This window comes from Oncorhynchus mykiss, chromosome 12 (assembly GCF_013265735.2).
Source record: "Oncorhynchus mykiss isolate Arlee chromosome 12, USDA_OmykA_1.1, whole genome shotgun sequence".
In the NCBI taxonomy this organism is placed as follows: domain Eukaryota; kingdom Metazoa; phylum Chordata; class Actinopteri; order Salmoniformes; family Salmonidae; genus Oncorhynchus; species Oncorhynchus mykiss.
Genome location: NC_048576.1, coordinates 89,680,734 through 89,809,989, shown reverse-complemented (window position 1 = coordinate 89,809,989; position 129,256 = coordinate 89,680,734). Strand labels below are relative to the sequence as shown.

The 129,256-nt window shown below is 42.5% G+C and overlaps 1 protein-coding gene and 3 pseudogenes across 1 annotated transcript; 2 read left to right on the top strand and 2 right to left on the bottom strand.

Moving 5' to 3' along the window:
* Positions 1–16,341: 16,341 nt before the first annotated feature.
* LOC118937831 lies at positions 16,342–18,363 on the bottom strand (annotated as a pseudogene).
* Positions 18,364–25,062: 6,699 nt separating this feature from the next.
* Positions 25,063–54,587, bottom strand: LOC110515007 (cytochrome P450 2K3-like). The gene is given in 10 exon segments (XM_036939122.1): positions 25,063–25,523; positions 25,636–25,777; positions 33,562–33,746; positions 35,110–35,251; positions 40,489–40,668; positions 49,238–49,349; positions 49,351–49,396; positions 49,576–49,725; positions 52,720–52,882; positions 54,254–54,587. Coding segments are annotated over 10 exon segments (1,512 nt in total). The 5' UTR covers positions 54,458–54,587; the 3' UTR covers positions 25,063–25,335.
* A 4,100-nt stretch (positions 54,588–58,687) lies between these two features.
* On the top strand, positions 58,688–62,491 carry LOC110486991 (annotated as a pseudogene).
* Positions 62,492–112,379: 49,888 nt separating this feature from the next.
* The window catches only part of LOC110486986, an 18,084-nt pseudogene continuing 1,207 nt past the window's right edge, over positions 112,380–129,256 (top strand).

Below are 129,256 nucleotides of genomic sequence, written 5' to 3'. Positions count from 1 at the left end.
TCACCTTAGCAACACCCACCCGTAGCACGCACTCCAATAGGTATATTTCACTGGTCATCCCCAAAGCCGATACTGGCTGCACTTGAACTGCATTTGAAAAATCTATCTAATTTAATTCATTTTGATAACTCCTTTGCTTTCTCATTTTTGTCCTTCCTCTTTTTGGCTCCACTTTTGTGTTGATACATTGCTGATTTTTAAATCCGTGATTTTCTATTCTCGACTTTCTCTCAATTTTTTGGGGCTGTTGTCTCTTGTTAGCTAGCTCAACTGTTGCTTAAAACGATGACAGAAACACTTTGGAGAATATCTGCACAATGAATCCCAGAATGCATTTCATTATCTTAATCTTGACGCTACCCATCACTGTCGCGGGATCATTTTCGTCAACAACCGCTGAATAGCATAGCGCAACAGTCAAATAATATTCTAAAAAATATTAATATTCATTAAATCACAAGTCCAATATTGCAAAACACAGCTTAGCCTTTTGTTAATCCACCTGTCGTCTCAGATTTTGAAATTATGCTTTACAGCGAAAGCAATCCAACTATTTGTGTAAGTTTATCGATAGCCCAGCATTATGTACACTTAGCATCAGGAAGCTTGGTCACAAAAATCAGAAAAGCAATCAAATGAACCGTTTACCTTTGATCTTCGGATGTTTTCACTCACGAGACTCCCAGTTACACAATTAGTTACACAACTGATTTTCGTCAGGGTTTCGCCTGCAATATCAGTTCTGTTATACTCACAGACAATATTTAGACAGTTTTGGAAACTTTAGAGTGTTTTCTATCCTAATCTGTCAATTATATAAATATTCTAGCATCTGGTCCTGAGAAATAGGCCGTTTAACTTGGGAACGTTATTTTTCCAAACATAAAAATAGTGCCCCCAAGCTTCAAGAGGTTATTGGTATTGAAGCTATTGAATAATATGATTTATTTAGCTAATTAATTAGATTTATTGTCATCAATACACTAAAATATCATACTGACTTATGTAGTGGCAAAAAAAAAAGTGTTGGTGAAACCATCATTTATCATATAGCCTACATTAAAGAAAGATCTTCTCATCAAATTGTAGACGTGATGGACCTGCGTCAACAATTAATACTTGGGCGTGGTGGGGAGGTATTCAGATCCGGGCCCATCACAGGGCCCATATATATTGCAGGCCCTGGTTTGACCGCACCGGCTAAACCTACACCACTGGCCACCAGTCTGCTTTCAGTTGTCTGTCACCATCAGGTATGTGGATGATCAGGGCTTTATTCAGGAACGTTTCTTGGGCTACTTTGATGTGTCAAGTGGGCGAGATGTGCAGTCTGTGTTTGACTTTATGAATTTTGAGATGTCTGCATTTAACTTCCTAGAGAAATTCGTCCAAACCTACGAAGGCACAGCTGTAATGGAACGTACCTGCTATTTGGATTTACAGCTATGTCCCCTCGTTACCTGATTTATGAGGTGATGAATACTCCACTCCACTACCATTGTTAACTTTCTCCTGACATGAACTGAAGCCACAACGTCTCAACTGCCCTCTCATCCACTGAACATTGAATGTTTCCCTTCCAAGCACTGTGAATACCCCTATCAATTTCCTCTCATTACTGTATGTAGAGCCAATCTCATACACAATCACATTATTACACATCAAAGATTTTACTCATTGCTTGGACTACCTCATTCTTAGCTCTTTTGTCTAACTGTGTAGTGTCTTGTGTTATTGTTTTTAGTTCCCAGTAAAATCCTGTCCTGCACTAGTCAAGCCTCTGAACACCTCAACTCATGCCACATACCCTCATTCAATCACTGATGTGATCCCATTCCAACAATGTAAGTAGCCCTCTCACTCCCATCCTCCTCAATTTTTCAAGTCACCAGCCTCCACTGGTCCCATGGGATCTTTCGTGACCACAGAGAGTCAGGACACACGTTTAACGTCCCATCTGAAAAACTGCATCCTACACAGGGCAACGTCCCCACTGGCCTGTGACATTGGGATATTTTGTTAGACCAGAGGAAAGGGTGCCCCCTACTGGCCCTCTAACTCCACTTCCAGCAGCATCTGGTCTCCCATCCAGGGACCAATCCTGCTTAGCTTCAGAAGCAAGCCAGCAGTGGGATGCAGGGTGGTGTTCTGCTCCTATGACTGAACCCTTTTGGCCATAGACTTATGTGATTTCATAGGCCTGCAAACAGTAAGTATGTTGTCACCCAATCTATCTTGAATAAGAACATTATCAATGAGATCACCAGGTATCATTGGGCTGTATTGCTAAAATGGCACATTTTTCAACCGGGCCTGGTCAAGAATCCACTTTTGTAGTTTGAATCACATGGCTCATGGAATCCAGGCAGTAGGCCTCATGATTATTTTCATTTTTCATTTTCCTTGTTTTTTATCACAGGTACAGCATTTGACACCACCCAGCCTCTAAATTACACAATCTCCAACATAATCTTGGCCATTGTCTATGGCAGCAGGTTTGAATACACTGACCCCGTAAATGCAAATTCATTTCTTAAAAATCATACAATGTGATTTTCTGGATTTTTGTTTTAGATTCCGTCTCTCTCACAGTTGAAGTGTACCTATGATAAAAATGACAGACCTCTACATGCTTTGTAAGTAGGAAACACTGCCGATTCTGCAGGTTATCAAATACTTGTTCTCTCCACTGTATGTACAAAGTTTGCTTTCATCAACCTATCATCAACCAATATTTCTCAAATCCTTTCGGGCTAAATTCCAGCTAAACTTGAGAGACCAAACTTGGATGTTAGAATCCTATTCTTTATTGGATGTGCCCTTACCCCCACAGAGATCCAATTAAGTTATCCCCCCACCCCCTACACAAAGGATCATATTTATGGTTTGTCAATCAAGAATACAGTCCCAGGGTCAGCTTCTTGGTTTGTCATTCAAGATGAAATCAAATCAAATTGTATTTGTCATATGTGCCGAATACAACTGGTGTAGACTTTACTGAGAAATGTTTCCTTACGAGCCCTTTTCATTGATGCAGAGTTTAAGAATAATAGAACAGTAACACAAGAATGGATCTACAGTATTTCCTCCATAGAGTTCCTGTTAGTATTCTAATTCTTTGAACACCTCCTGGCTTTTTGCCCACTATTACATTCTAACTATAGAATTAGAACAGGTATTATATTTCCATGATTCCAACAGTTCAACCAAGTGTTTTGATCTAAATCACAAGTCAAATCACAATTGCAATATTTTGTAAAAATTAAAAATTAAAAATAAGGCCTAGATATTTCACCTGTATCATGCAGCACTATGTGGCAGAGTGGGAATGATCTCAAATGAGATCAACTTCTGGTTGAAGTTTAGTTGAAGAGTATAAAATGAATCCAAATGGAAAAGCCCCACTGAAATCAATTAGAATGTATGTGGCCACCCTAGAGTAATGCACAACTCGTACACCAAATGTAGAACTTTTATTATAATAATAAATAATCATATATATTTTGGCCATACCACCCAGTCCTAGGTTGTTGATGTGATCTGTAAAATTGTTTAATCTGGCTAATGTTGTTCAAATGTTTTCATTTTCATCAGGTTTGGAAACATTCAGTAAGTAAAATTATAGAATGGACTTCAGCACATTATACCTGCTTTTAGCTGGCTAATGTTTTCTTCCCAAAGGACTTCATGACTCAAGCATTCCATTTGTAAAAAAATGTTGAAGTTGCAAATACATTATGTTCTATTTGCAACAGCTTTAAAAATAAATGTTTGTCAACAGAAGAGACCTCTGACACATTTTATCCACAAAACATGACTTGTGTTCTTCCTCAAAAGTAAACCGACTTCAGGTTGTCTTTATCAGTATCTATAGACACTGGCGTAACATAGTTTCTGTGGACCCCCCCAAGGTCGGAGTTCACCCCCCCACCTCCCTTAAATAAAATGAATAGAATGTGTCTGAATACCCATACTTGCATCCTAAATATACTGAACACAAATATAAACACAACATGTAAAATGTTGTAAAGTCCCATGTTTCATGAGCTGAAATTAAAGATGCTGGAAATGTTCCATATGCAGAAAAAGCTAATTTTTTTCTAAATCTGCATTTCTCTTTTGCCATCCACCTGACAGGTGTGGCATACCAAGATTCTGATTAAACAGCTTGATCATTACACAGGTGCACCTTCTGCTGGGGACAATAAAAGACCACTCTAAAATGTGCAGTTTTTGTTACACAACACAATGCCACAGATGCCTGAAGCTTATTGCGATGGTGTTCAAATGTAGGCTAAGTAGTTTTTCTCCTTAAAATGACCAAGTATTGCAGCGTAGTCTACATCTTTGAAAACAGAAGTCTTTGGGGCCAAAGTGGATTTTTGTTTTCCACTGAAAGTGTTACTTGTTCTCTTGGCCTTTATTAGAGCTTTTAAACTAAATGGTAAACCATCTTCTGATTACTGAATGTGTCGGCACCGGGGACTCAGGAAAAGGCTGCGTTATTGATGTCATGTTAATCAGGCCTTTGAATTGGAACAGATTGTTTTAGTTTTGTATTCTTGGCGACCTATTTAATCCATGTATCAAGTCTTAGCACTCATTTTGATCTTGTTCCCAATGATCAGTGCTTCAGTTTATTATCTTGCTGTCCAGCGGTACTGAATTTGAAATGCACCCGACTGTCCACGTTTTTCTGTGCAATAGCCTTTTTGATTGGAAAAGTTTTAGTGTGTACTAAGCAATGCGATTTAATGTATATACACTATATACAGTGCCTTGCGAAAGTATTCGGCCCCCTTGAACTTTGCGACCTTTTGCCACATTTCAGGCTTCAAACATAAAGATATAAAACTGTATTTTTTGTGAAGAATCAACAACAAGTGGGACACAATCATGAAGTGGAACGACATTTATTGGATATTTCAAACTTTTTTAACAAATCAAAAACTGAAAAATTGGGCGTGCAAAATTATTCAGCCCCTTTACTTTCAGTGCAGCAAACTCTCTCCAGAAGTTCAGTGAGGATCTCTGAATGATCCAATGTTGACCTAAATGACTAATGATGATAAATACAATCCACCTGTGTGTAATCAAGTCTCCGTATAAATGCACCTGCACTGTGATAGTCTCAGAGGTCCGTTAAAAGCGCAGAGAGCATCATGAAGAACAAGGAACACACCAGGCAGGTCCGAGATACTGTTGTGAAGAAGTTTAAAGCCGGATTTGGATACAAAAAGATTTCCCAAGCTTTAAACATCCCAAGGAGCACTGTGCAAGCGATAATATTGAAATGGAAGGAGTATCAGACCACTGCAAATCTACCAAGACCTGGCCGTCCCTCTAAACTTTCAGCTCATACAAGGAGAAGACTGATCAGAGATGCAGCCAAGAGGCCCATGATCACTCTGGATGAACTGCAGAGATCTACAGCTGAGGTGGGAGACTCTGTCCATAGGACAACAATCAGTCGTATATTGCACAAATCTGGCCTTTATGGAAGAGTGGCAAGAAGAAAGCCATTTCTTAAAGATATCCATAAAAAGTGTCAGTTAAAGTTTGCCACAAGCCACCTGGGAGACACACCAAACATGTGGAAGAAGGTGCTCTGGTCAGATGAAACCAAAATTGAACTTTTTGGCAACAATGCAAAATGTTATGTTTGGCGTAAAAGCAACACAGCTCATCACTCTGATCACACCATCCCCACTGTCAAACATGGTGGTGGCAGCATCATGGTTTGGGCCTGCTTTTCTTCAGCAGGGACAGGGAAGATGGTTAAAATTGATGGGAAGATGAATGGAGCCAAATACAGGACCATTCTGGAAGAAAACCTGAAGAAAGACCTGAGACTGGGAAGGAGATTTGTCTTCCAACAAGACAATGATCCAAAACATAAAGCAAAATCTACAATGGAATGGTTCAAAAATAAACATATCCAGGTGTTAGAATGGCCAAGTCAAAGTCCAGACCTGAATCCAATCGAGAATCTGTGGAAAGAACTGAAAACTGCTGTTCACAAATGCTCTCCATCCAACCTCACTGAGCTCGAGCTGTTTTGCAATGAGGAATGGGAAAACATTTCAGTCTCTTGATGTGCAAAACTGATAGAGACATACCCCAAGCGACTTACAGCTGTAATCGCAGCAAAAGGTGGCGCTACAAAGTATTAACTTAAGGGGGCTGAATAATTTTGCACGTCCAATTTTTCAGTTTTTGATTTGTTAAAAAAGTTTGAAATATCCAATAAATGTTGTTCCACTTCATGATTGTGTCCCACTTGTTGTTGATTCTTCACAAAAAAATACAGTTTTATATCTTTATGTTTGAAGCCTGAAATGTGGCAAAAGGTCGCAAAGTTCAAGGGGGCCGAATACTTTCGCAAGGCACTGTATACTAAAATATGTGGACACACCTTCAAATTAGGGGATTCGGCTATTTCAGCCACACCCGTTGCTTACAGGGGTATACAATCTCCATAGACAACCATTGGCAGTCGAATGGCCTTACTGAAGAGCTCAGTGACTGTAAATGTGGCACCGTCATAGGATGCCACTTTTACAAGTCAATTCGTTCGATTTCTGCCCTGCCAGACCTGTCCCAGCCGCAAAGTGGTAGGCCACACAAGCTCACAGAACGGGACCACCGAGTGCTGAAGCGCGTAGAGTATAAAAAGCCGCTGTCCTCAGTTGCAACACTCACTACTAAGTTCCAATCTGCCTCTGGAAGCAACGTCAGCACCACAACTGGAGCTTCATGAAATGGGTTTCCATGGTCGAGCAGCCGGACACAAGCCTAAGATCACCATGCGCAATGCCAAGGCTAGAGAGGTGTCAGTGGAAACACGTTATCTGGATTGATGAATCACGTTTCATTCTCTGGCAGTCCGACGGATGAATCTGGGTATGGCGGATGCCAGGAAAACGCTACCTATCCCAATGCATAGTGCCAACTGTAAAGTTTGGTGGAGGAGGAATAATGGTCTGGGGCTGTTTTTGATGGTTCAGGCAAGGCTCCTTAGTTCCAGTGAAGGAAAATCTTAACACTACAGCATTCTAGACAATTCTGTGCTTCCAAATTTGTGGCAAAAGTTGGGAAGGCTCTGTCTTGTTTCAGCATGACAATGCCCCGGTGCACAAAGTGAGGTCCATGCAGAAATTGTTTGTTGAGATCAGTGTGGAAGAACTTGACTGGCCTGCACAGAGCTCTGACATCAACTCCATCGAACACCTTTGGGATGAATTGGAACGCCGACTGCAAGCTAGGCCTAATCGCCCAACATCAGTGCCCGACCTCACAAATGCTCTTGTGGCTGAATGGAAGCAACTCCCCGCAGCAATGTTCCAACATCTAGTTCCCAAAAGAGTGGAGGCTGTTATAGCAGCAAAGGGGGACCAACTCCATATTAATACCTACAAGTTTGGAATGAGATGTTTGACGACAGGTGTCCACATACTTCTGGTCATATAGTGTATGTTTCACTAATAAATATGTTAAAATGGAATCAAATCTGTCTTCAGTCCTTTTTAGATGGGCTATATTGTCTACTATGGTATAGGTCGACTGTGATAGCCTGTCTATAACCAGCCTGAGGAGGCCTGTAACTCCATTCCTATTCTATTCAAAGTTGAATATGGAAAAATCTATCACGTTGTGGCCATGCAATACTTTTTACTAAACAGGACGTGATAAAAAGCATGCGACGATGAGTAAATAGTATGCCGTTTAAGTATGTAGTACGCTAGTATGGGTATTCGGATGCCACCTGCCACTCAAAGTAGAGAATCACTGTCCATGGTTCTGAAATTGTGATATGTCTATAAATGCTATCAAAAATATTTTCTCAAGCAATCAGTTGGGGCAGTTGGACATTTGAAAGTTGATTTATTAGCTTAAATTGTTGAAGCTCAAACTGGCTCGATGCTACGTGTGCAGCCAGATGTAAGTTTTAGCACAAACACTGATAGCTAGTCTACATTTCCTCAACCAAGATCAATCCCTCACAACACAAACTGTAGATAATACATTTTGTCTTACTAAGAAACAGTTGGCCATGTTGAAACCCAGCCAATGCACATGCAAGTAACGCATTGGCTGTGCATTGCAGTGAGTGTACACGTTAGCTACTGAATTATCTAAAAAAATATGTTGTGTTGCTGCTTGAGCATCCAGACCAAATTCCAGCCCTATCTTTATGATGCATTAATTCAGTACACCCTCTTCAGTCAATGCAATTTTCCTCATGCCATTTTAATCCAGATTTGTGCTGACTGATCAACAGTGTGATGTTACTTTTCAGTGTTTCCCCAGAAATCTGAACCCAGTAAGCAACAATCGTTCAAAAGACGTCTATTCCAGATGTTGAAGATGGGTTCATTTTACTTTCTGAATGAAAGGTGACAAATATGTATTTTCCAGACTGTAAAAAGTAATCTGTTTTGATACGGTTTGAATCCTGAGTAACCTGCATACATTGTTTGAATTACAATAGACATAGCAACTGAAGTGGGTCAAAACTGTCGGCTGGAAAACGTTGGTAGAGCATGGGTGGAGTAGGCATTTTGGTGCTTGTGAATTTCCTTTCTTTTTTGGGTTCAGACCAATGCCTACTTCTCACTTAAAACATGTTTGTTTTTAATATAGTACTCACTCTAACCGACTACAACCACTCCACACCTACACACCACCCCAAAATAGGTAATGTTACAGGTTTAGATTTTTCTATTTTTTTTTTACAGTGCTCCAGTTGTCTTGAGAGATGTGGAGGGTCAACACCTTTAGTTGGCATTCCGTAGTTGATTTCTCGAAAAACAATATTTTGTCTGATTTCCCTGACTGTTTTGGTTTGCTTCCTGTCCTTAAGAGTAATCAGAGGCAGGGAGTTAAAACTATGGTGTAACGGTTCTCTTGTTGTGAAGTAGAGGCGGACCAAAACGCAGCGTGGTGGTTGTTCATTGTATTTTAATGAAGACACTATACATGAACAAACTAACGAAAACAAGAAACGTGAGAACTCAAAACAGCCCGATCTGGTGCAAACACAAAGACAGGAACAATCACCCACAAACACACAGTGAAACCCAGGCTACCTAAGTATGATTCTCAATCAGAGACAACTAATGACACCTGCCTCTGATTGAGAACCATACTAGGCCGAAAACATAGAACTGCCCCACAACATAGAAAAACAAACAGACTGCCCACCCAACTCACGCCCTGACCATACTAAATAAATACAACACAAAGGAAATAGAGGTCAGAACGTGACAGTACCCCCCCCCCCCCAAAGGTGCGGACTCCGGCCGCAAAACCTTGACCTATAGGGGAGGGTCTGGGTGGGCGTCTGTCCGCGGTGGCGGCTCTGGCGCGGGACGCGGACCCCACTTCGCCATTGTCTTAGTCCGCCTTATTGTCCGCCTCCGTGGCTTACTCACCATGCCCACCCCTCTCAATGACCCCACTGGACAGAGGGGCTGCTTGGGACAGAGGGGCAGCTTCTCGGGACAGAGGGACAGCTGCTCGGGACAGAGGGGCAGCTGCTCCGGGCGGAGGGGCTCTAGCGGCCCCTGGCTGACTGGCGGCCCCTGGCTGACTGGCGGCCCCTGGCTGACTGGCGGCGCTGGCGGCCCCTGGCTGACTGGCGGCGCTGGCGGCCCCTGGCTGACTGGCGGCGCTGGCGGCCCCTGGCTGACTGGCGGCGCTGGCGGCCCCTGGCTGACTGGCGGCGCTGGCGGCCCCTGGCTGACTGGCGGCACTGGCGGCCCCTGGCTGACGGGCAGACGGGCGGCACTGGCGGCGCTGGGCAGACGGGCGGCACTGGCGGCGCTGGGCAGACGGGCGGCACTGGCGGCGCTGGGCAGACGGGCGGCGCTGGTGGCGCTGGGCAGACGGACGGCGCTGGCGGCGCTGGGCAGACGGGAAGCTCCGGCAACGCTGGGCTGAGTAGCTCTCCTAGCGCCGAACAGGCGGGAGACTCCGGCAGCGCTGGAGAGGAGGAAGGCTCTGGTAGCGCCGGAGAGGCGGAAGACTCCGGCAACGCTGGAGAGGAGAGAGCCCCTGCAAGGATGGGCCGGAGAGACAGCCTGGTACGGGGAGCTGCCACCGGAGGGCTGGTGCGTGAAGGTGGTGACGGATAGACCGGGCCGTGCAGGCGCACTGGAGCTCTTGAGCACCGAGCCTGCCCAACCTTACCCGGTTGAATAGTCCCGGTCACCCTGCCAGTGCGGTGAGGTGAAATAGCCCGCACTGGGCTATGCAGGCGAACCGGGGACACCGTGCGCAAGGCTGGTGCCATGTAAGCCGGCCCAAGGAGACGCACTGGAGACCAGATGCGTAGAGCCGGCTTCATGGCACTTGGCTCGATGCCCACTCTAGCCCGGCCGATACGCGGAGCTGGAATGTACCGCACCGGGCTGTGCACCCGCACTGGGGACACCGTGCGCTCCACAGCATAACACGGTGCCTGCCCGGTCTCTCCAGCCCCCCGGTAACCACAGGAAGTTGGCTCAGGTCTCCTACCTGGCGTAGCCATACTCCCTGTTAGCCCCCCCCCCCCAAGAAATTTTTGGGGCTGACTCCCGGGCTTCCATCCACGACGCCGCGCTGCCTCCTCATACCAGCGCCTCTCCGCTTTCGCCGCCTCCAGTTCTTCTTTGGGACAGCGATATTCTCCTGGCTGAGCCCAGGGTCCTCTTCCGTCTAATTCCTCCTCCCATGTCCATACCTCCTCGCGCTGCTCCTGCTGCTGCTTTTTCCGTTGCCCATTACCACACCGCTTGGTCCTGTTGTGGTGGGTGATTCTGTAACGGTTCTCTTGTTGTGAAGTAGAGGCGGACCAAAACGCAGCGTGGTGGTTGTTCATTGTATTTTAATGAAGACACTATACATGAACAAACTAACGAAAACAAGAAACGTGAGAACTCAAAACAGCCCGATCTGGTGCAAACACAAAGACAGGAACAATCACCCACAAACACACAGTGAAACCCAGGCTACCTAAGTATGATTCTCAATCAGAGACAACTAATGACACCTGCCTCTGATTGAGAACCATACTAGGCCGAAAACATAGAACTGCCCCACAACATAGAAAAACAAACATAGACTGCCCACCCAACTCACGCCCTGACCATACTAAATAAATACAACACAAAGGAAATAGAGGTCAGAACGTGACATATGGAGGATCCACAGACATGGGAGGGGTCTTATTGTCATACTTTCCAGCATGCTCTGTTGCAGGTAGACTTAAAAAAAAAATGTTTGTTTCAATGTCTGTGTTTTCGCACGTATTGTACCAGTCTAAAGTTTGGACACACTTACTCATTCCAGGGTTTTTCTTTACTTGTACTATTTTCTACATTGTAGAATAATAGTGATGACATCAGAACTATGAAATAAAACTTGAAATCATGTAGTAACCAAAAAAGTGTTAAATAAATCAACATTTATTTTAAATTCTTCAAAGTAGCCACCCTTTGCCTTTATGATGACAGATTTGCACACTCTTGGCAGTCTCTCAACCAGCCTTAGAATTTCAATCAACAGGTGTAACATGTTAATTTGTTTAATTTCTTTCCTTCTTAATAATGCATTTCAGCCAATCAGTTGTGTTGTGACAATATAGGGGTTTTATACAGAAGATAGCCCTATTTGATAAAAGAACAAGTCCATAGGAAAGCAAGACCCAGTTTCCTCTGCTGCAGAGGATAAGAAATTGCAGCCCAATTTAATGCTTCAGAGTTCAAGTAACACACATCGCAACATCAACTGTTCAGAGGAGACTGTGTGAATCAGGCCTTCATGGTTGAATAGCTGCAAAGAAACCACTACTAAAGAACACCAATAATAAGAAGAGACTTGCTTGGGCCAAGAAACGCAAGCAAAGGAAAATTAGCCAACAAGTGCTCAGCATCTATGGAAATATCCTTCAAGACAGTTAGAAAAGCATTCCAGGTGAAGCTGGTTGAGAGAATGCCAAGATTGTGCAAAGCTGTCATCAAGGCAAAGGATGGCTTCTTTAAAAAATCTAAAATCTAAAATATATTTTGATTTGTTTAACACTTTATTGGTTATTACACGATTCCATGTGTTTTTTTCATAGTTTTGATGTCTTAACTATTATTGTACAATGTAGATAATAGTTTTGAATGAATGAGTAGGTGTGTCCAAAATGTTGACTGGTACTGTACATTGATTGTTTTTTTATTATCTTATGCTACACAATGCAATGTGTTGTGGCAGAATCAGAATTCTTTAGGTAACATTGATAAATAAGATGTTTTATGAATGTTCATAAGTATGCTTATGTGGGTAAAGTTACTTGGGCCCCAGAGAGGGGAGAGGTCAGGTTTGTCTTCTCTGTGAATGTGTCTGTACCTATTCCTAAACCATGTGAAGGGATGGTGTGATTAATGGGGAAGCAGTTAGTTGGCTCCACAATGTCTGTGTGCCAGTCACTCCTCTCCGTAAGCTTGTCCAGGAGGGGTTGTATTTTTGATGGGAATATCTAGAATTGACAATTGATATATGCCATTGAATGAGGTAATGTTTTGGTCCTAAGTGGTACCAAGAATGAGATAGAACTTTGTCTAAGTGAGCAAACTGAACAATAATTTATAGCTAAATACTGTCTGGCGATGGGATACTCCTCTCTCAAGTAAAATCTTAACTCGTGAAAGTTCCTATTATCTGTGGTTTGTCATGTCGACTAGAGGGGTGGATCTTTGCTAGAAAGGATCTCAGTTGCCATCATGTTGACACTCAGATAATTAATGTATGGACACTGAATTGACCTGAGAGTCACAGGGCTATGGTGAAGCTCATATATAATTTAAATATGCCCTTTATGATATAACTCTGACTTGTGTGTGGTTTGCTCTCTCATGATTTTGTAATACAGGACATTTCCACGACATGTAACATACATTTTCATAAACTAATCTAATCTGTAGGTGGTTGGATTTATTGCAACCTTTACTGAGAAGGCTGACTTGCATTCTGAATGTAAATTGTGGGTAATGTAAAATTGCTGGAAATTATTTATCTTAATTAAATTGATACCAATAGAGATTGGATTTCACAAACAAGCCACCCTAATATGACACATTAAGAAATATGTAAATTTGATTTTGCAACTGAAATGGGACCATATAAACCACAAAATAGTGTTGTTTGATTAAATAGAAGTTTAACTCGTGATTATACTGTGAGTAAACATTGCTCTAAATAATTAACATTAGAACACTGAACAACCGTTATTTTCAATTAATAGTGTACATAGTGAAATACAATGACGCAGAGTTAAATATCAATAATAAATTGAGCGTATACAGTTGAGGTCGGAAGATTACACACACCTTAGCCAAATACATTTAAACTCAGTTTTTCACAATTCCTGATAATTGAATATTGATAATTTGATATGATATCAATATTGTTTAATATCAATATCAGCAAGGCATATTGTGATGTCAGTTTTCTTTAACCTGTTAACCTGTACTATTCTGTAAAAAGAATACATTACTTTTCCTGCATACACAAAACTCTCAGACTTTTTCACAGACCTTTCACTTATTATATTTAATTGCCTGTTGATGGTCCATCAAACTGGTTAGGTAGGAATATGCTACCAAAAAATTCACATCCGTGGGAAGTAGGGGTGCTGAGAAACATGTACAAAAACAAAAGCCGTATTTTTTCACAAAAGTAGTGCACTGGGCCTTTAATACTCCTGTATCAGTGGACCAATATAGACGTCTGTAGAGCAGGGAAGATTTTCACATTTTTGTCCTTGATTCCCCCCCCCCCAGTTTTATTGATTGCACTGAAACAGCCATTGTCTAGTGAGAAAGTCTTTTAAAAAACTGGGTGGACTGGATGAGCAGACTGTACCTGGATTGATGCAGAACCTGTAAGAACCGATTAACAGAGCAGATTAACACTGGAGTGATAGATGAGCAGATGATGGTGTGTAAGTAGTGATCATGGTTTGGAAAATAGCAGCAAAGTAAATAAAAACAGTATGGGGATGAGGTAGGTAGATTGGGTGGGCTATTTACAGATGGACTATGTACAGCTGCAGCGATTGGTTAGCTGCTCAGATAGCTGATGTTTAAAGTTAGTGAGGGAAATGTAAGTCTCCAGCTTCAGCGATTTTTGCAATTCGTTCCAGTCACTGGCAGCAGAGAACTGGAAGGAAAGGCGGCCAAAGGGGGTGTTGGCTTTGGGGATGACCAGTGAGATATACCTGCTGGAGCGCTTGCTACGGGTGGGTGTTGTTATTGTGATCAGTGAGCTGAGATAAGGCGGAGCTTTACTTAGCAAAGACTTATAGATGAACTGGAGCCAGTGGGTCTGGCGACGAATATGTAGCGAGGGCCAGCCGACTAGAGCATGCAGGTCACAGTGGTGGGTGGTATAAGGTGCTTTGGTAACAAAACGGATGGCACTGTGATAGACTACATCCAATTTGCTGAGTAGAGTATTGGAAGCTATTTTGTAGATGACATCGCCAAAGTCGAGGATCGGTAGGATAGTCAGTTTTACAAGGGTAAGTTTGACAGCGTGAGTGAAGGAGGCTTTGTTGCAAAATAGGAAGCCGATTCTAGATTTGATTTTGGATTGGAGATGATTGATATGAGTCTGGAAGGTGAGTTTACAGTCTAGCCAGACACCTAGGTATTTGTAGTTGTCCACGTATTCTAGGTTAGAACCGTCCAGAGCAGTGATGCTAGTTGGGCGGGTGGGTGCGGGCAGCGAACGGTTGAAGAGCATCCATTTGGTTTTGCTAGCGTTTAAGAGCAGTTGGAGGCCACGGAAGGAGTGTTGTATGGCATTGAAGTTCGTTTCGAGGTTAGTTAACACAGTGTCCAAAGATGTATACAGAATGGTGTCGTCTGCATAGAGGTGGATCAGGGAATCACCCGCAGCAAGAGCGACATCATTGATATATACAGAGAAAAGAGTCGGCCCGAGAATTGAACCCTGTGATACCCACATAGAAACTGTCAGAGGTTCGGACAACAGGCTCTCCGATTTGACACACTGAACTCTGTCTGCGAAGTAGTTGGTGAACCAGGCGAGGCAGTCATTTGAGAAACCAAGGCCATTGAGTCTGCCGATAAGAATACGGTGATTGACCGAGTCGAAAGCCTTGGCCAGGTCAATGAAGACGGCTGCACAGTACTGTCTTTTATCAATGCCGGTTATGATATCGTTTAGTACCTTGAGCGTGGCTGAGGTGCACCCATGACCAGCTCGGAAACCGGATTGCACAGCGGAGAAGGTACGGCGTTCGAAATGGTCAGTGATCTGTTTTTATTAACTTGGCTTTCAAAGACTTTAGAAAGGCAGGGCAGGATGGATATAGGTCTATAACAGTTTGGGTCTAGAGTGTCATCCACTTTGAAGAGGGGGGTGACCGCGGCAGCTTTCCAATCTTTAGGGATCTCGGACGATATGAAAGAGAGGTTGAACAGACTGGTAATAGGGGTTGCAACAATGGCGGCGGATCATTTTAGAAAGAGAGGGTCTAGATTGTCTAGCCCAGCTGATTTGTACGGGTCCAGGTTTTGCAGCTCTTTCAGAACATCTGCGATCTGGATTTGGGTGAAGGAGAAGCTGGGGAGGCTCGGGCAAGTAGCTGCGGGGGGTGCGGAGCTGTTGGCCGGGTTAGCCAGGAGGAAAGCATGGCCAGCCGTAGAGAAATGCTGATTGAAATTTTTGATTATCATGGATTTATTGGTGGTGACCGTGTTGCCTGGCCTCAGTGCAGTGGGCAGCTGGGAGGAGGTGCTCTTGTTCTCCATGGACTTTACAGTGTCCCAAAACTTTTTGGAGTTAGAGCTACAGGATGCAAATTTCTGTTTGAAAAAGCTAGCCTTTGCTTTCCTGACTGACAGTGTGTATTTGTTCCTGACTTCCCTGAACAGTTGCATATTGTGGGGACTGTTCGATGCTATTGCAGTCCGCCACAGGATGTTTTTGTCCTGGTCAAGGGCAGTCAGGTCTGGAGTGAACCAAGGGCTACATTTGTTCTTAGTTCTACATTTTTTGATAGGGGCATGCTTATTTAAGATGGTGAGGAAATTACTTTTAAAGAACGACCAGGCATCCTAGACTGACGGGATGAGGTCAATATCCTTCCAGGATACCTGGGCCAGGTCGATTAGAAAGGCCTGCTCGCAGAAGTGTTTTAGGGAGCGGTGATGACGGTGGTCGTACAAAATAATCTTTCTAGAACTGACACAATCACTAAACAAGCTAACTAATGTATCTATTTACTAATAATATATATATTTTTAAAGGCAATTAGGGCTACACATCTCTTACACAAATACATTATGCTAATTCTACTACTACATTGTAGAGATACCGGTATTGTACAAACACTTCAATCAGGTAGTGAATTTCCTCTAAGATTTTCTCCTTGCTCAGTATCTTGCCCATCCCAAAGTCTCTAAGGTCTGTCAGGGCAAAGAGCCTCTTCTCTTTCCATGAGTCTCCATTGGCAAACAGAATCCCTGTAAAGAAGGTAGTCGGTTTCTATGACAATACAAAGTGAAATAAAAAAAACATAATATATTCACAATAATATGCCATTTCATAATTATTTGACTCTTTCATAATAATTATCATATGCCAAGAAAATTAACAATCTACCAAATGATCTATGCATCCTTTCTGGGCATGATCATCTGTAAATGCTAATTAATCATAGACATTTATATTATTTGCAGAGGATTAGTATAAGAACCTTTGATGGATTTGCTTTCAATGAGAATAATATATCTATAACTCACATTTCTATGTGAATTTGGTCAGGTTGCCCAAAAACGTACCCATTGCAGCTTTAAAATAAGACTCCAGAGAAAATCCCACTTTTAAAAGTTAATATTCTGTTAACTTATACCCACATAATGTTGTTGACTCCAACCTTGATGCCTAACATAAAAATGCCAAAAAGTAGTTGACTCGCATTAATATTTTGGTATAAGCCCACACAATTTTGTTGTGGTACGCCCACATCATTCCAACACAGAAAAGCTTATATTTAACATGCTCAATTACAATTGTTTTGGAATGGAAAATATGTTACTCATATTGTAACTAATTATCAGTCATATTTCATAGATATCTGGAAACACTGGACAATTATTTTAAGATGATTTGGACATAAAATGCAAAACAAGCTGATATATGGGGACATTGACTTGTATTGGATTAGCTGTTGTAGACAGTGGCCAGGTAAACAAAACTAAAGCATGGATTGCTGTCTTAGCTTGTCCATAGACTGCATACAGGGTAAGGAAACCCAATATGTAATTTTGGTGAACTCTCTTTAAGAATGTGACAAAGTCAGAATAAATCAAATATCATTACCATGTCCTTGGTTTAGTTCACTGAGCACAGGAGTGATGTCCCTGTCCCCAAAGTCCTCTGCCTGATTGACCAGCGCCTGCTTAACCATCTTGTATCCTGCCAGAACAACCACTTTCTTGGGTCCAAAGTGAATCGTAAAGATGGAGCCCTATTTCTTGGAGAGCTGGACAGAAAAAGCATACATAAAGTACACAGTTATGCCTCATAGTCATATATGAATAAGCACAAAATAGGACATCACATATGGCTTGGTAAACAGGGGTTTACAGTTGAGGTCAGACCTGGGTTCAAATACTATTCACTGTATTTTAAAGACCTTAAAAAACAAAATATGTATTTAGACAAATCTTCTTACATTATGTATTTGAACCCAGGTCTGTTTTGTTAACAAGATCCCTGAATGAATATTCCTAGGGTGCATCTCAATATTCTAAAGTGGCCTCATCTCTTTCCTTGCAATGCTTTGGTCACTGTCACAAAGTATTTTGGCCATAGCCTGGTCCCAGCAAAAAAACAGATCTGGGACCAGGCTATTTGGACAGGACATATCTATTGAAATACATTACAGAATACAACATTAAACAACATTAACCTGCTAAAAGCATATACAATGTGTGGAAGTCTTCTATCAATTTGCTTACTGAACTTTTCAAACCTGGTGAAATAGCAAGAAAACTACATAAGTGAGATAAAACAGATAACATCTTACAGATCAAATCAATAACCTCAACAGTTTTCTCTGAAAGCAACGGAGGACTTCATCTTACCTCGCAGAGAGAGTGATAGGGCTTCTTGAGATCCAGCTGGAGCATGTTGCCAAGCAGGGGCAGTGGCCTGGGTCTTGGAGGCTCCATCCCCTTTTCCTCAGAGTTGGAACCAGAGAAGAAGAGGTAGAAGACCAGCAGAAACAGCACAGCCCCCAGCAGTGTCACAGTGCTGGGAGCCTGGAGGAGAAGACCTCCCATAAGAGCCATGGATCTCCACAAGCAGTGCTGTAAGATCAGACAGTGATGTGGAATTGGGAAAAGTGAGTGCCCAACATAATGACTGTCTTACATACAGTTGAAGTCAGAAGTCTACATACACTTAGGTTGGAGTCATTAAAACTTGTTTTTCAACCACTCTTGTTAACAAACTATAGTTTTGGCAAGTCGGTTAGGTAATGTTCTTCGTGCATGACACAAGTCATTTTTCCAACAATTGTTTATAATTGTTTATTCTCACTGTATCACAATTCCAGTGGGTCAGAAGTTTACATACACTAAGTTGACTGTGCCTTTAAACAGCTTGGAACATTCCAGAAAATTGTCATGCCTTTAGAAGCTTCCGATAGGCTAACTGACATAATTTTAGTCAATTGGAGGTTTTCCTGTGGATGTACTTCAAGGACTACCTTCAAACTCAGTGCCTCTTTGCTTGACATCATGGGATAATTTTTAAAAAATCAGCCAAGACCTCAGAAAAATAATTGTAGACCTCCAAAAGTCAGCAATTTCCAAATGCCTGAAGGTACCACATTCATCTGTACAAACAATAGTACGCAATTATAAACACCATGGGACCACGCAGCCATCATACCGCTCAGGAAGAAGATGTGTTCTGTCTCCTAGAGATGAACGTACTTTGGTGTGAAAAGTGCAAATCAATCCCAGAACAACAGTAATGGACCTTGTGAAGATGCTGGAGGAAACCGGTACAAAAGTATCTATATCCACAGTAAAACGAGTCCTATATCGACATAACCTGAAAGGCCGCTCAGCAAGGAAGAAGCCACTGCTCCAAAACCGCCATAAAAAAAAGCCAGACTACAGTTTGCAACTGCATATCGTACTTTTTGAAGAAATGTCCTCTGGTCTGATGAAACAAAAATAGAACTGTTTGGCCATAATGACCATCCTTATGTTTGGAGGAAAAAGGGTAGGCATTTCAAGTCGAAGAACACCATCCCAACCGTGAAGCACGGGGGTGGCAGCATCATGTTGTGGAGGTGCTTTGTTGCAGGAGGGACTTGTGCCCTTCACAAAATAGATGGCTGCATGAGGAGGGGAAATTATGTGGATATATTGAAGCAACATCTCGAGACATCAGTCAGGAAGTTAAAGTTTGGTGGTCATTTTCCATCCCGTGGTCACCTCTTCACTGTTGACGTTGAGACTGGTGTTTTGCAGGTACTATCTAATGAAGCTGCCAGTTGAGGACTTGAGGCGTCTGTTTCTCAAACTAGACAATAATGTACTTGTCTTCTGGCTCAGTTGTGCACCGGGGGCCTCCCACTCCTTTCGATTCTGGTTAGAGCCAGTTTGCGCTGTTCTGTGAAGGGAGAAGTACACAGCGGTGTACAAGATCTCAGTTTCTCGGATGGAATAGACTTCATCTCTCAGAACAATTGTTAAGTTAGATTACTTGTTGGTTATTACTGCATTGTCAGAACTAGAAGCACAAGCATTTCTCTACACTCACATTAACATCTGCTAACCATGTGTATGTGATAAATACAATTTGATTTGATTTAACTGACAAGATTCAGAAGAAAGGTCTTTGTTTCTGGCCATTTTGAGCCTGTATGTCACACCCTGACCTTAGAGAGCCTTTATATTTCTCTATTTGGTTAGGTCGGGGTGTGATTTGGGTGGGCATTCTAGTTTGTCTATTTCTTGGTTGGTCGGATATGGTTCCCAATCAGAGGCAGCTGTCTATCGTTGTCTCTGATTGGGGATCATACTTAGGCAGCCCTTTTTCCCCACCTTAGTTTGTGGGATCTTGTTTTTGTATTGTTGCTTTCCAGCCCTACAGAACTGTGCGTTTCATTTTGTATTTGTTATTTTTTCGGTGTCATCAATAAAAGAAAGATGTACGCCTACCACGCTGCACCTTGGTCTCCTCATTCCGGCTACGAACGTAACACTGTAATCAAACCCACAAATGGTGATGCTCCAGATACTCAACTAGTCAAAAGAAGGCCAGTTTTATTGCTTCTTTAATCAGTACAACAGTTTCCAGTTGTGCTAACATAATTGCAAAAGGGTTTTCTAATGATCAATTAGCCTTTTAAAATTATAAACTTGAATTAGCTAACATGTGGCATTGGATCATAGAAGTGATGGTTGCTGATAATGGGCCTATTTACGCCTATGTAGATATTCCATTAACCTTTTGCGTGTAGGGGGCAGTATTTTCGTTTTTGAAACTGCCTATTCTCAGCCCCAGAAACTAGAATATGCATATAATTGTCAGATTAGGATAGAAAACACTAAAGTGTCCAAAACTGTCAAAATATTGTCTGTGAGTATAACATAAATGATATTGCAGGCGAAAACCTGAGGAAAATCCAATCAGGAAGTGCCTCTTATTTTGAAACTTCTGTTCCTATGCATGCCTATCCTCCATTTAAAGGGATATCAACCAGATTCCTTTTTTCTATGGCTTCCCTAAGGTGTCAACAGTCTTTAGACAGTTTCAGGCTTTTATTTTGAAAAATGCGCGCGAAAGATCACATTGCGTAAGTGGATAGGTGGGGTCTCTCAGAGTGAGTTTTGCACAAAAGAGTAAAGGGGTCATTGTTTCTCCCTGTCCTATTGAAAAACCTACACTCCCGGTTGATATATTATCGAATATACACTGCTCAAAAAAATAAAGGGAACACTTAAACAACACAATGTAACTCCAAGTCAATCACACTTCTGTGAAATCAAACTGTCCACTTAGGAAGCAACACTGATTGACAATACATTTCACATGCTGTTGTGCAAATGGAATAGATAACAGGTGGAAATTATAGGCAATTAGCAAGACACCCCCAATAAAGGAGTGGTTCTGCAGTTGGTGACCACAGACCACTTCTCAGTTCCTATGCTTCCTGGCTGATGTTTTGGTCACTTTTGAATGCTGGCGGTGCTTTCACTCTAGTTGTAGCATGAGACGGAGTCTACAACCCACACAAGTGGCTCAGGTAGTGCAGCTCATCCAGGATGGCACATCAATGCGAGCTGTGGCAAGAAGGTTTGCTGTGTCTGTCTGCGTAGTGTCCAGAGCATGGAGGCGCTACCAGGAGACAGGCCAGTACATCAGGAGACGTGGAGGAGGCCGTAGGAGGGCAACAGCCCAGCAGCAGGACCGCTACCTCCGCCTTTGTGCAAGGAGGAGCAGGAGGAGTACTGCCAGAGCCCTGCAAAATGACCTCCAGCAGGCCACAAATGTGCATGTGTCTGCTTAAACGGTCAGAAACAGACTCCATGAGGGTGGTATGAGGGCCCGACGTCCACAGGTGGGGGTTGTGCTTACAGCCCAACACCGTGCAGGATGTTTGGCATTTGCCAGAGAACACCAAGATTGGCAAATTCGCCACTGGCGCCCTGTGCTCTTCACAGATGAAAGCAGGTTCACACTGAGCACATGTGACAGACGTGACAGAGTCTGGAGACGCCGTGGAGAACGTTCTGCTGCCTGCAACATCCTCCAGCATGACCGGTTTGGCGGTGGGTCAGTCATGGTGTGGGGTGGCATTTCTTTGGGGGGCCGCACAGCCCTCCATGTGCTCGCCAGAGGTAGCCTGACTGCCATTAGGTACCGTATGCTGGTGCGGTTGGCCCTGGGTTCCTCCTAATGCAAGACAATGCTAGACCTCATGTGGCTGGAGTGTGTCAGCAGTTCCTGCAAGAGGAAGGCATTGATGCTATGGACTGGCCCGCCCATTCCCCAGACCTGAATCCAATTGAGCACATCTGGGACATCATGTCTCGCTCCATCCACCAACGCCACGTTGCACCACAGACTGTCCAGGAGTTGGCAGATGCTTTAGTCCAGGTCTGGGAGGAGATCCCTCAGGAGACCATCCGCCACCTCATCAGGAGCATGCCCAGGCGTTGTAGGGAGGTCATACAGGCACATGGAGGCCACACACACTACTGAGCCTCATTTTGACTTGTTTTAAGGACATTACATCAAAGTTGGATCAGCCTGTAGTGTGGTTTTCCACTTTAATTTTGAGTGTGACTCCAAATCCAGACCTCCAAGGGTTGATAAATTTGATTTCCAAATCAAATCATATCAAATTGTATTTGTCACATACACATGGTTAGCAGATGTTAATGCGAGTGTAGCGAAATGCTTGTGCTTCTAGTTCCGACAATGCAGTAGTAACCAACGAGTAATCTAGCTAACAATTCCAAAACTACTACCTTATACACACAAGTGTAAAGGGATAAAGATAAAGATATATGAATGAGTGATGGTACAGAGTGGCATAGGCAAGATGCAGTAGACGGTATTGAGTACAGTATATACATATGAGATGAGTATGTAAACAAAGTGGCATAGTTTAAAGTGGCTAGTGATACATGTATTACATAAAGTTGCATTAGATGATATAGAGTACAGTATATACGTATACATATGAGATAAATAATGTAGGGTACGTAAACATTATATTAAGTAGCATTGTTTAAAGTGGCTAGTGATATATTTTACATCAATTCCCATTATTAAAGTGGCTGGAGTTGAGTCAGTGTGTTGGCAGCAGCCACTCAATGTTAGTGGTGGCTTTTTAACAGTCTGATGGCCCTGAGATAGAAGCTGTTTTTCAGTCTCTCGGTCCCAGCTTTGATGCACCTGTACTGACCTCGCCTTCTGGATGATAGCGGGGTGAACAGGCAGTGGCTCGGGTGGTTGTTGTCCTTGATGATCTTTATGGCCTTCCTGTGACATCGGGTGGTGTAGGTGTCCTGGAGGGCAGGTAGTTTGCCCCCGGTGATGCGTTGTGCAGACCTCACTACCCTCTGGAGAGCCTTACGGTTGTGGCGGAGCAGTTGCCGTACCAGGCGGTGATACAGCCCGACAGGATGCTCTCGATTGTGCATCTGTAGAAGTTTGTGAGTGCTTTTGGTGACAAGCCGAATTTCTTCAGCCTCCTGAGGTTGAAGAGGCCCTGCTGCGCCTTCTTCACGATGCTGTCTGTGTGGGTGGACCAATTCAGTTTGTCTGTGATGTGTACGCCGAGAAACTTAAAACTTACTACCCTCTCCACTACTGTTCCATCGATGTGGATAGGGGGGTGTTCCCTCTGCTGTTTCCTGAAGTCCACAATCATCTCCTTAGTTTTGTTGACGTTGAGTGTGAGGTTATTTTCCTGACACCACACTCCGATGGCCCTCACCTCCCCCCTGTAGACCGTCTCGTCGTTGTTGGTAATCAAGCCTACCACTGTTGTGTCGTCCGCAAACTTGATAATTTGTGTGATTTGGTTGTCAGCACATTCAACTATGTAAAGAAAAAAGTCTTTAATAAGAATATTTCATTCATTCAGATCAAGGATGTGTTATTTTAGTGTTCCCTTTATTTTTTTGAGCAGTGTATATTTTAAAAACAATCTGAGGATTGATTATAAAAAACGTTTGACATGTTTGTGGACATTTAGGATATTATTATTATTAAAGCATAATTTCAAAATCTGAGACGACAGATTTAACAAAAGGCTAAGCTGTGTTTTGCAATATTGCACTTGTGATTTCATGAATATGAATATTTTTTGTCATATTATTTGACTGTGGCGCTATGCTATTCAACGAGTGCTGATGACAATTATCCCACTTAGGGGATGGGTAGCGTCAAGAAGTTAAATCGGCCGTTTCCAGCTACAATAGTCATTTCCAATATTGACAATGTCTACACTGTATTTCTGATCAATTTGATGTTATTTTAACGGACAAAAATGAGATTTTCTTTCAAAAACAAGGACATTTCTAAGTGACCCCAAACGTTTGAGCGGTAGTGTATATATTTATTTATTGAGGAGACCTTTTCTAGAGCAAACTCAGGGTCAGGAATACAGGATACAGTGGTTTTATCAGAGTAGAACATGTTATGTAAAAACCCTTCAGCAGAAACATTTAAAAAAATGTTTCTTAATTAAACCATGATTAGTATTTTGCAGTGTAGTATCTCTAATACATCCTATGGGACAATTATCACTGAGATCATATGCAAATACTCCACTACACAAATATTTATGGGGGTTATTAGTAAGAATGAACTCAATCAATGAAGAGTTAACAGGGCCATGTGGGTTTTGAGATCAATTGAGTAAGATACAAATCTATGCATATAAACTTAAATTGATCTGAAGCCAGGGATAGCTACTCCAGATTCAAATCCCCTAAAATGACCAACTTCGAGGACAGAAAAGGTGTTAAACACTCAGATATAGCAACAATAGCATCCGCCATGGCAGCAGGGGGGTCGGTGGTAAATCCCAGCAACAATAACATTTGCATTTGGTTTATCTACAACCAGGTTGTCAAATTTCTTGAGAACAAAAATATTTATTTAATAAATATTTATTAAGTCACTTTCTGAGCAGTTTTACAATGGGCAAATATGTATGGAAGGTTTTGTTCAAATAGAAAAGTGGTGTTGTCAAAAAGTAGTTAAATTCTAATGGATGTATCCTGTTTTAATAGGCACTGTTAGAACAGGATAACACCCTGTTTTAATAGGCACTGTTAGAACAGGATAACACCCTGTTTTATTAGGCACTGTTAGAACAGGATAACACCCTGTTTTAATGACCCATGAAACTTACAATGCAATGATTGAAACGAAGGAGAAGCTTTATAAACTTTGTTGCTTTATTCTTAACAGGATTATTTTATTAACAGACAGACGGATGCAACTACCCTCAGAACGTGTTGGACTGCGTCCCAATACTCTTAGCAATACTTAGCAATTTAGCAATACTGCAGACCATTGCTGAAAATGAAGTAAAATAGACTTCACTCTATAAAAATAATTCCACTACCGTAGTCTTCAGTGTAATTAAATGTAAAAGATATTGGAAGGTGCCTATGAACCGATCATAAACTAAATATAATAATGTTTGTGTATTTCGCGGAAACTAATTTCTGGGATTATTCACTTTTTTGATTGAGTTTGCCCCACCAATATTTTCATGTTCTAATCTCAGACACGGCTCACAGCACATAGCTGGTGAGGTGACGGATTGTGGGTGAACTCCACGGATGGTGTCAGGTCCAGATCATCCTCTGTTACTCCAGGAGGAGGAGAGAAACGAAAGTGCTGCAGGAGGGAGGTGAAGAAGAGGAAGAGCTCCATCCTGGCCAGACCCTCCCCCAGACACACCCTACGACCTGCGAGAGAGACCAAATATACAGAAAATAGCATGAAGTCTGTTCAAAAGGCTACCAGAATTGTTCTACTTCTTGCAATTAAATAATTTGTTGTATAATAAAGTTAATATACCTGCAGAGAAGGCCATGAAGGCGTCCCTCTTGACAAATCCTCCCTTCTCATCCAGAAAGTGGGAGGGGGTTAAGGTGTGAGGGCTCTCCCATTCGCTATCGTCCTGTAGGACCGACGTCAGTAGAGGTATCACAGACGTCCCCTGCAGTAAGGGTGAAGCATATGATCCCTTATTTTCAGAGTAAAAGTGATGAAACCTGGTTTAATAAATGTGCACATTCAAAAGGAGTGGATTACAACTTCAGGCAGCAATATACAGTGCTTTGCGAAAGTATTCGGCCCCCTTGAACTTTGCGACCTTTTGCCACATTTCAGGTTTCAAACATAAAGATATAAAACTGTATTTTTTTGTGAAGAATCAACAACAAGTGGGACACAATCATGAAGTGGAACGACATTTATTGGATATTTCAAACTTTTTTAACAAATCAAAAACTGAAAAATTGGGCGTGCAAAATTATTCAGCCCCCTTAAATTAATACTTTGTAGCGCCACCTTTGCTGCGATTACAGCTGTAAGTCGCTTGGGGTATGTCTCTATCAGTTTTGCACATCGAGAGACTGAATTTTTTTCCCATTCCTCCTTGCAAAACAGCTCGAGCTCAGTGAGGTTGGATGGAGAGCATTTGTGAACAGCAGTTTTCAGTTCTTTCCACAGATTCTCGATTGGATTCAGATCTGGACTTTGACTTGGCCATTCTAACACCTGGATATGTTTATTTTTTAACCATTCCATTGTAGATTTTGCTTTATGTTTTGGATCATTGTCTTGTTGGAAGACAAATCTCCGTCCCAGTCTCAGGTCTTTTGCAGACTCCATCAGGTTTTCTTCCAGAATGGTCCTGTATTTGGCTCCATCCATCTTCCCATCAATTTTAACCATCTTCCCTGTCCCTGCTGAAGAAAAGCAGGCCCAAACCATAATGCTAGCACCACCATGTTTGACAGTGGGGATGGTGTGTTCAGGGTGATGTGCTGTGTTGCTTTCACGCCAAACATAACATTTTGCATTGTTGCCAAAAAGTTCAATTTTGGTTTCATCTGACCAGAGCACATTCTTCCACATGTTTGGTGTGTCTCCCAGGTGGCTTGTGGCAAACGTTAAACAACACTTTTTATGGATATCTTTAAGAAATGGCTTTCTTCTTGCCACTCTTCCATAAAGGCCAGATTTGTGCAATATACGACTGATTGTTGTCCTATGGACAGAGTCTCCCACCTCAGCTGTAGATCTCTGCAGTTCATCCAGAGTGATCATGGGCCTCTTGGCTGCATCTCTGATCAGTCTTCTCCTTGTATGAGCTGAAAGTTTAGAGGGACGGCCAGGTCTTGGTAGATTTGCAGTGGTCTGATACTCCTTCCATTTCAATATTATCTCTTGCACAGTGCTCCTTGGGATATTTAAAGCTTGGGAAATCTTTTTGTATCCAAATCCGGCTTTAAACTTGTTCACAACAGTATCTCTGTCATGTATTGTCATGTTGTGTCTTTCTGTTCTTTCCTTTCACCCTGTCTCCCTCTGCTGGTCGTACTAGGTTACCGTTTCTGTCCCTCTTTCCCCCCAGCTGTTCCTTGTCTTCTCTGACTACCTCATTCACCCCTTTTCCCACCTGTTCCCTTTTTCCCTCTGATTAGGTCCTCTATATCTCTCTCTGTTTTTGTTTCTGTCTTTGTCGGATTCTTGTTTGTGTGTCTCATGCCTGAACCAGACTATCATCGTGTTTGCTGCAACCTTGTCCTGTCCTGTCGGAATCTACCTGTCCATCTGAGCCCACGTGTGTTCATCATTAAAGAGACTCTGTTTGTTAATTCGCTTTTGGGTCCTCATTCACGCACCTGACAGAAGAATCCGACCAAGAATGGACCCAGCGACTTCGGATCCTCTCCACTCAGCCGTCGAGATCCAGGGAGCGATGCTAGGCAGACACGAGCAGGAATTGTCTGCTGCTCGACATGCCGTTGAGACCCTGGCCACCCAAGTCTCCAACCTCACAGAACAGGTTCACCATCTCCGCCTCGATCCACCGGCCACTTCCAGGGCTTTCGAATCTCCGGAGCCCAGAATCAATAACCCGCCGTGTTACTCTGGGGAGCCCACTGAATGCCGCTCGTTCCTCACCCAGTGTGATATTGTGTTTTCTCTCCAGCCCAACACTTACGCCAGGAGCACTGCTCGTGTCGCCTACGTCATATCTCTCCTTACTGGACGGGCTCGTGAGTGGGGCACGGCAATCTGGGAGGCAAGGGCTGAGTGTACTAACCAGTATCAGGACTTTAAGGAGGAGATGATACGGGTTTTTGATCGATCTGTTTTTGGGGAGGAGGCTTCCAGGGCCCTGTCTTCCCTATGTCAAGGCAATCGATCCATAACAGACTACTCTATTGAGTTTCGCACTCTTGCTGCCTCCAGTGGCTGGAACGAGCCGGCTTTGCTCGCTCGTCTTCTGGAGGGTCTCCGCGCAGAGGTAAAGGATGAGATTCTCTCCCGGGAGGTTCCTTCCAGCGTGGATTCCTTGATTGAACTCGCTATTCGCATTGAGCGACGGGTTGATCTTCGTCACCGAGCTCGTGGAAAGGAGCTCGCGTTCTCCGTTGCCCCCCTCTCCGCATCACTACCATCTTCCTCTGCCGGCTCGGGAGCTGAGCCTATGCAGCTGGGAGGTATCCGCATCTCGACTAAGGAGAGGGAACGGAGAATCACCAACCGCCTCTGTCTCTATTGCGGTTCTGCTGGTCATTTTGTCACTTCATGTCCAGTAAAAGCCAGAGCTCATCAGTAAGCGGAGGGCTACTGGTGAGCGCTACTACTCCTGTCTCTCCTTCAAGATCCTGCACTACCTTGTCGGTCCATCTACGCTGGACCGGTTCGTCAGCTTCCTGCAGTGCCTTAATAGACTCTGGGGCGGAGGGCTGTTTTATGGACGAGACCTGGGCTCGGGAACATGACATTCCTCTCAGACAGTTAAGGGAGTCCACGGCCTTGTTCGCCCTGGATGGTAGTCCTCTCCCCAGGATTCAGCGTGAGACGCTACCTTTAACCCTCACTGTTTCTGGTAATCATAGCGAAACCATTTCTTTTTAAATTTTTCGTTCACCTTTTACACCTGTTGTTTTGGGCCATCCCTGGCTAGTTTGTCATAATCCTTCCATTAATTGGTCTAGTAATTCTATCCTCTCCTGGAACGTCTCTTGTCATGTGAAATGTTTAATGTCTGCTATCCCTCCTGTTTCCTCTGTCTCTTCTTCACAGGAGGAGCCTGGTGATTTGACAGGGGTGCCGGAGGAATATCACGATCTGCGCACGGTGTTCAGTCGGTCCAGGGCCACCTCTCTTCCTCCACACCGGTCGTATGATTGTAGTATTGATCTCCTTCCGGGAACCACTCCCCCCCGGGGTAGACTATACTCTCTGTCGGCTCCCGAACGTAAGGCTCTCGAGGATTATTTGTCTGTAGCTCTTGACGCCGGTACCATAGTCCCCTCCTCCTCTCCCGCCGGAGCGGGGTTTTTTTTTGTCAAGAAGAAGGACGGGTCTCTGCGCCCCTGCATAGATTATCGAGGGCTGAATGACATAACAGTGAAGAATCGTTATCCGCTTCCTCTTATGTCTTCAGCCTTCGAGATCCTGCAGGGAGCCAGGTTTTTCACTAAGTTGGACCTTCGTAACGCTTACCATCTCGTGCGCATCAGGGAGGGGGACGAGTGGAAGACGGCGTTTAACACTCCGTTAGGGCACTTTGAATACCGGGTTCTTCCTTTCGGCCTCGCTAACGCTCCAGCTGTCTTTCAGGCATTAGTCAATGATGTCCTGAGAGACATGCTGAACATCTTTGTTTTCGTTTACCTTGACGATATCCTGATTTTTTCACCGTCACTCCAGATTCATGTTCAGCACGTTCGACGTGTCCTCCAGCGCCTTTTATAGAATTGTCTTTTTGTGAAGGCTGAGAAGTGCACTTTTCATGCCTCCTCCGTCACATTTCTCGGTTCTGTTATTTCCGCTGAAGGCATTAAGATGGATCCCGCTAAGGTCCAAGCTGTCATTGATTGGCCCGTCCCTAAGTCACGCGTCGAGCTGCAGCGCTTTCTCGGCTTCGCGAACTTCTATCGTCGTTTCATCCGTAATTTCGGTCAGGTGGCAGCTCCTCTCACAGCCCTTACTTCTGTCAAGACGTGCTTTAAGTGGTCCGTTTCCGCCCAGGGAGCTTTTGATCTCCTCAAGAATCGTTTTACATCCGCTCCTATCCTTGTTACACCTGACGTCTCTAGACAGTTCGTTGTCGAGGTTGACGCGTCAGAGGTGGGCGTGGGAGCCATTCTTTCTCAGCGCTCCCTCTCTGACGACAAGGTCCACCCATGCGCGTATTTTTTTCATCGCCTGTCGCCGTCGGAACGTAACTATGATGTGGGAAACCGCGAACTGCTCGCCATCCGGTTAGCCCTAGGCGAATGGCGACAGTGGTTGGAGGGGGCGACCGTTCCTTTTGTCGTTTGGACTGACCATAGGAACCTTGAGTACATCCGTTCTGCCAAACGACTTAATGCGCGTCAGGCGCGTTGGGCGCTGTTTTTCGCTCGTTTCGAGTTCGTGATTTCTTATCGCCCGGGCTCTAAGAACACCAAGCCTGATGCTTTATCTCGTCTCTTCAATTCTTCAGTAGCCTCCACTGACCCCGAGGGGATTCTCCCTGAGGGGCGTGTTGTCGGGTTGACTGTCTGGGGAATTGAGAGGCAGGTAAAGCAAGCGCTCACTCACACTCCGTCACCGCGCGCTTGTCCTAGGAACCTTCTTTTCGTTCCCGTTCCTACTCGTCTGGCCGTTCTTCAGTGGGCTCACTCTGCCAAGTTAGCCGGCCACCCTGGCGTTCGGGGTACGCTTGCTTCCATTCGCCAGCGTTTTTGGTGGCCCACCCGGGAGCATGACACGCGTCGTTTCGTGGCTGCTTGTTCGGTCTGCGCGCAGACTAAGTCCGGTAACTCCCCTCCTGCCGGCCGTCTCAGGCCGCTTCCCATTCCCTCTCGACCGTGGTCTCACATCGCCTTAGATTTTGTCACCGGACTGCCTTCGTCAGCGGGGAAGACTGTTATTCTTACGGTTGTCGATAGGTTCTCTAAGGCGGCTCATTTCATTCCCCTTGCTAAGCTTCCTTCTGCTAAAGAGACGGCACAAATCATCATCGAGAATGTTTTCAGAATTCATGGCCTTCCGTCAGACGTCGTTTCGGACAGAGGTCCGCAATTCACGTCTCAATTTTGGAGGGAGTTTTGCCGTTTGATTGGGGCTTCCGTCAGTCTCTCTTCCGGCTTTCACCCCCAGTCTAACGGTCAAGCAGAACGGGCCAATCAGACTATTGGTCGCATCTTACGCAGTCTTTCTTTTTTTTTTTTTTTTTTTTTTTTCAGACTATTGGTCGCATCTTACGCAGTCTTTCTTTTCGCAACCCTGCGTCTTGGTCAGAACAGCTCCCCTGGGCAGAATACGCCCACAACTCGCTTCCTTCGTCTGCGACCGGGCTATCTCCTTTTCAGAGTAGCCTCGGGTAACAGCCTCCGCTGTTCTCATCTCAGTTCGCCGAGTCCAGCGTCCCCTCCGCTCAGGCTTTTGTCCAACGTTGCGAGCGCACCTGGAAGAGGGTCAGGTCTGCACTTTGCCGTTATAGGACGCAGACTGTGAGGGCTGCTAATAAGCGTAGAACTAAGAGTCCTAGATATTGTCGCGGTCAGAGAGTTTGGCTCTCCACTCAGAACCTTCCCCTTAAGACGGCTTCTCGCAAGTTGACCCCGCGGTTCATTGGTCCGTTCCGTATTTCTCGGGTCATTAATCCTGTCGCAGTTCGACTTCTTCTTCCGCGATACCTTCGTCGCGTCCACCCGGTCTTCCATGTCTCCTGTATCAAGCCCGTTCTTCGCGCCCCCGCTCGTCTTCCCCCCCCCCCCATCCTTGTCGAGGGCGCACCCATCTACAGGGTCCGTAGGATTTTGGACATGCGTCCTCGGGGCCGTGGTCACCAGTACCTCGTAGATTGGGAGGGGTACGGTCCTGAGGAGAGGAGTTGGGTTCCCTCTCGGGACGTGCTGGACCGTGCGCTGATCGAGGATTTCCTCCGTTGCCGCCAGGTTTCCTCCTCGAGTGCGCCAGGAGGCGCTCGGTGAGTGGGGGGGTACTGTCATGTATTGTCATGTTGTGTCTTTCTGTCCTTTCCTTTCACCCTGTCTCCCTCTGGTGGTCGTACTAGGTTACCGTTTCTGGCCCTCTTTCCCCCCAGCTGTTCCTTGTCTTCTCTGACTACCTCATTCACCCCTTTTCCCACCTGTTCCCTTTTTCCCTCTGATTAGGTCCTCTATATCTCTCTCTGTTTTTGTTTCTGTCTTTGTCGGATTCTTGTTTGTGTGTCTCATGCCTGAACCAGACTATCATCGTGTTTGCTGCAACCTTGTCCTGTCCTGTCGGAATCTACCTGTCCATCTGAGCCCACGTGTGTTCATCATTAAAGAGACTCTGTTTGTTAATTCGCTTTTGGGTCCTCATTCACGCACCTGACAATCTCGGACCTGCCTGGTGTGTTCCTTGTTCTTCATGATGCTCTCTGCGCTTTTAACGACCTCTGAGACTATCACAGTGCAGGTGCATTTATACGGAGACTTGATTACACACAGGTGGATTGTATTTATCATCATTAGTCATTTAGGTCAACATTGGATCATTCAGAGATCCTCACTGAACTTCTGGAGAGAGTTTGCTGCACTGAAAGTAAAGGGGCTGAATAATTTTGCACGCCCAATTTTTCAGTTTTTGATTTGTTAAAAAAGTTTGAAATATCCAATAAATGTCGTTCCACTTCATGATTGTGTCCCACTTGTTGTTGATTCTTCACAAAAAAATACAGTTTTATATCTTTATGTTTGAAGCCTGAAATGTGGCAAAAGGTCGCAAAGTTCAAGGGGGCCGAATACTTTCGCAAGGCACTGTATGTATGTATATATATACATATATATTTCTTGCACGCCCATACTCCCATATTTCACAATCGTGTGTTGTGATCTGGATGCCGTCTTTTTGCATCCCCCAAATGTGGAATCCTTACCGATATCATGAACAGTAATGGTTTGAGAACATTCCTAGATTTGAAAGATACATACACATTACCGGGCTACTCCTTTTTTTCTATATTTACAACTAAAGTCAGCTATGCTGGTCTACAGAGTCCTTTGGGAACCCCAACTACCAAACCATCCAGTGATGGATTTATAAATACATGATCTGGGTTCCCAGAAGGACTGATCTCTATAATGTATAAACAACTTTTGGAAAGCTTATATTCTGAGCTAGCCATTAAAAAAGTATGGTCCACAGATCTAATTGAATCTGAACAATCCTTTATCTGGAACAGAATATAGATGTCACGTATACTCCCTCTCCGGCGCACTAGGTCACCAAGCTGCTCATTATTATACACACACACCTGTCGCCATCATTACGCGCACCAGCACCTCAGACTCACCTGGACACCATCTGCCTGATTCCCTTCCATATATTACTCCCTTTGCTTCCTTCCCAGGCGTTATTGTTTCTGTTTCAGTTTCATGTCAGTGCGTTGTTCGTTCTTGTTTTGTATTATGTTTCGTTTATTGATTAACTCCCTAAACTTGCTTCCTGACTCCCAGCTCACGTTACAATAGAAAAATATGACCTTGGCATCCTGTAATCCCAACCATCAATTTATACAGGCGGGGTGGGAGGCATGGTTTCCAGGTGGGGAAGGAGGATGCGGGGTTGGATAGGGACTGAAGGGGGGAATGGATTGGGCTTCTCTTTATATGCATTTCTTTTATTGTTTTTTGAACCTGCAACTTCCCTTCAGGAAAAAATACAATTTGAAGTTGGTCACAAAATAAACACAGAGATTTGGATATCCAGGTATCTGACCTTTTTGATGAAATATCCCTGGAAGGTCACATCTCGGCTGGTGGTGTGAGGGATGGACATGGGTGCAATATTGGCCAGTCTCTGGGTCTCATGGATCACTGCATCCGTGTAGGGCAGGTTCTTCCTGTCCTCTACCAAGGTTTGACGACTTCCTATAACCCTGCTGATCTCCTCCTGGACCTGATCTGAGACAGAAAGGAGGGAGGGTTGGAGTTAATACAGTGAAATGTACACTGAGTAGACAAAACATTAAGAACACCTGCTCTTTCGCTGACATAGACTGACCAGCTGAATCCAGGTGAAAGCTATGATCCCTTATTGATGTCTTTTGTTAAATCAAATTCAATCAGGATAAATGAAGGGGGGAGACAGGTTAACAAAGGATTTTTAAGCCTTGAGACAATTGAGACTTTATTTAACTAAGCAAGTCTGTTACGAACAAATTCTTATTTACAATGACGGCCTACCAAAAGGACTCCTGAAGGGACGGGGGCTGGGATAAAAATGTATATAAATATAGGACAACACACATCACGAAGAGAGAACACAACACTACATAAAGAGAGACCTAAGATGACAACACAGCATGCTAGCAGCACAAAACATGGTACTAACATTATTGGACACAGACAACAGCACAAAGGGCAAGGTAGAAAACAATGCATCACGCAAAGCAGACACTGTCAGTAAGACTGTCCATGATTGAGTCTTCGAATTAAGAGATTGGGATAAAACTGTCCAGTTTGATTGTTTGTTGCAGCTCGTTCCAGTCGCTAGCTGCAGCGAACTGAAAAGGTGAGCAACCCAGGGATGTGTGTGCTTTGGGGATCTTTAACAGAATGTGACTGGCAGAATGGGTGTTGTATGTGGAGGATGGGGGCTGCAGTAGATATCTCAGATAGGGGGGAGTGAGGCTTAAGAGGGTTTCATAAATAAGAGTCAACCAGTGGGTCTTGCGACATGGATTGTGTATGTGTGCCATTCAGAGGGTGAATGGGCAAGACAAAAGATTTAAGTGCCTTTGAACGGGGTATGGTGAAGGTGCCAAGCGCATTGGTTTGTATCAAGAACTGCAACGCCACTGGGTTTTTCACACTCAACAGTTTCCCGCGTGTATCAAGAATGGTCCAGCACCCAAAGGACATCCAGCCAACCAGGATTCAACATGGGCCACATCTCTGTGGAATGCATTCAACACTTTCTGGAGTCCATGCTCCAACGAATTGAGGCTGTTCTGAGGAAGATGTTCCTCAGTTAACGTTTAACCTTCATTAACCAAGCCATCCTTATCTAGTTTCATAATATATTATTCAATCTGGCTCTTTGCCAATGTTTACATGTAATACCATGAGTGCTTTACTGTCATGTCTGTGTGTCACAGGTGGCACATTAATTGGGGAGGACGAGCTCATAGTAATGGCTGGAATTGAACACATGGTTTCCATATTTTTGATACCACGCCATTCCAGCCGTTATGAGCCATCCTCCCCTCAGCAGCCTCCTGTGGTGTGTGTGCATGCATGCGTTTGTGCTTATATCAATCCTTACCCTGTATATGGGGGTACTTGGCCATTAGCAGCAGACCCCAGTGCAGGGTTGTCCCGGTGGTGTCGGTACCAGCACCAAACAGATTACCAACACTAAATACCAGGTTGTCATCATGGTAGAAAGAATCCATATTGCCAGATTCCTAACAGAAACAGACCCTCAGATGACATGAGTTATGTACAGTTAGTCTTTCCTCAACTCTTAGCCAAGAGAAACTGGCATGCATAGTATTGATATTAGCCCTCTGATTACAATGAAGAGATAAATGTGTCATGCTGTTCTGGGCAGATTAAGTTGCCCCTTCTTTTGACTGGACAATAATTAAGATAAGATCAAACTAGAGCTTGCTTTGTGGAGAGTGGTGCTTCTACACCTGCATTGTTTGCTGTTTGGGGATTTAGGCTGGGTTTCTTTACAGCACTTTGAGATATCAGCTGATGTAAGAAGAGCTTTATAAAAACATTTGATTGATTAAAAAAAGCAGAGCATCTATTTATCACGGACAGTCCTCTCCTCATCTTTACAATCATTGAATCAATATGTTCTGACCATGAGAGTTCACAATCTAAAATAACACCAAGTAACAGCCACACCATTAATTACCAGATTCAGCTGATGTCCAGAACTTAGGGAATGATTTGTATCAATACAATATTTCATTTTGAATATGTTCAGGACCAGTTTATTGCTGGCCACCCATGATTTCACTAGCTGTGATTGCTGACGGGTTGAATCATCAGCTAACATGGACACAGGTTCTGTTTAATGCCAGTGGCAGGTCATAAAAATAGAAAAGAGTAGAGGGCCAAGAGAGCTGCCATGCAGTACACCACACTTTACATGTTTAGAGAAGCTTCCATTAAAGAAACCCCCCTTGGGTTCTATTAGATAGATTGCCATATTGTGGATTCAGAGCTGAGGTTGAAAAGCTTAACACGTTATGGTCACTAATATTAAAGGCTGCACTGAAATATTTTTATTATACATTTCTTTAAACCAATCATCAGTCATCTGTGCCAGTGCATGTTCAATGGCCTTCTCTATAAACATTCTGAAAGTCTTAATTTGTTTACAGAGAAATAGCATTGTATTTGGTCAAACACCATTTTTTCCAACAGTTTACTAAACGCTGCCAGTAAGCTGACAGGTTGGCTGTTAGAACCAGGCCTGAGGACAAACACTTCTCTAGGCTCAGATTAAAGGCATGACAGTTGTCAATGCCAGGAGGTTTGTCATTACTGATCAACAATAATTTCTTCACCTCACCTTCAGCCAGTCAGATGTGCAGCCAGACTTATTAGCCACTCCTTTTGCCCCATATCTATCAACTTTACAGTTATTAAATTCTTCATCAATCCACGGAGCCAGTTTCTTAAAAAGGTACATGTTTATCAATAACTAGAAGAAGCAATTTCATAAATGCATCAAGTTTAGCGTCTGGATGCTCCTTATTAATCACATCAGACCAACAAATATTTTTTAACATCATCCACATAAGAGTCACAGCAAAATGTTTTTTTTTTTTTTAAATCTTAAAACTGCATTATTGATTAAGGGCTTGTAAGTACGCCTTTCACTCTAAGGTCTACACCGGTTGTATTTGGCATGTGACAAATACAATTTCATTTGAATTGAAAATCATTTGTATGATCTCATACACTATTTTAGTCCCATCTTTTATTATTATTAACCATGACCGCGTACCCCGGCCAAACCCTAACAATGCTGGCCCAATTTTACGTCGCCCTATGGGACTCCAATCAAGGCCAGTTGTGAATCAGCCTGGTATCGAACCAGGGTCTGTAGTGACACCTCTAGCACTGAGATGCAGTGCCTTAGACCTCTGCGCCACTCAGGAGCCCCCATCAAGAATTTCACACACATGATCTGGATACTGACCGTTAGAACTTGGTGGCCTATAGGAGCTACACTAAAATAGGCTTTAGAGGAGGCAGGTGAACCTGCAACCACAACACTTCAATAACACAAGATCCTCTCTAAGCATTACAGGGATATGGCTCTGAATATGTACAGCAACAACTCCCCCATACGCATTCCTGTGTCTTCTGTAGATGTTACATCATTGGATTGCTAATGATGTATCCAATGAATTATTGACATGAGTCTCATAAATGGCTAATATATATCTGATGTTAGCAAGTTATTAATTATATTAACCTTATTTCTAAGGCTACGGTAGCGTCCCACCTGGCCAACATCCGGTGAAATTGCAGAGTGCGAAATTCAAACTACAGTATTATAAATATTTAACCTCTTAGAGCTCTAGGGGCGCTATTTCATTTTTGGATAAAAAACGTTCCCGTTTTAAGCGCGATATTTTGTCACGAAAAGATGCTCGACTATTTTGGAAAGAACAGTTTTGGAAAGAAAACACTCTGAAGTTTCAGAATCTGCAAAGATTTTGTCTGTAAGTGCCCCAGAACTCATTCTACAGGCGAAACCAAGATGATGCATCACCCAGGAATTAGCAGAATTTCTGAAGCTCTGTTTTCCATTCTCTCCTTATATGGCTGTGATTGCGCAAGGAATGAGCCTACACTTTCTGTCGTTCGCCCAAGGTCTTAGCAGCATTGTGACGTATTTGTAGGCATATCATTGGAAGATTGGCCATAAGAGACTACATTTTCCAGAGGTCCGCCCGGTGTCCTTTGTCTAAATTTGTGCGTAATCTTCAGGTGCGGGCATTTTCTCCTGGGATTCAGGAGAGAAAGCATGTGTCCAAGAACGATGTATCAATGAAGAGATATGTGAAAAACACCTTGAGGATTGATTCTAAACAACGTTTGCCATGTTTTCAGTCGATATTATGGAGTTAATTTGGAAAAAAGTTTGCGTTTTGAGGACTGAATTTATGGATTTTTTTTGGTAGCCAAATGTGATGTATAAAACGGAGCTATTTCTAATACACAAGGAATCTTTTTGGAAAAACTGAGCATCTGCTATCTAACTGAGAGTATCCTCATTGAAAACATCAGAAGTTCTTCAAAGGTAAATGATTTTATTTGAAGGCTTTTATGTTTTTGTTAATGTTGCGTGCTGGATGCTAACGCTAATGCTAACGCTAAATGCTAACGCGAAATGCTAACTCTAGCTAGCTACTTTTACACAAATGATTGTTTTCCTATGGTTGAGAAGCATATTTTGAAAATCTGAGATGACAGTGTTGTTTACAAAAGGCTAAGCTTGAGAGATGGCATATTTATTTCATTTCATTTGCGATTTTCATAAATAGTTAACGTTGTGTTATGCTAATGAGCTTGCTGATAGATTTACACAATCCTGGATACAGGGGTTTTTTCATAGCTAAACGTGACGCAGAAAACGGAGCGATTTGTCCTAAACAAATAATCTTTCAGGAAAAACTGAACATTTGCTATCTGAGAGTCTCCTCATTGAAAACATCGGAAGTTCTTCAAAGGTAAATGATTTTTTTGAATGCTTTTCTGTTTTTTTGTGTAAATGTTGCCAGCTGAATGCTAATGCTAAATGCTACGTTAGCCATCAATACTGTTACACAAATGCTTGTTTTGCAATGGTTGAGAAGCATATTTTAAAAATCTGAGATGACAGTGTTGTTAACAAAAGGCTAAGCTTGAGAGCTAGCATATTTATTTCATTTCATTTGCGATTTTCATGAATAGTTAACGTTGCGTTATGGTAATGAGCTTGAGTCTGTATTCACGAACCCGGATCCGGGATGGGGAGATCAGAAAGGTTAACTTTCATAAAATCACAAGTGTAATACATCAAAATAAAGCTTAACTTCTTGTTAATCCAGCCGCTGTGTCAGATTTCAAAAAGTCTTTGCGGCAAAAGCACACCATGCGATTATCTGAGGACAGCGCCCCGCATACAAACACATGAAAAACATATTTCAACCAGGCAGGTGCGACACGAAAGTCAGAAATAGCGATGTAAAAAATGCCTTACCTTTGATGATCTTCTTCCCAGTCACATCACAAATGGTCCCTTAGTTCGATAATGTCCTTTATATCCATAAAAACTCAGTTTGGCTGTCGCGCTTCAGTCAATAATCCACCCAGTTTCCCTCCATCAAAATGCATCCCAAACATTACTAATAAACTTTTCCAAACAAGTCAAACAACATTTATAATCAAACCTTAGGAACCCTAATACGTAAATAAACAATATCATTTAAGACGGAGAATCGTTATTGTCTTTACCGGAGAAAAATACCAAAGAAGGCACACTTTTCACACGCTTGGAAACACTACAGCCAAATGGGAGCCACCTAGAAAAACTACAATTTCTGGATCATTTTTCCAAAAACCCAGCATGAAACTCTTTCTAAAGACTGTTGACATCTAGTGGAAGCCCTAGGAACTGCAATCTGGGTGGACTTATAATAAAAGTTATTTCCATTAAAAATAGTGGTAGGCTGAATTTATTTTTTGGGGGATGGTTTGTCTTCGGGGTTTCGCCTGCCATAAGTTCTGTTATACACAGACGTAATTTGAACAGTTTTAGAAACTTTTGAGTGTTTTCTATCCAAATGTACCTATAAAATGATATGCATATCCTAGATTCTGGGCCTGAGTAACAGAGTTACTGAGTTTACCTTGGGCTTTTCATCCGGACGTAAAAATACTGCTCACTACCCAAGAGAGGTTAATATGGGCTATTTGTTTGCCATTTCCTGTGTAGCTTATCAGAGATAGACATAATATGGAAAAGAACAAAAAAAAACAGATAATCAACACATTCTTTGAAATCAGCTTGCGGAACTGTTTTAGTGTTTGAGTCTGAGTGTATATGTGATTCTACTGATGCAGAGAACTAGTTAGATCCTCCTTCAGCTGGCATTCAGTCAAACTGGTTGAATCAACATTGTTTCCACGTCATTTTAATTAAATTATGTTGAATCAACGTCGAATAGATGTTGAATTGACGTCTGTGCCCAGTGGGATGTTAGTGTTGGACAACTGAAGTTAGTTGTGATTTTCAGCAGTAAAGTGAACCACAAGGTGGTGTAATAAGTATTATAAACCCAGAAGTTTGGTTCCTGGATGCTGATTGTCCGAATGTCTTGGTAACTTAGACAATATACCACAGGTGTGATACAAAATTATTAATTTACTGTTCTAAATATGTTGGTATCAAGTTTATAACACCAGCAAGGCACCTCTTGGTTTTGTGGAATATGGCCAATATACAAGGACTGTATACAGGCACTGAACTTCGTGTGGTGCACTGCCTCAGCTGTGGTAAATTGATCTTATACCACACCCCCTCTGACCTTATTGATTAATTATATTCTGTATAGTCATACTGAGCAATATTAATGCAACACTTTGTTATGAATGAGTGAGATGCAGATTCTGCATGAAGTCTTCATACCTCCAGGGTTTGCTTTCGGACGAGGAACGAGTCCACAAAGCCTCTACACATGTGAGGGTTCAGAGTCTCCTTCAGGCCCCTCACCAGCTCTGTCACCTCCATCTTCATATCAGCAATATTCTTTTTCAGACGTGTCAGGTTGTTTATCCACGGACCCAACCAGGGAAACATGTTGTACATCTACACAGAGATTCAGGTGGAATACGCATAAAACAATTTTATATTAATTATAACTTAACACCACAACTATGATTAGATTATTAAATACACATATGAATAAATATGTAATTATTAGTTGTGAGCACCAATAGTGATATTCAATATTATTTGATATCGATATGAGCAAGGCATATTGTAAAGTCGGTTTATTATTTTTACTATTATGTAAATAGAACACAATTTATAACATACTTTTCCTGCATACACAAAACTCTAACAGACCTCACAGGCTCTCAATTTAGCATATTTCATTAATTGCCTGTTGATGGTCCTATAATATATGCCTCCCTAACCAACCAGTTTGAATAGAATATTATAATATCAGAATATTCACGCCTGGCCCAACGGACAATCTGCTAACAGTTGTCTGAACTTCAAAGAGCCATGGAAGTGAACAGAAAAGTGAACATACAGTTGCAATATATTTTATACAAACCACTACGATATGGAATCACAAAAATGGTACCGATAGTGATATCATTTTCTATATAAATCGGTGCCCATCACTAGTTATTTGTCACGCTCTGACCTTTGATATCTCTGTTTTATTTTGGTTAGATCAGGGTGTGAATGTTCGTTTTTGTATTGTCTAAGGGTTTTGGTAGGTCTAGGTTTATGTAAGTCTATGGTGGCCTGAATTGGTACCCAATAAGAGGCAGCTGTTTATCGTTGTCTCTGATTGGGGATCATATTTAGGTTGACATTTTCCCTTTTGGTTTTGTGGGTTCTTGTTCTATGTTAAGTTGCCTGGCTGCACTATCCATATTAGCTTCACGTATCGTTTTGTTAGTTTGTTCAGTGTTCCATTCTTTAATAAAGAAGACTGTACGCTTAGCATGCTGCGCCTTGGTCTCCTCCTTACAACGACCGTGACATTATGTAACCATATTATATATAAAAAAAATATTTAAAAAAATAACCTTTATTTAACCAGGTAGGCAAGCAAAGCAGTGCCCAGTGGGATGTTAGTGTTAGACAACTCAAGTTAGTTGTGATTTTCAGCATATACAAAAACAGAGTTACACATGGAGTAAAACAAACATACAGTAGAAAAATAGGTCTATATACAATGTGAGCAAATCAGGTGAGATCAGGGAGGTAAAGGCAAAAAAAAGGCCATGGTTGTGAAGTAAATACAATATAGCAAGTAAAACACTGAAATGGTAGATTTGCAGTGGAAGAATGTGCAAAGTAGTGATAGAAATAATGGGTGCAAAGGAGCAAAATAAATAAATAAATATAGTAGGGGGAGAGGTAGTTGTTTGGGCTAAATTATAGATGGGCTATGTACAGGTGCAGTAATCTGTGAGCTGCTCTGACAGATGGTGCTGAAAGCTAGTGAGGGAGATAAGTGTTTCCAGTTTGTGATTTTTGAAGTTCATTCCAGTCATTGGCAGCAGAGAACTGGAAGGAGAGGCGGCCAAAGTAAGAAATGGTTTTGTGGGTGACCAGAGAGATATACCTGCTGGAGCGCGTGCTACAGGTGGGTGCTGCTATGGTGACCAGCGAGCTGAGATAAGGGGTGACTTTACCTAGCATGGTCTTGTAGATGACCTGGAGCCAGTGGGTTTGGCGACGAGTATGAAGCGAGGGCCAACCAACAAGAGCGTACAGGTCGCAGTGGTGGATAGTATATGGGGCTTTGGTGACAAAATGGATGCCACTGTGATAGACTGCATCCAATTTATTGAGTAGGGTATTGGAGACTATTTTGTAAATGACATAGCCGAATTCGAGGATCGGTAGGATGTTCATTTTTACAAGGGTATGTATGGCAGCATGAAGTGAGTGAAGGATGCTTTGTTGCGAAATAGGAAGCCAATTCTAGATTTAACTTTGGATTGGAGATGTTTGATGTGAGTCTGGAAGGAGAGTTTACAGTCTAACCAGACACCTAGGTATTTGTAGTTGTCCACATATTCTAAGTCAGAACCGTCCAGAGTAGTGATGTTGGACGGGCGGGCAGGTGCAGGCAGCGATCGGTTGAAGAGCATGCATTAAGTTTTACTTGTATTTAAGAGCAATTGGAGGCAACGGAAGGAGAGTTGTATGGCATTGAAGCTCGTCTGGAGGGTTGTTAACAGTGTCCAAAGAAGGGCCAGAAGTATACAGAATGGTGTCGTCTGCGTAGAGGTGGATCAGAGACTCACCAGCAGCAAGAGCGACATCATTGACGTATAGAGAAGTGAGTAGGTCCAAGAATTGAACCCTGTGGCACCCCCATACAGATTGGCAGAGGCCCAGACAACACTGATTTGACACACTGAACTCTATCAGAGAAGTAGTTGGTGAACCAGGCGAGGCAATAATTTGAGAAACCAAGGCTATAGCGTCTGCCGATGAGGATGTGGTGATTGACAGAGTTGAAAGCCTTGGCCAGGTCAATGAATACGGCTGCACAGTATTGTTTCTTATAGATGGCGTTAAGATATTGTTTAGGACCTTGAGCGTGGCTGAGGTGCACCCATGACCAGCTCTGAAACCAGATTGCATAGCGGAGAAGGTATGGTGGGATTCGAAATGGTCGGTAATCTGTTTGTTGACTTGGCTTTCGAAGACCTTTTGCGATCCTCAAAAGGTTCTACAGCTGCAATATTGAGAGCATCCTGACCGGTTGCATCACTGCCTGGTACGGCAATTGCTCGGCCTCCAACCGCAAGGCACTTCAGAGGGTAGTGCGTATGGCCCAGTACGTCACTGGGGCAAAGCTGCCTGCCATCCAGGACCTCTACACCAGGCGGTGTCAGAGGAAGGCCCTAAAAATTGTCAAAGACCCCAGCCATCCCAGTCATAGACTGTTCTCTCTACTACCGCATGGCAAGCGGTACGGGAGTGCCAAGTCTAGGACAAAAAGGCTTCTCAACAGTTTTTACCCCCAAGCCATAAGACTCCTGAACAGGTAACCAAATGGTTAACCGGACTATTTGCATTGTGTGACCCCCCCCCCCCCCCAACCCCTCTTTTACGCTGCTGCTACTCTCTGTTTATCTTATACATTCATGTACATACTACCTAAACTGGCCAGACCAACCAATGCTCCCGTACATTGGCTAACCGGGCTATCTGCATTGTGTCCCACCACCCACCAACCCCTCTTTTTACGCTTCTGCTGTTCATCATATATGCACAGTCACTTTAACGATACCTACATGTACATACTACCTCAATAAGCCTGACTAACAGGTGTCTGTATATACAAATGCTCTCCATCCAACCTCACTGAGCTCAAGCTGTTTTGCAAGGAGGAATGGGAAAACATTTCAGTCTCTCGATGTGCAAAACTGATAGAGACATACCCCAAGCGACTTACAGCTGTAATCGCAGCAAAAGGTGGCGCTACAAAGTATTAATTTAAGGGGGCTGAATAATTTTACACACACAATTTTTCAGTTTTTGATTTGTTAAAAAAGTTAGAAATATCCAATAAATGTCGTTCCACTTCATGATTGTGTCCCACTTGTTGTTGATTCTTCACAAAAAAATACAGTTTTATATCTTTATGTTTGAAGCCTGAAATGTGGCAAAAGGTCGCAAAGTTCAAGGGGGCCGAATACTTTCGCAAGGCACTGTAGCCTTGCTACTCTTTTTTCAAATGTCTTTCTACTGTTGTTTTATTTCTTTACTTACACACACACACCTCTTTTTTGGCATCATTGGTTAGAGCCTGTAGACCAGTGCTGTTGACCGGGGTAGGGGTAGCCAGGTGGAAAGCATGGCCAGCCGTAGAAAAATGCTTATTGAAAATCTCAATTATAGTGGATTTATCGGTAGTGACAGTGTTTCCTATCCTCAGTGCAGTGGGCAGCTGGGAGGAGGTGTTCTTATTCTCATGGACTTTAGTGTCCCAGAACGTTTTTGAGTTTGCATGAAGCAAATGTCTGCTTGAAAAAGCTATCCTTGGCTTTTCTAACTGCCTGTGTATATTGATTTCTAGCTTTCCTGAAAAGTTGCATATCACGGGGGCTGTTCGATGCTAATGCAGAACGCCATAGGATGTTTTTGTGTTGGTTAAGGGCAGTCAGGTCTGGAGAGAACCAAGGGCTATATCTGTTCCTGGTTCTAAATTTCATGAATGGGGCATGCTCATTTACCTCTTGGATCTACCCATCCAGGACCCGGGAGAATTGTCATCAACTGACACTAGGTAGCATAACGCAACGGACAAAAAAATCTTACTAGAAAATATTAATATTCAAGAAATCACAAGTGAAATATATTCAAACACAGCTTAGCCTTTTGTTAATCACCCTGTCATCTCAGATTTTGAAAATATGCTTTACAGCCAAAGCAAGACAAGCATTTGTGTAAGTTTATCGATAGCATAGCATTGTGCCTAGCTAGCAGCAGGCAATCTGTTCACGAAAATCAGAAAAGCAATCAAATTAAATCGTTTACCTTTGATGAGCTTCGAATGTTTTCACTCACGAGACTCCCAGTTAGATAGCAAATGTTCCTTTTTTCCAGAAATATTTTTTTTGTAGCCAAAAATAGCTCCGTTAGTTCTTCACGTTTGGCTGAGAAAACGACCGGAAATTACGGTCACGACAATGGCGAAAAATAAATTAGCTCCATAATATCGACAGAAACATGGCAAATGTTGTTTATAATCAATCCTCAAGGTGTTTTTCAAATATCTATTCGATAATATTGTTGGATTCTGTATTTTACATTATAGCCATTCGCATATATATGATTACATATTATCTGATGTTGGTTGTGTGAGGTGTCTGCATTTGTGCACTGGAGCATCATTATGAGATTAAACAACTGCTTGCGACTTGCCTGTTTGTGTGTGACAAGAACTGAGTAACATGGTGTGACCTGCATGTTGCAAAACTGTAGATAAAGCATCTGCTGGGCTGTTGTCCTTGTGTTTGTATGTAACAATATTGAGCACATGGTGTGACTTGCTGTATCTTACAAAGTTGTGACAGGGAGGGGTGGTCATCACGAGGTTTAACTGAGATGGAAAAATACTGAACAACACAATAGCAGGAACTGAGCAACTGTTATAACTAGGCTGCGATACCAGAACAGTAAGGATCTATACATCGAAGGAGGGAGGACTCCAAGAAGCGCCAAGAGGTGGGGGCCCGCCTGAGTGCCTGCGATAGGCTGGGCAAGTTTAAACCACGCCCAGTTTCTACTGTGATAGGCCAACAGACGGGTTCATCTATGTCCTTCACAGTATAAGAACACTGTTTACATACATCTTGTCAGTTCTCTGTTCTGCCCTGCGTGGCATTACAGTGAGCCCGTATATATGAAAGTTGCATTTGCCATTTATTAGTTAGCTAATAAAAAATACATAGTATAAAATTGGTGACTCATTGTTATATTTATCCTGATACCAGATTCGAATTTACGCAACTAACAATATATCAACCCGGACAGACCTTTTTTCAGTAAGACCCGGGTGGAAAAATGGCTACCTCTTTTGCGCAAGAAATACACAAAGAGCCATCAGGTGGACACTGACGCAATGTTGTTGACCACGCTCATTTTTCAAAATAAAATCCTGAAACTATGTCTTGTGATACTAGACACATTAAGGAAGCCATAGAAAAGGGAATCTCGTTGATATCCCATTCACTGCTCAATAGGGAAGCATAGGAAGGGACTCTTATTTAGAAACCGCTGCATTCCTGATTGGATTTTTCTCATTCTTTTGCCTGCAATATCAGTTCTGTTATACTCACAGACAATATCTTTACAGTTTTGGAAACTTGCGTGGTTTCTATCCTAAACTGTCAATTATAGGCATATTCTATTTTCTGGTCCTGAAAAATAGCCCTTTGGGAACGTTGTTTTCCCAAAAATAAAAAAATGACCCCTAGATTCAACAAACCTGTTCTGGCTGCTGTCCCCGTACAGGGACCAACATCAGGGGAAATTTCAGAGTGACAACTAAAAATACAATTTCGTAACATTAAACATTCTTGAAAATGCAAGTGTCTTACACCCTTCAAAAGATTAGAATCTTGGTAATCAAACTACGTTTTCCAATTTAAAATAGCTATTACAGAGAACAAATCCCATGCTTTTGTTTGAGAAGAGCAATCAAGAACAGAAACATTTTCCGCCATGACAGTTTTTAGACTTTCACATCTGAAGGTAAAATTATGACTTACATTCTGATATCTTGCTCTTATTTCTCTTCCTGAGTATCCCATTGATCAAATGAAGTGCCGTTTTCTTTGATAAAATCCATTTTTATAGCCTAAATCTAAACATTTTGTAAACTATTTGTGCCGGGAATTCCATTTTTTTACGGAGCATTCGGCGTGATTCGCCCATGTAAACAATCGTTTATATAGTCATGGTGGGTTTCAGTGCATTCCTCTGGATGTTCGCAACACAGTCAAACAACTTTGTTTTTTTTGCAGGGAGAATTGACCGAAGTGAGCTGATTTGAAGACAATGATAAATGACTACCTGACGCACCAATCATTTTAGCGAAGCTTCATTGATTGACTATATTTCTGCCCAATGACCACTGATCTTCTTGAAATCTAGCTGGGTAGATAGCCAATGAGCTGAGGTAAACGCCAGCATGTAATGGTTTGGGGTTGGACCACAATTCCTTGGTTGTAATCGCACGCGCAGGAAACGATCAGAGGGGTTGCTGTAAGGCTTTTTAAGTTTCAACAATTTCATTGAAGATATCCTGGCGAATACTTCATGTAAAGCGAAGTCAAACTCTAAAGTAAAAGTGAAACTGAGAATTTTTTGAATATTTTTTTTTGCAATGAAATGTGTAGTTTGTTTTTGTGTGTGTGTGTGTTGGTTTGTTTGGGTGTGTGTGCACACACATACAGACACACACACACACACACACAACAATGGCCGGAGTTGAATGGAACACCTTAGTGACTGTTCCCTCTGCTCTATACAATCAATACATATCTGTTTATTTTATGTGATGATAAAAGGCTCATACAATACAAATATTTATTTTATGTTTTCTTTCACAGTGATAGCGACTCCGACTGGGAGCCCCTGGTGCCAAGCTGCCCGCTCTACCTGTGCCCCCAGTGGTGTTCATATGCCACAGTTCATTACTGCAGGCATGACTGTGCCTCAGAGCCAAAAGGGCACAGCATGGAGGTGTCGTTGTGTTCTGTGTCGCATGAAATGCACCACTTGTTCAGTTTGCCTCTGCTTTACATCAGAAAGAGACTGCTATGGGACATGGCACAGGCAGCAAAATATTATGACGAGGACTTCCAAGAGGTATGTACTGTTTTTTTTTAAATATTTATTTTCTAATATTTTTGTAAACATTTTTGTGTGTGTGTTAGAATTGCTTTTTGATTTGTATATAGTTATTTGCACTGCTGTATATAGTTATAGGTCATTTCACCAATTCGGCCACTTGGGTACATTTGGGCAACTTGTGTGGGACACCTGGGTGACTTCATGCTAAATGTCATGTAGCTCACCCATTCCTGAAGTTATCAGTCTCAAACTTTGCACACCTACAGTTGCCCTCTTGTGTTATCCATCAAAATGATCTCCAGCATCCTATCTGACTGTGTGGCTATTCTAGTACATGTGAAAGACGATACTACAACAATAAAAAACAGAAAACGTATGCTCTTTCTTTCTCTTTTCTTCCACCTGATCTACCGTGTTATATTCTCCTACATTCAATTAACATTTCCACAAACTTCAGAATGTTTCCATTCAAATGATACCAAGAATATGCAAATCCTTGCCTCTGGGGCTGAGCTACAGGCAGTTAGATTTGGGTATGTCTTCAGGCGGAAATTGAGAACAAAGGGTTGCAGCTGATGGTGAGGAAGGCATTTTGAAAATATAACCAGGCATCCTCTACTGACGGGATGAGATCAATATCGTTCCAGGATACCACGGCCAGGTCTATTAGAAAGGCCTGCTCGCTGAAGGTTTAATTACAATTATATAATTAATTGTACAAAATATTTGATCAATTCAGCAGACGCTCTTATCCAGAGCGATTCACAGTTAGTGCATTCATCTTAAGAGAGCTTGGTGGGACAATCACATGTCACAGACATAGTAAGTGCACTTTTCTCAAAGTAGTTATCAGCAAAGTCAGAGCTAGAAACCTGTTGTTCAGGAACTTTTTTGGGGGGTTGGGGGCGAGGGTTTTATTTTAAGATACTTTTTGAGGAGGTAGAGTTTCAGGGGCTTTCGGAAGATGGGCAGGGACTCTGCTGTCCTAGCTTTAGGGGAAGCTGGATCCACCATTGGTGTTCCAGGACAAAGAGCTTGGACTGGGCTATGAGGATTTTATTTTATATGTTATACATCATGAATATTGTATATAATGATTTATAAGCAGCATAGTAATGGGTTATAAACGGTACAATAATGGTTTATAATAAGTTTACTGGCACATCAAGTAAAGTATAACTGAGTAAGTACATTCTAATTTGCAAGAATTCATAACAGGCGTCTGTTTCCTTGTTTTATTGATTGCACTGAGACAGACATTAATTACTCAGAAAATACAGTAAAAACAAAATGGTCTGAATAAGCAGACTACCTGAATTGATGCAGAACCTGTAAGGTGAACACTCTCATTGACCCTGTCCACCATGCCTGTGAATAGTGGGTCAGTGTATTCAAACCTGCTGCCATAGACAATGGCCGAGATTGTTGGAGACGGCATAAAGCACAGGCTGTGCTGTGTCAAATGCCTTACCTGTAATAGACAAAAATCTAATTACAAAATAAGCTTTCCAGAACACACAATCACTTAGCTATTTACTAATAAAGTGGTTAAAAATAGCCTGATTTTTAACCAGGCAATGAAGCCTAGGCATCCCCTGAAAATACATCATACTACTTCTACTACTACTGAAAAGATACTGATTCTCTTGCCCTCATGTTTTTCAAACACTTCAATCAGGTAGGGGATTTCCTCTAAGATTTTCTCCTCACTCCCTTTCTTGCCCATCCCAAAGTCTCTAAGGTTTGTCAGGGCAAAGCGCCTCATCTCTTTCCATGAGTCTCCATTGGCAAACAGAATCCCTGTAGAGAATGTAGTTTGTTTCCATGACAATTCAAAGTGTAATATTAATAAAGAATATTTACTATAATAATGAGCATGTACGTATATACAGTGGGGAGTACAAGTATTTGAAACACTGCCGATTTTGCAGGTTTTCCTACTTACAAAGCATGTAGAGGTTTGTCATTTTTATCATAGGTACACTTCAACTGTGAGAGACTGAATCTAAAACAAAAATCATACAATGTGATTTCTGGATTTAAGTAATTAATTTGCATGACATAAGTATTTATTGCATTACATAAGTAACTTATTGCATGACATAAGTATTTGATACATCAGAAAAGCAGAACTTATTATTTGGTTCAGAAACCTTTGTTTGCAATTACAGAGATCATACGTTTCCTGTAGTTCTTGACCAGGTTTGCACACACTGCAGCAGGGATTTTGGCCCACTCCTCCATACAGACCTTCTCCAGATCCTTCAGGTTTCGGAGCTGTCGCTGGGCAATACGGACTTTCAGCTCCCTCCAAAGATTTTCTATTGGGTTCAGGTCTGGAGACTGGCTAGGCCACTCCAGGACCTTGAGATGTTGCTTACGGAGAAACTCCTTAGTTGCCCTGGCTGTGTGTTTCGGATCGTTGCCATGCTGGAAGACCCAGCCACGACCAATCTTCAATGCTCTTACTGAGGGAAGGAGGTTGTTGGCCAAGATCTCGCGATACATGGCCCCATCCATCCTCCCCTCAATACGGTGCAGTCGTCCTGTCCCCTTTGCAGAAAAGCATCCACAAAGAATGATGTTTCCACATCCATGCTTCACGGTTGGGATGGTGTTCCTGGGGTTGTACTCATCCTTCTTCTTCCTCCAAACACGGCGAGTGGAGTTTAGACCAAAAAGCTCTATTTTTGTCTCATCTGACCTCAGGACCTTCTCCCATTCCTCCTCTAGATCATCCAGATGGTCATTGGCAAACTTCAGATGGGCCTGGACATGTGCTGGCTTGAGCAGGGTGACCTTGCGTGCGCTGCAGGATTTTAATCCATGATGGCGTAGTGTGTTACTAATGGTTTTCTTTGAGACTGTGGTCCCAGCTCTCGTCAGGTCATTAACCAGGTCCTGCCGTGTAGTTCTGGGCTGATCCCTCACCTTCCTCATAATCATTGATGCCCCACAAGGTGTGATTGACAGGGTGATTGACCATCATCTTGAACTAATTACATTTTCTAATAATTGCGCCAACAGGTGTTGCCTTTTCACCAAGCTGCTTGCCTATTGTCCTGAAGCCCATCACAGCCTTGTGCAAGTCTACAATTTTATCCCTGATATCCTTACACAGCTCCCTGGTCTTGGCCATTGTGGAGAGGTTGGAGTCTGATTGTGTGTGTGGATAGGTGCATTTTATACAGGTAACGAGTTCAAACAGGTGCAGTTAATACAGGTTAATACAGAATAATTTTGCACGCCCAATTTTTCAGTTTTTGATTTGTTAAAAAAGTTTGAAATATCCAATGAATGTCGTTCCACTTCATGATTGTGTCCCACTTGTTGTTGATTCTTCACAAAAAAATACAGTTTTATATGTTTATGTTTGAAGCCTGAAATGTGGCAAAAGGTCGCAAAGTTCAAAGGGGCCGAATACTTTCGCAAGGCACTGTATATATCTGCCAAATGATCTCTGCATCCTTTCTGGTCATGATCATCTGTAACTATTTTAGACATTTATTTTATTTGCAGAGGATTAGAGTCAGAACATTTGATGAATTGTGGAAACAGTCTGATCTCTGCATTCACCATTCTAGCCTGATCTCTATATTCAGCATTCTAGCCTGATCTCTACATTCACCATTCTGGCCTGATCTCTGCATTCACCATTCTAGCCTGATCTCTGCATTCACCATTCTAGCCTGATCTCTGCATTCACCATTCTAGCCTGATATCTGCATTCACCTTTCTAGCCTGATCTCTGCATTCACCATTCTAGTCTCAAAATGTCAGAAATGAGTGGTATCATTAAAAATGAACTTGTCAGCTATTGGATCTGTCACGCCCTGGCCTTAGTATTCTGTGTTTTCTTTATTATGTTGGTTAGGCCAGGGTGTGACATGGGTGATTTATGTGTATTGTTTTGTCTAGGGGTTTTGTAGTCTATGGGGTTGTGTTCAGTGGAGTGTTCTAGGTAAGTCTATGGTTGCCTGGAGTGGATCTCAATCAGAGGCAGGTGTTTATCGTTGTCTCTGATTGGGAACCATATTTAGGCAGCCATATTCTTTAGGTATCTTGTGGGTGATTGTTCCTCTCTCTGTGTTTTGCACCAGTTAAGACTGTTTTGGTTTTTTTTCCACGTTTTCTTATTTTGTATAGTGTTCATGGTTTCATCTTTCATGAAAGATGTTTAGAAATAATCACGCTGCATTTTGGTCCTCCTCTCCTTCCCAGGAAGAAAACCGTTACAGGGTCACTTTCAAGCAATCAGAGGACAGCCTAATTCAAAACAGTATTTGGCAACATAGTGGTTGGGTTTAGGACAAATCAGTTTCTGCGAGGGCACTGATTGGACCAGACATTTTCTGGCTCATTCCAAACGCCAATCTATTGGATAAAGGGCAGGCTGATACATGCATTAAAACAAATTGGTGAATGCAGCAATCAGACTTGCTCCACCAGGCTAGAATAAGACTCAACAGATTTGGAAATGAAATGCATTATACTCATCTCAAAGTGTCTGAAATTGATTGTGTAGCTCAATAACGTTTATTTAAAGTAACTGTTAGGTGAAAATCTCACTTTTAAAAGTTCATAATTTGTTAACTCATACCCACAATGTTGTTGACTCATCCTATGCTCATATTTGTGGCCAACACATACATTGGAGAACAAACACATGGATTACTGTTTAGCTTGTTCATAGACTGCTTACAGATTAAGGAAATCAATAAGACAGGTTGTAATTTGGGTGAACTATCCCTTTAATAATAGGACATAGCCAGCAGAAGAGTAAAATATCATTACCATGTCCTTGGTTGAAATCATAGAACACAGGCATGATGTCCCTGTCCCCAAAGTCCTCTGCCTGGTTGACCAGCGCCTGCTTGACCGTCTTGTATCCTGCCAGAACAACCACTTTCTTGGGTCCGAAGTGAACCGTGAAGATGGAACCATATTTCTTGGAGAGCTGGACAGATAAAGTTTACATAAAGTACACCATAGACTCAGTTATGTCTCGTAATGATATATGACTAAGCACATAACTGGACATCCTATACAACTTGTTTAACATGTTTCAGTCAAGAAATAGAGTGAAGACAGTGGTTTACAGTGGTGGTTTAATAATGGTTTAATAATGGGAATTGATGGGAAATGATGTAAATATATCACTAGCCACTTTAAACAATGCTACCTTATATAATGTTACTTACCCTACATTATTCATCTCATATGCATACGTGTATACTGTACTCTATATCATCGACTGTATCCTTATGTAATACATGTATCACTAGCCACTTTAACTATGCCACTTTGTTTACATACTCATCTCATATGTATATACTGTACTCGATACCATCTACTGTATCTTGCCTATGCTGCTCTGTACCATCACTCATTCATATATCCTTATGTACATATTCTTTATCCCCTCACACTGTGTACAAGACAGTAGTTTTGGAATTGTTAGTTAGATTACTTGTTGGTTATTACTGCATTGTCGGAACTAGAAGCACAAGCATTTCGCTACACTCGCATTAACATCTGCTATCCATGTGTATGTGACAAATAAATTTGATTTGATTTGATTTACAGTTGATGTCAGACCTACGTTAAAATACCAGTCAGCACTATTTTGTTATCAGATAGTATTGTTTATGATTCCATGTCAGAAGTCTGGTCATGTCATTAACTGCACCGGTCATTAACTGCACCTATGTTACAAGTGGCATGTATTTACAACTACTTGTTGTTTTATTTGATGTAGTTGTTTTTGGCTGTGTATTAGAAAATACTCAAAACACAAAAATGTCAAATACTTAAGTACACTATGTATTTGAACCCAGGTCTGTTATAACAAGATCCCTGAAGGGATATTCCAAGGGTACATCTCAGGCACCGAAGACGTGGATGTCGAGGGGTTGTGTTAAATGCGGAAGACACATTTCAGTTGAATGAGTTCAGTTCTACAAATGACCAGGTATTCCCTTTACTTTCAATATTCTAAAGTGACCTCATCTCTTTCCTTGCAACACATTGGTCACTGTCACAAAGTATTTTGTCCATAACCTGGTTCCCAACAAAAAAACAGATCTGGGACCAGGCTACTTGGGCAGGACATATATATCTATTGAAATACACTACAGAATAGAACATTAAAACAACATTAACCAGCTAAAAGCATGTACAATGTGCCAGAGTTCATTCATCAGTTTGCTTACTGAACTTTTCAAACCTGGTGAAATAGCAAAAAAACGACATACCGTAAGTGAGATAAAACAGATCAAATCAACATCAACATGTTTTGTTCTGAAAGCAACGGATGACTTCATCTTACCTCGCAGAGAGTGCAGTAGGGCTTCTTGAGGTCCAGCTGGAGCATGTTACCAAGCAGGGGCAGCGGCCTCGGTCCTGGAGGCTCCTTCCCCTGTTCCTCAGAGCTGGAACCAGAGGAGCGGAGGTAGAGGACCAGCAGAAACAGCACAGTACCCAGCAGTGTCACTGTGCTTGATGTCTGTAGAAGACCTTCTATAAGAGACATCTTCAGACTGAGCTCATACACCTTATACTGGGCTAAAAAGACAACACACTGATGCTCCTTAATGGAACAAGTGTGTGTGCTCAGATAACTTCCACAACAACAGAACTCCAATGAATGTTATTTGTATAACCTCCCCACACCACCCTATTGGAGCAAGATGAGAAGAGGGATGTTACAACCTCAGAGGAGGAGCTAAACAATGCAACTCCAGCAGGTCTGTCAACATATAATTGTGAAACTCACATGATCTCACCTGCAGGTCATTGACAAACTCTCCATATGATTTGTGTCCTGGTCTTTCCAAAAAAGGTAATATATCGAAAGGCATTTATACGCCCGGTGAAATGGAATTAGACTGATAGACCAGATTAACACAAACTTTATTCCATCACCAAAGGGATGGTGAGGGTTACATAGATAGAATGAGGTTAAATCTAATCATATTTGGGATTTGATTGTGTTACTAAAGATCTTCAGAAATCCCCCTCTGTTGTCTATATACTTTGAAAACTCTATAAATATCGTATAAAAAATATAATAAATTACTGATTGACATATATTTACATCGCCAATCATATATAATAACTTTTTAGACACTTGAAGGTGTTCCACATTTGATGTTTTATTTGTTTAGTGTGAGTCAATGATGATCAGGTAAATGGTCTGGTAAAACGATCTTCAGTTCAGACAGTGGGAGAAAGAACAGGTGAGGCTGGATCCCAATAATCCCTCTGCCACTTGAGGTCACAAAGGTCAGTTTACACATTCCAAAGACAGAATACATTTCCAATCTCTGTAAAAGTCTGAAAACCTCTTCTTGAATAGAGGGAAGCATAACTAACAGAAGTCACCTTAGCCCTGCATATACAGATACTTCATTAAAATACAACATTTAAAATATGCTTTTTCATCATAGTCCTATATTTGTATATCATGTGTAGTCTAAGCCAGAAGTTGACCCACGATTTAATATGCTCCCCAAAAGTTTTTGTCATTTCTTTTTTAAGATTTTCAAGGATTTGAGTGGAGATCTGCTTCCCCAACCTCCCACTCTCGATGGGTTAGTATGTCTCATCTCTCCTTTAAATTGATCAAATGAGGTTCACTACCCATGGTGCTACTGACAAATCTACAAAGGTATGGCAGCTTGTCATTTAATTTGTAATCAGATCCACATCTCTGGCTTTTGAGTGACTAGAGATTATTCTTCCCGAGAACTTCATGACTCAAGCATTGCATTTGTTAATAAATGTTGAAGTGGCAAATGCATAGTGTTTCATTTGCTACAGTTTAAAACATAAATGTTTGTTGACAGAAGAAACCTCTGACACATTTTATCCACAAAACATAACTTGTGTTCTTTAACCTCAAAAGTAAACTGACTTCAAGTTGTCTTTATCAGTATCTATAGAACGTGTCAAGTAGTTTCTGTGGACACTCCCCTCAAGGTCTGAATACCCACACTTGCATCGTAAATATAATGAACAAAAAAATAAACACAACATGTAAAGTGTTGGTCCCATGTTTCATGAGCTGAAATAAAAGATGCCGGAAATGTTCCATATGCAGAAAAAGCTTATTTTTCGCAAAATCTGAGCACAAATGTGTTTACATCCCTGTTCGTTAGCACCACAAATGCCTGAAGCTTCCGCGGTTGTGTTCAAATGTAGGCCTTAGCACTCATTCTGATCTCATTCCTGATGATCAGTGCTTTAGTTTATTATCTTGCTGTCCAATGGTACTGAATTTGAGATGCACCCGACTGTCCACGTTGTTCTGTGCATTAGCCTTTTGATTTGAAAAGTTTTAGTGTTTGTACTAGGCTATTTGATTTAATGTATATACACTATATATACTAAAATATGTGGACACGCCTTTAAATTTGTGGATTTGGCTATTTCAGCCACACCCGTTGCTTACAGGGAAGTAAAATGGAGAGCACAGCCATGCAATCTCCATAAACAAACATTGACAGTAGAATGGTTCTGACTGAAGAGCTCAGTGACTGTAAACGTGGCACCGTCATAGGATGCCACCTTTCCAACAGGTCAGTTTGTGAAATGTCTACCCTGCCAGAGCTGCCCCAGTCAACTGTAAGTGCTGTTATTGTGATGTGGAAAGGCCTAGGAGCAACAACGTCTCAGCTGCGAAGTGGTAGGCCACACAAGCTCACAGAGCGGGACCGCTGAGTGCTGAAGCGCATAGCGTGTAAAATCCGCTGTCCTCGGTTGCAACAACTCACTACCAAGTTCCACACTGCCTCTGGAAGCAACGTCAGCACAATAACTGTCCATCAGAAGCTTCATGAAATGGGTTTCCATGGCCGAGTACCCACACACAAGCCTAAGATCACCATAAGCAATGCCAAGGCTAGAGTGGTGTAAAGCTCACCGCCATTGTACCGAAGCAGTGGAAACGCGTTATCTGGATTGATGAATCACGTTCACCCTCTGGCAGTCCGACTGATGAATCTGGGTATGGCAGATGCCAGGTGAATGCTACCTGTCCAATGCATAGTAGTGCCAACCGTAAAGTTTGGTGGAAGTGGAATAATGGTCTGGGGCTGTTTTTGATGGTTAAGGCTTGGCTCCTTAGTTCCAGTGAAGGAAAATCTTAACGCTACAGCATTCTGCATTCAGATAATTCTGTGCTTCCAACTTTGTGGCACAAGTTTGGGGAAGGCTCTGTCCTGTTTCAGCATGACAATGCCCCCATGCACAAAGTGAGGTCCATACAGAAATGGTTTGTCGAGATCGGTGTGGAAGAACTTGACTGGCCTGCACAGAGCCCTGACATCAACCCCATCGAACACCTTTGGGATGAATTGGAATGCCGACTGTGAGCTAGGCCTAATTGCCCAACATCAGTGCCCGACCTCACTAATGCTCTTCTGGCTGAATGGAAGCAAGTCCCCGCAGCAATGTTCCAACATCTAGTGGAAAGCCTTCCCAGAAGAGTGGATGGAGGCTGTTATAGCAGGAAAGGGGGGACCAACTCCATAATAATACCTATCATTTTGGAATGAGATGTTCAATGACATGTGTCCACATATTTTTGGTCATATAGTGTATGTTTCACTAATAAATATGTTGAAATGGAACCAAATCTGTTTCTGTCTTCAGTCCTTTTTAAATAGGCTAGATGGGCTATATTTATTGTCTACTACGGTATAGGTCGAATGTGATAGTCTGTCTATAACCAGCCTGAGTATGCCTATAACTCCATTCCTATTCTATTCTAACTTGGAAATTAGTTATCAGGCTGGTTAATGCGATTCATGTCTGTTGAATATGGAAGAATCCTTCCTCATTCGGCCCCGCCCCAGCTACTCAGCCAATTAGGAGCCACTACTACGTTGCGGTCGATGCAAAATAGTATGCCGTTTAAGTATGTGGTATGCTAGTATGGGTATTCGGATGACGCCTGCTACAAGTATAGTATACATATCACTGTCCATGGTTCTGAAATTGTGATATGTCTATCAAAAATATTTTCTCAAGCAATCCGAGTTGGGGCAGTTGGACATTTGAAAGTTGGTTATAAGGATCGGACCCTTTTACTTCAATTTTCACCTAAAATGACATCCCCAAATCTAACTGCCTGTAGCTCAGGACCTTAAGCAAGGATATGCATATTCTTGGTACCATATGAAAGAAAACACTTTGAAGTTTGGTTTGTGGAAATGTGAAAGGAATGTAGGAGAATATAACATATTAGATCTGGTAAAAGATAATACAAAGAAATAAACTAGTTCATTTGTATTTTTTTGTACCATCTTTGAAACGGTACAACATGTATTATTCCAAAATGTATTATTCCAGCCGACGTGCAATTTTGATTTTGGCCACTAGTGGCAACAGTGTATGTACAACGTTTTAGACTGATCCAATGAGCCATTGCATTTCTGTTCTTGTTGTATCAAGACTGCCCAAATGTGCCTAATTTGTTCATTAATAACTGTGCATGTTCAAAACTGTGCACTCTCCTCAAACAATAGCATGGTATTCTTTCAATGTAATAGCTACTGTAAATTGCACAGTGCACTTAGATTAACAAGAATTTAAGCTTTCTGCCAATATCAGATATGTCTATGTCCTGGGACATTTTATTGTTACTTACAACCTCATGCTAATCGCATTAGCCTACTTTAGCTCAACCATCCCGCAGGGGACCCACCAATCCTGAAGAGGTTTTTAATAGCTTAAATCGTTTAAGCTCAAAATTGGCTAGATGGCTACGTGTGCAGCCAGATGTAAGTTTCAGCACAAACACTGATAGATATTCTACATTTCCTCAACCAAGATCAACCTCTCACAACACAAACTGAAAATAATTAAACAAATCTTGATAAGAAACAGTTGGCAAAGTTGAATCTAAACCCAGCCAATGTACAAGCAAGTAGCGCATTGGCTGTGCATTGCAGTGAGTGTACACATGCTAGCTACCTAATTATCTAGATAAACACACGAGACAGACACGTTCCTGCTCGAGCATCCAGAACAAATTCCAGCCCTATCTTTATGATGCATTGATTCAGTACACCCTCTTCTCTTCAGTCAATGCCATTTTCCTCATGCTATTTTAATCCCAATTTGCGCTGACTGATCAACAGTGTGATGTTAGTTTTCAGTGTGTTCCCAGAAATCTGAACCCAGTAAGCAGTAAGCGTTCAAAATACGTCTATTCCAGATGTTGAAGTTGGGCTCATTTTAAGTTTTGAATGAAAGGTGAAAATACGTATTTTCCTGAAGTTTAAAATATGTATTTTCCTGAGTTTTTGAGGAGGTTTGAATCCTGAGAAACCTGCATACACATTGTTTATAGTACAATATACCAAAACTATGGGCTGGAAAACGTTGGTAGAGCATAGGTGGAGTAGGCATTTTGGTGCTTGTGAATTTCCTTTCTTTTTTGGGTTCAGACCAATGCCTACTTCTCACTTAAAACATGTTTGTTTTAAAAACAGTATATATATATATATATAGTACTACAGTAATATAGTACTCACTCTAACCGACTATAACCACTCCAAACCTACACACCACCCCAAAATAGGTAATATTTTGGTTTTTCCATATATGTTTTGAGGTTGGACTTCAGCACGTAGGGCGCACCAATTGGTGTCACCTCGTTAGTCAGTATGTGTTACACCTGTGTTGGTTGCTATCTTCTTAGAAGGAAGGAATTTAACCTGTGCTGGCCAAGGTGCAATTTAAGACTGGCTGTTACAGTGCTCCAGTTGTCTTGAGAGATGTGGAGGGTCAACACCTTTAGTGGGCTCTCAGAAGATGATTTCTAGAAAAACATTATTTTGTCTGATTTCTTTGATTTGATTTTGCTCCACCTTTTTGGTTTGCTTCCTGTCTTTAAGAGTAATTAGAGACAGGGAGTTAAACTATGGAGTATCCACATATGTGGGAGGGGCGTTATTGTCATATTTCCCAGCATGCTCTGTTGCAGGTAGATTCTTTGAATTGTTTGTTTCAATGTCTGTGTCTTCGCATGTATTGTACCAGTGAAAAGTTTGGACACACCTACTCATTCCAGGGTTTTTCTTTACTTGTACTATTTTCTGCATTGTAGAATAATAGTGAAGACATAAAAACTATGAAATAACACTTGGAATCATGTATTAACCATAAACGTGTCAAACAAATCAAAATATATTTTATATTTGAGATTCTTCAAATTAGCCACCCTTTGCCTTGATGACAGCTTTGCACACATTCTCTCAACCAGCTTCATGAGGTTGTCACCTGGAATGCATTTCAATTAACAGGTGTTCCTTGTTAAAAGTTAATATGTGGAATTTCTTTCCTTAATGCGTTTCAGCCAATCAGTTGTGTTGTGGCAAGGTAGGGGTGGCATACAGAAGATAGCCCTATTTGGTAAAAGATCAAGCCCTTATTATGGCAAGATCAGCTCAACTGAGCAAGGAGAATGGACAGTCCATCATTACTTGAAGACATGAAGGTCAGTCAATCTGGAACTTTTCAAGAACTTTGAATATTTCCTCATGTGCAGTCGCAAAAACCATCTAGCACTAAGATGAAATTGGCTCTCATGAGGACTGCCACAGGAAAGGAAGACCCAGAGTTACCTCTGCTGCAGAGGATAAGTTCATTGGAGTTACCAGCCTCAGAAATTGCAGCCCAAATAAATGCTTCACAGAGTTCAAATAATAGATGCATCTCCAGATCAACTGTTCAGATGAGACTGCATGAATCAGCCCTTCATGATCAAATTGCTGCAAAGAAACCACTACTAAAGGAAACCAATAATAAGAGATTTGCTTGGGCCAAGAAACACGAGCAGTGGACATTAGACCGGTGGAAATCTGTCCTTTGGTCTGATGAGTTCAAATGTGAGATTTTTGGTTCCAACCGCTGTGTCTTTGTGAGATGGAGAGGAGTAGTAGTTCCCACCGTGAAGCATGGAGGAGTAGGTATGATGGTGAGGGGGTGCTGAAAGCACACTTAACCAGCATGGCTACCACAGCATTCTGCAGCGATACACTTTCCCATCTGGTTTGCACTTAGTCCCACTGTGATTTTTATTGTGCGGCTGTCCGTGTCACATCCTGACCTTAGTTCCTTTTTTATGTCTCTATTTTAGTTTGGTCAGGGCGTGAGTTGGGGTGGGAATTTATGTTTTTGTTCTATGTTTTGTATTTCTGCTTTTGGCCTGGTATGGTTCCCAATCAGAGGCAGCTGTCAATCGTTGTTTCTGATTGAGAACCATACTTAGGTAGCCTGTGTTCCCACTGATTCGTGGGTAGTTATTTTCTGTTTAGTGTGTTGTTTCACCTGACAGGACTGGTTTGTTTATTTCTTTCATTCACGGTGTTGTTTTGTGTGTTCAGTTCTAATAAATTAACATGGACACTTACCATGCTGCATATTGGTCTGATCTTGACTACTCTTCCTCAGACGAAGAATAGATTCGTTACAGTCCGGTACACCAGTATCTATAGGTAGACTTTATCTGTATGCTTTATCCCTCCGGCTATCCAAAAAATATGGCTCCATCTATGGTTCACTTTGGACCCAAGAAAGTGGTTGTTCTGGCAGGATACAAGATGGTCAAGCAGGCGCTGGTCAACCATGCAGAGGAGTTTGGGGACAGGGGAACGCCGCCTGTGTTCTAAGATTTCACCAGTGGACATGGTAATGTCCAAACCTGTAATCCAGTTAACTGTTGCATTCTACACAATTGTCTGTCAAGCAGGCATAGTTGGTGCTGTAACTCCAGACCCAAATATTTGACAAAGATATTATTCTCTCCTGACATGATTAATTCCTGACACCTGCACAATGTGACTTTTTTCTACAGGAATTCTGGTTGCCAATGGAGACTCATGGAAAGAGATGAGATGCTTTGCCGTAGCGAACCTTAGACTTTGGCATGGGCAAGAAAGGAAGTCAGGAGGAAATTCGCTACCTTATTCAATTGTTAGAAAAAACATGAGGGAAAAATTTGAAGTTACGATTTTTGAATACCCAAATAAGATAACAAATATATACATGTTCTTAGTTTTGCTAATTCTCTTTCTGTTGGGCTTTGTGACAGGTAAAGCATTTGACACAACCCAGCCAATGAATTATGATGTCTCCAATGTAATCTCCAACATTGTGTATGGCAGCAGGTTTGAATACTCTGACCCCAAGATCCAAGCCAATGAGAACCTCCAGAATTAGTGGCTCTGTTTCAATGCAGGTACATGATGTTTACTTTGTTTCTCACTCTTAGAGAATAATGCCAAACTGTTCTCACTTGACTAAACCAGGAAAATAAAATAAATATTCTATTTGTAGTAGGCTACATTCATGCTTTACTTTTTGTTTATGGGAAGATAGTGGTACAACATGTTCCCATGGCTGGGGCCTTGGCTGAAAACCAATAAGCTTTTGTTAAAGAATATTGACAACAAGAAGGAAATGAGGGAACTGGTGTGTGGGCTGAAGAAGACCCAGAACTTCAACCGTGTATAAACTTTTTGATAATACAAGGGTTAAAATTCTTGAAATGAATAACTTGCATCTAAGGCAGGGGTGTCAAACTCTACTGTCTGCAGGTTTTTGTTTTTTCCTTTCAATTAAGCCCTAAACGACCAGGTGTGGGGAGTTCCTTACTAATTAGTGATCTTAATTCATCAATTAAGTACAAGGGAGAAGCAAAAACCTGCAGACACTTGGCCCTCTGTGGAATGAGTTTGACACCTGTGGTCTAGGGGTTCAGTGGGTATTGAGAAATAACTATATGGTCCATGTAATAGAGCAGGGCTCTCCAATCCAGTTCCGGGATGTTTTCACTCCAACCTTAACTAGCACACCTTATTCAAATAATTAGCTGGTTGATAATCTGAATCAGGTTAGTTATAACTGGGGTTGTAGCGAAAACCTACTGGAGGGTAGCTCTCCAGGAACAAGGTTGGAGTTAAAACCTTACAGGACATTAGCGCTACTACAGGAACAGGGTTGGAGTTAAAATCTACAGGAGAGTAGCTCTACAACAGGAACAGGGTTGGAGTTAAAACCTACAGGAGAGTAGCTCTACTACAGGAACAGGGTTGGAGTTAAAACCTACAGGAGAGTAGCTCTACTACAGGAACAGGGTTACAGTTAAAACCTACAGGAGAGTAGCTCTACTACAGGAACAGGGTTGGAGTTCAAACCTACAGGAGAGTAGCTCTACTACAGGAACAGGGTTACAGTTAAAACCTACAGGAGAGTAGCTCTACTACAGGAACAGGGTTACAGTTAAAACCTACAGTAGAGTAGCTCTACTACAGGAACAGGGTTGGAGTTAAAACTAACAGGAGAGTAGCTCTACTACAGGAGCAGGGTTACAGTTAAAACCTACAGGAGAGTAGCTCTACTACAGGAACAGGGTTACAGTTAAAACCTACAGGAGAGTAGCTCTACTACAGGAACGGGGTTGGAGTTAAACTCTACAGGAGAGTAGCTCTACTACAGGAACAGGGTTGGAGTTAAAACCTACAGGAGAGTAGCTCTACTACAGGAACAGGGTTGGAGTTAAAACCTACAGGAGAGTAGCTCTACTACAGGAACAGGGTTGGAGTTAAAACCTACAGGAGAGTAGCTCTACTACAGGAACAGGGTTGGAGTTCAAACCTACAGGAGAGTAGCTCTACTACAGGAACAGGGTTGGAGTTAAAACCTACAGGAGAGTAGCTCTACTACAGGAACAGGGTTACATTTAAAACCTACAGGAGAGTAGCTCTACTACAGGAACAGGGTTACAGTTAAAACATACAGTAGAGTAGCTCTACTACAGGAACAGGGTCGGAGTTAAAACCTATAGGAGAGTAGCTCTACTACAGAAGCAGGGTTACAGTTTAAACCTATAGGAGAGTAGCTCTACTACAGGAACAGGGTTGGAGTTAAAACTAACAGGAGAGTAGCTCTACTACAGGAGCAGGGTTACAGTTAAAACCTACAGGAGAGTAGCTCTACTACAGGAACAGGGTTACAGTTAAAACCTACAGGAGAGTAGCTCTACTACAGGAACAGGGTTGGAACAGGGTTGGAGTTAAAACCTACAGGAGAGTAGCTCTACTACAGGAGCAGGGTTACAGTTAAAACCTACAGGAGAGTAGCTCTACTACAGGAACAGGGTTACAGTTAAAACCTACAGGAGAGTAGCTCTACTACAGGAACAGGGTTGGAGTTAAAATCTACAGGAGAGTAGCTCTACAACAGGAACAGGGTTGGAGTTAAAACCTACAGGAGAGTAGCTCTACAACAGGAACAGGGTTGGAGTTAAAACCTACAGGAGAGTAGCTCTACTACAGGAACAGGGTTGGAGTTAAAACCTACAGGAGAGTAGCTCTACTACAGGAACAGGGTTGGAGTTAAAATCTACAGGAGAGTAGCTCTACAACAGGAACAGGGTTGGAGTTAAAACCTACAGGAGAGTAGCTCTACTACAGGAACAGGGTTGGAGTTAAAACCTACAGGAGAGTAGCTCTACTACAGGAACAGGGTTGGAGTTCAAACCTACAGGAGAGTAGCTCTACTACAGGAACAGGGTTGGAGTTAAAACCTACAGGAGAGTAGCTCTACTACAGGAACAGGGTTGGAGTTAAAACCTACAGGAGAGTAGCTCTACTACAGGAACAGGGTTGGAGTTCAAACCTACAGGAGAGTAGCTCTACTACAGGAACAGGGTTGGAGTTAAAACCTACAGGAGAGTAGCTCTACTACAGGAACAGGGTTACAGTTAAAACCTACAGGAGAGTAGCTCTACTACAGGAACAGGGTTACAGTTAAAACCTACAGGAGAGTAGCTCTACTACAGGAACAGGGTTGGAGTTCAAACCTACAGGAGAGTAGCTCTACTACAGGAACAGGGTTACAGTTAAAACCTACAGGAGAGTAGCTCTACTACAGGAACAGGGTTACAGTTAAAACCTACAGTAGAGTAGCTCTACTACAGGAACAGGGTTGGAGTTAAAACTAACAGGAGAGTAGCTCTACTACAGGAGCAGGGTTACAGTTAAAACCTACAGGAGAGTAGCTCTACTACAGGAACAGGGTTACAGTTAAAACCTACAGGAGAGTAGCTCTACTACAGGAACAGGGTTACAGTTAAAACCTACAGTAGAGTAGCTCTACTACAGGAACAGGGTTGGAGTTAAAACTAACAGGAGAGTAGCTCTACTACAGGAGCAGGGTTACAGTTAAAACCTACAGGAGAGTAGCTCTACTACAGGAACAGGGTTACAGTTAAAACCTACAGGAGAGTAGCTCTACTACAGGAACGGGGTTGGAGTTAAACTCTACAGGAGAGTAGCTCTACTACAGGAACAAGGTTGGAGTTAAAACCTACAGGAGAGTAGCTCTACTACAGGAACAGGGTTGGAGTTCAAACCTACAGGAGAGTAGCTCTACTACAGGAACAGGGTTGGAGTTAAAACCTACAGGAGAGTAGCTCTACTACAGGAACAGGGTTGGAGTTAAAACCTACAGGAGAGTAGCTCTACTACAGGAACGGGGTCGGAGTTAAAACCTATAGGAGAGTAGCTCTACTACAGAAGCAGGGTTACAGTTTAAACCTATAGGAGAGTAGCTCTACTACAGGAACAGGGTTGGAGTTAAAACTAACAGGAGAGTAGCTCTACTACAGGAGCAGGGTTACAGTTAAAACCTACAGGAGAGTAGCTCTATTACAGGAACAGGGTTACAGTTAAAACCTACAGTAGAGTAGCTCTACTACAGGAACAGGGTTGGAGTTAAAACCTACAGGAGAGTAGCTCTACTACGGGAACAGGGTTGGAGTTAAAACCTACAGGAGAGTAGCTCTACTACAGGAGCAGGGTTACAGTTAAAACCTACAGGAGAGTAGCTCTACTACAGGAACAGGGTTACAGTTAAAACCTACAGGAGAGTAGCTCTACTACAGGAACAGGGTTGGAGTTAAAATCTACAGGAGAGTAGCTCTACAACAGGAACAGGGTTGGAGTTAAAACCTACAGGAGAGTAGCTCTACAACAGGAACAGGGTTGGAGTTAAAACCTACAGGAGAGTAGCTCTACTACAGGAACAGGGTTGGAGTTAAAACCTACAGGAGAGTAGCTCTACTACAGGAACAGGGTTGGAGTTAAAATCTACAGGAGAGTAGCTCTACAACAGGAACAGGGTTGGAGTTAAAACCTACAGGAGAGTAGCTCTACTACAGGAACAGGGTTGGAGTTAAAACCTACAGGAGAGTAGCTCTACTATAGGAACAGGGTTACAGTTAAAACCTACAGGAGAGTAGCTCTACTACAGGATCAGGGTTGGAGTTCAAACCTACAGGAGAGTAGCTCTACTACAGGAACAGGGTTGGAGTTAAAACCTACAGGAGAGTAGCTCTACTACAGGAACAGGGTTGGAGTTAAAACCTACAGGAGAGCAGCTCTACTACAGGAACAGGGTTGGAGTTAAAACCTACAGGAGAGTAGCTCTACTACAGGAACAGGGTTACAGTTCAAACCTACAGTAGAGTAGCTCTACTACAGGAACAGGGTTGGAATTAAAACCTACAGGAGAGTAGCTCTACTACAGGAACAGGGTCAAAGTTAAAACCTATAGGAGAGTAGCTCTACTACAGAAGCAGGGTTACAGTTAAAATCTATAGGAGAGTAGCTCTACTACAGGAACAGGGTTGGAGTTAAAACTAGCAGGAGAGTAGCTCTACTACAGGAGCAGGGTTACAGTTAAAACCTACAGTAGAGTAGCTCTACTACAGGAACAGGGTTGGAGTTAAAACCTACAGGAGAGTAGCTCTACTACAGGAACAGGGTTGGAGTTAAAACCTATAGGAGAGTAGCTCTACTACAGGAGCAGGGTTACAGTTAAAACCTACAGGAGAGTAGCTCTACTACAGGAACAGGGTTGGAGTTAAAACTAACAGGAGAGTAGCTCTACTACAGGAGCAGGGTTACAGTTAAAACCTACAGGAGAGTAGCTCTACTACAGGAACAGGGTTACAGTTAAAACCTACAGGAGAGTAGCTCTACTACAGGAACAGGGTTAGAGTTAAAACCTACAGGAGAGTAGCTCTACTACAGGAGCAGGGTTACAGTTAAAACCTACAGGAGAGTAGCTCTACTACAGGAACAGGGTTACAGTTAAAACCTCACACCTCTAGGTGAGACATCACCTTCCAGGGCATCATCTTCCACTTCATCAAGAAGGGGACGCTTGTTTCCTCGACTGACGTTTGTTCTACAAGACGGGAGTGAATGGGAGAGCTCACACACCTTTAACCCCGCCCACTTTCTGGATGAGAAGGATTGATTTGTTAAGAGGGATGCCTTCATGCCCTACTCTGCAGGCAATTCCAATGTTTGTTTCTTAATTTACACTATCATTCAGCAATTAACTCAATCATACATTATATTGTGCTCATTACTTTGGCCCAGAGAGAGTTGAGGGGATGGACGGGTCTGTGACAAATATAGATACATATAACACTAAGCGACTCATTCAGAATCCATCTATGGTGCTCTAACATTTTTGGCCATTGCTTTGACCCAGAGAGTTGATGGTATAGTTTATGTTATAGAAATGTGTACAATTTGACATCTATTGATATGTCAACTATAGGAAATATATGTAGACCTAATTGTTATATGTTGTCAGGGAGAATATAGTAGACGGCATGTGTCAAAAAGTGATTGAAGATCTATTTTTAGTGTTACTTGTTTATGCCCTTTTATGGACATCCTGTCCGGATGTTCTCACGCTATGGAAATCCTGTCCAGATTTTCTCATGCTATAGAGTGAGTGCTTATGTAACATGATCGTGCAACTGTTCCTTTGAAGTAAAGCATATGTTTGTAATAAAAATGTCCTGGTGATTGATGTATAGTGAGCTTGTTGAACTGTTGAATGTGTTTGAACATTTAAAACATTTGGGAATTCATGTAGAGAATGGGGGAGGCCTGAGTTTGACCATTTTAAACAGTTGGGTATTTATGTAGAGAATGGAGGAGACCTGAGTTTGACCATTTGAAACAGTTGGGTATTTATGTAGAGAATGGGGGAGGCCTGAGTTTGACCATTTTAAACAGTTGGGTATTTATGTAGAGAATGGGGGAGGCCTGAGTTTGACCATTTTAAACAGTTGGGTATTTATGTAGAGAATGGGGGAGGCCTGAGTTTGACCATTTGAAACAGTTGGGTATTTATGTAGAGAATGGGGGAGGCCTGAGTTTGACCATTTGAAACAGTTGGGTATTTATGTAGAGAATGGGGGAGGCCTGAGTTTGACCATTTGAAACAGTTGGGTATTTATGTAGAGAATGGGGGAGGCCTGAGTTTGACCATTTGAAACAGTTGGGTATTTATGTAGAGAATGGGGGAGGCCTGAGTTTGACCATTTTAAACAGTTGGGTATTTATGTAGAGAATGGGGGAGGCCTGAGTTTGACCATTTTAAACAGTTGGGTATTTATGTAGAGAATGGGGGAGGCCTGAGTTTGACCATTTGAAACAGTTGGGTATTTATGTAGAGAATGGGGGAGGCCTGAGTTTGACCATTTTAAACAGTTGGGTATTTATGTAGAGAATGGAGGAGACCGGAGTTTGACAATTTTAAACAGTTGGGAATTTATGTAGAGAATGGGGAGGCCTGAGTTTGACCATTTGAAACAGTTGGTAAAGTTTTGTCGTGAACTTATGGAGGGAGCTTGTGACCCCTTGGAAAATGAAAAAGTATTTTCCAGGTAGGTCTGCCTGAGTATAACTAAGTGTTAGACTTGTCCTATGACAAGTGTGTGTGTGTGTGTGTGTGTCTGTGTGTGTGTGTGCGCGCGTGCGTGTGTGTGTGTGTGTGAGATAGGCAGGGTGCTAGGTTACAAGCAGAGAGAAAGTTACTCGAAACATTATTTCTGAGAACATAACACATTTAGTATCTTTCCTACAACATAATAATAGTAGTAATATGCCCTTTTATGGACATCCTGTCCGGATGTTCTCACGCTATGGTAACATTTTGCAGCAAAACATTTTTTTAAAAGAAGCATGTACTGTATTTACCTTCAACTAATGACAGCTCTTCCTCTGGTCTTCCGTCTCTTCCTCGGCCCTCTGGTTGCATCAAGTTACAAGCTGTGGATTTAGAAGCCCTGATCAAGGAGCAAAGGCATTATTTTATATGAACACAGTTCAAAAACAATTATACATAAACATTTAAAGTCTATTCAAATGTAGTATTGTGTTGTAATATGTAGGATTTATATAAATGTTTAGTAAGAAAACATTTGAGGTGTAGCTTAATATTGCATAGTAACTTTTAATAATGGTAATGTGTTTAAATGCTGGTAGTAACATTTTTGCGGTTATGAAGGGTTTTAAAATGTAATTTACCTTTAATGAAATCTCAGGCGCTCTCTGTCTCTCTTCCTCTGGACCTGTGTGTGGGTGTATGCAACACCCACCGGTAGCAAGCGCTCCAGCAGGTATATTTCACTGGTCATCCCCAAAGCCAACACTTCCTTTACCGATCACTGTACCTGAACGTACACAGCCAATCTGTAAACAGCACACCCCACTACCTCATCCCCATATTGTTACTTATCCATTTGCTCTTTGGCACCCCAGTATCTCTACTTGCACATCATCATCTGCACATCTATCACTCCAGTGTTAACGCTAAATTGTAATTTTTTCGCCTCTATGGCCTATTTATTGCCTTACCTCCCTACTCTTCTGCATCTGTGCAATGAGGTATTGTCATGCTGAAACAGGAAAGGACCTTCCCCAAACGGTTGCCACAAAGTTGGAAGCACAGAATCGTCTCGAATGTCATTGTATGCTGTAGCGTTAAGATTTCCCTTCACTGGAACTAAGGGACCTAGCCCAAACCATGAAAAACAGCCCCAGACCGTTATTCCTCCTCCACCAAAATGTACAGTTGGCACCATGCATTCGGGCAGGTAGCGTTCTACTGGCATCCGCCAAACCCAGATTCGTCTCCGTCGGTCTGCCAGATGGTGAAGCGTGATTCATCACTCCAGAGAACACGTTTCCACTGCTCCAGACTCCAATGGCGGCAAGCTTTACACCATGGCAATCTTAGGCTTGTGTGCATCTGCTCTGCCATGGAAACCCATTTCATGAAGCTCCCGACAAACAGTTCATGTGCTGAAGTTGCTTCCAGAGACAGTTTGGAACTCGGTAGTAAGTGCTGCAACCAGTTTTTACGCTTCAGCACTCGGCAGTCCCGTGTGGTTTACCACTTCGAGGCTGAGCTGTTGTTGTTCCTAGACATTTCTACTTCACAATAACAGCACTTACAGTTGACCGGGGCAGCTCTAGGAGAAATTTGACAAACTTACTTGTTAGAAAGGTGGCATCCTATTACGGTTCACATTGAAAGTTACTGAGCTCTTCAGTGAGGCCATGCTACTGCCAATGTTTGTCTATGGAGATTGCATGGCTGTGTGCTTGATTTTTACACCTATCGGCAATGGGTGTGGCTGAAAGAGCCGAGACCACTAATTGGAAGGGGTGTCCACATACTTTTGCATATATAGTGTACTTCCTCCATAGAGATCCTGTTAGTATTCTAATTCTTTGAACACCTCTTGGCTCTTTGCCCACTATCACATTCTAAATATAGAATTAGAACATGTACCAACAGTTCAACCAAGTGTTTTGATCTAAATTGCAAGTCAAATCACAGTTGCAATATTTTTGAAAAAATAAGGCCTAGATTTTTTGCCTGTATCGTGCAGCACTATGTGGCAGTGTGGAAATGATCTCAAATGAGTTCAACTTCTGGTTGAACTATAAACAGTATAAAATTAATCCAAATGGAAAAGCCCCACTGAAATCAATTAGAATGTATGTGGACACCCTAGGGTAATGCACAAGTCATACAGCAAATGTAGAACTTTTATTATAATAATAATTATTATAATAATAAATAATCATATATATTTTGGCCATACCACCCAGTCCTAGGTTGTTGATGTGATTTGTAAGATTGTTTTATCTGGCTAATGTTTTCAGTTTTCAAACATTCAGTAAGTAAAATTATAGAATGGATTTCAGCACATTATGCCTGCATTTAGTTGGCTAATGTTTTTTTCCCAATGGACGTCATGACTCAAGTGCCAAGTACATAGTGTTCCGTTTGCTACAGTTTTACAAATAAATGTTTGTCGACAGAAAATACCTCTGACACAGTTTATGCACTAAACATGACTTGTGTTCTTCTACCTCAAAAGTAAACTGACTTCAGGTTGTCAATATCAGTATCTATAGAACGTGTCAAGTAGTTTCTGTGGACACCCCCCTCAAGGTTGGAGTTTGCCCCCCCTCCCCAAAATAAAAATAACATGTGCAGTTTTGTCACACAACACAATGCCACAGATGTCTAAAGATTTGAGGGAGCATGCAATTGGCATGCTGACTGCAGAAATGTCCAACAGAGCTGTTGCCAGAGAACTGAATGTTGATTTCTCTACCATAAGCTGCCTCCAACAGAATTTGGCAGTACATCCTACCAGCCTCACAGCCGCAGAGCACATGTAACCACGGCAGCCCAGGACCTCCACATCCGGCTTATTCACCTGCGGGATCGTCTGATGAGGGGGAAGGGGTGTGCTGAGGACTATTTCTGTCTGTAATAAAGCCCTTTGTGGGGAAAAACTCATTCCAATTGGCTGGGACTGGCTCCCAAGTGGGTGGGCCTATGCTCTCCCAGGCCCACCCATGGCTGTACCCCTGCCCAGTCATGTGAAATCCATAGATTAGGGCCAAATTCATATTTCAGTTGACTGATTTCCTTCTATGAACTGCAACTCAGTAAAATCTTAGAAATTGTTGCATGTTGCGTTTATATTTTTCTTCAGTATAGTTTGCCATTCGAGTACGCAACATTTTTTATTTTATAGTATACAACATTTAGGAAATTAGAGTATACTCTACATGCCTGGATGTCATACTAATTTCTGTTTTGACAACAGTATGTGAAGGTATGTGAAAATGTACTTTTTAAAGTGCAATATGCAGAAATTGCTGTAATAGTTCACCTAATTTCAGTTTATGTGACAAGAAATAGTGTCGAGCAGTGGTTCCCAAACTTTTATAGTTCCGTAACTCTTCAAACATTCCACCCCCTGCTGCATACCCCCTCTATCACCAGGGTTAGCACACTCAACATTGTAGCCTGCCAAACACACAGGATACGATACATTTATTAATACGAATGAGTGAGTGTTTGTCACAATCTGGCTCATGGTAAGTGACAAAGAGCTCTTATAGGACCAGGGCACCAATAATAATACAATAATAAAACATGTAGCTCTTTATTTAGCCATCTTACATATAAAACCTTATTTGTTCATCTCCACAGGTTAATGAGAAGGGTGTGCTTGAAAGGATGCACATAACTCTGCAATGTTTGGTTGTATTAGAGAGAGTCTCAGTCTTAAATAATTTTCCACACACAGTCTGTGCATGTATTTAGGTTTCATATTATTGAGGGCCGAGAATCCACTCTCACATAGGTACGTGGTTGCAAAGGGCATCACTGTCTTAACAGCTCAATTTGAAAAGGCAGGATACTCTGAGTGCAGCCCAATCCAGAAATCTGGCAGTGGCTTCTGATTAAATTACATTTTCACAGTACCGCTTGTTGCAATTTCAATGAGGCTCTCTTGTTCAGACATCTGTAAGTGGACTGGAGGAACGGCATGAAAGGGATAATGAATCCAGTTGTTTGTGTCGTCCATTTCGGGAAAGTACCTTCGTATTTGCGCACCCAGCTCACTAATTTTTCCCTCTCTCAACTTTTTCACTCCGGACTTTTTATCTGGACGTGGTTCATCAGGACCTCCACCAGCCGAAGCTAAGTAGTAACATTAATGTTATGTCTTCTAATTGCAGTCGCTGTACTCATAATATACAGGAGAACGGTCGCTTTATGACGAGGATAGCTGTGCTGCAAGCCCAGCTTCAGACACAATCAATAGGCAGGGGTAATTTTAGTGTAGGAAAGGATAAAACAGCGTCTATCCCACCAATAAGGACAGATAGTAGTATAAATCCCCTCGCACAGTCCCCGCAGCCGGACAACTTTCTCATGGCTTCTGGAAGGAAATGCTGTAGGAACGCTCAACCGTTGTCGCTCATTCAGCAGACAGAAACTTACAACCGGTTCTCCCCATTAAGCAATGGGTCGGTGTCAAGAGAATTATGTTCTCAGTGTTCATAAACCCAATTGAATTGATAACTCAGCCTGAAACCCAGAATTTGTAGGCAACTGGATGGAATGAATCAGATGGAAGCCCAGTTACAATAGTCGTGAATGTTTATTTAGAGAGCTCTGCTTATCATTTCCTGTACATTGGTCTATATACCTCACATTTTGTCATAAATGTTCCTCCTCCTCTCAGATACAATGGCAATATAGTTCACAAGTCTTCTCCTACTCATACATTGTCTGCCACCTGTTATGCAATCTACTACAAGCCCAGGTCTCTAACCTCCCTGAGTGGGGACAGAATGTCCTGTAAAGAACACAGTAGTACAGCTTGTCTGACGATAGCTCAATTTGTTTCATACTTGCACCCTGCTTACATACTAAAAAGGAACAGAAAGTCCTTGTTCTAATTCTTGACTAAAACCCACACACATCAGATTTAGTTTTACGGTTCTAATAAGTTTCATACAATCATACAGTGACAGGGTAGTATTCTGTTAGTTATAGTTCTACGTTAAATGTATACATCATTTAGTCATTATTCATAAAATTCATAACAGTTGGAGTCAGAGGCCAAGCCTTCTCTGTTCTCTCCTTCTCCTGTCTGAGACCCCCGAAGCCTCCCACCATTAGCTCTGACAAATTGAAAACACTAGTCATTGGTGACTCCATTACCCACTATATAAGACTTAAAACGAATCATCCAGCGATCATACACTGTTTACCAGGGGGCAGGGCTAGCAACGTTAAGGCTAATCTGAAGATGGTGCTGGCTAAAGCTAAAACTGGCGAGTGTAGAGAGCATTGGCATATTGTTATCCACGTTGGCACCAACGATGTTAGGATGAAAAAGTCAGAGGTCACCAAGCGCAACATAGCGTCAGCGTGTAAATCAGCTAGAAAGATGTGTCGGCATTGAGTAATTGTCTCTGGGCCCCCTCCCAGTTAGGGGGAGTGATGAGCTCTACAGCAGAGTCTCACAACAATCGCTGTTGGAAAACTGTTTTCTGCCCCTCCCAAAAGATAGCATTTGTACATAATTGTCACTCTTTCTGGGACTCACACACAAACAGGACCAAGTCTGGCCTGCTGAGGAGTGACAGTCTCCATCTTAGCTGGAGGGGTGCTCTCATCTTACCTACTAACATAGACAGGGCTCTAACTCCCCTAGCTCACAATGAGATAGCCAGCCTGCAAACTTAGTGGAGTCTGCCACTAGCACAGTCAGTGTAGTCAGCTCAACTATCCCCATTGAGACAGTGCCTGTGCCTCAATCTAGTTTGGGCAAAACTGAATGTGGTGGTGTTCTCCTTAGCAATCTCACTGGAATATAGACCTCCTCCATTCCTGTCATCATTGAAAGAGACTGTGATATCTCACATCTAAGAAAAGGGCTACTTAATGTAAGATACCTCACTTTCAAGGCAGTTATAGTCAATTAACTAATTACTCATCATAATCTTGATGTGATTGGCCTTACTGAAACATGGCTAAAGCCTGATGCATTTACTGTGTTAAATGAGGCCTCACCTCCTGGTTACACTAGTGACCATATCCCTGTGCATCCCGCAAAGGCGGAGGTGTTGCTAACATTTATGATAGCTAGTTTCAATTTACAAAAAAAAAGTATTTTGAGGTTCTAGTCATGAAATCTATGCAGCCTACTCAAACACTTTTTATAGCTACTGTTTACAGGCCTTCTGGGCCATATGCAGCTTTCCTCACTGAGTTCCTTGAATTCCTATTGGACCTTGTAGTCATGGCAGATAATATTCACATTTTTGATGACTTAATATTCACATGGAAAAGTCCACATGTCCAACATGTCTCCCGACCTACTCACTGCCACAGTCATAATCTGGACCTAGTTTTGTCCCGTAAGAATAAATGTTGTGGATCTGAAGCTAACTTAAAAGCAGCATTCCCCAAGAGAGGATGGCTTTCACTTCAGCATTGATAAATTCATGAACTTCTTTGATGAAAAGATCATGATCAGTAGAAAGCAAATTACGGACTCCTCTTTAAATCTGTGTATTCCTCCAAAGCTCAGTTGTCCTGAGTCTACACACCTCTGCTAGGACCTAGGATCAAGAGAGACACTCAACTTTTTTAATACTGTATCCCTTGACATGTTGAAGAAAATAATCATGGCCTCTAAACCTTCAAGCTGCATACTGGACCCTATTCCAACTAAACTACTGAAAGAGCTGCTTCCTGTACTTGGCCCTGCTATGTTGAACATAATAAACGGCTCTCTATCCACCAGATGTGTACCAAACTCACTAAAAGTGGCAGTAATAAAGCCTCTTTTGAAAAAGCTAAACTTTGACCCAGAAAATATAAAAACCTAATCAAATCAAAGTGTATTTGTCACGTGCGCCGAATACAACAGGTGAAACCTTACAGTGAAATGCTTACTTACAGGCTCTAACCAATAGTGAAAGAAAGGTGAACAATAGGTAAGTAAAGAAATAAAACAACAGCAAAAAGACAGGCTACATACAGTAGCGAGGCTACATACAGACACCGGTTAGTCAGGCTGATTGAGGTAGAATGTACATGTAGATATGGTTAAAGTGACTACGCAAATATGATGAACAGAGAGTAGCAGTAGCGTAAAAGAGGGGTTGCTGGGTGGTGGGTGGCGGGTCGCAATGCAGATAGCCCGGTTAACCAATGTGAGGGAGCACAGGTTGGTCGGCCTAATTGAGGTAGTAAGTATGTGAATGTATAGTTACAGTGACTATGCATATATGATAAACAGAAAATAGCAGCAGCTTAAAAAGAGGGGTTGGGGGTGGGGAGGCACATAATGCAAATTTTGAGGGCCTTCCTCTGACACCGCCTGGTGTAGAGGTCCTGGATGGCAGGCAGCTTAGCCCCAGTGATGTACTGGGCTGTACGCACTACCCTCTGTAATTCCTTGCGGTCAGAGGCCGAGCAATTGCCGAACCAAGCAGTGATGCAACCAGTGCTCTCGATGTTGCAGCTGTAGAACCTTTTGAGGATCTCAGGACCCATGCCAAATCTTTTTAGTTTCCTGAGGGGGAATAGGCTTTGTCGTGCCCTCTTCATGACTGTCTTGGTGTATTTGGACCATTCTAGTTTGTTGTTGATGTGGACACCAAGGAACATGAAGCTCTCAACCTGCTCCACTACAGCCCCGTCGATGAGAATGGGGGCGTGCTTGGTCCTCCTTTTCCTGTAGTCCACAATCATCTCTTTAGTCTTGCTTTTGTCCAGGTGGGAAAGGGCAGTGTGGAGTGCAATTGAAATTGCATCATCTGTGCATCTGTTTGGGCGGTATGCAAATTGGTGTGGGTCTAGGGTTTCTGGGATATTGGTGTTGATGTGAGCCATTATCAACCTTTCAAAGCACTTCATGGCTACGGACGTGAGTGCTACGAGTCTGTAGCCATTTAGGCAGGTTGCCTTTGTGTTCTTGGGCACAGGGACTATGGTGGTCTGGCCCGGTGCACACATCCTGGAAATCCGCCTGGCCCCGCATGTTGATCTGTTTTAAGGTCTTACTCACGTCGGCTACGGAGAGCATGATCACACAGTCGTCCGGAACAGCTGATGCTCTCATGCATGCCTCAGTGTTGCTTGCCTCGAAGTGAGCATAGAAGTGATTTAGCTCATCTGGTAGGCCTGTGTCACTGGGCAGCTTCCAGCTCTGCTTCCCTTTGTAGTCTGTAATAGTTTGCAAGCCCTGCCACATGAGACGAGCACTCAGAGACAGTGTAGTATGATTCAATCTTAGCCCTGTATTGACGCTTTGCCTGTTTGATGGTTCGTCGCAGGGCATAGCAGGATCTCTTGTAAGCTTCCGGGTTAGAGTCCCGCACCTTGAAAGCGGCAGCTCTACCCTTTAGCTCAGTGCGAATGTTGCCTGTAATCCATGGCCTCTGGTTGGGGTATGTACGTACAGTCACTGTGGGGATGACATCCTCGATGCACTTATTGATAAATTCAGTGACTGATGTGGTGTACTCCTCAATGCCTTTGGAAGAATCCCGGAACATGTTCCAGTCTGTGATAGCAAAACAGTCCTGTAGTTTAGCATCTGCTTCATCTGACCACTTATTTTATAGACCAAGTCGCTGGTGCTTCCTGCTTTAATTTTTGCTTGTAAGCAGGAATTAGGAGGATAGAGTTGTGGTTGGATTTACCAAATGGAGGGCGAGGTAGAGCTTTGTACGCGCATCTGTGTGTTGAGTACAGGTGACCTAAAATGTGTTTCCTTCTGGTTGCACATTTAACATGTTGATAGAAATTTGTTAGAACTGATTTTAGTTTCCCTGCATTAAAGTCCCCAGCCACTACGAGCGCCGCCTCTGGGTGAGTGGTTTATTGTTTGCTTATTGCCCTGAGTGCGGTCTTAGTGCCAGCATCTGTCTGTGGTGGTAAATAAACAGCCACAAAAAATATAGCTGAAAACTCTCTAGGCAGGTAGTGTGGCCTGCAATTTATCACAATATACTCTACTTCAGGTGAGCAAAATCTAGGAAGAACCTGCTCTACACTGATACAGTGATCCATGAGACCCAGAGACTAGCCAACATTTTACCCATGGCCATCCCTGACACCTCTAGGCGAGACATCACCTTCCAGGGCATCATCTTCCACTCCCTCAAGAAGGGCACTTTTGTTTCCTCGACTGATGTTTGTTCTACAAGACGGGAGTGAATGGGAGAGCTCACACACCTTTAACCCCACCCACTTTCTGGACGAGAAAGGTTGATTTGTCAAGAGGGATGCCTTCATGCCTTACTCTGCAGGCAATTCCAATGTTTGTTTCTTAATTTACACTATCATTCAGCAATTAACTCAATCATACATTATATTGTGCTCATTACTTTGGCCCAGAGAGAGTTGAGGGGATGGACGGGACAAATATAGATACATATAACACTAAGCGACTCATTCAGAATCCATCTATGGTGCTCTAACATTTTTGGCCATTGCTTTGACCCAGAGAGTTGATGGTATAGTTTGTTATAGAAATGTGTGTACAATTTGACATCTATTGATATGTCAACTATAGGAAATATATGTAGACCTAATTGTTATATGTTGTCAGAGAGAATATAGTAGACGGCATGTGTCAAAAAGTGATTGATGATCTATTTTTAGTGTCACTTGTTTATGCCCTTTTATGGACATCCTGGACGGATGTTCTCACGCTATGGACATCCTGTCCAGATTTTCTCATGCTATAGAGTGAGTGCTTATGTAACATGATCGTGCAGTTGATTCTTTGAAGCAAGGCATATTTTTGTAATAGAAATGTCCTGGTGATTGATGTGTAGTGACCTTGTTGAATGTGTTTGAACATTTGAAACATTTGGGAATTCATGTAGTGAATGGAGGAGACCGGAGTTTGACAATTTTAAACAGTTGGGAATTTATGTAGAGAATGGGGGAGGCCTAAGTGTATACATTGAAACAGTTGGGAATTTATGTAGAGAATGGGGGAGGCCTAAGTGTAAACATTGAAACAGTTGGGAATGTATGTAGAGAATGGGGGAGGCCTAAGTGTAAACATTGAAACAGTTGGGAATTTATGTAGAGAATGGGGGAGGCCTAAGTGTAAACACTGAAACAGTTGGAAATTTATGTAGAGAATGGGGGAGGCCTAAGTGTAAACATTGAAACAGTTGGTAATTTATGTAGAGAATGGGGGAGGCCTAAGTGTAAACATTGAAACAGTTGGGTATTTATGTAGAGAATGGGGGAGGCCTAAGTGTAAACATTGAAACAGTTGGGTATTTATGTAGAGAATGGGGGAGGCCTAAGTGTAAACATTGAAACAGTTGGGTATTTATATAGAGAATGGGGAGGCCTAAGTGTAAACATTGAAACAGTTGGGAATTTATGTAGAGAATGGGGGAGGCCTGAGTGTAAACATTGAAACAGTTGGGTATTTATGTAGAGAATGGGGGAGGCCTAAGTGTAAACATTGAAACAGTTGGGAATGTATGTAGAGAATGGGGGAGGCCTAAGTGTAAACATTGAAACAGTTGGGTATTTATGTAGAGAATGGGGGAGGCCTGAGTTTGACCATTTGAAACAGTTGGTAAAGTTTTGTCGTAAACTTATGGAGGGAGCTTGTGACCCCTTGTAAAATGAAAAAGTATTTTCCGGGTAGGTCTGCCTGACTATAACTAAGTGTTAGACTTGTCCTATGACCGGTCTAACACTGATAAACCATAGAAAACTACAGAAAACATGTATCCTAGACCAATTCTAGGTGCATTGTGATTTGCCTTCAATAAATTAAATTATGTCTCTCTGTCTCTCCCCCTTGGGGTGTGTGAGACCTGGCTGCATGGTTGGTGTCCGGTTACAAGCTGTGGGCTTACATTCAGAGAGAGAGAGAGAGAGAGCCAGGCCCCAAGACGTTCTTTCTAAGACAAATACATTTAGCATCGTTCCTACAACAAAATAATAATAGTAATACGTTTAATTGGGGGTAGTAACATGTTTTAAGAAATAAAGGGTTAAAAAATGAAATGTACCTTTAATGAAATCTCAGGCTCTCTCTCTTCCTCTGGACCTATGTTTCTCCCTCAAAGGTTGTTTTTGTGTGTGTGTGTGTGTGTGTGTGTGTGTGTGTGTGTGTGTGTGTGTGTGTGTGTGTGTGTGTGTGTGTGTGTGTGTGTGTGTGTGCGTGTGAGAGCAGGGTGCTTGCTAGGTTACAAGCAGAGAGAAAGTTACTCGAAACATTATTTCTGAGAACATAACACATTTAGAATCTTTCCTACAACATAATAATAGTAGTAACATGTTTAAATGGGGGTAGTAACATTTTGCAGGAAAAAATAAAGGGTTTTAAAAAGAAGCATGTACTGTATTTACCTTCAACTAATGACAGCTCTTCCTCTGGTCTTCTGTCTCTTCCTTGGCCCTCTGGTTGCATCAAGTTACGAGCTGTGGATTTAGAAGCCCTGATCAAGGAGCAAAGGCATTATTTTATATGAACACAGTTCAAAAACAATTATACATAAACATTTAAAGGCTATTAAAATGTTGTATTGTGTTGTAATATGTAGGATTTATATAAATGTTTAGTAAGAAAACATTTGAGGTATAGCTTAATATTGCATAGTAACTTTTAATAATGGTAATGTGTTTAAATGCTGGTAGTAACATTTGAGGAAATGAAGGGTTTTAAAATGTAATTGACCTTTAATGAAATCTCAGGCTCTCTCTGTCTCTCTTCCTCTGGACCTGTGTGTGGGTGTATGCAACACCCACCGGTAGCAAGCGCTCCAGCAGGTATATTTCACTGGTCATCCCCAAAGCCAACACTTCCTTTACCGATCACTGTACCTGAACGTACACAGCCAATCTGTAAACAGCACACCCCACTACCTCATCCCCATATTGTTACTTATCCATTTGCTCTTTGGCACCCCAGTATCTCTACTTGCACATCATCATCTGCACATCTATCACTCCAGTGTTAACGCTAAATTGTAATTATTTTGCCTCTATGGCCTATTTATTGCCTTACCTCCCTACTCTTCTGCATCTGTGCACGTTAATTAGATGCTTTTTTCATTAAATAGACTAGAAAAGCTTAATTAAAAGCCTATCTGTAATGGGGGGGGGGGGGGGGGGGGGGGTTATGCAATAGCTAGGATATGTTTGTTTCTGATGTCACATGGTTCCTCCTACACCACCCTATAAGTGTGTACCAAAGACAACAGAGAGCTCTGATTCAAACTACACACAGGCTCTTAGATTTGGGTTGGACAGGCAAGTTACTCAGAGGCAGACAACAGTTTCCAAACATTAGTTATCACCTCCTCACCTTTGGACAACATGGGCCTCTGATGCGCAGGCAAATCTTTTTTAATTCCTATTTTGTTTTTTGTTAGTGTTAAGTCTTGGCTCAGTTTGCTTTTCCAGGAATTCAGTTGCACCAGTTCAGTTCAATACTAGATAAAGTGTATTTTAATTCATTAATAGTTAACAAACACATCTAAAACAAACACAGGATTAGAGAGAATGATCTTTAGCTTGGGTCAATAACATATGCTTCAGGTTGGCTCTTTGACAACATTTACAGCTGATAACACCAGTCTCTGTGTTTCTGTGTAAAAGGTCTTGGTTGTTTTTATGCAGTCTAAAGGTCCCTACATAAAGAAAGGTGGAGTGCTTCTATTGGTCCTCTTTACCCTAACTGGACAAACCTGTTACACTGATATTACTACAGGAAAATCCACTATCACAAATATACACGTTTTAAGATACTCACATTTTTTAAAAATATATATATTAGTAGGAAATGGTTTGTTCTCTATAATTGACTTAAACATCTGATTCGTCTTCCTCGCCGGTGTTGCGATGCAAAATGTACAAACACATTTACTGTACCTAGCAAGGTATTTCTTCAGTAAAAAATAATGTCATTTGGCAGATGTTTTTGTCCAAAGTGACTTACAGATCATTCACAACACCATGTTTTTTTAAAATTCAGCATAGCCCTTTGTTTGGCTAAAGTAAAGAAGTTGTTCTAAACAGTGTGTAATATACTGTACATTGGTCCAGACTCATCTCAGACCCGGCTCACAGCACACTGGTGAGGTGAAGGATTGAGGGTGAACCCCACGGATGGTGTGAGGTCCAGATCATCCTCTGTTACTCCAGGAGGAGGAGAGAAACTAAAGCGCTGCAGGAGGGAGGTGAAGAAGAGGACGAGCTCCATCCTGCCCAGACCCTCCCCCAGACATGCGAGAGACCAAAGAAATAGGAAATAGCATGAAGTCTGTCCAAGAGGCTACCGCAATTTCTCTACTTCTTGCAATGAAATAATTCGCTAAATGATGAAGTTGATATACCTGCAGAAAAGGCCATGAAGGCATCCCTGTTGACGAATCATCACTGCTCATCCAGAAAGTGGGAGGGGTTAAAGGAGTGGGGGCTCTCCCATTCGCTATTGTCCTGTAGGACGAACATCAATAAAGGAATCACAGACGTCCCCTGCAGTGAGAGTGAAGCATAGGACACTTATATTCAGAGTAAAAGTAATGAAACTTTGTTTAATAAATGAAGTGCACACTTAAAAAGGAGTGGATTGCAATCATTTCAGGCAGAATTATTTCAAAAATCTGGTTTGGACAGCCACGTATCTGACCTTTTTGATGAAGTATTCCTGGAAGGTGACATCTCGGCTGGTGGTGTGAGGGATGGACATAGTTACAATGCTAGCCAGTCTCTGGGTCTCATGGATCACTGCATCAGTGTAGGGCAGGTTCTTCCTGTCCTCTACCAAGGGCTGACTACTTCCTATAACCCTGCTGATCTCCTCCTGGACCCAGTCTGAGACAGAAAGATGGGAGGGTTGGAGTTACTACAATGAAATGTAAACTCAGTATACAAAACATTAAAAACTCCTGCTCTTCTTTCCATGACAGACTGACCAGGTGAAAGTTATGATCTCTTACTGTCTCTTGTTAAATCCACTTCAATCAGTGTAAATGAAGGGGAGGAGACAGGTTAACAAAGGATTTTTAAGCCTAGAGACAATTGAGACATTATTTAACTAAGCAAGTCAGTTAAGAACAAATTCTTATTTACAATGACGGCCTACCAAAAGGCCTCCTGCGGGGACGGGGGCTGGGATAAAAATAAATATAAATATAGGACACCACACATCACGACGAGAGACCACAACACTATATAATGAGAGACCTATAAGATGACAACACAGCATGGTACTAACATTATTGGACACAGACAACAGCACAAAGGTGAAGGTAGAGAACAATACATCATGAAAATCAGCCACTGTCAGTAAGACTGTCCATGATTGAGTCTTTGAATGAAGAGATTGAGATAAAACTGTCCAGTTTGAGTGTTTGTTGCAGCTCGTTCCTGTCACGTTCTGACCTTAGTTCCTTTGTTTTGTCTTTGTTGTGACTGGCTGCCCTATGCAGGGTGTCCCCAGTTCGCCAACACAGACCAGTGCGTTCTATTCCACCTCGCCCCACTGGCCTGGCTACGGGGAGTATCGGTGCTCGAGACCTCCATGCGCCTCCACGGTCCGGTCTATCCGTTGCCTCCTCCACGCACCAGGCCTCCGGTGGCAGCCCCCGCACCAGGCTGTCTCTCCATCTTCTCCCTACAGGTGCTCTCGCCTGTCCAGCGCTGCCAGAGCCGCCCGTCTGTCCAGCGCTGCCAGAGCCGCCCGTCTGTCCTGAGCTGCCAGAGACGCCCGTCTGTCCTGAGCTGGGGGGGGGGGGGGGGGGGGGTACTGCCACGTTCTGACCTTAGTTCCTTTGTTTTGTCTTTGTTTTAGTATGGTCAGGGCGTGAGTTGGGGTGGGCTGTCTATGTTATTTTAATAATAATTTCTGTGTTTGGCCTTGTATGGTTCTCAATCAGACGCAGCTGTCAATCATTGTCCCTGATTGAGAACCATACCTAGGTAGCCTAGTTTCACTTTTGAGTTGCGGGTGATTGTTTTCTGTTGAGTGTTTGTATCTGCACCAGACAGAACAGTTTCGGTTTCGTTCGTTCACTTTGTTGTTTTTGTTCAGTGTTCTATTTCTTTATTAAATATATGGACACTTACCACGCTGCGCATTGGTCCGATCCTTGCTACTCCTCTTCAGGTGACGAAGACGCGAACCGTTACAGTTCCAGTCGCTAGCTGCAGCAAACTGAAAAGACGAGCGACCCAGGGATGTGTGCGCTTTGGGGACCTTTAACAGAATGTGACTGGCAGAATGGGTGTTGTATGTGGAGGATGAGGGCTGCAGTAGATATCTAAGATAGGGGGGAGTGAGGGTTTTATAAATAAGCGTCAACCAGTGGGTCTTGCGACATGGATTGTGTATGCGTTACATTCAGAGGTTGAATGGGCAAGACAAAAGATTTAAGTGCCTTTGAATGGGGTATGGTGAAGGTGCCAAGCGTATCGGTTTGTATCAAGAACTGCAACGCCACTGGGTTTTTCACACTCAACAGTTTCCCGTGTGTATCAAGAATGGTCCACCACCCAAAGGACATCCAGCCAACTTGACACAACTGTGGAAAGCATTGGATTCAACATGGGCCAGCATCTCTATGGAATGCTTTCGACACCTTCTAGAGTCCATGCTCCAACGAATTGAGGCTGTTCTGAGGAAGATGTTCCTAATGTTTTGTACACTCAGTGTATAAACCTGAGTTAACGTTTAACCTTCATTAACCAAGCCATCCTTGTCTAGTTTCATAATATATTCTTCAATCTGGCTCTTTGCCAATGTTTATAACTTGTAATACCATGAGTGCTTTAGTGTTTCATGTCTGTGTGTCACAGGTGGCACCTTAATTGGGGAGGACGGGCTCATAGTAATGGCTGGAATGGAATCGAACACATGGTTTCCATATTTTTGATACCACTCCATTCCAGGCATTATTATGAGCCGTCCTCCCCTTAGCAGCCTCCTGTGGTGTGTGTGTGCGTACATGTGTTTGTGTTTATATCTATTCTTACCCTGTATATGGGGGTACTTGGCCATTAGCAGCAGAACCCAGCGCAGGGTTGTCCCGGTGGTGTTGGTACCAGCAGAAAACAGGTTACCAACACTAAATACCAGGTTGTCGTCATGGTAGAAAGAATCCATATTGCCAGATTCCTAACAGAAACAGACCCTCAGATGACATGAGTTATGTACAGTCAGTCTTTCCTCAACTCTTAGCCAAGAGAAACTGGCATGCATAGTATTGATATTAGCCCTCTAATTACAATGAAGAGATAAATGTGTCACGCTGTTCTGGGCAGCTTAAGCTGGCCCTTCTTTTGACTGGACAATAATTAAGATAAGATCAAACTAGAGCTTGCTTTGTGGAGAGTGGTGCTTCTACACCTGCATTGTTTGCTGTTTGGGGATTTAGGCTGCGTTTCTTTACAGCACTTTGAGATATCAGCTGATGTAAGAAGAACTTTATAAATACATTGATTAAAAAAAGCAGAGCATCTATTTATCACGGACAGTCCTTTCCTCATCTTTACAATCATTGAATCAATATGTTCTGACCATGAGAGTTTACAATCTAAAATAACACCAAGTAACAGCCACACCATTGATTACCAGATTCAGCTGATGTCCAGAACTTAGGGAATGATTTGTATCAATACCTTGCTTCCTTTTGGAGATGTTCAGGACCAGTTTATTACTGGCCATCCATTCTCAAACTGACTGCAACTCTTTGTTTAGTGTTGCTGTGATTGCTGACGGGTTGAATCATCAGCTTACATGGACACAGGTTCTGTTAAATGCCAGTGGCAGGTCATTGGTAAAAATAGAAAAGAGTAGAGGGCCAAGAGAGCTGCCATGCAGTACACCACACTTTACATGTTTAACATTAGAGAAGCTTCCATTAAAGAAACCTTGGGTTCTATTAGATAGATTGCCATATTGTGGATTCAGAGCTGAGGTTGAAAAGCCATGACACATAGGATTATTCAACACGTTATGGTCAATAATATTAAAGGCTGCACTGAAATATTTGTATTATACATGTATTTAAACCAATCATCAGTCATCTGTGCCAGTGCATGTTCAGTGGCCTTCTTTATAAGCAAAGTCCCCCCCCCCCCCCCATCATTCTTTATATCCTTGATCTTGGCTTCATAATACAGTGTCTACTCTTTGTTGAGTTTAGTCACATTATTTCTCAATTTGCAGTAAGTCAGTCAGATGTGCAGCCAGACTTATTAGCCACTCCTTTTGCCCCCATCTCTTTCAACTATACAGTTATTCAATTCCTAATCAATCCATGGAGCCAGTTTCTTAAAGGTACATGTTTATCAATAACTAGAAGAAGCAATTTCATAAATGCATCAAGTGCAGCGTCTGGATGCTCCTTATTAATCATATCAGACCAACAAATATTTTTTTACATCATCCACTTATTTTTTTAGGTATTTTTCTTAAAACGTCATTGTTGGTTAAGTGCTTGTAAATATGCATTTCACTGTTGTATTCGGCACATGTGACAAATACAAAAGATTTTCAAATCAAATGAAATTGTATTATCTCATACACTATTTTAGTCCCATCTTTTAGAAGCTTCGCTTTCCTGGAAATAACCACTGGATATTGTGATCACTGCATCCAATGGTACAGATACAGCCTTAGAACAAAGATCTATATTATTAGGACAAATGTAATCAATACAGTGCATGTGGATGATCGTTCCTGTTCTGTTTGTAAACACACTAGTAGGTTGATTAATAACCTGAACCAGATTACAGTCACTGGTTACAGTGAGATGCTTCCTCTTCAGCGGAGAGCTTGATGACAACCAAGATAGAAGACCTCTGTGTTTATATCACATAAACACTTTTTTTATTTCACTAGGCAAGTCAGTTAAGAACAAATTATTATTTACCATGACGGCGTACCCCGGCCAAACCCTAACAATGCTGGCCCAATTGTGTGTCGCCCTATGGGACTCCAATCATGGCCGGTTGTGAGCCAGCCTGGAATCGAACCAGGGTCTGTAGTGATGCCTCTAGCACTGAAATGCAGTGCCTTAGACCTCTGCGCCACTCAGGAGCCCCCATCAAAAATTTCACACACATTATCTGGATACTGACAGTTAGAACTCGGTGGCCTATAGGAGCTACACTAAAATAGGCTTTAGAGGAGGCAGGTGAACCTGCAACCACAACACTTTTATAACACAAGATCCTATCTAAGCATTACAGGGATATGGCTCTGAATATGTACAGCAACAACTCCCCCATATGCATTTCTGTGTCTGCTGTAGATGTTATATCATTGTATTGCTAATGATGTATCAAATGAATTATCGACGTGAGTCTCATAAATGGCTTAATATATATGGTTAATATAATATGGGCTATTTTTTTGCCATTTCCTGTTTAGCTTATCAGAGATAGAAATAATATGGAAAAATGACAAAAAAGCAAACAAAACAGATATTCAACACATTCTTTGAAATCAGCTTGAGGAACATTTTCAGTGTTTGAGTCTGAGTTTATATGTGATTCTACTGATACAGAGAACTAGTTAGATCCTCCCCCAGCTGGCATTCAGTCAAACTGGTTGAATCAACATTGTTTCCACGTCATTTTAATTAAATTATGTTGAATCAACATCGAATAGATGTTGAATTGACTTCTGTGCCCAGTGGGATGTTAGTGTTGGACAACTCAAGTTAGTTGTGTTTTTCAGCAGTAAAGTGAACCACAAGGTGGTGTAATAAGTATTATAAACCCGGCAGTTTGGTTCCTGGATGCTGATTGTCTGAATGTCTTGGTAACTTAGACAATATACCACGAGTGTGGCACAAAATTATTAATTTACTGTTCTAAGTATGTTGGTAACAAGTTTATAACACCAGCAAGGCACCTCTGGGTTTTGTGGAATATGGCCAATATACAAGGACTGTATACAGGCACTGCACTTAGCTGTGGTAAATTGATCATATACCACACCCCCTCTGACCTTATTGATTAATTATACTCTGTATAGTCATACTGAGCAATATTAATGCAACACTTTGTTATGAATGAGTGAGATGCAGATTCTGCATGAAGTCTTCATACCTCCAGGGTTTGCTTTCGGACGAGGAACGAGTCCACAAAGCCTCTACACATGTGAGGGTTCAGAGTCTCCTTCAGGCACCTCACCAGCTCTGTCACCTCCATCTTCATATCAGCAATATTCTTTTTCAGACGTGTCAGGTTGTTTATCCACGGACCCAACCAGGGAAACATGTTGTACATCTACACAGATATTCAAGTAGAATACGAATAAAACAATATTATATTAATTATAACATAACACACCACAACTATATTTAGATTATGCATAAATTCAAATGTGATACACATATGCATAAATATGTAATTATTAGTTGTGAGCACCAATAGTGATATTCAATATTATTTGATATCGATATGAGCAAGGCATATTGTAATGTCAGTTTATTATTTTTACTATTGTTAAGGGTGTGTACTGGAGGCGAAGTCAGGTGCAGGAGAGCAGAGTGTAGTGAACAGGCGCACTTTTATTCCGGTCCAACGAAAGCACAACAGTACATAAATGTGCCCAAACACGGAACATAGACAAAAAGTATGGCGTGTAACAACACCCACATAACATAAAATCAATTTCACACGGAGGGGAACAGAGGACTAAATACATGCTGTGTGATTAGAGAATGAAAACCAGGTGTGTATGGAACAAGACAAAACAAATGGAAATATGAAAAATGGAGCGGCGAAGGCTAGAAAGCCGGTGACGTCGATCGCCGAACGCCGCCCGAATAAGGACAGGAGCCAACATCGGTGGAATTGTGACAACTATTCTGTAAAAAGAACACATTACTTTTCCTGCATACACAAAACCCTCAAACAGAACTCACAGGCTCTCAATTTAGCATATTTAATTAGTTGCCTGTTGATGGTCCTATAATATAGGCCTCCCTAACTAACCAGTATGGATACAATATTATAATAACAGAATATTCACGCCTGGCCCTACGGACAATCTGCTAACAGTTGTCTGAACTTCAAAGAGCCATGTAAGTGAACAGAAAAGTGAACATGCACAGGTGCAATATATTTTATGCAAACCGATACGATATGGAATCACAAAAATGGTACTGATAGTGATATAATTTTGTATATCGGTGCACATCACTAGTGATTATTTAACCATATTATATATAATAATTACAATGATATAATTAATAAAATATTTTAGCCATTTAGCAGACGCTCTTATCCAGAGCGATTCACAGTTAGTGCATTCATCTTAAGTGTCACGACTTCCGCCGAAGTTGGTGCCTCTCCTTGTTCGGGCGGCATTCGGCAGTCGTCGTCCCCGGCTTTCTAGCTGCCACCGATCTACGTTTCTTTTTCCATTTGTATTGTCTTGATTGTACACACCTGGTTCCCATTATGTTAATATTTATTCCCTATTTAACACTTTGCTTCCTACATGGTTTTGTGCGTGTTTGTTCTTTGTTTAGTGTTCAAGACTTCTGTGAGCTGGTGTGTTTTCCCTACGTGGAAATATTCTGTTGTTTCTTTTCGAGTAAAGTACGTATTTTACTCAGTTCTGTGTCCTGCGCATGACTCCTAACCGCTGCACATTGACACATGACAGAAACACACACCCCTTATGGAGTCAGCAGGTGCACCCAGTCCTCTGTTACCAGTGGAGGAACACGTCCAGCAGCACGCAACAATGTTCCATAAATCTTGGCACAGCGATGGATCGCGTGCTGCACACCATGAAGCGATGGGAGAGAGGGGGTTTTCCCACACCCCAATCAACTTCACCCCAACCCACACCGCTGTCCACCCCTCCGTCACCTGGACCCAGTGTAGACGTCACCTGGACCCAGAATAGACGCAGCGTTGGTACGCTATGAGGATTTCACCCGCCGCATCCGGGCGGTCTTCGATCATCCACCTGAGGGGAGCGCGGCGGGGGAACGCTTGTTCCATCTCAGACAGGGGATGAGGAGCACACAGGACTTCGCACTGGACTTCAGGACCCTGCTCCCAGCGCGGGATGGAATGAGAGGGCCCTGATCGACTGCTCTCAGGGTGACTGGAAGGGGGGCCGTTTCCTGCACTACCTGTGGCGGCAGAGGGCACACTGCTGGTCGGTGCTGGGGAGGTTCCCCAGGGAGTCGAGGCAGCAGGCAGGGCACTGGTGGATCATCCCAGGTGAGTAGGCACCCGACTCACTCAGAGCTCCCTGTTGAGCACATGTGTGTATGTATAGAATTTCCTTAGTTTTCCCCGCATTCCCAGCATAAGGCGCTAGTAGATTAATGCGCAGCTGGGAACTTTGTTGACCGTTAATTTGCACTTAGATTAGGGATCCCTATTGTTCCTGTTGATGTTCCCTTCCCTGTACATGCCTTAGATAGTCGTCCTTTGGGGTCGGGCCTGATTTAGGAGGTCATGGCTCCACTATGTATGATAACGTAGGAGGGTTATGAGAGTCTCTTCTTGATCGATTCTACTGCGTTTCCTGTGGTGTTGGGGCTTCCCTGGTTGACCTATCATGACCCCACTGTTTCGTGGCAACAGAGGGCTCTCATGGGATGGTCACATCAGTGCTCAGGGAGGTGTATAGATGTTTCCATAGGTGCAACTACGGTGGAGAGTCCAAACCAGGTCTCCACCACGCACATCCCCCCTGAATATGTCGATTTGGCTCTCGCCTTCTGTAAAAAGAAGGCGACTCAACTACCTCCCCATCGACGGGGGGATTGTGCGATAAATCTCCTGGTAGACACAGCACTTCCCAGGAGTCACGTGAATCGTCTGTCACAGGAGGAGACGGCAGCTATGGAAACATACTGTATGTCTCCGAATACATTCGGCCTTCCCTCCTTGAGGTTTTTTTTGTGAAGAAGAAGGATTGAGGTTTACGCCCTTGCATTGACTGTAGAGGTATAAATCAGATCACGGTGAAGTGCCTCTCATGGCCAGTGTGACAGAGTCATTGCATGGGGCACACTTCTTCACCAAATTGGATCTCAGGAGTGCTTACAACCTGGTGCCTATCCGGGAGGGGGATGAGTGGAAGACGGCATTTAGTACCACCTCTGGGCACTATGAGTACCTCGTCGTGCCGTACGGGTTGATGAATGCTCCATCAGTCTTCCAATACTTTGTAGACAAGATTTTCAGGGACCTGCACGGGCAGGGTGTTGTGGTGTACAGTATATAGATGACATTCTAATATACTCAGCTACACGCGCCAAGCATGTGTTCCTGGTGCACAAGGTGCTTGGTCGACTGTTGGAGCATGACCTGTACGTCAAGACTGAGAAATGTCTGTTCTTCCAACAGTCAGCGTCAGGGGTGGAGATGGAGAATGATCGCATTTCAGCCATGCGTAATTGGCCGACCCCAACCACGGTAAAGGAGGTGCAGAGGTTCTTAGGGTTCGCCAACTACTACCGGATGTTTATCCGGGGCTTTGGTCAGGTAGCGGCTCCCATTACCACCTTGCTGAAGGGGGGACCAGTGCGACTGCAGTGGTCAGTTGGGGCGTACAGGGCTTTTCGTCACCTGAAGGCTCTGTTTACCTCAGCTCCCGTGCTGGCTCATCCTGATCCCTCCTTGGCATTCATAGTAGAGCTGGACGCGTCCGAGGCTGGGATAGGAGCTGTGCTGTCTCAGCGCTCGGGTACGTCACCAAAGCTCCACCCCTGTGCTTTCTTTTCGAAGAAGCTCAGCCCAGCGGAGCAAAACTATGATGTGGGGGACCGGAAGCTGTTGGCTCTTGTCAAGGCTCTGAAGGGCAAACACCCTTTTTTCATTTGGACTGACCACCGCAATCTGGAGTAGGAGAATGAGGAGGAGAATGAACCCTCGCCAGGCAAGGTGGCCATGTTTTTCACCCGTTTTGTATTCACCCTACCCTACAGACCAGGTTCCCATAATGCTAAGGCAGACACACTGTCCCAGATGTATGACACAGAGGAGCGGTCCACGGATCCCACTCCCATACTTCCGGCTTCTTGCCTGGTGGCACCGGTGGTATGGGATGTTGACGCGGACATCGAGCGGCCAACTCCCACCCAGTTGGGTGTCTGTACGTTCCGTCTGATGTCCGTGATCGATTGATCTGTTGGGCCCACATGTCACCCTCCTCTGGTCATCCTGGCATCTGTCGGACAGTGCACTGTCTTAGTGGGAAGGACGTGAGGGTTTATGTGTCCTCCTACTCGGTGTGCGCCCAGTGCAAGGCACCTAGACACCTGCCCAGAGGGAAATTACAACCCCTACCCATTCCACAACAGCCGTGGTCACACCTATTGGTGGATTTCGTGACAGATCCTCCGTCACAAGGAAACACCCCGATTCTGGTCGTTGTGGATCGGTTCTCTACTTTGCCCGGTCTCCCTCCGGTCTCCCTACAGACTGCAGAGGCCCTGTTTACACACGTCTTCCGGCACTACGGGTGCCTGAGGATATAGTGTCTGATCGGGTCCCCAGTTCACATCGAGGATCTGGAACGTCTGGGGTCTCGGTCAGCCTGACCTCAGGGTTTCACCCCGACAGTAATGGGCAGGTGGAGAGAGTTAAAACCAGGATGCGGCGCTATTGCCAGGACTGGCCGGGGAATGGGCGGCTTTCATCCCCTGGGCAGAGATGGCCCAAAACTCCCTCCGCCACTCCTCCACTAACCTGTCTCAGTTTCAGTGTGTACTAGGTTATCATCCGGTCCTGGCACCGTGGCATCAGAGTCAGATCGAGGCACCTGCGGTGGATGAATGGTTTTGGCGCTCGGAGGAGACATAGGACCCTGCCCATGTGCGCCTGCAATGGGCCATCAGGCGACAGAAGGTGAGCGCCGACCGCCACCGCAGTGAGGCCCCGGTGTAGGCACCAGGGGACCGGGTCTGGCTCTCGCTTCGAAACCTGCCCCTTCGCCTGCCCTGCCGGAAGCTGCGTCCGCGGATTGTGGGGCCATTTAAAGTCCTGAGGAGACTGAATGATGTTATAGGTTACAGCTTCCCCCTGATTACCGTATTAACCCCTCGTTCCATGTGTTTCTCCTCAGGCCGGTGGTGGCTGGTCCACTCCAGCAGTCTGAGGTGCGGGAGGTTCCTCGGCCCCCTCTGGACATCGAGGGGTTCCCGGCATATACTGTGCGAGCCATCATGGACTCAAGGCGTCAGGCGAGGGGCCTTCAGCACCTCGTGGAGTGGGAGGGGTATGGTCTGGAGTAGAGATGCTGGGTGCCGGTGGAGGACATCCATCCGGTGGAGGACATTCCTTACTGCAGGAATTTCACCTTCTCCACCCGGATCGCCCTGCGCCTCGTCCTCCATTTCGTCCCCGAGGCCGGTGTCGGCGCGCTGCTGGAGCTGTGCGTCAAGGGGGGGGGCGGGTACTGTCATAACTTCCACCGAAGTTGGTGCCTCTCCTTGTTCGGGCGGAGTTCGGCGGTCGTCGTCCCCGGCTTTCTAGCTGCCACTGATCTACATTTCCATTTGTTTTGTCTTGATTGTACACACCTAGTTCCCATTATGTTAATATTTATTCCCTATTTAACCCGCTGCTTCCCACATGGTTTTGTGCGTGTTTGTTCTTTGTTTAGTGTTCAAGACTTCTGTGAGCTGGTGTGTTTTCCCTGCGTGGAAATATTTTGTTTCTTTTCGAGTAAAGTATGTATTTTACTCAGTTCTGTGTCCTGCACCTGACTCTGTCCTAACCGCTGCACATTGACACATGACATTAAGATAGCTTGGTGGGACAATCAGATGTCACAGGCATAGTAAGTACACTTTTCTCAGTAAAGTAGTCACTGGGGGGGGGGGGTTATTTAAGATACTTTTGGAGGAGATGGAGTTTCAGGTGTTTTCGGAAGATGGGCAGGGACTCTGCTGTCCTAGCTTCAGGGGGAAGCTGGTTCCACCATTGGTGTGCCAGGACAAAGAGCTTGGACTGGGCTATGAGGATTTTATTTGATATGTTATACATCATGAATATTGTATATAATGATTTATAAGCAGCATAGTAATGGGTTATAAACGGTACAATAATGGTTTATAATAAGTTTACTGGCACATCAAGTAAAGTATAAGTGAGTATGTACATTTTAATTTGCAAGAATTCATAACAAGCGTCTGTTTCCTAGTTTTATTGATTGCACTGAGACAGACATTATTTAGAAAAAAACAGTAAAAACAAAATGGTCTGAATAAGCAGACTACCTGAATTGATGCAGAACCTGTAAGGTGAACACTCTCATTGACCCTGTCCACCATGCCTGTGAATAGTGGGTCAGTGTATTCAAACCTGCTGCCATAGACAATGGCCGAGATTATGTTGGAGACGGCATAAAGCACAGTCTGTGCTGTGTCAAATGCCTTACCTGTAATAGACAAAACATCAAATTAATTACAAAATAATTCACCATTCTAGCCTGATCTCTGCATTCACCATTCTAGTCTGATCTCTGCAATCAACATTCTAGTCTGATCTCTGCAATCAACATTCTAGTCTGATCTCTGCATTCACCAATCTAGTCTGATCTCTGCATTCACCATTCTAGCCTGATCTCTGCATTCACCATTCTAGTCTGATCTCTGCATTCACCATTCTAGCCTGATCTCTGCATTCACCATTCTAGTCTGATCTCTGCATTCACCATTCTAGCCTGATCTCTGCATTCACCATTCTAGTCTGATCTCTGCATTCACCATTCTAGTCTGATCTCTGCATTCACCATTCTAGTCTGATCTCTGCATTCACCAATCTAGTCTGATCTCTGCATTCACCATTCTAGTCTGATCTCTGCATTCACCAATCTAGTCTGATCTCTGAATTCACCATTCTAGCCTGATCTCTGCATTCACCATTCTAGTCTGATCTCTGCATTCACCATTCTAGTCTGATCTCTGAATTCACCATTCTAGTGTGATCTCTACATTCACCATTCTAGTCTGATCTCTGAATTCACCATTCTAGTGTGATCTCTGCATTCAGCATTCTAGTCTGATCTCTGCATTCACCAATCTAGTCTGATCTCTGCATTCACCATTCTAGTCTGATCTCTGCATTCACCATTCTAGCCTGATCTCTGCATTCACCATTCTAGCCTGATCTCTGAATTCACCAATCTAGTCTGATCTCTGCATTCACCATTCTAGCCTGATCTCTGCATTCACCATTCTAGCCTGATCTCTGCATTCAGCATTATAGCCTGATCTCTGCATTCAGCATTCTAGCCTGATCTCTGCATTCAGCATTCTAGTCTGATCTCTGCATTCACCATTCTAGTCTGATCTCTGCATTCACCATTCTAGCCTGATCTCTGCATTCACCATTCTAGTCTGATCTCTGCATTCACCATTCTAGCCTGATCTCTGCATTCACCATTCTAGCCTGATCTCTGCATTCACCATTCTAGTCTGATCTCTGCATTCACCATTCTAGTCTGATCTCTGCATTTCCATTCTAGTCTGATCTTTACATTCACCTTTCTAGTCTCAAATGTCAAAAAGGAGTGGTATTATTAAAAATTTACTTGTCAGCTATTGGATCACTTTCAACCAATCAGAGGGCAGCCTAATTCGAGCACAGTATTTGGCAACATTGGTTGTTGTCCTAAACCCAACCATTGTTTCTGAGAGGGCACTGATTGGACCAGCCATGTTCTGGCTTATTCCAAACGCCAATCTATTGGATAAAGGGCAGGCTGATATACATGCAGTAAAACAGAATGGTGAATGCAGCAATCAGACTTGCTCCACAAGGCTAGAATAAGACTTTCAACAGATTGTAATGCATTTCATTTCCAACTCATCTCAAAGTGTCTGAAATTGATTGTGTAGCTCAATAAAGTGTATTTAAAGTAACTGTTAGGTGAAAATCTCACTTTTAAAAGTTCATAATACATTGATTGGCGAACAAACACGTGGATTGCTATTTTAGCTTGTTCATAGACTGCTTACAGATTAAGGAAATCAATAAGACAGGTTGTAATTTGGGTGAACTATCCCTTTAAGAATGGGACATAACCAGCAGAAGACTAAAATATCATTACCATATCCTTGGTTGAAATCATAGAACACAGGAGTGATGTCCCTGTCCCCAAAGTCCTCTGCCTGGTTGACCAGCGCCTGCTTGACCGTCTTGTATCCTGCCAGAACAACCACTTTCTTGGGTCCAAAGTGAACCGTGAAGATGGAACCATATTTCTTGGAGAGCTGGACAGATAAAGTTGACATAAAGTACACCATAGACTCAGTTACAGTAGGGCAAAAAAGTATTTAGTCAGCCACCAATTGTGCAAGTTCTCCCACTTAAAAGGATGAGAGAGGCCTGTAATTTTCATCATAGGTACACTTCAACTATGACAGACAAAATGAGGAAAAGAAATCCAGAAAATCACATTGTAGGATTTTTAATGAATTAATTAGCAAATTATGGTGGAAATATTATATGACTAAGCACATAACTGGACACCACATACAGCTTGTTTAACATGTATCAGTCAAGAAATAGAGTGAAGACAGTGGTTTACACTTGATGTCAGACCTTGGTTCAAATACCAGTCAATGTAATTTAATTACAAACAAAATTAGTATTTAGACAACGATTTTTATTGGACTCATTCTAGCAGGTTTAAACAGTAGCCCACAGCTTCCCATAGACCCTTATCAAACCCAATAATGCTATATTCAATGAAATAGAGGAGTGTTTCTTTGGTAATCTATATCAGACAAGAGGTGCTCTTTGAAATGGTAATGAACAGCTAACCATTGTGTAGTCTTAACATTCGGTGTATTCCCCTTGTCCTAAGGGTAAAAATGACCCACCTTCAATAAACCCCTAAAATAAAGCAGCTTAATTTAATTTTAAACCCCTATTTTATTTTGCATGAGGAAACAACCTGTCATTCATCACAAACTTCGTGAATATCTGAGTTTTCCCTCTTCACAATGCAGTATGACTGAATTTAATCAGTGAACACCACTCGTTTTTATTACAACACACCAGTCATAATTATTTTCTTTACTAAAGCAGAGGTTTATTATTATTGTTATTATTGCTAAAGGTACTGCATAGGTGTAAACAAATTATTTAGCAAGAGATAGTGTCAAGCCCTGACCTTTGATCTTTTTTATGTCTCTATTTTGGTTTGGTAAGGGCGTGAGTTGGGTGGGCACTTTATGATGTTTTTCTGTTTTCTATGTGTGTGGCCTGGTATGGTTCCCAATCAGAAGCAGCTGTCTATCGTTGTCTCTGATTGAGAACCATACTTAGATAGCCTGTTCCCACCTGGTGTTTGTGGGTAGTTATTTTGTGTTGTGCCACCTTTCAGGACTGTTTCCATTTTCACTTTGTATTTCGTGTTCAGTGATATTCAATTAACATGGACACTTACCACGTTGCGTTTTGGTCGGATCTTTCCTGTTCCTCAGATGAAGAAGATCGTTACAGAACTACCCACCACCAACAGACCAAGCAGCGTGGTAAGGAGGAGCAGAGGGTTCAGGACTCCTGGACTTGGGAGGAGATATTGGACGGTAAGGGACCCTGGAGTCAGGCTGGGGAATATCGCTGCCCGAAAGCTGAACTGGAGGCGGTGAAAGCGAAGAGGCGGCGATATGAGGTAAGGCAGCCGCAGCACGAGAGGCAGCTCCCAAATATATTTTTTTTTTGGGGGGGGGGGGTAACACGGGGAGATTGGCGGAGTCAGGCGATAGTTCTGAGCCAACTCCCCGTGCTTACCGGAAGCAGCGTAGTACTGGTCAGGCACCGTGTTATTCGTTGAAGCGCATGGTGTCGCCAGTGCGCGCTCATAGCCCGGAGCGCTATAGGCCAGCCCCCCGCAAGTGCCATGCGAGAGTAGGCATCCAGCCAGGGTGGGTTGTGCCAGCCCAGCGTGTTTCTGCTTTCCGCCCGTGCCGGGCGAAAGTGGGCATTGAGCCTAATGGAGAGGTGTGAGTGGTAAGCACCAGATCTCCAGTGCTCCCCCACAGCCCGGTTCGACCTGTGCCTGCATTCTGGAGGGGCCGGGCTAAAGTGGGCATTCAGCCTGGAGAATGTAGCAGAAATGTGCAGAAAGTAATTTTGAATGCATTTTATTGAAGGGAAACAATAACAGTATTTTTTTGGCAACATAGTGATATATTCTTATATACTGTACAATGAAAAATACAAAATATTAGTCTTCTCCCATTTTTTTAAACCATTACCCCTACCCACAAGGTGTATAAACAACAACAATAAATATGAATGAAATAAGATAATAGATACGTAAAGAACATTAATAAATCAACTCTAATTAGTACATGTAGGACAGTAGTGTGTTTGCACAGACTTTCTAGATGTATTTCTCATGAGCAGCACATAGTATTGGTTTATAAAGTCCTTCTTTGTGAGGGGCAGAATTGGCATCTCCTCCTCTTGTCTGCTGCAGCCTCAGGTGGATATTATAATATTCAGCCCCTGAACAGCTTATCCAGGTAGGGTTGATCTTGTTCCATATTGAGAAGGCATTGTAAGACACATCAATGATGTTATGGAAGATGACCAGGGGCCAGTGGGCAGTCATCCTCCTGCAGTTGTAAGTTCCAATCCAATCTCCAATTATTTTAAATGTTACTGGAAATAATTGCATCTGCTATTTAGATGAAAGAATAGTACATTCTCAGCAACTTCTCAGTCATGCAAACACTTTTAATGGCATCCAGCACTTCGGATTTGGAAAGAATGTTATATACCAAACTTTCATAGCACTTTGGCACAAACCAAAATGATCATCAAAATCCAGTCTGAAATCACAAATTAATGGTGGAGATCTTATAACTCTATGCCTTCTCTTATCTGTTGATATCCATCAATGCCCTGGACCTCATTTTATCACGAACCCCATCAAACGGACTATGCACCCATGCGGTGGATAAAGAGTAACAGCAAAGCTTTGGTATGTTTGGAATGCGCGCAGTGGATTCATTTAAAATGCAGCGATTCTAGCTTTGGGCAAGGGGTCAATGAAGCCTACCGTTGCTGTCGGTGTGCTGTACCCGCGGGGTGTGTGAGCATTGAAGGTGGAGTGGGACCAGAGGACCTACCGAGGGTGGAGAGTGCACCGGAGGAGGAGGGGGACCACAGCAGAGTGGAAGCAACCAGAGGCGAGTGACGGGGGACATGGTGGTGAGGACGATGGAGTGGCACCTGGGGAGGGGTGCTCCATGGCGACAGAGAGGCCACCGGAAGCAGGGCAGTGGGAAGATGGCAGGGCAGTGGGAGGCGAATTACAAGTGGATCGGGAATTCAATGGGGCCTTTGGGAAGAAGGGTTTACATTTTGTGTACTTAAACATCCGAAGTCTACTACCGAAGATCGATGAGATACGCCTGTTGGTTTGCAAATCAGAGGTAGGTGTCTTGTGTTTTATTGAGACATGGTTGGATTCATCTGTTTGTGAATCAGAAATTGAGATAGGTAATTACTCTGTCAGGAAGGTTCGGAATTGGAACGGTGAGGGAATATGTGCGTTTGTAATATCAGACATTGCTTATAACGTCAGATCGGATTTAACCAGATTCCAATACTCTACTCAGCAAACTGGATGTAGTCTATCACAGTGCCATCCGTTTTGTTACCAAAGCACCTTATACCACCCACCACTGCAACCTGTATGCTCTCGTTGGCTGGCCCTCGCTACATATTCGTCACCAGACCCACTGGCTCCAGGTCATCTCAAATCAAATCAAATCAAATTTATTTATATAGCCCTTCGTATATCAGCTGATATCTCAAAGTGCTGTTCAGAAACCCAGCCTAAAACCCCAAACAGCAAGCAATGCAGGTGTAGAAGCACGGTGGCTAGGAAAAACTCCCTAGAAAGGCCAAAACCTAGGAAGAAACCTAGAGAGGAACCAGGCTATGTGGGGTGGCCAGTCCTCTTCTGGCTGTGCCGGGTGGAGATTATAACAGAACATGGCCAAGATGTTCAAATGTTCATAAATGACCAGCATGGTCGAATAATAATAATAATAATAAGGCAGAACAGTTGAAACTGGAGCAGCAGCACAGCCAGGTGGACTGGGGACAGCAAGGAGTCATCATGTCAGGTAGTCCTGGGGCATGGTCCTAGGGCTCAGGTCATCCGAGAGAGAAAGGAGAGAATTAGAGAACGCACACTTAGATTCACACAGGACACCGAATAGGACCGGAGAAGTACTCCAGATATAACAAACTGACCCTAGCCCCCCGACACATAAACTACTGCAGCATAAATACTGGAGGCTGAGACCGGATGGGTCAGGAGACACTGTGGCCCCATCCGAGGACACCCCCGGACAGGGCCAAACAGGAAGGATATGACCACACCCACTTTGCCAAAGCACAGCCCCCACACCACTAGAGGGATATCTTCAACCACCAACTTACCATCCTGAGACAAGGCTGAGTATAGCCCACAAAGACCCCCGCCACGGCACAACCCAAGGGGGGGGGGGCAACCCAGACAGGATGGCCACATCAGTGAATCAACCCACTCAGGTGACGCACCCCCTCCAGGGATGGCATGAGAGAGCCCCATTAAGCCAGTGACTCAGCCCCTGTAATAGGGTTAGAGGCAGAGAATCCCAGTGGAAAGAGGGGAACCGGCCAGGCAGAGACAGCAAGGGCGGTTCGTTGCTCCAGAGCCTTTCCGTTCACCTTCCCACTCCTGGGCCAGACTACACTCAATCATATGACCCACTGAAGAGATGAGTCTTCAGTAGAGACTTAAAGGTTGAGACCGAGTTTGCGTCTCTGACATGGGTAGGCAGACCGTTCCATAAAAAATGGAGCTCTATAGGAGAAAGCCCTGCCTCCAGCTGTTTGCTTAGAAATTATAGGGACAATTAGGAGGCCTGTGTCTTGTGACCGTAGCGTACGTGTAGGTATGTACGGCAGGACCAAATCAGAGAGATAGGTAGGAGCAAGCCCATGTAATGCTTTGTAGGTTAGCAGTAAAACCTTGAAATCAGCCCTTGCTTTGACAGGAAGCCAGTGTAGAGAGGCTAGCACTGGAGTAATATGATCAATTTTTTTGGTTCTAGTCAGGATTCTAGCAGCCGTATTTAGCACTAACTGAAGTTTATTTAGTGCTTTATCCGGGTTGCCGGAAAGTAGAGCATTGCAGTAGTCTAACCTAGAAGTGACAAAAGCATGGATTAATTTTTCTGCATCATTTTTGGACAGAAAGTTTCTGATTTTTGCAATGTTACGTAGATGGAAAAAAGCTATAAGTCTTTGCTAGGTAAAGCTCCGCCTTATCTCAGTTCACTGGTCACGATAACAACACCCACCCGTAGCACACGTTCCAGCAGGTATATCTCACTGATCACCCCCAAAGCCAACACCTCATTTGGCTGCCTTTCCTTACAGTTCTCTGCTGCCAGTGACTGGAACGAATTGCAAAAATTGCTGAAGTTGGAGACTTTTATTTCCCTCACCAACTTTAAACATCAACTATCTGAGCAGCTAACCGATCGCTGCAGCTGTACATAGTCCATCTGTAAATAGCCCACCCAATCTACCTACCTCATCCCCATACTGTTTTTATTGTATTTACTTTTCTGCTCTTTTGCACACCAGTATCTCTACTTGCACATCATCATCTGCTCATTTATCACTCCAGTGTTAATCTGCTAAATTGTAATTATTCGCTCCTGTGGCCTATTTATTGCCTACCTCCTCATGCCTTTTGCATACACTGTATATAGACCTTCTTTTTTTCTACTGTCTCATTGACTTGTTTATTGTTTACTCCATGTGTAACTCTGTGTTGTTGTCTGTGTCACACTGCTTTGCTTTATCTTGGCCAGGTCGCAGTTGTAAATGAGAACTTGTTCTCAACTAGCCTACCTGGTTTTAAATAAAGGTGAAATAAAAATTTAAAAACTGCTGATCAGGAGATTGTCTGGCTGGATATCTGCCTTCCCAAAAACAAGCCAATGTTGTTGGGGGTGTGTTATAGGCTGCCCAAGCAGAATGCATTCTATGAAGGTCTTGAAATTGTGTTGTCAAACTGTAATGATTCCCTGTTGAAGGAAATCATTTTGTTGGGGGATTTCAATACTGATGTCTGCAAAAAGAATAGCCCAACCCACAATGTATTTATGCACTTTTGTAGATCACTTGCTCTGACCCAAATGATAAAAGATCCCACCAGGATATGTGAAACAGGGCAAAGTACAAATTACTTAATATTGGTGTCTGATCAATCTAAAGTATCGCAGAGTGGAGTAATAGTCTATGGAATCAGTGATAATTTTATTACATTTTGCACAAGGAGAATTTTTAATTATATATATTTAAGTGTCACAAAACTGTTATAATCAGAGGACTCAAAGAATAATGTGTAGAAAAGTTTAGTGAGGAAGTGGGTAAAATTGACTGGTCATCTGTGCTCGATAGTGTAGGGAAAGACGGTGCCTGGGAAGCCTTTAAATGTAGATTCCTTGATGTGGTGAATGTGATGGCTCTCATTAGATAGGTCAGGGTAAAGCAGAGATCTAGCCCTTGGTTTAATCATGAGATTCTTGAATCTATCCAAGCAAGAAATAAGGCCTTTCAAAAATGTACAAGAGCAGCATGATTTTGTCTTATATAAACGTCACAGAAATGAGGCACAGAGGAGGATGGATGAAGCTAAGAGGGGTTACTTTGCTGAGAAAATAATTGAAAACAAAAACGACCCTAAAAAGCTTTGGAAATCATTTAAGGAACTAGGCTGTAGTAGTACTACCAAAAACAAACTAAACAGTATTGGACTGAACATCAAAGGGGAGATGGTATATGAAAAAGCAAAGGTTTCCAATGAATTCAACTCTTTTTTTTTTTTACTTCTGTTGCCAGCAAGCTGGTTAGCAAGCTGCCCACCAGTTCTGGTTTGTATGGAAGCAACCAACTCAATACGTATAATGTAGAGTTAGGGGTTCAGCCAAACTCTTTTTCTTTGGCAAAGGTAGCAACAGCCAAAATAGTCAGTATGCTGGCAGAGCTTAAATGCTCCAAAGTCACAGGCCTGGATAATATTCCTGCAAGGTTTCTAATAGATTCTGCTGAGCAAATTGGCCCTTGTATTACACATTTCATTAATCTCACTCTTGAACTAGGTACCTTTCCCGGGGACATGAAACAAGCTAAAGTTATACCTCTATATAAGAAGGGGATAAAGTCTGACCCTGGGAATTATAGGCCTGTATCTATCCTCTGTGTAACATCAAAGATCCTGGAGAGAATTGTACATGAGCAAATGTATGAATATGTTAACAAACAGGGTCTAATGTATGATTTTCAGTCAGGTTTTAGAAAAACATACTCCACTGATTCATGTCTACTTTACTTGACTGACTTCATCAGGAAAGAGATTGAGGGAAATCTGTGTGGAATGGTACTGCTTGACCTACAGAAGGCCTTTGATACAGTTAACCACTCCTAATCTCCAAACTGGAGGCAGTATCCCTCTAGGCTGGGTAAAGTCCTATTTATCAGTAGAGGTTAATGGTTCACCGTCTTAGGCAAAACCAATGAGTTGTGGCGTTCCGCAGTGGAGCGTGCTTGGGCCTCTGCTGTTTTTATTGTATATTAACCAAATGAAAGATGCTCGTTCTTGCCGTCTTTTTCTTTATGCGGATGACTGTACACTTCTGGTGTCTCACAAAAGTAAAACTATGTTGGAGAGCATACTTAGCACAGAGCTTACTAACATTAGCAAATGGCTTGGAGATAATAAGCTATCTCTGCACTTAGGGAAAACTGAAGCAATTATTTTTGGATCCAGACCTAAAGTGTGTAGGTCGTCTGAATTCAGAGTGGAGTTAGGGGGTGAGGTGCTGACTACTAAAACCTCTGTTAGCTACACGGGATGTATCCTTGATGGAAGCTTGGGAGGTGTGAGCATGGCCAATAAGGTGCTAGGGAAGGTTAATGCCAGGGCTAAGTTTTTGGCTAGAAAGTCCAAGCTGCTTGATAAGGACTCCATGAAAGTACTAGCTACTGCCCTCATTCAATGCCATTTTGATTATGCTAGTACTTCCTGGTTTGGGGCTTATCCAAACTTATGAAGGGGAAGCTCCAGATTGCCCAGAATAAGCTGATCAGGGTAATATTGAAGGTGAGTCCACATACTCACATAGGCTGGAGCTGCTTTCAGAAACTAAACTGGCTGCCTGTTGAGGCTAGGGTGTCCCAGATTTGACTAGGTTTGGTTTACAGGAGTATTTATGGTCCTGCGCCCAGATATCTAAGTGATTACTTTCCTCATGTTAGGGATGCACACAATCACAGCACCAGATCAGGTGTTGCTGATGTGTGCTTATACAGGTAGTAATAATACAGGTAGTAGTAATGCTGGGGAAGGTACTTTCTTGTATACTGGAGCCTCAGAATGGAATGAGTTGCCTCTGCCTATAAAAACAACAACATCCTCTCTGGGCAGCTTTAAAAAATAAAGTACAAATATGTTTGATGTCTTCTGTGCCCATATGAATAATCCCTATAATGTAACTGGAATGATGAGATGTTTTACTTCTATGTTTTTGTTGTATTATTTCACTGCCATACTGTGTTTGATCTTGTCTAGCCATCTTGTCTCAAGAGGACCACAGTGGAAATAAGTCCCAGACTTCATTGTGTGTTATCCTCAATGATTTTATTCATGTGCAAGTATGGCTTTTACGTTTTATGTGTGCTTGTTTTTTAATTAATAAACTAAACATCTTGCCCAAGTTGTCCATGCCTCCTTTGTTGTGGTTGTAGTCCAGGATGATTGCTGGCATCCTGGTTGTAGTCCAGGATGATGGCTGTGCTCCGGAAGACCACATTCTTGTTCCTCTTTGGGCGGTGAGAAACTAGAGTGGTGGTGGGGTTGGACGCAAACTTTGATGAGAAGGCCTCTCTTCCCCTTGTTGTGAGAAGTGTAGAGGGAGCTCAGGCTTGTTATTTCCAGTAGTTTCTTTCCAAACATGGTGATCTTCCTCTTCAGGAGCTGCTGGCTGAGTTCATAAAAGGTGAAGAAATTGTCACACGTGACATTGCGCCCCCTCAGTCCATCTGTCACATCAAGCACAACCAGGATCCCCTGGTTCTTCTCCTGGCCTCCACTGGTCGGCTTCCCTATGTACTGTAGACTTGCATCTTCCAAGGGTAGCTGGATTGTGCGTCACAGGCCACCCATTTCTTGATGCCATACTTTGCCGGAAAGGACAGTGACCTTTTGACAAAAGAGATTGCTGTCAGTAATTAGTATCAGACTCACAGAAAACAGTCTGTGCATATTTGTAAACAACAGCTGGTGCACGAAATCTGAGGAAGTCTCTAGATTTTGCTCGCCTGAAGTAGAGTATATTGTGATAAATTGCAGGCCACACTACTTGCCTAGAGAGTTTTCAGCTATATTTTTCGTGGCTGTTTATTTACCACCACAGACAGATGCTGGCACTAAGACCACACTCAGTCAGCTGTATAAGGAAATAAGCAAACAAGAAACCACTCACCCAGAGGCGGCGCTCCTTGTGGCTGGAGACTTTAATGCAGGGAAACTAAAATCAGTTCTATCAAATTTCTATCAACATGTTAAATGTGAAACCAGAGGGAAACACATTTTAGATCACCTGTACTCCACACAAAGACGCGCATACAAAGCTCTCCCTCGCCCTCCATTTGATAAATCCGAATAAAACTCTATCCTCCTGATTCCTGCTTACAAGCTAAAATTAAAGCAGGAAGCACCAGTGACTTGGTCTATAAAATAAGTGGTCAGATGAAGCAGATGCTAAACTACAGGACTGTTTTGTTAGCACAGACTGGAACATGTTCCGGGATTCCTCCGATGGCATTGAGGAGTACACCACATCAGTCACTGGCTTTATCAATAAGTGCATTGAGGATGTCGTCCCCACAGTGACTGTACGTACATAACCCAACCAGAAGCCATGGATTACAGGCAACATTCGCACTGAGCTAAAGGGTAGAGATGCCGCTTTCAAGGTGTGGGACTCTAAACCCGGAAGCTTACAAGAAATCCTGCTATGCCCTGCGACAAACCATCAAACAGGCAAAGCGTCAATAGAGGGCTAAGATTGAATCATACTACACCGTCTTCGACACTCGTCTCATGTGGCAGGGCTTGCAAACTATTACAGACTACAAAGGGAAGCACAGCTGCGAGCTGCCCAGTGACGCAGGCCTACCAGACGAGCAAAATCACTTCTATGCCCTCCTGTACTCCCTGGTCACCCACGACTGCATGGCCAGGCACGACTCCAACACCATCATTAAGTTTGCAGACGACGCAACAGTGGTAGGCCTGATCACCGACAATGACGAGACAGCCTATAAGGAGGAGGTCAGAGACCTGGCTATGTTGTGCCCGAATAACAACCTATCCCTCAATGTAACCAATACTAAGGAGATGATTGTGGACTACAGGAAAAGGAGGACCAAGCACGCCCCCATTCTCATCGACGCGGCTCTAGTGGAGCAGGTTGAGAGCTTCAAGTTCCTTGGTGTCCACATCAACAACAAACTAGAATGGGTCAAACACACCAAGACAGTCGTGAAGAGGGCATGACAAAGCCTATTCCACCTCAGGAAACTAAAAAGATTTGACATGGGTCCTGACATGGGTCCTGAGATCCTCAAAAGGTTCTACAGCTGCAACATCGAGAGCATGGTTGCATCACTGCCTGGTTCGTCCATTGCTCAGCCTCTGACCGCAAGGAATTACAGAGGGTAGTGCGTACAGCCCAGTACATCACTGGGGCTAAGCTGCCTGCCATCCAGGACCTCTACACCAGGCGGTGTCAGAGGAAGGCCCTAAAAATGTGCATTATGTGCCCCCCCAACCCCTCTTTTTACGCTGCTGCTATTCTCTGTTTATCATATATGAATATTGTCTTTAACTATACATTCACGTACTTACTACCTCAATTGGGCCGACCAACCTATGCTCCCGCACATTGGCTAACCGGGCTATCTGCATTGTGTCCCTCCACCCACCACCCGCCAACCCCTCTTTTACGCTACTGCTACTCTCTGTTCATCATATTTGCGTAATCACTTTAACCATATCTACATGTACATTCTACCTCAATCAGCCCGACTCACCGGTGTCTGTATGTAGCCTCGCTACTGTATGTAGCCTGTCTTTTTACTATTGTTTTATTTCTTTACTTACCTAACACCTTTCTTTCACTATTGGTTAGAGCCTGTAAGTAAGCATTTCACTGTAAGGTTTCACCTGTTGTATTCGGCGCACGTGACAAATACACTTTGATTTGATTAGGTTTTTATATTTTCTGGGTCAAAGTTTAGCTTTTTCAAAAGAGGCTTTATTACTGCCACTTTTAGTGAGTTTGGTACACATCTGGTGGATAGAGAGCCGTTTATTATGTTCAACATAGCAGGGCCAAGTACAGGAAGCAGCTCTTTCAGTAGTTTAGTTGGAATAGGGTCCAGTATGCAGCTTGAAGGTTTAGAGGCCATGATTATTTTCTTCAACATGTCAAGGGATACAGTATTAAAAAAGTTGAGTGTCTCTCTTGATCCTAGGTCCTAGCAGAGTTGTGCAGACTCAGGACAACTGAGCTTTGGAGGAATACACAGATTTAAGTGGTCCGTAATTTGCTTTCTAATGATCATGATCTTTTCGTCAAAGAAGTTCATGAATTTATCAATGCTGAAGTGAAAGCCATCCTCTCTTGGGGAATGCTGCTTTTAAGTTCGCTTCAGATCCACAACATTTATTCTTACGGGACAAAACTAGGTCCAGAGTATGACTGTGGCAGTGAGTAGGTCGGGAGACATGTTGGACAAAACCCACTGAGTCAATGATGGCTCAGAAAGCCTTTTGTAGTGGGTCTGTGGACTTTTCCATGTGAATATTAAAGTCACCAAAAATGTGAACATTACCTGCCATGACTACAAGGTCCGATAGGAATTCAGGGAACTCAGTGAGGAAAGCTGTATATGGCCCAGGAGGCCTGTAAACAGTACCTATAAAAAGTGATTGAGTAGGCTGCATAGATTTCATGACTAGAAGCTCAAAATATGAAAACGCAGTCTTTGTTTTTTGTAAATTGAAACTAGCTATCATAAATGTTAGCAACACCTCCGCCTTTGCTGGATGCGCGGGGGATATGGTCACTAGTGTAACCAGGAGGTGAGGCCTCATTTAATTCATCTCGGGCGAACATGCCTCTCATGATTAAGTTTAGTTTATTTACGGTAGTGCACGTTGCCGCAGGTTTTTGCGAACCTGCCCAGTGTATATCGGTCATACAAAACCCAGTGTATATCGGTCATACAAAACCCAGTGTATATCGATTATACAAAACCCAGTGTATGTTGGTCATACAAAACCCTGTGGGAATAGTTAGCTCCCATTATTGATTAATTCTAAAAAAAAATTAACATCAAATCAAAGAACTTAAATCATTCCCCAAGAATCGATAAAATAGGCTACTGACCTTGTCGCCGACTGGGAAAAGCAATGTTTGTTGGATCTAGTCACCGTCCCTGTCGGTCTGGGGTGTACACCGGCCTGGTCTTTAACCTCAATTCAGAGGCCAGGTCTTAAATAACGGGACCAGACCCGCTCGTGCACGATTTTCGGCGTACGACCTTCAGATGACAGAGACGGGTATTTTAGATCCCGGTTCGAAGGACCAATTGTTACGGGAATTAAATTCCAATATGTTTTAATACCCAATTAAATTAAACACTCTGTCCACTCCTAAGAATTTGTATGACTATTATTTGCATAAAATGGACAGAGACCAGTCTCAAAACCAATCTGTAACGTTTATTCTCGAGAGTACTGAACACGATACAGTTTACCACAGGTTATAAACTGAAAATGACGTCATTAGTTTTCGAACTGTCCCGTCTCTTCTCCCACCCTGGTACAAAGGCAGTATCTCAAGCCTTCCCACATCGTATCCGACCAATTTAATATAATTTATGACCAAGCCAAGGTCTCCCTGTGTAGATAAGCATTCTAGCCAGTCTGACGATAAGTTAATTAATTTCTACCAAGGAACAGACAGTCATTGTTCTAATTCTTGATTATATTTACACACATTATATTCAGTACTAGGATTAAAATAAAATTCATACATCTATACAGTAACATAATAGTATTCTGATTAGTCAGTCCTGATTGAAATGTATACATAATTAGTCATTATTGATAAAAAAAAAAAAAATCCCCTTTCCTGCTATAACAGTCCACTCTTCTGGGAAGGCTTTCCACTAGATGTTGGAACATTGCTGCAGGGACTTGCTTCCATTCAGCCAGAAGAGCATTAGTGAGGTCGGGCACTGATGTTGGGCGATTAGGCCTAGCTCACAGTCGGCATTCCAATTCATCCCAAAGGTGTTCGATGGGGTTGATGTCAGGGCTCTGTGCAGGTCAGTCAAGTTCTTCCACACCGATCTCGACAAACTGTTTCTGCATGGACCTCACTTTGTGCATGGGGGCATTGTCATGCTGAAACAGGACAGAGCCTTTCCCAAACCTGTGCCACAAAGTTGGAAGCACAGAATTATCTGAATGCCGAATGCTGTAGCGTTAAGATTTTCCTTCACTGGAACTAAGGAGCCAAGCCTGAACCATCAAAAACAGCCCCAGACCATTATTCCACTTCCACCAAACTTTACGGTTGGCACTATGCATTGGACAGGTAGCATTCACCTGTCATCCGCCAAATCCAGATTCATCAGTTGGACTGCCAGGGAGTGAAACGTGATTCATCAATACAGATAACGCGTTTCCACTGCTCCGGTCCAATGGCAGTGAGCCTTACACCACTCTAGCCTTGGCATTGCGCATGGTGATCTTAGGCTTGTGTGTGGGTACTCGGCCATGGAAACCCATTTCATGAAGCTCCTGATGGACAGTTATTGTGCTGACGTTGCTTCCAGAGGCAGTGTGGAACTTGGTAGTGAGTTGTTGCAACCGAGGACAGCGGATTTTACACGCTATGCGCTTCAGCACTCAGCGGTCCCGCTCTGTGAGCTTGTGTGGCCTACCACTTCGCAGCTGAGACGTTGTTGCTCCTAGGCCTTTCCACTTCACAATAACAGCACCTACAGTTGACCGGGGCAGCTCTGGCAGGGCAGACATTTCACAAACTGACTTGTTGGAAAGGTGGCATCCTATGACGGTGCCACGTTTACAGTCACTGAGCTCTTCAGTCAGAACCATTCTACTGTCAATGTTTGTTTATGGAGATTGCATGGCTGTGTTCTCGATTTTATTTCCCTGTAAGCAACGGGTGTGGCTGAAATAGCCAAATCCACAAATTTAAAGGCGTGTCCACATATTTTAGTATATATAGTGTATATACATTAAATCAAATAGCCTAGTACAAACACTAAAACTTTTCAAATCAAAAGGCTAATGCACAGAACAACGTGGACAGTCGGGTGCATCTCAAATTCAGTACCATTGGACAGCAAGATAATAAACTAAAGCACTGATCATCAGGAATGAGATCAGAATGAGTGCTAAGGCCTACATTTGAACACAACCGCGGAAGCTTCAGGTATTTGTGGTGCTAACGAACAGGGATGTAAACACATTTGTGCTCAGATTTTATGAAAAATAAGCTTTTTCTGCATATGGAACATTTCCGGCATCTTTTATTTCAGCTCATGAAACATGGGACCAACACTTTACATGTTGTGTTTATATTTTTGTTCATTATATTTACGATGCAAGTGTGGGTATTCAGACCTTGAGGGGAGTGTCCACAGAAACTACTTGACACGTTCTATAGATACTGATAAAGACAACTTGAAGTCAGTTTACTTTTGAGGTTAAAGAACACAAGTTATGTTTTGTGGATAAAATGTGTCAGAGGTTTCTTCTGTCAACAAACATTTATTTTTTAAACTGTAGCAAATGAAACACTATGCATTTGCCACTTCAACATTTATTAACAAATGCAATGCTTGAGTCATGAAGTTCTCGGGAAGAATAATCTCTAGTCACTCAAAAGCCAGAGATGTGGATCTGATTACAAATTAAATGAAAAGCTGCCATACCTTTGTAGATTTGTCAGTAGCACCATGGGTAGTGAACCTCATTTGATCAATTTAAAGGAGAGATGAGACATACTAACCCATCGAGAGTGGGAGGTTGGGGAAGCAGATCTCCACCGAAATCCTTGAAAATCTTAAAAAAGAAATGACAACTTTTGGAGAGCAAATTAAATCGTGGGTAGACTTCTGGCTTAGACTACACATGATATACTTATATAGGACTATGATGAAAAAGCATTGTTTAATTGAAGTATCTGTATATGCAGGGCGAAGGTGACTTCTGTTAGTTATGCTTCCCTCTATTCAAGAAGAGGTTTTCAGACTTTTACAGAGATTGGAAATGTATTCTGTCTTTGGAATGTGTAAACTGACCTTTGTAACCTCAAGTGGCAGAGGGATTATTGGGATCCAGCCTCACCTGTTCTTTCTCCCACTGTCTGCACTGAAGATAGTTTTATGTTTCAAATATTTTTTATTGAACACACACAAGAATGGTGTATAGGTAGGTATACAATTCTTATCTAAACATAAAAGAGCATACAGGAACAAGACCCAGAGTTCTAGGTGCAAAACAAATAATACAAAACACGACATACAGAACAAGGACATGTAGAAAGAAAGAGGGTAGATGTCACACCCCCCCCCCCCCTCCCAACAGCTTGCGTGGCAGGGCCAGCACATCTTGCCCAAAGGTAGATTAATATATTAAAATTTGAGAGTGCGTTGAGGCAAAATGGGAGGAAGAACTAGGGACTGACATTTCGGTGGCAGACTGGGAAGAGAGCTTGGAGTATATCCACACATGCTCCATTAACTCCAGACATCGTCTCATAGAATTCAAGGTATTACACAGATTACACTATTCCAAAACTAAACTGCATAGGATATTTCCTGATACATCCCCTACATGTGATAAATGTCAGGCTACGCAGGGTACACTACTCCACTGCTTTGCCCTATGCTCTAGCTTGCATGGTTATTGGTGTGGAATTTTTGGGATTCTCTCTGAAGTTTTGGAGACTTCAATAGACCCAGACCCTCTTCTGATAATTCTGGGAGTGTCTGAGTCCCTAAACGGATTAACCAACCCCCAAAAACAACTAATCTCTTACGGTCTCATTTCGGCAAAAAAACGAATCTTGTTGTTTTGGAAAAGGAGGGAAGCGCCCTCTACCAAATTATGTCTCAGTGAATTGGCAAACACTATACACTTAGAAAGAATTAGATATATTCTGAACAATAAATTATCAACATTTGATCAAATCTGGCAGCCTTTCCTCTCCTACTTGGACGAGTCGGCGCTGTGAATTTGTACTTATTAATGGCATCTGCACTGAAGATAGTTTTACCAGACCATTTACCTGATCATCATTGACTCACACTAAACAAATAAAACATCAAATGTGGAACACCTTCAAGTGTCTAAAAGTTATTATATATGATTGGAGATGTAAATATATGTCAATCAGTAATTTATTATCTTTTTATATGATATTTATAGAGTTTTCAAAGAATATAGACAACAGAGGGGGATTTCTGAAGATCTTTAGTAACACAATCAAATCCCAAATATGATTAGATTTAACCTCATTCTATCTATGTAACCCTCATCATCCCTTTGGTGATGGAATAAAGTTTATGTGTTAATCTGGTCTATCAGTCTAATTCCATTTCACCGGGCGTATAAATGCCTTTCGATATATTACCTTTTTTGGAAAGACCAGGACACAAATCATATGGAGAGTTTGTCAATGACCTGCAGGTGAGATCATGTGAGTTTCACAATTATATGTTGACAGACCTGCTGGAGTTGCATTGTTTAGCTCCTCCTCTGAGGTTGTAACATCCCTCTTCTCATCTTGCTCCAATAGGGTGGTGTGGGGAGGTTATACAAATAGCATTCATTGGAGTTCTGTTGTTGTGGAAGTTCTCTGAGCACACACACTTGTTCCATTAAGGAGCATTAGCGTGTTGTCTTTTTAGCCCAGTATAAGGTGAATGAGCTCAGTCTGAAGATGTTTCTTATAGAAGGTCTTCTACAGACATCAAGCACAGTGACACTGCTGGGTACTGTGCTGTTTCTGCTGGTCCTCTACCTCTGCTCCTCTGGTTCCAGCTCAGAGGGACAGGGGAAGGAGCCTCCAGGACCGAGGCCGCTGCCCCTGCTTGGTAACATGCTCCAGCTGGACCTCAAGAAGCCCTACGGCACTCTCTGCGAGGTAAGATGAAGTCATCCTTTGCTTTCAGAACAAAACATGTTGATGTTGACTTGATCTGTGAGATTTGATCTGTTTTTTGCTATTTCACCTGGTTTGAAAAGTTCAGTAAGCAAACTGATGAATGAACTCTGGCACATTGTATATGCTTTTAGCTGGTTAATGTTGTTTAGTGTTCTATTCTGTAGTGTATTTCAATAGATATGTCCTGCCCAAGTAGCCTGGTCCCAGATCTGTTTCTTGTTGGGAACCAGGCTATGGACAAAATACTTTGTGACAGTGACCAATGTGTTGCAAGGAAAGAGATGAGGTCACTTTAGAATATTGAAAGTAAAGGGGGATACCTGGTCATTTGTACAACTGAACTCATTCAACTGAAATGTGTCTTCCGCATTTAACACAACCCCTCGACATCCACGTCTTCGGTGCCCGAGATGTACCCTTGGAATATCCCTTCAGGGATCTTGTTATAACAGACCTGGGTTCAAATACATAGTGTACTTAAGTATTTGACATTTTTGTGTTTTGAGTATTTTCTAATACACAGCCAAAAACAACTACATCAAATAAAACAACAAGTAGTTGTAAATACATGCCACTTGTAACATAGGTGCAGTTAATGACCTGTGCAGTTAATGACATGACCAGACTTCTGACATGGAAACATAAACAATACTATCTGATGACGGATAACAGAAGAGAGCTATATAAAGGGTAAGTAATCAAGGGAGAAATGAAGTCCAGGTGTGACTGACGATGAGTCGCAGGTGTGCGTAATGATGGTTGCCAGGTGTGCGTAATGATGGTTGCCAGGTGTGCGTAATGATGGTTGCCAGGTGTGCATAATGATGGGTTGCCAGGACAAGTGGTTAGTAGTACAGTGACGATGGGAGCGGGAGCTTGACACCAATACTTTTCAAATGTATTTCCAATTAACTTTGTCTAAATACTAATTGTTTGTAAGTAATTCAATTACATTGACTGGTATTTGAACCAAGGTCTGACATCAACTGTAAACCACTGTCTTCACTCTATTTCTTGACTGATACATGTTAAACAAGCTGTATGTGGTGTCCAGTTATGTGCTTAGTCATATCATTCCGAGACATAACTGAGTCTATGGTGTACTTTATGTATACTTTATCTGTCCAGCTCTCCAAGAAACATGGTTCCATCTTCACGGTTCACTTCGGACCCAAGAAAGTGGTTGTTCTGGCAGGATACAAGACGGTCAAGCAGGCGCTAGTCAACCAGGCAGAGGACTTTGGGGACAGGGACATCATGCCTGTGTTCTATGATTTCAACCAAGGACATGGTAATGACATTTTACTCTTATGCTGGCTATGTCCTATTATTAAAGGGATAGTTCACCCAAATGACAACCTGTCTTATTGATTTCCTTAATCTGTAAGCAGTCTATGAACAAGCTAAAACATAAATCCACGTGTTTGTTCTCCAATTTATGTGTTGGCCACAAATATGAGCATAGGATGAGTCAACAACATTGTGGGTATAAATTAACAAATTATGAACTTTTAAAAGGGAGATTTTCACCTAACAGTTACTTTAAATAAACTTTATTGAGCTACACAATCAATTTCAGACACTTTGAGATGAGTATAATGCATTTCATTTCCAAATCTGTTGAGTCTTATTCTAGCCTGGTGGAGCAAGTCTGATTGCTGCATTCACCAATTTGTTTTAATGCATGTATCAGCCTGCCCTTTATCCAATAGATTGGCGTTTGGAATAAGCCAGAAAATGTCTGGTCCAATCAGTGCCCTCGCAGAAATTGATTGTTGTCCTAAACCCAACCACTATGTTGCCAAATACTGTTTGAATTAGGCTGTCCTCTGATTGCTTGAAAGTGATCCTGTAACGGTTTTCTTCCTGGGAAGGAGAGGAGAACCAAAATGCAGCGTGATTATTTCTAAACATCTTTCATGAAAGATGAAACCGTGAACACTATACAAAATAAGAAAACGTGTAAAAAACCAAAACAGTCTTAACTGGTGCAAAACACAGAGAGGAACAATCACCCACAAGATACCTAAAGAATATGGCTGCCTAAATATGGTTCCCAATCAGAGACAACGATAAACACCTGCCTCTGATTGAGAACCACTCCAGGCAACCATAGACTTACCTAGAACACTCCACTGAACACAACCCCATAGACTACAAAACCCCTAGATAAGACAAAACACATAAATTACCCATGTCACACCCTGGCCTAACCAACATAATAAAAAAAACACAGAATACTAAGGCCAGGGCGTGACAGATCCAATAGCTGACAAGTTCATTTTTAATAACACCACTCATTTCTGACATTGAGACTAGAATGGTGAATGCAGAAATCAGGCTGTCATCCTCTGCAAATAATATAAATGTCTAAAATAGTTACAGATGATCATGACCAGAAAGGATGCAGAGATCATTTGGCATATATATATATATATATATATATACACACACACACACACACACACACACACACACACAGTGGGGAGAACAAGTATTTGATTTAGCAGGTTTTCCTTCTTACAAAGCATGTAGAGGTCTGTAATTGTTATCATAGGTACACTTCAACTGTGAGAGACGGAATCTAAAACAAAAATCCAGAAGATCACATTTGTATGATTTTTAAGTAATTAATTAGCATGTTATTGCGTGACATAAGTATTTGATCACCTACCAACCAGTAAGAATTCCGGCTCTCACAGACCTGTTAGTTTTTCATTAAGAAGCCCTCCTGTTCTCCACCTATTACTTTTATTAACTGCACCTGTTTGAACTTGTTACCTGTATAAAATGCACCTATCCACACACACAATCAGACTCCAACCTCTCCACAATGGCCAAGACCATGGAGCTGTGTAAGGACATCAGGGATAAAATTGTAGACTTGCACAAGGCTGGGATGGGTTTCAGGACAATAGGCAAGCAGCTTGGTGAAAAGGCAACACCTGTTGGCGCAATTATTAGAAAATGGAATTAGTTCAAGATGACGGTCAATCACCCTGGGTCTGGGGCTCCATGCAAGATCTCACCTCGTGGGGCATCAATGATCATGAGGAAGGTGAGGGATCAGCCCAGAACTACACGGCAGGACCTGGTTAATGACCTGAAGAGAGCTGGGACCACAGTCTCAAAGAAAACCATTAGTAACACACTACGCCATCATGGATTAAAATCCTGCAGCGCACGCAAGGTCACCCTGCTCAAGCCAGCACATGTCCAGGCCCATCTGAAGTTTGCCAATGACCATCTGGATGATCTAGAGGAGGAATGGGAGAAGGTCCTGAGGTCAGATGAGACAAAAATAGAGCTTTTTGTTCTAAACTCCCCTCGCTGTGTTTGGAGGAAGAAGGAGGATGAGTACAACCCCAGGAACACCATCCCAACCGTGAAGCATGGACTTGGAAACATCATTCTTTGGGGATGCTTTTCTGCAAAGGGGACAGGACGACTGCACCGTATTGAGGGGAGGATGGATGGGGCCATGTATCGCGAGATCTTGGCCAACAACCTCCTTCCCTCAGTAAGAGCATTGAAGATTGGTCGTGGCTGGGTCTTCCAGCATGGCAACGATCCGAAACACACAGCCAGGGCAACTAAGGAGCGTCTCCGTAAGCAACATCTCAAGGTCCTGGAGTGGCCTAGCCAGTCTCCAGACCTGAACCCAATAGAACATCTTTGGAGGGAGCTGAAAGTCCATATTGCCCAGCGACAGCCCCGAAACCTGAAGGATCTAGAGGTCTGTATGGAGGAGTGGGCCAAAATCCCTGCTGCAGTGTGTGCAAACCTGGTCAAGAACTATAACTTTCAAACCAAATAATAAGTTCTGCTTTTCTGATGTATCAAATACTTATGTCATGCAATAAAATGCAAATGAATTACTTAAATCCAGAAATCACATTGTATGATTTTTGTTTTAGATTCAGTCTCTCACAGTTGAAGTGTACCTATGATAAAAATGACAAACCTCTACATGCTTTGTAAGTAGGGAAACCTGCAAAATCGGCAGTGTTTCAAATACTTGTACTCCCCACTGTATATACGTACATGCTCATTATTATAGTAAATATTCTTTATTAATATTACACTGAATTGTCATGGAAACAAACTATGTTCTCTACAGGGATTCTGTTTGCCAATGGAGACTCATGGAAAGAGATGAGGCGCATTGCCCTGACAAACCTTAGAAACTTTGGGATGGGCAAGAAAGGGAGTGAGGAGAAAATCTTAGAGGAAATCCCCTACCTGATTGAAGTGTTTGAAAAACATGAGGGTAAGAGAATCAGTATCTTTTCACTAGTAGTAGAAGTAGTATGATGTATTTATAGGGGATTCCTAGGCTTCATTGCCTGGTTAAAAATCAGGCTATTTTTAACCACTTTATTAGTAAATAGCTAAGTGATTGTGTGTTCTGGAAAGCTTATTTTGTAATTAGATTTTTGTCTACAGGTAAGGCATTTGACACAGCACAGCCTTTGCTTTATGCCGTCTCCAACAATCTCGGCCATTGTCTATGGCAGCAGGTTTGAATACACTGACCCACTATTCACAGGCATGGTGGACAGGGTCACGGAGAGTATTCACCTTACAGGTTCTGCATCAATTCAGGTAGTCTGCTTATTCAGACCATTTTGTTTTTACTGCATTTTCTGAGTAATTAATGTCTGTCTCAGTGCAATCAATAAAACAAGGAAACAGAACACCTGTTATGAATTCTTGCAAATTAAAATGTACATACTCATTTAAACTTTACTTGATGTGCCGGTAAACTTATTATAAACCATTATTGTACAGTTTATAACCCATTACTATGCTGCTTATAAATCATTATATACAATATTCATGATGTATAACATATAAAATAAAATCCTCATAGCCCAGTCCAAGCTCTTTGTCCTGGCACACCAATGGTGGATCCAGCTTCCTCTGAAGCTAGGACAGCAGAGTCCCTGCCCATCTTCCGAAAGCCCCTGAAACTCTACCTCCTCAAAAAGTATCTTAAATAAAACCCTCGCCCCCACCCCCCCAAAAAAGTTCCTGAACAACAGGTTTCTAGCTCTGACTTTGCTGATAACTACTTTGAGAAAAGTGCACTTACTATGTCTGTGACATGTGATTGTCCCACCAAGCTCTCTTAAGATGAATGCACTAACTGTGAATCGCTCTGGATAAGAGCGTCTGCTGAATTGATCAAATATTTTGTACAATTAATTATATCATTGTAATTAAACCTTCAGCGAGCAGGCCTTTCTAATAGACCTGGCCGTGGTATCCTGGAACGATATTGATCTCATCCCGTCAGTAGAGGATGCCTGGTTATATTTTCAAAATGCCTTCCTCACCATCAGCTGCAAACCTTTGTTCTCAATTTCCGCCTGAAGACATACCCAAATCTAACTGCCTGTAGCTCAGCCCCAGAGGCAAGGATTTGCATATTCTTGGTATCATTTGAATGGAAACATTCTGAAGTTTGTGGAAATGTTAATTGAATGTAGGAGAATATAACACAATATATCTGGTGTAAGAAAAGAGAAAGAAAGAGCATACATTTCCTGTTTTTTATTGTTGTAGTTTCATCTTTCACATGTACTATAATAGCCACACAGTCAGATAGGATGCTGGAGATAATTTTGATGGATAACACAAGAGGGCAATTGTAGGTGTGCAAAGTTTCAGACTGATAACTTCAGGAATGGGTGAGCTACATGACATTTAGCATGAAGTCACCCAGGTGTCCCACACAAGTTGCCCAAATGTACCCAAGTGGCCGAATTGGTGAAATGACCTATAACTATATACAGCAGTGCAAATAACTATATACAAATCAAAAAGCAATTCTAACACACACACACAAAAAAATAATTTTTTAAATATGAGAAAATAAATATATTTAAAAAAAAAAACAGTACATACATCTTGGAAGTCCTCGTCATAATATTTTGCTGCCTGTGCCATGTCCCATAGCAGTCTCTTTCTGATGTAAAGCAGAGGCAAACTGAACAAGTGGTGCATTTCATGCGACACAGAACACAACGACACCTCCATGCTGTGCCCTTTTGGCTCTGAGGCACAGTCATGCCTGCAGTAATGAACTGTGGCATTGAACACCACTGGGGGCACAGGTAGAGCGGGCAGCTTGGCACCGGGGGCTCCCAGTCGGAGTCGCTATCACTGTGAAAGAAAACATTAAAAAAATATTTGTATTGTATGAGCCTTTTATCATCACATAAAATATACAGATATGTATTGATTGTATAGAGCAGAGGGAACAGTCACTAAGGTGTTCCATTCAACTCCGGCCATTGTTATGTGTGTATGTATATATATATATATATATACACACACACAAAAACAAACTACACATTTCATTGCAAAAAAAAAAAAAAGAAATCTCACTTTTACTTTAGTTTGACTTCGCTTTACATGAAGTATTCGCCAGGATATCTTCAATGAAATCGTTGAAACTACAACTTTCCGAAATACAGCTGCGCGTAAAACGCCTTACAGCAACCCCTCTGATCGTTAAGGCGAAAATGGAGTTTCCTGCGCGTGCGATTACAACCAAGGAATTGTGGTCCAACCCCAAACCATTACATACTGGCGTTTACCTCAGCTCATTGGCTATCTACCCAGCTAGATTTCAAGAAGATCAGTGGTCATTGGGCAGAAATGTAGTCAATCAATGAACGGGGACAGCAGCCATAACAGGTTTATTGAATCTAGGGGTCATTTTTTTATTTTTGGGAAAACAACGTTCCCAAAGGGCTATTTTTCAGGACCAGAAAATAGAATATGCATATAATTTAGGATAGTTTAGGATAGAAAACACTCTAAAGTTTCCAAAACTGTAAAGATATTGTCTGTGAGTATAACAGAACTGATATTGCAGGTAAAAGAATGAGAAAAATCCAATCAGGAATGCAGCGGTTTCTAAATAAGAGTCCCTTCCTATGCTTCCCTATTGAGCAGTGAATGGGATATCAACGAGATTCCCGTTTCTATGGCTTCCTTAATGTGTCTAGTATCACAAGACATAGTTTCAGGATTTTATTTTGAAAAATGAGCGTGGTCAACAACATTGCGTCAGTGTCCACCTGATGGCTCTTTGTGTATTTCTCGCGCAAAAGAGGTAGCCATTTTTCCACCCGGGTCTTACTGAAAAAAGGTCTGTCTGGGTTGATATATTGTTAGTTGCATAAATTTGAATCTGGTATCAGGATAAATATAACAATGAGTCACCAATTTTATACTATGTATTTTTTATTAGCTAACTAATAAATGGCAAATTCAACTTTCGTATATACGGGCTCACTGTAATGCCACGCAGGGCAGAACAGAGAAATGACAAGATGTATGTAAACAGTGTTCTTATACTGTGAAGGACACAGTAGAAACTGGGCGTGGTTTAAACTTGCCCAGCCTATCGCAGGCGCTCAGGCGGGTCCCCGCCTCTTGGCGCTTCTTGGAGTCCTCCCTCCTTCGATGTATAGATCCTTACTGTTCTGGTATCGCAGCCTAGTTATAACATTTGCTCAGTTCCTGCTATTGTGTTGTTCAGTATTTTTCCATCTCAGTTAAACCTCGTGATGACCACCCCTCCCTATCACAACTTTGTAAGATACAGCAAGTCACACCATGTGCTCAATATTGTTACATACAAACACAAGGACAAAGCATCTGCTGGGCTGTTATCTACAGTTTTGCAACATGCAGGTCACACCATGCAGGTCACACCATGCAGGTCACACCATGCAGGTCACACCATGTTACTCAGTTCTTGTCACACACAAACAGGCAAGTAGCAAGCAGTTGTTTAATCTCATAATGATGCTCCAGTGCACAAATGCAGACACCTCACACAACCAACATCAGATAATATGTAATCATATATATGCTAATGGCTATAATGTAAAATACAGAATCCAACAATATTATCGAATAGATATTTGAAAAACACCTTGGGGATTGATTATAAACAACGTTTGCCATGTTTCTGTCGATATTATGGAGCTAATTTGGAATATTTTTCGGCATTGTCGTGACCGTAATTTCCAGTCGTTTTCTCAGCCAAACGTGAAGAACTAACGGAGCTATTTTTGGCTACAAAAAAAATATTTCTGGAAAAAAGGAACATTTGCTATCTAACTGGGAGTCTCGTGAGTGAAAACATCCGAAGCTCCTCAAAGGTAAACGATTTAATTTGATTGCTTTTCTGATTTTCGTGAACAATTTGCCTGCTGCTAGCTAGGCATAATGCTATGCTATCGATAAACTTACACATGCTTGTCTTGCTTTGGCTGTAAAGCATATTTTCAAAATCTGAGATGACAGGGTGATTAACAAAAGGCTAAGCTGTGTTTGAATATATTTCACTTGTGATTTCTTGAATATGAATATTTTCTAGTAAGATTTTTTTGTCCGTTGCGTTATGCTACCTAGTGTCAGTTGATGACAATTCTCCCGGGTCCTGGATGGGTAGATCCAAGAGGTAAATGAGCATGCCCCATTCATGAAATGTAGAACCAGGAACAGATATAGCCCTTGGTTCTCTCCAGACCTGACTGCCCTTAACCAACACAAAAACATCCTATGGCGTTCTGCATTAGCATCGAACAGCCCCCGTGATATGCAACTTTTCAAGGAAGCTAGAAATCAATATACACAGGCAGTTAGAAAAGCCAAGGCTAGCTTTTTCAAGCAGACATTTGCTTCCTGCAACACAAACTCAAAAACGCTCTGGGACACTAAAGTCCATGAGAATAAGAACACCTCCTCCCAGCTGCCCACTGCACTGAGGATAGGAAACACTGTCACTACCGATAAATCCACTATAATTGAGATTTTCAATAAGCATTTTTCTACGGCTGGCCATGCTTTCCACCTGGCTACCCCTACCCCGGTCAACAGCACTGGTCAACAGGCTCTAACCAATGATGCCAAAAAAGAGGTGTGTGTGTGTGTGTAAGTAAAGAAATAAAACGACAGTAGAAAGACATTTGAAAAAAGAGTAGCAAGGCTATATACAGACACCTGTTAGTCAGGCTTATTGAGGTAGTATGTACATGTAGGTATCGTTAAAGTGACTGTGCATATATGATGAACAGCAGAAGCGTAAAAAGAGGGGTTGGTGGGTGGTGGGACACAATGCAGATAGCCCGGTTAGCCAATGTACGGGAGCATTGGTTGGTCTGGCCAGTTTAGGTAGTATGTACATGAATGTATAAGATAAACAGAGAGTAGCAGCAGCGTAAAAGAGGGGTTGGGGGGGGGGGGGGGGGGTCACACAATGCAAATAGTCCGGTTAACCATTTGGTTACCTGTTCAGGAGTCTTATGGCTTGGGGGTAAAAACTGTTGAGAAGCCTTTTTGTCCTAGACTTGGCACTCCCGTACCGCTTGCCATGCGGTAGTAGAGAGAACATTCTATGACTGGGATGGCTGGGGTCTTTGACAATTTTTAGGGCCTTCCTCTGACACCGCCTGGTGTAGAGGTCCTGGATGGCAGGCAGCTTTGCCCCAGTGACGTACTGGGCCGTACGCACTACCCTCTGAAGTGCCTTGCGGTTGGAGGCCGAGCAATTGCCGTACCAGGCAGTGATGCAACCGGTCAGGATGCTCTCAATGTTGCAGCTGTAGAACCTTTTGAGGATCGCAAAAGGTCTTCGAAAGCCAAGTCAACAAACAGATTACCGACCATTTCGAATCCCACCATACCTTCTCCGCTATGCAATCTGGTTTCAGAGCTGGTCATGGGTGCACCTCAGCCACGCTCAAGGTCCTAAACAATATCTTAACCGCCATCTATAAGAAACAATACTGTGCAGCCGTATTCATTGACCTGGCCAAGGCATTCAACTCTGTCAATCACCACATCCTCATCGGCAGACGCTATAGCCTTGGTTTCTCAAATTATTGCCTCGCCTGGTTCACCAACTACTTCTCTGATAAAGTTCAGTGTGTCAAATCAGTGCTGTCTGGGCCTCTGCCAATCTGTATGGGGGTGCCACAGGGTTCAATTCTTGGACCTACTCACTTCTCTATACGTCAATGATGTCGCTCTTGCTGCTGGTGAGTCTCCGATCCACCTCTACGCAGACGACACCATTCTGTATACTTCTGGCCCTTCTTTAGACACTGTTAACAACCCTCCAGACGAGCTTCAATGCCATACAACTCTCCTTCCGTTGCCTCCAATTGCTCTTAAATACAAGTAAAACTTAATGCATGCTCTTCAACCGATCGCTGCCTGCACCTGCCCGCCCGTCCAACATCACTACTCTGGACGGTTCTAACTTAGAATATGTGGACAACTACAAATACCTGGGTGTCTGGTTAGACTGTAAACTCTCCTTCCAGACTCACATCAAACATCTCCAATCCAAAGTTAAATCTAGAATTGGCTTCCTATTTAGCAACAAAGCATCCTTCACTCATGCTGCCATACATACCCTTGTAAAAATGACCATCCTACCGATCCTCGAATTCGGCTATGTCATTTACAAAATAGTCTCCAATACCCTACTCAATAAATTGGATGCAGTCTATCACAGTGGCATCCGTTTTGTCACCAAAGCCCCATATACTATCCACCACTGCGACCTGTACGCTCTTGTTGGCTGGCCCTCGCTTCATACTCGTCGCCAAACCCACTGGCTCCAGGTCATCTACAAGACCATGCTAGGTAAAGTCACCCCTTATCTCAGCTTGCTGGTCACCATAGCAGCACCCACCTGTAGCACGCGCTCCAGCAGGTATATCTCTCTGGTCACCCACAAAACCATTTCTTACTTTGGCCGCCTCTCCTTCCAGTTCTCTGCTGCCAATGACTGGAATGAACTTCAAAAATCACAAACTGGAAACACTTATCTCCCTCACTAGCTTTCAGCACCATCTGTCAGAGCAGCTCACAGATTACTGCACCTGTACATAGCCCATCTATAATTTAGCCCAAACAACTACCTCTCCCCCTACTGTATTTATTTATTTATTTTGCTCCTTTGCACCCATTATTTCTATCACTACTTTGCACATTCTTCCACTGCAAATCTACCATTTCAGTGTTTTACTTGCTATATTGTATTTACTTCACCACCATGGCCTTTTTTTTGCCTTTACCTCCCTGATCTCACCTGATTTGCTCACATTGTATATAGACCTATTTTTCTACTGTATGTTTGTTTTAATCCATGTGTAACTCTGTGTTTTTGCATATGTCAAACTGCTTTGCTTGCCTACCTGGTTAAATAAAGGTTATTTTTTTAAATATTTTTTATATATATAATAATGTCACGGTCGTTGTAAGGAGGAGACCAAGGCGCAGCGTGCTAAGCGTACAGTCTTCTTTATTAAAGAATGGAACACTGAACAAACTAACAAAACGATACGTGAAGCTAATATGGATAGTGCAGCCAGGCAACTAAACATAGAACAAGAACCCACAAAACCAAAAGGGAAAATGGCAACCTAAATATGATCCCCAATCAGAGACAACGATAAACAGCTGCCTCTTATTGGGTACCAATTCAGGCCACCATAGACTTACATAAACCTAGACCTACCAAAACCCTTAGACAATACAAAAACGAACATTCACACCCTGATCTAACCAAAATAAAACAGAGATATCAAAGGTCAGAGCGTGACAAATAACTAGTGATGGGCACCGATTTATATAGAAAATGATATCACTATCGGTACCATTTTTGTGATTCCATATCGTAGTGGTTTGTATAAAATAATGCAACTGTATGTTCACTTTTCTGTTCACTTCCATGGCTCTTTGAAGTTCAGACAACTGTTAGCAGATTGTCCGTTGGGCCAGGCGTGAATATTCTGATATTATAATATTCTATTCAAACTGGCTAGTTGGGAGGCCTATATTATAGGACCATCAACAGGCAATTAATGAAATATGCTAAATTGAGAGCCTGTGAGGTCTGTTAGAGTTTTGTGTATGCAGGAAAAGTATGTTATAAATTGTGTTATTTTTACAGAAAAGTAAAAAATAATAAACCGACTTTACAATATGCCTTGCTCATAATGATATCAAATAATATTGAATATCACTATTGGTGCTCACAACTAATAATTACATATTTATTCATATGTGTATTTAATAATCTAATCATAGTTGTGGTGTTATGTTATAATTAATATAATATTGTTTTATGTGTATTCTACCTGAATCTTTGTGTAGATGTACAACATGTTTCCCTGGTTGGGTCCGTGGATAAACAACCTGACACGTCTGAAAAAGAATATTGCTGATATGAAGATGGAGGTGATAGAGCTGGTGAGGGGCCTGAAGGAGACTCTGAACCCTCACATGTGTAGAGGCTTTGTGGACTCGTTCCTCGTCCGAAAGCAAACCCTGGAGGTATGAAGACTTCATGCAGAATCTGCATCTCACTCATTCATAACAAAGTGTTGCATTAATATTGCTCAGTATGACTATACAGAATAGAATGAATCAATAAGGTCAGAGGGGGTGTGGTATATGATCAATTTACCACAGCTAAGTGCAGTGCCTGTATACAGTCCTTGTATATTGGCCATATTCCACAAAACCCTGAGGTGCCTTGCTGGTGTTATAAACTTGATACCAACATATTTAGAACAGTAAATTAATAATTTTGTATCACACCTGTGGTATATTGTCTAAGTTACCAAGACATCCGGACAATCAGTATCCAGGAACCAAACTGCTGGGTTTATAATACTTATTACACCACCTTGTGGTTCACTTTACTGCTGAAAAACACAACTAACTTGAGTTGTCCAACACTAACATCCCACTGGGCACAGACGTCAATTCAACATCTATTCGACGTTGATTCAACATAATTTAATTCAAATGATGTGGAAAATGTTGATTCAACCAGTTTGACTGAATGCCAGCTGAGGGAGGATCTAACTAGTTCTCTGTATCAGTAGAATCACATGTAAACTCAGACTCAAACACTGAAACAGTTCCTCAAGCTGATTTCAAAGAATGTGTTGATTATCTGTTTTGTTTGCTTTTTTGTCATTTTCCATATTATGTCTATCTCTGATAAGCTAAACAGGAAATGGCAAACAAATAGCCCATATTAACCTCTCTTGGGTAGTGAGCAGTATTTTTACGTCCGGATGAAAAGCCCAAGGTAAACTAACTGCCTGTTACTCAGGCCCAGAATCTAGGATATGCATATCATTTTATAGGTACATTTGGATAGAAAACACTCTAAAGTTTCTAAAACTGTTCAAATTACGTCTGTGTATACAGAACTTATATGGCAGGCGAAACCCCGAGGACAAACCATCCCCCCAAAAAATTCAGCCTACCACTATTTTCAATGGAAATAACTTTTTATTATAAGTCCTCCCAGATTGCAGTTCCTAGGGCTTCCACTAGATGTCAACAGTCTTTAGAAAGAGTTTCATGCTGGGTTTTTGGAAAAATTATCCAGAAATTGTAGTTTTTCTAGGTGGCTCCCATTTGGCTGTAGTGTTTCCAAGCGTGTGAAAAGTGTGCGTTCTTTGGTATTTTTCTCCGGTAAAGACAATAACGATTCTCCGTCTTAAATGTTAGTTTATTTACGTATTAGGGTTCCTAAGGTTTGATTATAAACGTTGTTTGACTTGTTTGAAAAGTTTATTAGTAATGTTTGGGATGCATTTTGATGGAGGGAAACTGGTTGGATTATTGACTGAAGCGCGACAGCCAAACTGAGTTTTTATGGATATAAAGGACATTATCGAACTAAGGGACCATTTGTGATGTGACTGGGAAGAAGATCATCAAAGGTAAGGCATTTTTTACATCGCTATTTCTGACTTTCGTGTCGCACCTGCCTGGTTGAAATATGTTTTTCATGTGTTTGTATGCGGGGCGCTGTCCTCAGATAATCGCATGGTGTGCTTTTGCCGCAAAGCCTTTTTGAAATCTGACACAGCGGCTGGATTAACAAGAAGTTAAGCTTTATTTTGATGTATTACACTTGTGATTTTATGAAAGTTAAATATTTATAAGACTGTAGTTTGAATTTCGCACTCTGCAATTTCACCGGATGTTGGCCAGGTGGGACGCTACCGTAGCCTTAGAAATAAGGTTAATATAATTAATAACTTGCTAACATCAGATATATATTAGCCATTTATGAGACTCATGTCAATAATTCATTGGATACATCATTAGCAATCCAATGATATAACATCTACAGAAGACACAGGAATGCGTATGGGGGAGTTGTTGCTGTACATATTCAGAGCCATATCCCTGTAATGCTTAGAGAGGATCTTGTGTTATTGAAGTGTTGTGGTTGCAGGTTCACCTGCCTCCTCTAAAGCCTATTTTAGTGTAGCTCCTATAGGCCACCAAGTTCTAACGGTCAGTATCCAGATCATGTGTGTGAAATTCTTGATGGGGGCTCCTGAGTGGCGCAGAGGTCTAAGGCATTGCATCTCAGTGCTAGAGGCGTCACTACAGACCCTGATAGACCCTGATTCACAACTGGCCTTGATTGGAGTCCCATAGGGCGACGTACAATTGGGCCAGCATTGTTAGGGTTTGGCCGGGGTAAGCGGTCATGGTTAATAATAATAAAAGATGGGACTAAAATAGTGTATGAGATCATACAAACGATTTTCAATTCAAATTAAATTGTATTTGTCACATGCCGAATACAACCGGTGTAGACCTTAGAGTGAAAGGCGTACTTACAAGCCCTTAATCAATAATGCAGTTTTAAGATTTAAAGGTGAAGGTGAGGTGAAGAAATTATTGTTGATCAATAATGACAAACCTCCTGGCATTGACAACTGTCATGCCTTTAATCTGAGCCTAGAGAAGTGTTTGTCCTCAGGCCTGGTTCTAACAGCCAACCTATCATCTTACTGCCAGCATTTAGTAAACTGTTGGAAAAAATGGTGTTTGACCAAATACAATGCTATTTCTCTGTAAACAAATTAAGACTTTCAGAATGTTTATAGAGAAGGCCACTGAACATGCACTGGCACAGATGACTGATGATTGGTTTAAAGAAATGTATAATAAAAATATTTTGGTGCAGCCTTTAATATTAGTGACCATAACGTGTTGAAAAATCCTATGTGTTATGGCTTTTCAACCTCAGCTCTGAATCCACAATATGGCAATCTATCTAATAGAACCCAAGGGGGGTTTCTTTAATGGAAGCTTCTCTAATGTTAAACATGTAAAGTGTGGTGTACTGCATGGCAGCTCTCTTGGCCCTCTACTCTTTTCTATTTTTGTCCGTGATAAATACTGTAGATGCTCTGCTTTTTTTAATCAATCAAATGTATTTATAAAGCTCTTCTTACATCAGCTGATATCTCAAAGTGCTGTAAAGAAACCCAGCCTAAAACAGCAAACAATGCAGGTGTAGAAGCACCACTTTCCACAAAGCAAGCTCTAGTTTGGTCTTATCTTAATTATTGTCCAGTGAAAAGAAGGGGCAACTTAATCTGCCCAGAACAGCATGACACATTTATCTTTTCATTGTAATCAGAGGGCTAATATCAATACTATGCATGCCAGTTTCTCTTGGCTAAGAGTTGAGGAAAGACTAACTGTACATAACTCATGTCATCTGAGGGTCTGTTTCTGTTAGGAATCTGCCGATATGGATTCTTTCTACCATGACGACAACCTGGTATTTAGTGTTGGTAATCTGTTTTCTGCTGGTACCGACACCACCGGGACAACCCTGTGCTGGGGTCTGCTGCTAATGGCCAAGTACCCCCATATACAGGGTAAGGATTGATATAAACACAAACGCATGCACGCACACACACCACAGGAGGCTGCTGAGGGGAGGATGGCTCGTAACGGCTGGAATGGCGTGGTATCAAAAATATGGAAACCATGTGTTCAATTCCAGCCATTACTATGAGCTCGTCCTCCCCAATTAATGTGCCACCTGTGACACACAGACATGAAACAGTAAAGCACTCATGGTATTACATGTAAACATTGGCAAAGAGCCAGATTGAATAATATATTATGAAACTAGATAAGGATGGCTTGGTTAATGAAGGTTAAACGTTAACTGACTAACATCTTCCTCAGAACAGCCTCAATTCGTTGGAGCATGGACTCCAGAAAGTGTTGAATGCATTCCACAGAGATGTGGCCCATGTTGAATCCTGGTTGGCTGGATGTCCTTTGGGTGGTGGACCATTCTTGATACACACGGGAAACTGTTGAGTGTGAAAAACCCAGTGGCGTTGCAGTTCTTGATACAAACCAATGCGCTTGGCACCTTCACCATACCC